The 144,179-nt window shown below is 38.9% G+C and overlaps 4 protein-coding genes across 4 annotated transcripts; 2 read left to right on the top strand and 2 right to left on the bottom strand.

Annotated features, from left to right (window-relative positions):
* Positions 1–40,478: 40,478 nt before the first annotated feature.
* On the bottom strand, positions 40,479–46,896 carry LOC139716825 (palmitoyltransferase ZDHHC23-like). The gene is made up of 4 exons (XM_071628361.1): positions 46,775–46,896; positions 44,096–44,875; positions 43,015–43,182; positions 40,479–41,338 (listed from the first exon to the last, which is right to left on the bottom strand). The coding sequence occupies exons 1-4, from the start codon at positions 46,894–46,896 to the stop codon at positions 41,080–41,082; spliced, it is 1,329 nt and encodes a 442-aa protein (XP_071484462.1). The 3' UTR covers positions 40,479–41,079.
* An 8,932-nt stretch (positions 46,897–55,828) lies between these two features.
* LOC139717578 (sodium/potassium-transporting ATPase subunit alpha-3-like) lies at positions 55,829–97,857 on the top strand. Its single transcript, XM_071629088.1, is given in 21 exon segments — positions 55,829–55,891; positions 79,018–79,152; positions 81,017–81,076; positions 81,517–81,720; positions 82,498–82,611; positions 83,435–83,569; positions 84,759–84,876; positions 85,882–86,150; positions 86,463–86,661; positions 86,887–86,901; positions 87,189–87,351; positions 88,753–88,885; positions 90,495–90,681; positions 91,232–91,407; positions 92,124–92,260; positions 93,499–93,818; positions 94,548–94,702; positions 95,406–95,529; positions 96,270–96,415; positions 96,976–97,106; positions 97,526–97,857. Coding segments are annotated over 21 exon segments (3,174 nt in total). The 5' UTR covers positions 55,829–55,861; the 3' UTR covers positions 97,749–97,857.
* Positions 97,858–106,735: 8,878 nt separating this feature from the next.
* On the bottom strand, positions 106,736–116,101 carry LOC139716814 (tubulin-specific chaperone cofactor E-like protein). The gene is made up of 6 exons (XM_071628349.1): positions 116,016–116,101; positions 113,961–114,159; positions 111,752–111,909; positions 110,810–110,997; positions 108,537–109,052; positions 106,736–107,054 (listed from the first exon to the last, which is right to left on the bottom strand). Exons 2-6 carry the CDS (start codon positions 114,142–114,144, stop codon positions 106,736–106,738), a joined length of 1,365 nt encoding a protein of 454 aa, XP_071484450.1. The 5' UTR covers positions 114,145–114,159; positions 116,016–116,101.
* Positions 116,102–121,707: 5,606 nt separating this feature from the next.
* LOC139717329 (prenylated Rab acceptor protein 1-like) lies at positions 121,708–142,534 on the top strand. Its single transcript, XM_071628838.1, has 6 exons — positions 121,708–121,915; positions 133,311–133,520; positions 135,331–135,428; positions 137,125–137,226; positions 139,777–139,861; positions 141,478–142,534. Exons 1-6 carry the CDS (start codon positions 121,791–121,793, stop codon positions 141,494–141,496), a joined length of 639 nt encoding a protein of 212 aa, XP_071484939.1. The 5' UTR covers positions 121,708–121,790; the 3' UTR covers positions 141,497–142,534.
* The last annotated feature ends 1,645 nt before the right edge of the window (positions 142,535–144,179 follow it).

Genomic DNA, 144,179 nt, shown 5'->3' with positions numbered 1-144,179 from the left:
AAAAATTATCAGTTGCAGGTTTAAGCATGGAGGTAGACATTTGTACCTCCATGCTAAAAGAGAGAACCGATCTTTATATTGAAGGATCTAAGGATTCATTTGTAGAAATTATTGATAGCAGATATAAGAATGCAGTATAGTTGGTCTATTTACAGATAGCGAAAGTCTGTAGCCGAAATAATTGTAAATCATCTTGATAAACTGTAAAAATTCGACATTATACTTAATACACTTATATAATTTTTTTTACACTCTAATATCTATGAAAACAAGAAACCAGACTAGAACAATTAAGACATCTACAAGCCTGCTAGACATAAAGCTTTTCTAACGGTATTGATGCACACAATTTTTAACCAATGGTATTGTTTAACTCTTTATGTGCCACGTTCGCACGTCCGACTCAGTCGACGGCGTGCCAACTTCGCATATTCTGCTCAACAAACAAAGCCGCCAAGACCGATCGATAAACCGCTAATTACTGCTAATCCCGCGGCACAATGAAGCGTTTCTTGTGCTTTTGTTCCTCTCGTATACGACTTGCATTCTATGTGGTGGTCGACAAGCGATGTTCCCAACTAAATTTGCTCGTACATTCTAAGTTTCTGTCACAGTTTTATGTGCAAAAGTCATGCCTTTACAGTAATGTAGCAACTGGTCATTCAAAAGAAAAATTGAAAATAGATTCGTCATACAATTTATATCGTAACAAAGCTTGGCATTCCTCTTTGACTTTGCATACTATTATGCCCATCTTAACAGAAATTTGTAGAAGTTATGCAAATCGGATAAACAGAAATCTCTCCCAAAGCATGACTACCTTCGGGTTTCAGAATAACGTGGCACACAGGGGGTTTCCACCATGGCACATAAAGAGTTAACTATGACGAATCTGATCATCTGTTCATTTTTCCAGTTTCGCAACATTTTAAATCGAACAGCGTAATAAACAAGAGATCCCGGGGTCTATCGTTCAGGTGAGTGCCGCAAGCTCATTCGCACGCATTCTCACAGACTATTGTCTGAGAACACAGCAAACTTGCTGCTGGGGGCAGCTTTGACGGCCGGGGGGGGGGGGGGGGGGGGGGGGGGATCACGGCTTCCATTAGTATTTTATCACACTGGTTACGTCACCATGTTAAACCTGACCCCCAATTCTGTTCCCTAAACCATAAATATCCTTCAAATTGCATTCACTAATGTCTTTACTTAAATACAGAAATTACGTTTTTACAAAATACCGTTTGTTTTTTTTAAATGGTGTAATTAGGGATTACATGGACTCTTTGTATTAGATATACATTATACATACCATCACCATAGTGACAATGCCTGCCAAACTGATGACAAGTTTGACCATGTGTTTCCCAGAAGAAACAACTCAGACAATTTGGCCCCAATTTGGTCCCATCTGCGCACATACATATTATCCCCCCATCTTTGCCTCAAGTGAGTTAAAAAAAAAGGCAAAACCCAAAGTAATACAGGAATACGATGATATTGAATCATTAAAAGTTGATTAAATCCAGAAACACTAAAGAGATGTCTTCCTTGAATAAGATGCAGATATGGCTTTTGATGTTTTCTTAAATATATAGCCTAAGTATTTTTTGAATGAGGATAATTGTACCATTGATTAAAAAAAAAACCTTCGTTATCAAAAAAAAGAAAACGTGCTCTTCAATCTCAAAGGAATCATGTGCTCCAAAAAACACTTTCTTTACAAATTTGGTTTTCAGGACAAAAAAAAAATATATATATATATATATATATGTATATATATATATATATATGTATATATATGCTGTTGTCAATTTATTGAAAAGTGACCAAATGTTTTGCGAATCAAAAACACAGCTGATCGAAATTTTTATGGAATTTAATACGAAAGCCATACGATACCACTGACCATGACATTTTGATGACTGAACTGATGAGATAACGTGTCCGCTGTGGAACTCCTTATTTACAATGCATATAAGAGAAAATGGTATGTAATATACCGGTCTTCATAATCCTCCAAAGTTGATATCATGATATGTAGTGTCTCTCACGGATCCATTTGGGTTTTCTGCTGTTCCTAATTCAAATCAATTACATCTTAAATTGATCTTTGCTTCTTTTCTTTATAATCTTATACTCTGTGTAGACGATACAAACATTTTTTTTTTTTTTTGGGGGGGGGGGGTTATTCCCATGAAAGCTGTCACACTCAAATTACTACTACGTTAGATTCAGAAGTCTCCTCCTGGACTGCTTGTAATGATCATTATATCATGTATGTATTACTAAATTTTTCTGAGATAACGATTATAAGGCTAGAGTGATAAGAGTCTTCAAAAATCATTTGTATTGATTACTGCACTGGTTTTGCAAACTACTGAGATCTATCAAATTCGATATCCTCAACAGTGCTTTTGATACAAGCTTCTGGCAAGTCTAGTTTCTGGACACATCGGAGTCCTATATTCTATAGAATCTAGGAAACTCATTTCCTCGAAGTTCTTGTATATCTTGATACAATGCCCACTTCAGAAATTAACAATTTGTGACAATAAAATGTTCATGTTTTCAGGCTTGCTATCACATACACACTATACTCACCTGCGCCCAAACTCTTCACAGTTTGCTCTTTCTTCTTCAACATTCTTTTTTTTTTCAATCCAGTGAGTGGTGACTCCAATATCCCTTTCATGTATCGATACTAATATTGCATAAAATCCTAAGCATTTTTCCTCTTCAAGCGTTTGCTTGGGATAATGATGTCCTGTATTTCTGTTATATGTTAATTTGCGTTACGTGTCTTTTGAAGTGCAGATATTTGTAATTCTTTTCTTTGAATATGCATAAAATGACACTTGCTTGTCTTTATTCTGTAGTTCTCTCTCGTTATCGCGGAATTTTGTATATTCTAGTTAAGCATTTACCTCTTTCCACATCTTAGATTAAGAATATTACTGAATAACTTTATTCATCGTACTTTGTGTTGCAGGAATAGAATAGATTATGAAATATATCAATCAATCAAATAATCAATCAATCGATCAATTAATCAATCAATCAAGCAATCAATTAATCAAAACGATGATACTCATTATCATAATCATTATGGCGAACATACTGATAGCGATCCTGATTGATGTAGATACAATGTAGTTATTAACATCACCATTATCTCCATCATGACCATTAAAAGTAGCAATATCGGGTTTTTTTTTCAAGATCCGCCAAGGTCTAAAACCCCAATTCCCTCTCCCAAAACCATCGTAACAGACTTTCTCTAATAATGGTTCTTCTATTCGAGTCATCAACTGGTTCTCGAAGATACGTCATCTGACATTCACCTATAGAATACACATCTTAACTTACAACTCTCGGTAGCGCCAATGCGCAGAAAACTTCTGCGCGCGCTGAAGAGCCCTGTCACAGATGCACTGTGGGATTCCTCACAGATGCACTGTGGGATTCCTCCTTACCATCGTCGCTTCCGGTTATCTCGCGCTCGTCGGAGTTCCCATGCGATTCACTGGAGTTATTCGTTTGCTTTTCCGTTGTTTCTCTCTCTCTCTCTCTCTCTCTCTCTCTCTCTCTCTCTCTTGTTCAGTTTTAAAATTCAGCTTTAAAACCAGAGTTGAAAGTTTCTCAATTTTACTGATTTGCGGTCACCATAGATTCATGGTTCACTCCTGCAAGGCTTCAGTGTGTGGGTCATTTATGATGGAAAGCGAAAAAAATCTTCAGCTAAAAATACCCCTGGATAAAGACAAGACGTGACCTTAGTGCATATGCAGCCAAAACCGGGGAAAGTTTGTCAACTGAGCTATCCAATAATGCATCTATTCAAAAACGCTGCTCTGCACACGGGACCTTAGGTATTGGCGATATACCGAAAATTGTCATAACACTGATTAAGAAAAAAAAAAACTTTTGGACACGGACTCAGTCTGTTGTTTCATGAATCTTACAGTAGACCCCTGAGTGCTGAAATAAATTTTGTCGTAATCAAAAATATGAAATAATTTAGGCTACCCTGTAAAGGATATATAGTAATTAATCAAGTGGCTAACACGGCATGTGCTCCTGCGACAATTGCTAGGTTTTTTTTAATCCAAGGACTTTTTATAGGGCTAGGGTTGTGATAGGGTATAATTACATTATAGTTTGATGCAAAGATTAGGATTAGGATTAGGTTAGTGTTTCCTTCATAGAGTTTACATTTGGCTTACAGCCAGCAGCTATTTTATGGGAGCAATTCTCGAAGGACCAAAATACAATGTTTTGGAACCAATAAGGTTAGGCAAATCAATAATCATCTTTAAAGATATACAAAATAAAGAGTTTGTTTGCAAAAACCGATAAGTCCGTTTTTGAAGATAATGAGGTACGGTCTCTGTCATGAAGGACAAAATAATACCTTTTAAATGATATATTGGTCACTACATATAAAGGTACATTTATGGTCAAAAGATTCAAAAATTTTCTTATCATTCTCTTTATTTTTCTTGACCTTTAATCGAAAATATCTCCATTTGGCAAATATGGACTTATCGGTTTTTGCGAACAAACTCTTCAAATATAGATGAGGATAACCTTGCAAATGAATCCCAATTAAGTCAAATTGATTAAAAAAAATCTAATTAACCCCCTCCCCCCCCCAAAAAAAAGTAATGAGATAGGAGATGATTGATTTAGCAATAAATAATATATATTTATATATATATATATATAATATATATATATATATATATATATATATATATATATATATATATATAGTTATTTTCCCTGCTTTCTGTGAGAATGGCCTCCATGATAATGATGATGGTTGGATCTAGAAGAACTTTCCAAATACATGCCGTACAGGTCACACTTAAAGCCAATGCTCTTTGTCAGTATTATGCGCACTATTAAAGCTCGTGTGGGAACTGGGAAGTCCTCCTCCACATACTTCTCGAAGTCCACAAGGGTGAATATCTAAATAAGACAAAGGAAAATATGCAAAACGTAATAGCAATATTACATTTGTAATCACACTTATAAAACATAGTATCTATCATTATGTGGACTTCTTTATCAATATGATTAACAAAATAGACCTACATGTACCTTTCCGTCGACTGAGTACACTATATAAATTATATATTTGCATGTTACTAATAGGACACAAAGAACGCGGTCATGGAAACATGCATGCTACGCTATGTCTAGGGGAAGGTGTAATCCGGCGTCTTTGTAAATCATAGCAATGATAAATCTTTCTCTATATTTTATATATATATATGCTATTGTATATTATATATATATATGCTATTGTATATTATATATATATAAATATTATATATATATATATAAACTATTGAATTGAATTGAATTGAAATTGAAATATATATATATATATATATATATATATATATATATATATAGTACGGTGCACACAAACACAGTTAACTTTGCACAAGGACACAAAAGAACATTTTGAAATTTTTTCTATCATTTTCCTTTCTTTCTTATAAGGCATACAAACACACGGTTTCCATCACGCACACATTAACAAATTACACAACTTTAATATCTTCATGTCCTAACAACCTGAGCAGCTTCTTATAGAACAACAAAGGATTACCAAAGTATGTCAGAATTACTTCTGTGACACACCATTCCCTTGGTAAAGTCTTAATAAGCTTTCAAATAAGTATAACCTGATAAACAAAAGATTAAGCTGCAGTGACCTATTCAACATAATCTAGAAAGTTGTCAAAATGAGAGTAATGTTGCTGTACCTTTTAGGGAACAATAGGCCATTATGTACAGAACCTTCGGTTGCTAAAGGGTTAAAGGGATGTAATAGTTTTGGTTGAGATGAGTGAGTCAGATTTTAACTTTTAATGAGATAATTAGAAACCACTTATGAAATATTGAAGATCATGCAGTTCTAAGAGGAATTTAAAGTTTATTAGATGAAAATCAGTTTTGTAATGGCTGAGATATCAAAAAACAAAGCAAAAGAAAGTGGTCCTAATGAAAAATGGGTCCCACCTTTTATAGGGATTGTTTTGCTTTGGATATCTCAGCCATTTCAATCTAATTTTCTAATCTAATCTAATCTGATCTTTCTAATCTAATTTTCATGGAATAAATTTTAATTCCTCTTAGAATTGTACGTTCATTAATATTTCATAAGCGCTTTCTCATAATCTCGCAAGAAAATGGAAACCTTAAGTCGCATCTCAATCAAAACTTTACCATCCCTTTAAGCAGGTTCCACTGTCTCACACAAGAAACAAGGACATCGAAATACACATATATCGCTCTGACAATTTTGTATTGTCAGAGCGATAGGATGGGAGAGCATAATTTCATAACATTTCATGTAGTGATATCTTCATGTGTGTATTCAACAAAAGAATTACAGTGCAGTGTCATATGTTTGAACTGATATCCAGACTTGGTGAAAGAAAAGAAAAAAAAGAAAAAAGAAAAAGATATTTAATTTCCCTTTAACATCATTTCAGCTGCTTGGCTTCGACTATGTTACGCTACTTACTGCCTTGTCTCCGAAGTAAGGGTCCATTACATATTGTAACTCCCCGCCTTTACCAACGGCACATTGCACATGAAAAACCATGTCGGTGTAGTTATAGACGTTATAGGAAAAAGCCACGAAGCCGTAGACTATTGCCACTTGAGGAAGCTTGATCTGGGTAGGACGGGGAAAAAAAGACCAAAAAAAAAAGAAGAAATCTCAGACATTGGTTAAGTAGGGCTACATAAATATATAACAAAACTAGTTTGCACATGGGGTCCCACAGAAAAATCGTTGAAAGGTTTACAAGCATCTTGCACCCAAATACGTGGTAAATATGACTGGCATGGATTGTTAGTAGTGACTAGAAATCAGAAAGTTTGCGTACTAAACGAAGAGAAAGACAATTTTAACAGTCCTAGGGCCTATTGCATAAAGAGTTGCGATTGTCGTCAGGTCATTCAAGATTTCAAGAAAAATGAAACGTAACTTTTAGTAGATTGATGGGTTACTTGCGATCCATTGCAAAGTTGTTTATGAGACTGGATTTGCGATTGATCGCACCTTATGCTCAATCTTTATGAAACAGACCCCTGTATTGGGATCAGGTATTGAAAGACAAGTTGTTCTTTGTACACTGAAATAAAAGATAGAAGCCTTTCCGGGCATCTCCATTGACGATCACACAACAAATTGTTTCGGTAGAGAAAAGTGCCTCGAGACGCTTTACTGTTATCAAAGTCGTCCTATATGCAGAATTATGTATTGACGTGACGTACGGGGGGTTGATAGGTAGTTCCCCTTATTAAGCTAAAAGATGTTATCAAGTGAATGTCATAAATTCTATTGGTGTCGATTATTCTATCAGAGGAGGAACTTTCGTCGTTGGGAAAGCTATTTGATTGTACATCTAATCGGCATCTCATGCAAAATGTTGATGTACCAAGTTATCATTTCTCAGACGTTTAAAGCTATATGCTGCGTATCATTGGAAGCAGTGATTAAATATGTTCGAGTTATCACATTTGATGCATATGTGTAAATCAGTTGTATCACAAAACGTCATACGATGGAAAGATTTTGCAATACAGTCTAAAACATAAAGAGATATTACTGTTTTTCTCAATTAACCATAACTGTGAGACGGGTTATTTGAGAAACAATTTGTTTATAACTATTGTTCAGATTGTATATATTTAACAATACCTAATAATGATCATACTGAATAACATAACTGAAGTGACCTGCTATGAGCACAATCAAATAGAACACGATCGACACACTCGGAGTTAAGAGAGAGATTGACTTTATTGGAAGAGCTGCATTCAGCCAACGCTCGAGACAGACTGACCAAAACACTGGACTGCCTGGTCATAAATACGTCGGTACATTGCTACTACCAGTATGGTGGTCCACCATGATGTGAGGACACCTGTCTCTTTAATCCCTCCGATATACGAGTGATGTGATATGACCAAAACACTGGACTGCCTGGTCATAAATACGTCGGTACATTGCTACTACCAGTATGGTGGTCCACCATGATGTGAGGACACCTGTCTCTTTAATCCCTCCGATATACGAGTGATGTGATATTAAGCCCTCTGGCCGACAGAGCTCAGACACCCTGTCTGGTCCGAGTCTAGCCTGATTACATAATATACTACATTCCTCCCCCCTTAGATTACAACCTCCATTAAAGTGATAACTTGCAACTGCTTCAAAATAGAACGAGTTTCTATAGGAGCTAGCAAAACTTGGAAAACGTCAGTCTTCAACAGTTATATCATTAACACTGCATTCACATAGCCAAATAACCTGAATAAAGTACTAAATGAAAAACACACACAAAAAAAACTCACAAAATATTATCATTATATAGGTATTACTTATCATTCGACCAGGTAAAGAATATGGGGTACATATCCTAGACATTACAAACATGAAACAAAACAAAAATAAACAAAAGAAACATTCAGAACATATTAACAGATAGTACATGAACAAAGTTTCCTAGGACAACATTCTACATGAGCAGCCATGCACGGACTATTCGCTTATAGGGTGTAAGCGGCCTTATTGTCGTTGTTGTGAATAAGAGCATGACAACACAGGAAACAAACAAGCATTTGACTACGCTTGTTACTAACATTTACATAATGTACAATGGACTTAGCGTCCTTTGAGACACATGTTCACTTAAGCTATACTCTATCGTCAAATGATGGTGACCATTGCGACCCTCACAAACACAGAAAGTTTGGTCAGCATACCCCTGGAATTAAAATACATGTATTATGCAAAATATGGTCACCCTTTTAAACTGACCTGGAATTAACAATGCCAAATTAATATACGGAAGAAAGTCAAAACAAAACAAAATTGTCAGACATTTGCCCAAACAAACCAAATAAGGATAGCATCACCTAACAATTGTGTGAATGAACGAAACATACCAAATAATAATGATAATAATCATAGCATCTGAAGAGATGATGAGGGAGAGAATATAACTTCCAAACCATCACACTCACGACATGTATACACACAACGAAACTAAAACCCCAAACTGTGTACAAAAATGTAGTTGCCAATTAAGTACACCTTGACAATAAACTCGCCCAGAATTCCAGAACGAAGGGGTGGGGTTGAAGGCATTGTTCTAATGTTTCAATGTTCCTGACTATGGACGAATAAGTTAAAACAAACATGAACTTGACATGAAATGCTGATTTTCAAGTAAATTTTTCAACATACTCGCTGCATTTGGGATTATACTACCCCGAACTTTTACAGTATAAATGAAGGCATGCCTAGATATTACTCTTCGTTTCTGTGTAGGGATACAGACAACAAAAAACACATAAGGAAAGAAAAAAAACAACAACAACTCAACTGATATAACACAGTGTCATCTACCAAGTTTGTCGGCATTATGGAAATCCATATCGGTCAGGTGGATTCCGCTGCCTGATCGGGTAGGTTTTACGGTTCGGCGCTAACTGGTCTTGCCGTTGGAGCTCGCTGTCGTTCTGCGACATGACCGGGGGTGGTAGCTCCGCTGGTGGGTCGGTCGTCGCGGTCGCGTCTACACTTCCTTGGATATCTAGTCCTTCATCGCTGGTGATGTCGCGTGCGGTATTCGTCAGTCGAGATGTACCGCCACTCGAGGGCGATATCGTAGAATTGTAACGCTTGCGAATGTGGTCCGCGTGACGTTTAATTGCCCGACCGCTGTTGTCGGCGATAGCGACTTCGAATGAAACCGGCCCATTCTGCGAAACGATTTCTCCACTCCACCACTTGGGAGATTTCGAGGTGAAGTTTTTGGCATACACTTTGTCTCCCACAGCAAAGGTACGCGACTTCGAGCTGCTGTCATGCATTAGCTTTTGCTTTTCCTGACGATCATGCACGCGTGACGCGATATCGGGTCTCAAACGATCGAGTGCGGTCGTCAGACGACGACCCATTAGCATTTCAGCGGGCGAGATTCCTGTCGTTGAGTGTGGAGTTGTGCGATATTGCAGAAGAAATCTCGCGATATTTGTTTCCAACGAACTATCTCCCGTGCGCTTCATCGCGTCTTTGAATGTGCGAACGGCACGTTCTGCTAGGCCGTTAGACGCTGGGTGATATGGGGCCGACTTCGCGTGTGCGATTCCATTTTTCTTCAAGAAGACGCTGAACTCCGCGCTAGCGAAGGCGGGACCATTGTCGGAGACTACTTTATCTGGCAATCCGTGCGTTGCGAAAAGTAGCCGTAACTTCGCTATTGTCGACGCTGTCGTCGTCGAACCAACTGGGATCACTTCAAGCCATTTGGAGTACGCATCGACCACGATGAGGAAATATTTCCCCATGAACGGCCCAGCGTGGTCAATGTGCAGGCGTGACCATGGACGATTTGGCCACTGCCATGGATGAAGCGGTGTGGGTGCCGGCATTGGCTGATTTTCCTGGCAATTGCTACACGATTTCGATGTACTTTCGATGTCGTGATCCATTTTTGGCCACCACACAAACGCTCTCGCGAAACTTTTCATCCGAGACACGCCTGGATGTCCCGCGTGGAGCGTCTCCAACACTTGCTTCCTTCCCTGCCTAGGAACGATCACCCGATTTCCCCAGAGCACACACTCATCTAGCATTGATAGCTCATCGCGGCGCACATGATACGGCTTCATGTCGACATCGACGTCCTCTCGCTGCTCAGGCCAACCGCGCTCTACGTAGGTTAACACGCGAGACAAGACCGGGTCACGGCGCGTCCACTTCCGAATGTCGGCTGTAGTGATGGGCGATGATTCAAGCGCGTGTCGAGGAGGAGCACTGTTTCCGCCGGCAACGGCACCGTGGGCGGCACATCGGCGAGTGGTAGACGACTGAGAGCATCGGCATTAGCGTGTAATCCTGTCGGTTTGAAACGGAGTGTATACTCATAGCTCGCGAGAGTGAGGGCCCAACGCTGAATGCGAGCTGATGCTTGAGCAGGGATAGGGCGGTCCTCGTTGAACAGGCCGAGGAGGGGCTTGTGATCGGTGACGAGCGTGAAGTGGCGCCCATGCAGGTAAGAATGGAAGCGTGTTACCCCAAACACACAAGCTAAACCTTCCTTCTCGATTTGCGAATATTTCTTCTCGGCTTCCGCAAGTGTTCGCGAGGCGAACGCAATCGGCTTTTCTGACCCGTCTTCCATGCGATGCGCGATCACCGCGCCGATGCCGTATTGCGAGGCATCACAGGACACGACCAGCTCTCGGCTTGGATCATAATGTACCAAAACTTGTGATGATAACAGCAGCTTCTTGGACGAGTCGAATGCCGTTTGCTGAGCTGAGCTCCATTTCCACGGTGTCCCTTTCTTGAGGAGGGCGTACACAGGTGCTAGCGTGGTCGACAAATTCGGGAGAAATTTGCCGTAGTATGTGAGCAGCCCCAGATAGGCTCGCAGTTCAGTGACGTTGCGGGGTGCAGGGGCATTCGTGATCGCTGTAACTTTACCCGAAGTCGGATGCAGGCCTTGCTCGTCGATGGTGTGACCCAAATACTCAACCGACGGCTGCATGAACTTGCACTTGCTTCGCTTCAAGCGCAGCCCAGACTCCTCCAGCCGCCCGAGCACCATGTCGATTGTCGAAAGATGGTCGTGGTCATTGACCCCGGTGATGAGGATGTCATCGAGGTATACCGTGACGTGGGGAATATCGCGTAGCAAATTCTCCATTACCCGTTGAAATATGGCTGGGGCGGACGACACCCCAAACGGGAGCCTGTTGTAGCGATATAGCCCCTTATGTGTGTTGATCACTGCGTACTGGCGTGAGTCATCGTCGAGCTCGATCTGCTGATACGCTTGGGACAAATCCAGCTTCGAGAACTTTTGTCCCCCTGGAAGTGATGCGAACAGGTCCTCAATTCTCGGGAGTGGGTACTTGTCTAATTTCGCTACGCGATTGACTGTCATTTTAAAGTCACCACAGATACGAACTGACTGCTTATCAGCTTTCATCACGGGCACTATGGGTGCCGCCCATTCCGAAAACTGGACTGGTTCGATTACCCAATCGTGCTGCAATTTCTCCAACTCCTTCTCCACCAGGTCCCGCATCGCATACGGCACCACCCGCGCTTTGCAAAAGCGGGGCGCTGCATCCTTGTTCACGTGAAGCGTGGCTTGCAGACTTGTGAACTTGCCCAATTCCTCACGAAATACCGCGTCGTGACGTTGCAGGATGTCGTTGACGTCGGTTGTGGCTGCGGCGTTCATGTTATGCACACTTGCCCAATCCAGCCTCAGCTCATGCAGCCAACTTCTACCAAGGAGGCTGGGACCATCTTCTTTGACCACGATGAGCGGGAGCGTTTTCACCTGGCCATTGTGAGCGACGTACACCTCGACCATGCCCACGACTTCCAATTCGTGGTTGGTATAAGTCCGCAGCTTCATAGTTGTTGGGCTTAGTCGTCGTTTAGGCCAATATGTCCGGAATGTCGTCTCCGACATGAGCGAAATAGATGCACCGGTGTCGATTTCCATTCCGACCTCTTGGCTGTCGATATTGACTTTTACTTTCAGTGGGGGCACATTTGACTTGCCGTCCACTCGATACAGCCTGAGATTGCCGTACTCCGCTGGTGGTGGAGCTGAACTCTCGTCCGCCGATTCCGTGCCGGCGTCATCGTCGTCCGCTTTTAACGCTTTCACCTGGCCACTGCTCTTGGGCGGTATTCCGCGTCTTTTGCTTAGACACACGCTGCTAATGTGTCCCCTTTTTTGGCAATGATGGCAATTGCTGTCCTTGAACCTGCACTTGTCAGATGTGTGTCCGCCCTTTCCACACCGGAAGCACGTTCTGGCCCTGGCTTGTTTCGGCTGAGGCGAGGAAGCCATTTGGTGTACTTCCTCCCTTGGAGCTTGCGCCGTCTGGAGGTCCCGAACATTATTGGCAGCCATTTCGATGCTGGTGGCGATTTCCACCGCCTTCCCGAGATTTAAGCTCTTCTCCGCAAGAAGCCGACGTTGGATGCGGTCATCCCGCACGCCGCAAACCAGGCGATCACGTAGCATTACATCAAGCGACGTCCCGAAATTGCAAAACTCTGCTAGAGAACGAAGTGATGCCATGTAGCCCGCTATCGTTTCATTATCCATGCCAAACCGGCTGTTGAATTTACATCTTTGCACTATTTCGCTTGGAATCGGGCAATGATGTGCGTTCATCGCTGCCACGAGATCGTCATACTTCATGGCAGAGGGCTTGGTTGGGGCCACCAGGTTCCGTAGCAATTTGTATGACGAAGGCCCAATGACTGTGAGCAGTGTCGCCTGCTTTTTTCCCTCAGATGTAATGTCATTGGCTTGAAAATAGAGGTCCAGCCGTTCGACGTACTGCGACCATTCCTCTCTCCCCTCCAGAAACTCCTCAATTTTCCCGATGAGAGCCATCCTATACAGTACATGTATAGGTGCATTCGAAAAATATCCTCGTCGCCAGTGAAGTGACCTGCTATGAGCACAATCAAATAGAACACGATCGACACACTCGGAGTTAAGAGAGAGATTGACTTTATTAGAAGAGCTGCATTCAGCCAACGCTCGAGACAGACTGACCAAAACACTGGACTGCCTGGTCATAAATACGTCGGTACATTGCTACTACCAGTATGGTGGTCCACCATGATGTGAGGACACCTGTCTCTTTAATCCCTCCGATATACGAGTGATGTGATATTAAGCCCTCTGGCCGACAGAGCTCAGACACCCTGTCTGGTCCGAGTCTAGCCTGATTACATAATATACTACAATAACATTCTTACTTTTTTTCCTAACACTAACTCACATTTTAGAACTATTTTTAAGCACTATATGTAAAACTGAGTTTTTTGTTTCATCTGTAAGTGGAAAATCATACCTTTAATTGTCTGCTTTTGTCCTGTAAGCCATTTGCTATTCATTGGCAGGAAGGCAATGTTTGATTGATAGCAAGTATACCCATTTGAAAGCAGATCAAAGGTAAATTGCAGACTTCATATAATTTGATCATTAAGTTGATCGGAAGGTGCACGGGGGGCTCCCGTATACCTGCAGCCATGGGAGCCAGTCATTCGTGTGGGGAAACCAGCACATGTCGTGGCTTAACCGGGCGTGAGAGGGGGCCGACCTCAGAGATGATGACGAGGCTTCGATGTTTTTGTTACGTATTATTTTACTGGTCATTCCTAACCGACTGATGGCGTAGTTATCACATTCGGGAATGCCTTGTACAGCTGGATCTGCATATCACGGGAAATGGAAAATATGATTAAAACTTAAACATAATAAAGCCCATCAAAACAAAAGTACAGAGGCTGTCGTATAATACTTAACATGCATGCAGCGTCTCGATGAAGCCGCTGATTTGCTTAACGTAACCTGGACATGAATGACATCCTGTATACGCCCTACACAAATTTCAGCAGTATCATTTTAACAATATACATCTACAAACATTGCAAATACCTTAAGTAATTTGTTGTTCGAAAGGACTGGCCTCGACTTTTATAACCTACATGCTGTTTACTGGTTCCTTAAAGGCATGATAAACCATTGCACATGAAACCAAACCCAGCATTATAGTGCTTTAGAATAGTTCTAAAATGTGAGTTAGGGATGAAAATAAGCACTGTAAAAATTTGAATCAGTCTATTCGATGCTAAGTATTGTTTCATACACAAAATTTGAACAATATTTGTAATAAAAATATTTCCAGACTAAACCGTCTACAGTTAGGCTTTTATTGAAAGAAATACTGATATCTCCTCATATTTTAGGCTTTATCGTGAAGAATTGTATATGATAGGATGTTTTGTGGTACAACAGACCTGCACATATGCATCTTAAATGCCAAATCTTGATTTTTTTAATCACTGTTCCCAAAGATAAACTTAGTACAAAACAAACAAACAAACAAACAAACAAAACGGCGTCTGTAAACAACAAACCAAGTTGCTTGACGATTGGGTGACCCTGCACTCTAAGATACAGGCAGCTCAGCTCAGTGTACAAAGACCTCTGCTGAATATCGCTAAAGAAGAGACCGCTGATCTTCTGAGGTGGGTGTATGATGTGGTAGCGTCTTAGGAAGTGGCCCTTCGTCAAATTAAACTGCGTAAATGAAACATGCACGCGTATATCATACATTACATGATGTACATTTTAGACATATAGTTATAATGATATAGTATATTTATGTGGTGCTTTCCCCGAAATCACCATTCGCGAGAAACATTTGCAACCATGCAGAGTAGCTTGGACGTTTACCATCTGACCATTACCACTATAACATTACCAACGTGAAGAAAGATGTGTCCGAGGAGGTTTTTTATTTTGTAGAGTTGGGAGGGTAATCTGATAAATTGAGCCCGTCGGGCTAGATAAGATGTTGCTTTAATGCTCCGCGAGGTAAGAGCGATCGTATGGTTTTGTTTGAGACCTTACTTTAGGTTTCTATAACATGTTTTTGGTGAGATAACGAAAAACATCTTATGAAATGTGGGACAGCATGCAATTCCAAGAGGATGTTTATTATGATGAAAATTAGTTTCAAAATGGCTGAGATATCCAAAACAGAGTGATCTGATAAAAGTCGGACCCACCTTTTAATAGGATTAGTTTGTTTTACTTTGTTTTTGGATGTTTCAGCCATTCAAAACACGATTTCCATCAAATAAACATTGAATTCCTCTGAGAATGGCATGCTCTGTACTTTTTCTTAGGAGGTTTCTTGGTATCTAGCAAAAAGTCAAAAGCCCAATATTCATCTCCACCAATGTTATAACATCCGTTTACGTTTTCATCCATTTTCTTTGTTTAAATCTAAGAAAGTGCAATTCGGGCCATCTTGCTGGGTGCTGGTAAGGTCATAGACTGACACCAAGTATCGGACACTGTAGCCAACCTGGCTACAGTGTTACATTCATGAAAAAAAATATTTTTCATGAACAGAACACAGATACACACGCGCAAGCACCATACACATACAAACACACAATACGCAACCACTCGGGATTTTTTGTGTGCACTTCATCCCTTCCAATTTGGTTATCTGTTTCGAGGCTGTACTGAAATCAAGCCATGCAAATCCTACATCTGCCTGTTAGACAAGTGTACTGTTGTAGTATACGGATATCGTATAATCAACCTGAGATCACGTTATATACTGAGGCAGGCGGCAGGACATTATCAATACGCGTTGTTCACACCAACATGATCAAAGAAAGATCAGACTAAAACACATTTTTATGTAAGTTAATTAAATATAAACTGAATACGACTTATAGTGAAATATGAAAATCGTTTATATCGTGTCATTTTGAGTTTCATATGTTACAGTACAAGGAAGACAAGCAGGGAGTTCACCTCCCTGATACAACTCATGTACGCATTTCTGGAAGTAAGATGAAGCTATGATACATCTTTCCAATTTCATCTCATTCGTTCGATTACAAACTTTTTGATCACTTTAACACACAATCCCTTTTCAATGTTCCTGACGTAATTCTGCACTTGTTTGATTAAATATATATGATTTGATTTTTCTTCTCTATCTCTTTTTGAGCTGATTATAAAAGACTAAAGAAGGAAACTGTGTGATTTTTCAGGCCAAATGACATATATTTTGATTAATGTTCTCTATCAATTCTCCAGTATGTATTTGAATTTGGAGTATTCAACAAGCACTGATCTCTCCGTGTCAAAGTTGGTTTTGATTAAACAAAGTCAAATGCATCACATCACCTCATGGAAGTTTGTAAGATAGTACCTAAAGGTTTTTCAGCGTAGTACCGGACACTGGATAAAGAAGATGTGGTTTCGCAAGTGTCACGTGTCGTAACGAAATTGTTTAACAACTTCATTGTATGCATATCATAAATCACAGACCTGGTTGTTTTGTTGCTATTGTTGTTGTTTGCTGAAACGTGTGTAAAATTATGTTAATGAACGGTGATTTTCACATGTAAGACTTTTCTCCTATAACAGTAGCCATTGCTGGGTTATGATTTTAAAAAAAAAATGAAGGAATGCAAGCAAGACATTGTAAGTGTGTGTGGTTTCAAGCATCAGATTTTTACAAAATGAAAGGGATGGGCTTGGCAATCTTTTTTCAAGAATTTTGGATTTTATTGAGTTTTGACTTGTTTTTGTTCTGTGCTTTATTGATGTTGGTGGGTTGTTGTTGTTATTGTTGTTGCTGTTGTTTTTTGCTTTAATAATGTGTCGAGGTTTGAGCATACTGTGTATTTCAAGGCAGAGTAAACTCCTGTATCAGAAATGGAATACATTGATTTTTCTTTTTCTTTATACCAAATTATTGACTTCCATTATCTGTTTGGAATATCGCTCTCTGCAATCTTCTAACTTCTAACAGTCAGGGAAGAGTTGGAAAGGGGATTGAGAATTATATTTTCAATTTCAATTTTTTTCAGTCTGTATTCTGACTGCTACAATGCCTGTCCATGTGCTCTGAATGTTACAAACTCATCTCTCTTGTGCTTACAGTTGAGCCAAAGTCAGCGGGACGCAGGGTCTTCCTGATGACTTTACTCCCTTTGACGAGCTTGGCGGATATCGACACAGATGATATGGTTTCAGACATCATCCGCAACCCGTAAACCATGTGCGGCTCACTAAAGGAAACGTAAGTCATTGAGGCGCTCCCATTATCACAGATTTCGAAATAGGCCGGGGTCACGTCGCAATGCTCACAATTTGGTTGAGGCGGGAAATTGGGTATATACGACAGAGAACCTGCTCTTGAATAGATGCATTCTGTTTCTGCAAGAAACGAAATAAGAACAGCAAAAACATGTGTGTATGGAGAGTATAAAACTCACAATAAGAAAGAGGAATGATTGATGACGGGGGTGTTGCAACGACATTAAACTACAGGGGCGGATCCAGGAATTCCGTAAAGAGGGGGCGCGTTTACAAAATTAAATGAGGGGCGCACGCACCCCTCCCCCCCCCATTTTTTTTTCTTTTTATTTCTTTTGTTTCAACAAAAAATAAAGGGGGGCGTGCGCCGGTTGCGGTCCTCCCTAGATCTGCCCCTGAACTACTATTCCATCATGAAATTGTCTTTTCTTTTTGTTCCTAAAACCACTCGACTGCTAACGCTCGATTCGGTCTGTACCCTGCCGGTCGCCGCCGATGGGCACCCAGTGCGTCGGGCCGCCGAGCACGCTGATTTTGGGGGTTGTGAAAGTAGACAGACGCACATCCGCAGAATTTAGGCATCGTACAATTAATTTCGGAGATGTCGTGTATAGGTTGTAGAGTCCCAACGATGCCCGAGCGATGGGGTCGACATCTGGACAAAACTTGAGGAAATGGGGAAACTGGAAATCTTCTCTTCTTCAGCGGCGACCGAGCGATACCCTAAAAATCAGCCGTGCAAGGTCAATATCGGACAACAGCTCGTGCCGTCCTCCCGCTGAGCAAGGCTGGGGGTTGTATCTGTAGCGTTTAGAGTGTGGTTCCTAAATTTGGAGCTATAATTGTCAATCAGAGCGGCGACCAATCTGTTTGTCTGTTTGTTTCATTTTCCATATGTGAGAAGATGGTGCATAGATAGCCAACATTCAGCTGCAATAGCTGATCATCCATGGGGTCTAGTTGGATGTAAGGAGGCACCACTTCAAAGGGTTCGAATCACCCTGCTTGTCGAAATGAATGAATAAAATATAAGGGGGGTTTTCACGCGCAACACTCGGGACCTCCATTGTATGTCCTGTCGATCATAGGGACATAGGGACATGAGTGCTTTGCCTCTACCATGGGAAACGGTATACACAACATTGCTCAGTTAGACTTAGAATCGAACCCGGGCCTTTTGGACCTGGAGGCAGACGCGCTATTGAATGAATCAAAACCACCGCCCTTGCAGTCTGTCAAGTTTAGGCATCATTCGCCCAACGATTTTTTTTTTTTTTTTTTTTGATAGAAGGGTCGTAAACCCCCAGCAATGCTCGAGCAACGCCCTGCCGATTTTCCGTCGGCCGTTGGTCGAAAACGGTGAATCTTGAAACTCTTCCCCCGGCAGGGCAGTGACCGAACGATGACTTATCAACAACTTGACGATCTCCCACCGATCACAGACCGATTTTTAAGAAACTGTCAAGCGATCGGCTGTGATCGGTGGGATATATGTGGTGTCCTGGAGGCGTACCGATAGTTGCTTGCCGCCGCTGCCGGCCTGTGATGGAAATTTTTGACTAGAATTTCTCACTGGATTTGACTGCCTTTTGGCTACTCTCGGCCATAAATAAAAACGCTTTTGCTCTCCATGCGGGAGGTCGATGAGATCCACGATGCCACTGATTCCATTTCAATGACTCTGACAGCGAGCATAGACTAGCGCTTTTGGGATGATCAATTATAAAAATATTCTTTTGCGACCTAGTGTAGAATATCTGTGTTGTACTTCCACAATTTTGGCTACTCTCGGCCATAAATAAAAACGCTTTTGCTCTCCATGCGGGAGGTCGATGAGATCCACGATGCCACTGATTCCATTTCAATGACTCTGACAGCGAGCATAGACTAGCGCTTTTGGGATGATCAATTATAAAAATATTCTTTTGCGACCTAGTGTAGAATATCTGTGTTGTACTTCCACAATTTTCCACATATGAAATAACAGGAATGAGTTACCACGTAACTTATTACATTATTAAACAGTCTTACAACTTGGGAAAGAAATTCCTTGTAATTCATTTTTTTTTTTCCAAAGCAGACTTTTATTCGCAGCACGACAAACCTAACTAGAATTTGATACAACTGTTTATTTTCATTTCTTACTGCTTCATCAAATGGAAGAATACATGTTATGACGAAACAATAAACGAAGCAAACAAGCCAACAAAAATATTGATTTTCCGTCTCAGCCACCGAATAAAAGTGACTTTCCCTTTGATCCATGCTGCTATAGACGAGTCCTTGTGCGTGGTCTTCCTGGGATGGAGAGGGTGGGGGAGAGATTTGCATTCATTATTCCTATATGCTACACTCGGCTGTTGTCATGGAAACGATAAATATTGACATGAACGTCTGCTCAAAACAATTTTGCTGTTGAGATGCTTCACCTTCATATCCACGCTGCAAGATCAAAGAACTTTACACTAAAAGTTTTTCGGTCGTTTCCTTGGAAAGAAACAAAACTTTTTCGAATAAACTATTTTTAGATCATGGATACCACAGCAACAACCATATTACTGTGATATTTATCATACAAATATAGCTCTTAATGACCTAGAACATGACTGCAAGCAACAGAACACCACACCATGCACCCATATTATATTCAAAACCCTCTCACAGACATTTTGTGTCATAGAGAAAAACAAAGAAATTACCACGTTTTTCAGGATTTTGGCTGTCCCAGTGTTTTGTTGCCTCACTAACAGGTCTGGCGCCCTTTCATATACATATTGTATGTTTGCCGGGGGCGGGATTATAGAGCTGCTGGCGACCTAATGGGCATTGGACGTTTAGTATTGCGTGCAACGGAATTGCTTTTCTCAAATACTTTCCATGTTTATAGTAAGTTTGCATGCCATAAGAGTGAAAAACGTCGATGTTATTTACATACGGTTTATACAGGTAGCGGTTATGGAAACATCATTTCAGAAAAGATCTAAAGAGTAATTATGGGTAGATTTTGTGAGGGATAATGTTACAGAACCTATATAGATAAAACAAAACGGCATAAACGAACTTGACGTTTGGTCGTCAGTGACGACAACTTATCACTGTGGTCATTTAAAGCCGATTTGTTGTGCTGGCTGTTAGGTGCATGCCTGTTTCCACTGATGAGTACTGGTACTTGATTCGCATGTGTGTGTGCACATGCATGCAATATTCAATAATGCATATTCAAGGCAGTCACTGTCACCTCATTATGGACAAAACGGGATGAACGTATGAGAACGCGGGAGAACGGGGTGTGTAAACGTGCACGGACCGTGATTTCTGTGGATACCTTCTCAGATTTTTAAGCTCTCGAAAAAAAAAAATCACGGCAGTTCCTCTGCTAACAATAAAAAAAAAAAATCTAAGCGGAAATAAAACGGGGTAAACGCAAAAACACACACACACACACACACAAAATGGCAGCACGTAGCAGGCCTTTAATAACCAAACGTGGAGGCACTTCGTAGCGAGGACTGGAACGAAGAAAAATATGGTGTAAACGCAGCATTTTTGCCGTGCAGTGTTCATGCTTCCACCATACCCGTCATCTTACTCGATACTTACCGAATACAGTTGGTTGTTTGTTCTGCTTTGCAGCTGTTGATACGAGAAAAAAAAGTGAAGGATTTATATTTCTCTATGCAATTTGAATTTCTACCTTTTTCATATCACACATAACATAATACATACATTTGAAAAATAACATTACAATGACGCATAAGCTTAGCGTACTGTCTTACAAATTAATTCAAAGTACATGTAAGCACATTACGAACATGATAGTATTCATTGTACAAGTCGTGTAGCATGATATCACCCCCCCCCCCCCGAAAAAAAAAATGAAATCATGAAATTAACCATTGTAAATTTACTAAGTGATGACTGATTATTCATTCAGAACTAATTATGTTATGTCATTACATTAAACGAAATGAAAAAAAAACAAAAACAAAAAGGGGGATTTAAATGAATTGAGTTAGGATCATGCATTTCTAGATATAGTAATAACAGAAAACCGGGAAACCGCGATTATAAGCAGCAGCTTGACATGGATTGATGTCGAGGGTAAAATTCGAACTTAATTCGATTTACATAACTGCATAACGGACGTGTTTCCAAAATAGAATCAACAAACAACTCCAAAATGTCGTGATCATTTGTGAGGTTAAAGAACATAGAGGGGAAAAATAAAAATATTCATCGTTTGTGTGTTGTTGTTTTTTTTTTGAGAGGCATTTTCCCCCCGAATGTTAACAAACAAAGTATTAGTATAATACTGTGCTGTGTTGTGCTGTACAGTGCAGGGCGTGATGTACAATTTTGCTAATTTAAAGCTTGGACATATAAATATATATATATATATATATATATATATATATATATATATATACATATATATATATATATATATACATATATATATATATATATATATATATATATATAATTGGGTTTGTTTACATTGTATTTGTGTGTGTCATGTGTGTGTGTGTGTTACATATTTCAGTTTGCATTATCAGTTTTGATGTAATCATGGATATGATTTTAAAAAGACTCAAACAGCAAGTTACTAGACCCCTAAGTTGCCTTTATGAAGTGTTTACTAATGAGCTTATGTTCAAAACCCCCAAAATTTCTTGTAATGTCAATTGTTGTTATAATATTTCGATGAAATATATTTTTCATAAGGGCCTTAAAAGAATGTGATTTAGTGGTTGCCTTTATTTGCTCGTGGAGATTATTCCGAACATCTGGCCCATGGTGTCTGATTTACTTTTGAGCTATCCTGAGCTTTAAATTGTTCAGGTGATAATCTTTGGAATGTCGAGGTGGGTAAGCCTGGACTCTGGAGTTCACAGTGAACTGATTGTGGAATGAGGATGGGAGCGTGTTCGATGTGGATACATGATTGTAATGTTTTCAATTTAGAGAATAACGGTTCAGAGTTTGCAAGATAATGTGAGTTGGTGCAAATATAGAGTGCTCTTTTTGGAGAAAGTGAAATGATTGAATTAAATTTATTTTATAATACTACCCAACAGGCTGTAATGGTGACAACTGCACAGTATGCAAAATTAGGCCATAATGTCACCGTGTAAAAGGTTTCCTGTTTGGATGTCCACAAAGCATAGTCTGTTTTGTTTTGCTTTTTATAATGAACGAAAAACAAATTCAATCATACCTATACGTTATGAGCATCAAATTGTTATTGAGTATTTGTGTATTTGAATGTGTGAGCACGCGCCTGTGTGTGTAAGTGTGTGTGTTTGAGATGGGAACATACCTGCATTATCCCTGAAAGAATGTGACTTTCAAACAGACTATGAAGAGAAACTAAAAAGAAGATTACATTTCTGAAGCATTGTTTCTAACCACTTTTTAACATGTGAAAATACTTAAGTTTGATTTGATTTGATTTGGTATATTTTTTCACGTACGTGAAAGCATACAGAAAAGTCATAGTAATACATATATATATATATATATATATATACACATTTATATATTGAACATTCTACTAGGTCTGTATTTGGCACAAGTAACGTAAGAGAAATAAAACAACAGAAGATTATGAAACTAAGTACAAGGAAGAAATGATTTTAAACAACCTGAATTCTGAATGACATCAACAACCTCCTTAGCAGAGTTTAAGATCTCCAGAGAGCAATATTGCAGATTTATATTTCTTCCTTACCTCGTAATGGTCGAAACTTCAAATGATCACAACTTTCGGTGGGTCTCAAAGAAATGAAGAGAAACCGGAGATCAAAGACGTAAGGGAAGCGGAACAATATACATTCCATCTCACTTTCATCAGGAACGACAAAGACCTGTGGATGAAAATGAAAATGATTCGGGAGAAAACATTCCCAGCCATGCGAATATCACTTCTTTTCCCCCTAGCTCTCACACTCTCCCAGATCTCTCTACGTTTTGAATAGCTCAGTTGTCCACATGGATTTTTCTAACAAGTAATATCTTGTGTATCTTTAGAAAATATCCATAGGCATACATTATATACAATGGGTAATTTTGCCACCAAGAGAATATCACGTCCCGTCATTAAAAACTGAACAGAACAATGTGACAGCTGATCAGCAAGGTCTTTTTTTTGTGAAGCTGTCCGATCAAAAACTTCATAATACATGCTTTATAATCAACGCCATCCAGGGTCTAACATGGCATATGTGAATATACTAGGCAAATACTATATAAGTAAATTCAATTTGTTTCAAGCTTCTCATATATCAATGGTATACATCAAGGATAGTAAAACTAATTCTTGTACCTTATCAACAATAAACAAATAAATGAATGTACAAACATAATAGACACAGTAATTACAATGATAACTAGTCGAGAGCGAAATGGGATTGTTCAAGGAGAAGTATACCTCCATAAAAAGCAAGCTTGTTTGGTTGTTAGCCCCGGACAATCAGTGTTTGTGAATGAGAAGGTGAGAGCGATTAAGTAGTTCAGACCAGAAAAAATACTAATACTAATAAAAATAATCCCTATTTGAATATATCATATGTGCGTTGAATAATTGCGTTAATAACATGGATATATGTCAAATGACATTTAAAATACTTTAAAGATTTACGTAATTATAAATTTTGTTCTACGTGTGTGTGTTCCGCTCTTAATTAAAACATTATTACAGGGCATAATGTTCAGAGCCCGTTGTCCAAGTCAAACGATTTGCTTACTGAAAATGGTCTCCCCCATCGCGTCCTGTATACTTAAAGATCTGTAATGACAGTTATATATATATATATATATATATATATATATATATATATGAATGAAGAGCTTACTTCCAAAGGGGCTAAATCCATTAAAAATGATGGATTTAGCGCCTTTTCGAAGAAAGCTATATATAGCATTTCACACCTTTGCACTGTCATGGCTACATGATGACTTCAGAGTGTGGAGAATTCTGGCCGAGTTGCTTGAGTAGGACAGTGTAAATGTGGTGCCATTACACAGCCCATATGAATAGACAGTGATCCCTTCTACCTTTACCTTCTTCTCTGCATCTACCTACCGTTCACAGAACGGTTAAAAGAAAAAAAAACGATTTTTTTTTTTTGGGGGGGGGGGAGATACACTCATATCAACGTGGAAAGATGGAATGTACGTAGGTAACTTTTCATGATATCATACAGATATACAGTGGAGCACATGTAAAATCAAATTATTGCATATAAACAGATCCTCATGGTATTGTATGCAAACTTGCACAATCATTGCATACTGTAATGAATATGATTTTTTTCTAATATATGTACATGCACATATTTGATTATAGTTTATTACTGTTAGTAGCTTTTCGTTCGACATTACGATTGCTGCACAACTCCATAACATGACACAGTTATTCATTCGTTCTTTCATTATTTTTTTTCCATTTCCAACAGAAACATATAAATGTTTTACAGAGATTGAACACATAACTTTCATCACAAAACATGATAATGGATAGGTTTACAGAATATCTTAAGAAATGCTGAAAATGTGGAGGAATGCTAAAAGCTGTGCATGTAGTATGCACCCCCACAAGTGTCAATAATCGACAGGTAACACGGATAAGCAATGCCGTATTCCATGTCATACTTTCTCAAAGAAAGATCAACATGCACACTGTGTACAGACGTAAACATGCATTTAAAACATGGTATATCAATTTGTTTGCGCACACGTGCAAACTCGATAATCGATTTCACTACCGATGATCTTAAATTTCTAAATAGTGCAAACAATAAAATTAGAATAATGCGCCTAAAGTGTATACCTCCAAATCAATGAACATCCTAACGGAAAATATGAGAGTGAAATGCTAAAGGGATGGTATAGTTTCGGAGGAGATGGGGATTCAGGTTTTAACTTTTTGTAACATAATTAGAAAACCCCTGTTAAAAGAGCGTAATATTTTATTCAAAGTTTATTTGATGAAAATTGTTTCATAAATGGTTGAGATATTCAACAAGGCAAGTGCCAAAATGTGTAGAAGAAATTAACATTTTCTAACTCCCGGAAATTCATTGACCCCGCCTATGACCTTTGACCTTGCGGTGACCTCCAACTCCCCAAGGGACAATTACCAGCCAAGTTTGGTCACAAACAGTCATAGGGATCAAAAGTTATGAGCCATAATCAAAACGCGCCATAAAAACTTAACATTGGGCCCTAAAAGTTTGTTGACCCCTGTCTGTGACCTCTGACCTTGTGATGAACTTCAACTCCCCAAGGGACATCTACAATCAAAGTTTGGTCACAAACGGACATAGGGATCAAAAGTTACGAGCCTTAATCGAAACGTGCCGTAAAAACTTAACATTGGGCCCTAAATTTTATTGAACCCTGCCTGTGACCTTTGACCTTCAGGTGTACTTCATGTTTGGTAAAATGTGTAACGTTGCACAACCACTCTTCCCTCCATGTTTGATTGAAATTGAAGTCCTCAGTAGAGAGTTATTCAAGTTCTTGTAGCCTTATGGACGGACGACGGACGGACAGACGCCGCAGGTGATCCCTTAGTCTCCCCACTCCTCCGGTGGGCTCGACAAAAAAGAAGGAGAGCAAAGTAATCCTAAAAAGGGTGGGTCCCATTATTTCATCGGGACCTCTTTGTTCTTGGATATATTATCATCCATTTCAAAGCTAATTTTCATTTAATAAACTTTGAATTTGTCTTGAACTGACATTTACTTGTAAGCAAAACTCGTACACGCTCCGAAGTAAACACTTTAATGCAATGCTTGAATTTAAATTCATGAATTTCTTTCGTCGAGATGTTTCATTGCAACTGATTGACAAATTGCCCTACATCGACGTAAATAGGCACTGAATTGATCAGTGTTTAGTAGTAGCCATGATAAAAAATCATGGGCGTACATACTCGAGCAGGATTTGAACCTACGACCTCCTGACCAAGAGGTCGTAGGTTCAAATCCTGCTCGAGTATGTACGCCCATGATTTTTTATCATGGCTACTACTAAACACTGATCAATTCAGTGCCTATTTACGTCGATGTAGGGCAATTTGTCAATCAGTTGCAATGAAACATCTCGACGAAAGAAATTCATGAATTTAAATAACAAAGCAGTACCCGCTGCATGCTATAAGGATTAGAACCAACACTTGCTTTCGGGCGAAAGCTCGGTGGTCTAGTGGAGATGACGCCTGTCCGGTGATCAGGAGGTCGTAGGTTCAAATCCTGCTCGAGTATGTACGCCCATGATTTTTTATCATGGCTACTACTAAACACTGATCAATTCAGTGCCTATTTACGTCGATGTAGGGCAATTTGTCAATCAGTTGCAATGCTTGAATTGTTTTAACATAACTGCACAGGTGAGACAAAGGTTGTTCCATGCTTACTTACAATGATCGCCCTCGTGCGGGGAAATGTGCCTTCCCGGGGCACATGCGTTCCTGAATACGCTCCCTTGCATTTTTCCTGGCCCTTGTAGCAATAATAATGTGCCATATAGGACGTGCTGTCAATCTCACTGAATTCTGTTACCTTCTCCGCCGATGGCCAAACGGTCGTGTCTGTTATTTAAAATAATATGAGGCAAAAGGTGTACGTGTGTATCTGTATTCCTTTTCTTTTTTTAATTCTAATGGAGTTGTAGCTATTACAACATAACATTGAAGCTACAAATTCATGTTATATTCCATCTGAAGTGAAAATCACCATCATCATCATCATCATAAAAAAACACGTCACTGAAATCGGTGTATACTACGGTATACTATAAGAGATTTGCGTTAATCTCAGTGCCGTCAAAGCTGACGCAGCACCTCCTTGTTTGCTATTGCCAAAAACAAAGAATACACAACACCATGCCAAGAAGTTATTCAAAAATTGGCAGTCTTTTTCACTTGAGGGCGTGTTTCTCTTTACCCCTAATGGTACTCGGTATAAACAGTAATGTACTATTTATAGACCTTAATGACAGAACTACACTTTCACCATCAATTGTGCATCCGTCAAATCTTCCCGTTTTCTTGAACCTTAATGTCAACCTGTAGAGCCTCGTTTCAATCAGTAAACACTGAAATGATCCAGTGTTCGAGATGATCCCTCACGCCAACATTACACGGCCTAGTTTGCAGGCACAAACCCTGGTTGGTCTTGAAGGAGTCTGCGGCAAGACTACTACATTTACCATTGGCATTGTCCCATACGCCCTGGGTGCATGTAGTTGTCTTGGCGCAGACTCTTTTATACGACCAACAACAGCTTGTGCTTGCAAACTAAACACCGCCTTCTCTCTCTCTCTCTCTCCACACACACACACACACACACACACACACACACACACACACACTATACTAGGCAAAGCCATAGATCAATGAATGTTGGTTTCTCTCAGTTTTGCCGTGTGTATAGAAAATGCCCTTTGATATTTGACTACAATTATAGTAAGATTTAAAGTCACACGAATGTTAATTTGATAGGGCCTACTTATAATGAGAAAGTTGCTTAAACTTTTGTTGTTATTTTTATTGTGCCTTATGAGATTTGTGTTTCCTTTTTTCATATTGCTGAATGACTTTTATGTAAAACTAGGTAATTAATGAATCGGTACTGTTTTTTGGTATAACACCAGGTGAGTTGGGGAGGATGGCCTCTTTCCAGAGCCAGGCGGTCCAACCTGGCTTACTCTAACTCTTCATTGGATATGTAGGCATTAATGAAGACAAGTTTATAATTTTGCTATATGTCTTGTAACTATCAGATCAACGAATCTTGAGCATTATCAAAAACATCGATCAAAAACATGTCAAATAGTTTGATTATATAGATAGGAGGAAATATTGGCTAACCACGTGATATCACATATCAACGTATATCTCTTTTTTTGTTGATTTTTATTTCGCACATTCTAATGTATATGCTTATGATATAATTCCTGATTTATTCTGTGTTATGTTTTGTTTGAGGAAAAATGAAGATGAAAAAAGATGAACTGAATTGAAGTGAACTGAACGTCTCCGTTGACATTTAAAAGGAATTCAAAACCCAATTATTTCAAGAACACTTCTGTTGATAGTGTATTGTGATTTTTTTATATTCGTAATTGATTTGCATGTTTGTTTTCTTTTAATAATTGTAAATCGCTAAGAAACATGTTTGTCTTAAGCGTTATATAAATTCTCCATACTATTATTATTTTCATTATATCAATGAATAGAAGTTCATAAATATGTCTCCAAAAACGAATCATGTACACTGCAGAAGTGCCATCAGAACATATTGAGGAAAGTCTAATCGTATTCTTACTTGGGCAGCATGAGGCGTAGGCAAACCATCCATCAACGTCATCAGAGCTTGGTTGAATGCCGAAGTCTTCGACAAAAGATGAGACTCGGGAACACTCGTCCATTCTTAATTCGTCTCCATTGCACCTGAAATGAAACGGTGCTAGTCCAACCGAAGTGCGAAACGTAGAGCTTTGAATCCCCAACGTAGCGATAGCGTGGGCAGCAAGGGCGCCTGGATAACCCAACTCTCTACAGAGGACAGAGGCTTGGAACAAGTCCCACTCTAAAGCGGGAAGAGAAGACCAACCAGATTGACCAGCGGCGCCACTCTTCACTACCACTGCACCTTCTCGTTTGTTACGGCCGCCGATAACGCGGACATCTCTCTCTTTCCCTCCATGAACGATGCCTTTTTCAGGTGGAACGCCTTTTAGGAATTAAATGAGCATTCACACATGGGAACTGGTGAGATACACGAATGCTGGCTCTATGATATCTTATGACTGAGTTTAGTATACCTGGTACGTCATCCCTACATGCAATTCACTCAAAGAAAGGGAAACTATAACAACGCCGTCACGAAGGGAAAATATTAACAAGTCCAACAACCATATCACCATAAACCATTATCATTATCATAAACAGAAACATATCACACAAACTTCTCCACTTTGCAAATTGCAAGAGAATTTTATCCTATGTTTTCAATCGATTTATGAGGTATTTCGCGTTGGGCCGATTCAATTATCAAGTGAAGTCCGACCGGCAAAGCATGAACAGAATGAAAGTCACCAAAACTACAGTTTGATATTTTGATATCTCACTTTATTCCCATTTTCAACAATGTCATTTCCTATAGTTATCATGCCTTTCTCAAATAAGAATTATGTATATTCCAGTTGAAATCATCTCTGATCAATGGCAATTTAACGAAACTCACTTGGACCCGTTTGTCTTAAAGTCTCCTTTCCCCATTGAACCCCCTTTTAGAGAATGTTTTGTCGCATTTTGTTTTAAGCCATCTTGAATATCGAAGTGATAGCACTTATACAGCAATATGACCAAGTACTTTAGTACTATACTATACTTTTTACTTGAGAGAAAAACTGACTATTCACTGGACTCTACTCTCGAATAAATTTTGAAATTTAGCATTGTGAATTGCGAGAAAAAGGATGCATACTATTTTCCGATGTAATGTAGACAATGATGACAGTAATAATATACTCAAGATAATGATGATGTTGATAATGAAACACGTGATTACTTAATCCCTTGAATTAACAAGGCTTTTCAATTCCAAAATGGTGTAAACGCACTGAAAAGCATAAGGCGTATTAACCGTCATCGTTAACGTTAAACTGGCACCTACAAGTATGGTACGACACTTACATTGAAAGCTTGAGACTGTCTCCACACATACCAAATCGACTGGGCAAGGCGACGAAAAGCAGTCTAAAAAAATACCACGGAGGATATGATATAATAAGTATAGTAATATATTTATATACGTATATGTATATCCCTATACTTGTGTGTATTATCTTACATAATTATTGATAAATATGCATAAACATAGTTGCTTTATGCACTCATAAAGTTGATGTAACTACATTTTATAAAAAGCTAAATTTCAACAGGGTCTGAATCCAAATATATTTCTTGTGGTGCCAAAGGACCTAGGCCTATATCTACGTTTTATCTATCGTCCATCCTAATTGGCTTAGGGGAAGCCATCATTGGCTTTACTAACCAATCAGAAATCAACACACGACCATTTATTAGCTGAGCAGAATATTTTGTATAAGGACGTGTTATATTACCCAGTCATATTATTTTATAATTCTACAGGCAAAGTGATGAAGATATAATAATGAATGGAAAGAAATGTGCATGGTGCATGCATGCTCTCTTTCTCTCTCTCTCTTTCTCTCTCTCTCTCTCTCTCTGAGTATAATATATCAATTTTCTCATGACTTTATCTGCCTAAACAATATTACATTTCCTTAACTACACCATTCCTTTAACTTTGACAAGAATTATTACCTATAGATTTTTTTCTAATGTATCAAATCATATGGGTGAAGATGCGCTACGTGTGTTAAAGATCTGTTTGTTAAGATACATGCATAGATCAGCAGTTGCGATCTTACAAATACATGTATAAGAGAATTTGTCACTTTTCGTCTGCAATTGTCTATCCCAGTCCAAAACGGTTGGTTTCTAATTCAGTTCATGACTCCTTGTCACCCCCATCCTTTGTTGCAAGAAGGCGCGACCTGATGAAGGGCTTTGTAAGGTTATAAGTTCCGCCATTAGTGGTCGATGTGTTTTTGTCATCTTATATTGATACGTTTTTCTGCCCTTACATGGTTGCATATAGTTCCTGGAGACGCAGTAATTTAAGTATGCACTCACGAAAAATCATAAATATGCTTCTCTCGGCATTCTCACAAGCAGTTGGAAAAAAAAAAACGAAAACAAAAACTCTGTCGCTCAGTATCGGCTGTAACAAACTTGAAACAAATCTAAACCAAGTGCCATGACTCCTCCCTCTCCTTCCACACCCTCCCCGGGCCTTCCCACTCCCTTCCCTCGGTTAATGGGTTCCATCACGAGATCGACACCCATGAGTCATATACAGACCACGAGTTCGACACTGAAAACAGGTCCATGAGTCATACAGCCTATATGAGCTCGACACTAGAGTGTCGAACAGCAGAGGTCGACAGATACACCACGGGCTTAGTGCGTCGGTCTCGTGGGCCTTGTTAGCTAGAGTGTCGAACTCATGGGCCGTATGACTCGTGGGCTGGATGACTCTTGGGTTTCGATTTCATGACGTGCACCCTCCATCACACGACTTTACCTGGAACCTTGCATACTAGTCTTACGACGGGAATAAGTCCTTCAGGCGTCATGTAGGCCCTGCTTCGGTCGACCTCGTGCTTCAGCAATTGCGCAACTCGTCGTCCATCTTTTATGACGTCATTACAGCCGCCATGTCTCGCTGGAGATGGCCGCATCCATCCTTGGTGGCTTTGATAAGTTCCCTCTGACAGGGCGTAGTTAGCCCAAACTCCAATTTGAGCAATTACAATTCATTAACCGAACAAACAAAGCAAAATTTTAATGAAATTGAAATTGCACTTTATTATGTTCATAGCATTATTTGTTTTAGACAATAACATCAAAGTTCTATGAAATCAAGAGAACAGTCACCATGGTCACAGCAGAAATCGGTCGCTGAGCTTAAAAAAAAATGTGATTTTTTTGATAATAATTATTGAGCACTATCACATCTTATAATAATTGAATTTGACGTTTCTATTATCAATCTTCTCAACTCATTCATGTCATCTTTAAAGATGGGATGGTTTGTTATACTAAGACTTCTGCCTGAAAACCTTGATTAAAGAAAGGATGAGACAGTATGAATAGATACATCTGTAACTCCAAAAAAAAAAAAAAAAAAAAAAAAATATATATATATATATATATATATATATATATATATATCTTCGTTCCAGCATCTCCCCTGTTAGAAGGCTTTTGATATGAAATAAAGCAGTCAGGCACATGAGATCCGTTGACAAGTACATGTATGTGGCAATTCAATGCTCATGATTGCGATATTTTTTATCACTCAAACTGAGGGCACACAGTAGTCCCCACTTTTTTTTATGAGGTTCATGATTTTTGTTTTTCAAGGCCACATGTAGATATCATGGATAACTAGAGTATGTGTTATTTCTGTTTTTAAAGTATCTCTCATCATGGCCAAAGCCGTATTCATAAATTTGGTCAAAAGCAGATTCAGCATCTTTAATATAAGAGAAGGAAAAACTCTGATTCTAGTACTATTGCAATTCGCCATGAACTATTTATGATTATTAAAAAGAGTATTAGTGTCTCTCTGTGCACGAATTATGCACAAGGCCGAGTGGATCAGAGAGAATTAGATGCATGCGTTTAACCTTGGGGTTTTAGACTGTTTCCAAAGTTAAACGAGAGCATCCAGTTCTAACCTATCCACGAAGTAGGGATGTGCATCATTTATTTTATAAAATTGGCCAGTAAATTGATGAAATTCAACCTTTTCCCCCATCATGCGTTCGGATTTTACCAGACGCGAGGTCATCCGGAGTCCATTTTATAATACAATCCTTGTTATAGCTAGCGAAGAAATTATTCGAAAGACGAATTGTTACGAAGAGCCATTATTTCAATTATATCAAACCCATTAGTTCTGTTGTTCTTTGGGGTATACATTATACATGACTATATACCAATAGCCCAGCTCCTCGCGTTATTTTTTACTGTGCAATATTGTATATGAGTTTGTATCTCCTGATGCTGTTGTATAACACAATGTTTGATATTGAAACCCCGGGTTGAAACATAAATGAATTGAAGTTTTGAAACAGGTTCCTCGATGGATATTGTGTAGAAATAAGTTCAGGCTTATGGTAATGAATACTGATTAAACTGTAAAAGCGTTGGTATGGATACGACCGACCCGTGCTGCCATAATCAACTTCAAGTCAATGCAACTTATTGTATAAATAAAACGCTGAGATATTGTTCAGTTGTACTCAGAATAGACACATCGAAAGCGTTTGTCAAAAACCTAACAACTAGTGTTCGGCCTAAGTGGGTGAGTGTGAAAAAAGCAAATTCAAAGTCGGTTTGCAGTTCTATTAATTTTGTATCTTTTGAGGGTATCGATTACATATTAGATTCAAGTCATGAAAAATTATACAAGTTGATAACATACATTTTTAAATAGGGTAGAAGAAAAGATTTTTATGAAGACGCTCCTTGAATATGACAAAATGTACATAGTTTATCCTAAATTTGCACGTTAATATGTCATTTAAACATTTCATTTTGTTTTATGGTATACCATGACATGAATATTTCACACCTGGACACCTCTGTAAAACAGCGAGGCTATAATTATGCTGGCATTGTAGAGTTAGACTATCATGCCAAATGAATGTTGTATGCTGGCATTGTAGAGTTAGGCTATCATGCCAAATGAAAGTTGTATGTGTATCATTTTGTAATAGTATTTATTAATAGAGCCTGGTATTTTGATGAAATACCGAAATAGAATTCCACATTTTGGCATTTGCTAATAGCAAAACCTAATACAGGTTCATCGAAACATATTTTACGTCTTTAGTTTGTTTGTTTGTTTGTTTTCTTTTTTAAACTTACGCAGTCATGTCACATAACATTAGAATATCATCCGAATAACATGATTACACCTAAGGAATCAAATATTGACAAAAATGTCAAATAGTCACCATGGCATTATACAAATAAGGCATAGTAATCATCCGATGCATTAACAAATAAAATAAAACAACAGCAGCAAAACAGTTCTGTCGTTTGATCATCGGACGGTTTGTTCTTGCTTCAAAAAAGAAAGTTGAAGACATTTCTTTTTTTATATACAACAAGAATTGTCAGTCCAACATAAATGTGAGTGGATGGATTCATTTTGTTATTGGAATGAAGCTTATCCATGAAATGTTATTTCCCCAATGTACTATTTGTAAACTATGTTGATATAATTGACAAGTTCTCTTTGATGAATACTTACTCAATGGAAAAAGCAAGGCTAGCCAAAGTAGCTTCATATCTCTGCAGAACGCATAAAAAATGATAAATGACAACAATGTTAACAAATGTCACTTAAAGCTATAAAAGAATCTATTGACTTTTTGTGTAGTGTTGAAGAACACCATAACTATTACGCAGGCCCAGACAAGACCCACTTAAATGAAATAGATTTTTATTTCTGAAGACATACCCTTGTATTGCCGTAGGAGGATTTTCGTTATTACCTTGGTTCATTACTCTGAAATACACAAACTCCCTTTATACCTACATATTGATAAGTCAGAAAATGAAACACGGTTCGTTTATATTCCGAATATGAAATTTGGTGGCGTCAGTCCAAAGGGTTTGTTATTCGGAAGATTCAGTGGTCTGACAATGAAAGAAAGTTCGGATTTAGTTATAGTTTCTCCTTATTATATACATTTCCCGGCTCTCATATTCGTGCACACTTATATAGATTGGATATCAATCTAAAAGATTGTGGTTAGGGACAAATCCACTGAAAAAATAAATGATTCTAAATCAAATATGACATTGGAAATTTCAATCTAACTTGGGATTTTATCTCAATCTTAAGAATTTAGAGAGTATTACACAGAGCATAACATGTTGTGGCACGACTTACTTCATCCTTTGTCAGTAGCTCACTTTGCGATGTTTCGCTTCCCGTGCTGAATTTTCTTTCTTCTGCCTCTTACAGTATTCTAGAGATACGATGAGACACGTGATATCACTGTGCGTGAAAAACACTTTGTGAGCTGAAGCGCTAGGTTCACTTTATTTCATACTCGCCGTTAAATGTACATGTAGTTCACGTTTTAGCAGCGATATTGCGTCGGCGACATGTGAATTAAACAACAGTTTGAAGTCCGTGTGTTCGAAAACTTTACGACAATAAAGGAATGTCCTCATAAAAAAAACAAAGAAAGAAACAAACAAAACCTTTTTCAAAATTGTTGACTGTGTAATACACGGAGTGAAGATTTTATCTTAATATCTGAGGTAAATTTACTTTTTTCGCAGCCGTTACAATATTGCCCCTTTCCGCTCTTGTTGTTGTTGTCGTTCTTGTTGCTGTTTGGTGGGGTTTTTTTTTTTTGCCTAGATTTGTTTATATTTGTTAAGTCAATGCTTTATAGCACTACGAATACGGGTGGTAAAGAGAATATCTTGATTTTAAACGTACTGTTAAAGATGAATACTGCGTTATGAGACTTATATGTTGACTTACTTGTGTCTATGTGTCATTGTTGATTGCCTTCATTGATTTCACCGTATTCTATCACAAATCCCTAGAGTTGATATCTCCTTCGTAATAAACATTATTGAAAACTTTTTACTTATTACTGTAAAATAAAGATAAATATACAATTGTCACCAGATCATATAGAGGTTAAAAAAAAACCAAAAATGTGTAGACGTCTCCCTTCACATTGTGTGTGTGTGTGTGAAAATCTTTCTTTTTTTGGATTGTGCGAAGCAGCCTTGATATAGCCAGACTGGCTATTTTCATTGCCGATATTGTAGATTGAAATAATTGCAGCTTATTGACTAATACAGATTGCAATCAGTTTATGAAAACAGGGACATGGTTGTCCTCTGAATCTCACCATACTGAATTCCAAATCAAATAACACGGTTATCATGAAACAAATTGTCACGATTGTATAGCGTTTAAATGTCACTATGACGAAGTATCCACGTCATTATAATCATATATATGTATATATACAGTTAACAACAAAATTATTCATACTCCTGAGAAATTATTAGTTTTGAGCAGATTTCTTACAAGTGAAGGATGGAGTGATGGTGCTTGGGTGTTAACTTTTTACTCTTATTCGTCCACTATAAATTGACATTAATTCCAGTTTCACCTCATTTGCATAACAATAGAAATGTTGAAATATAACACCCAATCACTGTCACTCCATCCTTTGCTTGTAAGAAATCTGCTCAAAACTAAAAATTTCCCAGGGGTATGAATAATTTTGTTGTTAACTATATATATATAAATATATATATATATATATATATATATATATATATATATATAGCTCCGTCTCGGTAAACTTACCTTACCCTTATAATCAGACTGATGTAATTAAACCCAGTGACGCCAAATCTGACATCAACAGAAATGGGCAGCAATCTTATAATCGCATGACATTTCTTAAGATGAGAACCACGTCATTGACAGTTATAGTCTGCACTCTATATAAGCCAGTATAGGCCTACACAGATATTCCTCAAATTGTTCGTCATAAATCACTAGTAATAATTTTTTTTTTCAACAAATGCAAATTTTCGGATTTTGACTTTTTTCATCACTGTCTGTTCGGTTCGTTAATTATATTTTCTGCAACTGGGGAATATAATGCGAATACCTTTGAAATCACATGCTTTGTCAGTACCTACCCAAGGGCAGCATATATTCTAACCACAGATATTACACCTACCACACAAATCAAGTCAAAGTGGAAGTTTACTTGGAGAAAATGTTACCAGTCTACCTGTTTTCGGGAATAACGATTTATTCACTTTCTTGTTGAACAACATAAAGAGCGACAAGGTTAAAGAGAAAGAAAGTATTCAATATTATGGCATCACTGTTGATAAAAAAAAAATCTATGCAACTACAACAGTTACGGCCTGAACGTGCCATGTCCACATCAATAAAAGAAGAAAAGAAAATCTGTTACATTCGTCATGCTACGTACAGTACTGTTATAGGCCTCGTCATTCTGTCCAGCGCCAAACATTATTTTCTTTAACCTTATGAGGAGGATGGGGGGGGGGGGGGGGGGCATATCGCACCCCTTCCCAAATCACCATATTCATCTACCACTCTTATACACCTACCACTCTTATACGTTGTACACCCGTTTCAGTTTCAGCCCCTTTTGGTGACTTTCCAAAAACTTTATTGCCGACATCATTTTTGTGTTATTATGATTAACCTATGTCCAATATTGCCACTCTTTAACACCTGTTTATCAATTTCAGCCACTTTCGGTGGCTTTCCAAAATTTTATTGCGGACATAATTTTTTGTGTTATACAGATGTATTATGATTAACCTATGTCCCATATTGCAGGTTTAGATGCATTGTAACCGTAAAATGACAACACGTCAGCGGATTTTGATATGTATTTTTTTTTCCAAATTTGATGATGTCCAGCCATTCAACTTCTACAGCGTACCTGCTAGTCATAATATTTTGGTCCGAGTTTGCATGATATTATCTATCAGTTGTTTCAGATAAGAGACCATACTTGCAATGCATTTATATTATCTTTTTGTGTAAGAATCATGGGGAGACTGGTAAACTCCACAGACAGACGAGCAAATGATTATCATCCCAGAAAGCTTAGCTGTATTACAATCACTAGTATATCTATATGACTTAGTATGTTTGAACACAAAATGAAAATGTACATGCATGTTCATGTATTTCTTTCTGTCAACATCCAGTATGTCTGGATTGTTCATTTCTTTAATGTACTCAAAGCTTTCTAACAATAGATTTCTTAAAATGGCAGTTCAATAATATATGAAAGACATAAATTCAAAATCTTGTGAATGTGAAGAAACTGCACTACTTTAGCCAACTTGCCACTTCAAGGCAGGGTGGGAAAAAAAGTGCTTCTGTTTGGCAAGAACTCCCAATTTTCACATCACTTTGACCAAGTACTGTATGGCGATATTAGCATACTTTTTGTATACAATATATATATGTAGATGAAATCATGCTACAATTTGACACTTTTTTCCCTTGATTTATACATGAAAGAACTTCAAGACCAACAAATTTGCTCGAAGAACAGACTGTTAAACTCGAAAGTCCAGTCCTTCTAAAGATAGGATTTGTAAGGCATGGCTTAGTCACGGCTAATCAGTCAGTCCTCAGGAACTGTAAGCCTGTTACATAGGCAAGGCCCAAATGTCAGGGCACTTTGCAGTGAGCAGACTAGTATTTGTTGATGATCATTTCTGATCTTCCTTATTGACATGAATACACCATCTTATTATATCATTGTAATGCTTACACAGTGTACATGAAGTATAAACTTTAATTTTTGTAATGACCCAGTGCCCATATAAAGACAGTCTGGTCAACTCGGTTTACAGCTTATGAGTTTTGAAGCCTGTGATTAGTAAAAACTGGTCCTGTGAACTTTGTGGAACCATGTCGTTACCAAAGTGCACTCACACACAGTGCCCATTGTTCACTATCCCTTATTTGGCTTGCTTTCATTATTACGTATGAGGGTACACGCTAACCCCCTAACGCATAATATGCTGAGTTACAACATGGCATCCAATTTAGTAGTCGTCCACACTCTCTTTATATATGTCACTGTAATGACCTGGGTGAGGGGGCCCTCATACAGTGTAGTTCAAGCTGGACACCCTCTTATGCCCCACAGCTATCGACACTGACGTATTTCTTTATAACTATCACATTTCTTCACAAAACATGTTCTAATATTTAAAAAAAAAGAAGGGTTTGTACAAATTTTGTAGAGAATTTATTCAGCTATAATATGGTGTTATTTTTTCGCTTAATAACATTATCACTTTTTATTTTATGAACAAAAGTGTGTGGCAGATACAACCTCCATTTCACATATTCTCACACAACTTCATGTTCTATTGAAAAAAATGCTGGCCTGCAGGTAGACAAAGTGCACTTATATCGACTCAGGATGAAAGCATTACTTGCCTTATGTTATCAACATGTCAATTAGATTATTTTTATCTTACAATATTGCCAATTTATAATGGAAAGACAAACTTAGTGTAAAATTGTCATAAAAATAGTTGGCCTTCTCACTATCTATTTCAGTTGAGTATGCAAGTCTTCAACTTTTTTCTCCTAACAGCAAGAGAATTTAATTATCACTGTAGTCATTTTCTCTATGATAAAACCCTATTGTGCTGAAGTTTCAGAATGAGGGTCAATCACGTAAAGATGATAAATAGTCAAACATATTTCAGCTTTGTGACTGTGCAGCTTCAGGCAGGAGGCTTACCCTATTGCTCCTCACACCCTGTCCGGCTGGTGCCAGGCAAAAATGTCAGAGGCAAAAATAGTCAGAAGTAAAAATGTCAGAGTTAAAAATGTCAGAGATTTTAACATCGTTACATTGACATTTTTACCTCTAACATTTTTACTTCTGATATTTTTACCTCTGACATTTTTACTTCTGACTTTTTTATCTCTGAATTTTTGCTTCTGACATTTTTACCTCTGACATTTTTACCTTTGACATTTTTACCTCTAACATTTGTACCTCTTACATTTTTACCTCTGACATTTTTACATCTAACATTTTTACCTCTGACATTTCACTTCTGACATTTTTACCTCTGACATCTTTACCTCTAACATTTTTACCTCTGACATTATTACACCGAACCATCCTGCTGGCCCCAGCTAGAGCCCACTTACACCCCTACAGTATTTTGGTGAACAGGAGCAACTGCAGTACTACATTGTGTACACTGTTCACTGTCAATGTGAAGTACCTATCCATTCTATCAGTACACTTCGGGATACTAACAACTAACAAGGCTGAGCTTACCAGAATTATCCCCCAACACAGAATATACAAATGTTAAAATTCCTATCCTGAATGGTTTCAATTCATATTTCACTATACACTGGACTCCCACTATAACGAAGTCCTTGGGACCGGCAGTTTTCTTCCATTTTATCAAAATTCTGTTAAAACTGAACACTACAATAAAAAATATACAGAGCGGATAATGCTGTGGTCTTGATTTTTATTTCATTTTAACCAGAATTTTGTTATTACTGTGTTCATTATATCGGGAGTAAACTGTATTGACTAATATATTCATACACATAGAAAATCACTTTCGTATGTGTTCTTTTTCTTGCATGTGATGGCTCTCATAATTAAGCAGCCCCAGAAATATAACTTCAAGCAGGCTCTCCACCCAAAGTCTTTGGCAGACCTCTACACAAACAACTGCAGTCTGCATACAGAATAAAATAAAAATGAGCAGGTCTCTGAGAGGACATTCCTGATGGTGCTTTTGTCTCAATAGATATTGCTTCCTTGGACTATCCGAAATCATAAATGGGTTCACAGAATGGCAGCGTCCCAGCCCTTAGAGTAATCTGTCAATCAAAACAGAACCGATTAAATAGGCTTTAGCAAACCGTAACAATCTTGGAGCTCAATTAATTTGGCTTCTGACACACACTGAGTTGAAGAACCAATCAAGAGTTCATAAGTACCTCCACAAAACCACAAAACCTCAAAACTACAAACTACTGCGCACACACATTTCCACCATAATGGACTTTAAAAAAATGAAAAAATTCAAAAGTTTGTTGACATCCTAAAATTTTACAGCCACTGATATGCCAGGTACACTCCATTAGACCTCCGTTATTGAGGCGTGTCCACCGGTTGATGTCTTGCTCCCTCTGTACCCTACGAGGAAGGTCATCCAGTTGGCAACAAAGCCTCGGTCAAGCTCAGCCAGTTGCTCCCGGCCGCCGGGCCGGCGGGGGGCAATCTTCCGCTCCCTGTAGGTCCAGTTGTGGGTGATGAGATGGCACTGCTGGAGAAGGAGAGCGAGGACCGGTAGACAGGCACAGGTGGCATAGAGGACAGCGACAAAGATGATGGAGTACCTGAGCATTAGTGGAAACCAAGAAGAAAGAAGTGAGGACAGAGCTCTAGCAGGGTTAAAGGGGCATTCATTTTATTTCATTTCATTTCATTTCTCGGAGGTACAAAATAAACTCTCATCGGGTGATTTCACAACAAGGTATACGTATACAACAAGAAATGACTAACAAAACAAAATAATATTTCCAGCGAAACAAATTATTTAATCTTATTTTGCTTACAAATCATTCCAGACGATTTTCAAAATTTCACATCATGTAGTACCCTGGTACATAAATTGACAGCTCCATGTATAGATTTGTGGAATTTATTGTGGTCCTTGGACAGGGAAACCAATACTCTAAAAAATCTTACGCAAATTACACTGAACAAGGATGATGATATAGGAGGCTCACATATTTCAGAAATGTAGCAGTGTAATTCCATCACAATACCGCTTGCTTAACAAGTTCATCTGTGTGGAATCTATGCATGCCTTCTTCTTTTGCTCTGCTTCCTCGAGCCCCAACTCATGCATTTTATGGTGAAGCTGTTATGTCATAATCCTTGTTCATGGCAACTTGATATAAATTTTGAAAATATTCTAATTCCTCATCCCAGTTACTATAAAATCTGAAACTATGTTCCCAGCGTAACTAATTTTTAGTAGTTCAGATGTAAAAGTCTGAAAATCATCCGGAGGTCTCCTTTAAAAAGCCTTCATCATAGGAACTACACATACAAGTCCAATCAAGATTAAAGGGACTGTACAGTACTGGTTGAGGTAGATATTCATGTTTTGAACATTCCTAAGTGAGATAATGAAAAGCCTCTTATGATATATGAAAGAGCATGTAATTTTAAGAAGTATTCAACGTTTATTTGATGAAAATTGGTTTTCAAATGGCTGAGATATCCAAAAAAGTGCTAATAATAAAAGGCAACATGCCCCAACTTTATTAGGATATCTTTGTTTCACCTTGTTTTTGGATATCTCAGCCATTTCAAAACCAATTTTCATCGAATAAACTTTTGATACCCCCTTAGAACTGCATGCTCTTTGACATCTCATAGAGTAGTTTCTGAATATCTCGCAAAATGTTAAAAGCTAAATCTTCACCTCGACCAGAACTGTACACACCCTTTAAGCAGTGATGGGTACTTTCGTTCCATCAACTCAAAAATACATACTATCCTAAAGGAACAATAGAACCACAAGTTAAAACTTGTCATTTGTTTTGCCTCTCCTGCCTTCTGCAAATATTCTTCTCTATTTTTGCTGTTGTTGTCATTGTTTTGCTTCCTTCCTCTCTAGTTCTTATACTGCTTTCACCCTTGCTTAATTTGACCTTGCATAAGTCGAATAATCGCCTATGTTGGAGGACTTTTCAAGTCCTCTTCTCTTTATATTCTATTGATTTTTAATTCCTCATAAGTCAACGTTTCTCTAAGTTTAACTATTTCTTAAGTCCAGATAGATTCAACAGGCAAGGATGACTGTACTGTGGTTCTCATGTAAATCATGCATTTTCTTCACTACATTGTCTCTTCACTACAAGTTTATAGATTTTGGTACTGAAGCGTAAGTCCCTATAAAGCTAAACAAGACTCAACCAAATAGCTAAATAAATAAATTATAAGCAAATAAAAGTACCTAAGACTCAACCAAAATGAAGGTCACTTTAAAATAGCAATTTACCCTTTCTTTGTGTATATAATGCTTAGTGCTGTAGAGAGAGTCGAACCAGACACCAAAGAATACAGGATGAAGGCTGCCCTTGCAGCTCCCCAAGTGCCTCCCAGAAGAAAGAGCACAAGAGCAACGATGAAAGACCGGTGGTTGTCTCTCCCAATACAGCAGTCTAACCTGTGAAATAACATTCACATTGAGAAGATTTACTGCTCTACTGATCAAAATGGGTATGACCTGTCATGCAAAAACTCTTTGAAGTACACTAGTTGGTCCCGAAATGGGTTTAGACAGCAAAAATACAGTACACGTCTATGTTCTCAAGGTACAGCTGTATCTATTTTTTCATGCTGATTCATACTCAACCTGACAAAGGCTAGTCTGAGGATTGCCAACTTACAACAGAATCAACAAGTACATGCAGAGTATTTTTTTTTAATACTGTACAAGTCATATTTTCTATATTAAATACAAAGTGTACATAAGAGTAATCATATAACAAGAAAAACAATGCATACTTTGCAACAAAGAATGTACAAAGTAATATAAAAGAATGATCTACTAAAAACCGAGCATGTAAAGCATGGATCACAGTGGTGGGTGAAGGGGGAGGGGGGAGAATATGATAATCACTGAAATTGAATCACCCAAGACCACGACTTCATAGCAGGCACAATCAACAATGACATTGATAACTGCCAGAACATGGTAAAATATGATTACACTCCACATATCACAAAAAAAAAAAATAATAAACTACAGTATATGCACATAGAAGGGAAAATATGGAAAATAGACAGAAGACATAGAAGAGGAGATGTTGCAAGCTGAAAAGTGACAAAATTTTGCTGGACAGTGCAGATTCTTAACCATTGTCAGTTATAAATAGAAATGCATTCCCACCCCCCCCCCCAAGAAAAAAAAAAAAACCTAAGAAGAAAGGACTTCAAATGTTACACTTCTCTCTGTACAGTGTACCTGCAATAGACTTACACTGCGATCTAATAAAGATATCCAACTAAATGATCAGGTTGTATAGTGTGTAGATCAGCATTATGAAATTGAGACATAGTTAAGTTTGCAGTTTTACCAGACACAGTGGTGGTCCAACCTATGAACGCAGATCCCGCATATACGACAGTGGCCAGCCCTCGCCGGTTTCACCAGGCCACACAGGTCACACCAGTTCTGCGAAATCCTTGCACGTCTTTCTTGGAATTCTTCGCTGTTCTCGTCCTCTTCAGAGGTGGCAAGACTTTCGTCTGTTTTCGACGAGGTCTCATCTCCGGAGAGATGCTCAGTAATTCCGTTGGTCCGCCTGTGCAGTTCCAAGCCCGGCTCGGTCAATACCCTCCCATTATTTACCACATCTTCATCCAGTTTTGTTCGATTACCTGTCCTGGCAGGAATCCTGGCATCGGGCAAACTGACAAACCCAGGTCCTTGCTTCGCCATGGCAAATGCACCGAAAAAGAGAAACAGGTTGATTGTCAAGGCGGCGTGCTCCAGTGGGGATACATGGCCAAGAGGCACGGCGCGTGTCGAGAAGACGTAATACATGGAGAAGATTGACACGAGAGTGAGGCTCATGAAAAACTGTGTCCGTTTCTTGTGCCTGAGAACATAAGAGTAGTAGAGTACTGCCGCTGACAGCAGCCAGACGAAAGACACAAGGGTGACGACTATGTGCAATGATGCCAGCATCAACCACAGTGGAATAGTCACTGCAGGAGGAATGACAGTGAGATCCATGAGCTCATCAACTCTGCGCGCTCCTTTCCCCAGGAAGGTCGGAATACGTATGCGATCAAGGACTGTTTCAGTGACTCTGTTGAGCCGTGCGCTGCCAATATGCTGCCCTTGAAAGAACCTGTGTGAGGGGGGGGGGGAATTTTTGCAAAACTAAGGAAATGATTATCGCAAAAGAAAATATGGAACTCTTCAACTGCTTACAGATAATATTTCCCTAGCTGCTGGTAAGAAGGGAAGAAATGTGTGGCATAAATCAATCTGTCATTACTACATTGTATTATGTGTCATGTAACATAAGGAGTCATGGCTCCATCTTTTTGGCATGAACTATGCACAAAAAATAAAAAATACTTTTTTTATCGGGCAATTTCAGCGGACTTCGTGGTGGTTTCATGCCAGCACAAGACTACTTGCATACATGAGGGGAAGATTGGACCCTGCAAAGAGCACTCTATGGAAAGTTGAATTTCATACATGGGGAAGGGTACCACCATGCAATGAGTAGATTAGCTGGTGCATACAACGTATCAACATACACTTCCCTTTCCCAGAATTTTTACAGAGATAATTCGTTTCTTATTTAGCGAAAAAAAATTGCCAAAATGCTAAGTGATCCTGCAGCCAGTGTTCAAAAGCTTGCATCCTAAATAACCAATAGTAACTCCTTAAATCTATGTATTCCCTGATTTTTTTTCTATTCGAAACTAATTGAATTGAAGTGAATTGATTGAACTGAATCCTCATTTGCTCCCCTCCCCCTTGAAAGAAAATCATTTGGGTAGAAAGCATCCTGTTAGCAATAATCAGGATACACCAGTGAGGTAATGTATTCAAATTGACACAATTTTCAGTATTTCAAGTTGAAATTTAGCCGCTATATAGTATAGGGCCTACTACTACTAGCTACCCCATATGCAGGGCTGCACACTTGTTAACCCATTTTTTCTATGTACTTGTAGTACTGGTCCAACCTGTCTGTCAGACCAGTATCAGTAAGTGCAACTCCACAGTTTTTCCATCTTCTACTGGTCCATTCCTGAAAAAGTTACTGGTCCGACAGTAACTGCGACAGCCCCAATGTGCAGCGTTGGGGCTGTGCCGTTTTCGCATTCAAATCAAGGAGTTGTACAAAACGGTGCCATTTCGGCGCTATATTTCCTTAATTTTTCAACAAAAACTACTAGGAATACTTACATGGGTCAATTAAACCTAAATGATTAATTTCGGCGACTGTCGGCGACCGATGCTCACTGAAACTCACAATCACTCGCACAGGCGCACAGCATGCATGCAGTGCAGTGCATTGACAGCATGCGTAATGCGTACTAATGGATATAGCAGCAAGTCTCTCCACTGCAGTTGCACTAGGGCAGGCCACTTATTACTCCTAAAAAAGGTAGAAAATTTTGCAGTTTCTATATAAATGGGTGAGAAAAACCAAGTCGAAAAGGTAATGTATATTTTATCTTTTAATTTCACTGTGTTTATGATCAGGGATGATAGAAATTTAGCCGTGCTTTATTTGTGAAGTCGCCGTGAATGTGGCAATGGAGTTATTCGTGATTTTTGCTCCCGCTCAGCTGCGAGGCAGCCGCCAGGACCGCGCCTTGCGGCGCGGTCTCCGGGGCTAGTCCGACAGTAGGCCTAAGTTATTTAGTTAATTTTTACAGGGCAGGGACCATCGGACCAGTGCAAGTGTGCAGCATTGCCCATTGGCCATTGCCGTACGAGACGCCAATCCTATCAGTTTTTATCTGCTGGTCTCGGTTAACTACATCAACATGATCATGATGATTCCTTAAGCTTTAGCCTTTAACGTTTGTTATTCTGAACTCTTCCATTATGCATTGCCATTCATTACTACATTAGCTTATCCAGCCCGATCACTTCTGATTAATATCCAGCGTACACTAACGTACATTACAACGTATGGGACCAAGGCGACAGAAAAAGAGCGAAGAGATCACTACCGGTCGGTACTCCAAAAGGGGAAGCTTTATTTACATTGCGCCCTTACCTTTCACAGGATTCATCCAAGTCGTCACAGTCACAACAAACTGCAAGAATGTGACTTCTTTCGCCATTGTTGTTTATATATTCACAGCAACAGAGTGGATCGCCCGTTTCTTCTCCCGACATCGTCGACGACTTTCCGAGTGTGTTATTCTCATGCACAATCACGCCCTTACAGTCAAGTGTGGGGAACTCATACACACAAACCTCTATGAGATGGGCAGCAGAAATCAAGAATCAAGGAAGTGGTACGAGAAAAGCATGCATGAAAGCAATTAGTAAGAGCGCACTCTTTGGTGCGCATGAAATGTTGTAGGTCCCCCCCCCCCCCCCCACCCCCCACTCTTGTTTGTTTGTTGTTTTGTCTTCTTCTTCTTCTTCTTCTTCTTCTTTCTTCCGTATCCATATCCAGGGCCCCTCCTCTTATTCCAACCTCAATGAATACGGCACTGATCTACGTGTACATGTAATTTCAAAAAAGACACCCCACCCCATCCCTATAGTCCCTGTCTCATCTCCCGTCCAAAATGGGGGAATCTGAAACAAAAGCGAAATTATCGTGGAATAAGAATTTCTTATAGTGAAATAAGGACCCCTTTCAAAAATAATTCTCCGAGTGAAAAGAGGCACACCTCTTTCTACTGTTAGAATGTTCTGGCAGGATCCTGAAGTAGCTCCTACTACAGTGTATAAAGTGAACACGTATGCGGCCTCTTCTGTGACGCGCTATGTGTATTTTTGGCATGCGCGCAGCCATACTGGGTGTATCATCCGACCCCCCCCCCCCCCTCCACACTCCCCCACCCCTCTCCCTACATTAGCACGCGCGCAGAATGAAAAACTGCTTTAGCCAATGGGCGTCTCGTACTGAGTGCGCGAATGCTTGCTAGTGCGCGAACCTTTGTTACAAGAGTGCGTGATAAACATGTTGCCCGGGGGTGGGGGAGAGCAGGGGGGGTCGGCTGATACACACCATGGCTGCGCCCTGTGCCGTAAAATGTCTGCTGCCCTCAACGAACCCGAATCGGTCAATACACAGGAGGAAAGGGAGGCCAGGGGAAGTATTCTGAGAGCTTATTAAGTGTCTGATTAGCACTTAATTACCGAATTGGTATTCTGAGAGCATGATTAAGTAGGGGTTATATTAACTACCATAGCAACAAGCGTTTTGGCGGGAAGGACCTACGCGTTTGCGCGTATCAATGCGCGCGCACCTCTGAGAGGACTTAATCACAGAGTTAATTGCGAATCGGTATTCTGAGGGTGTAATTAAGTATGAAACTTAATGAAAATCTTAATGATACCAAAGAGTGTCATTAACTACTCCGATATCAAGCATTACATCGCGTTTTCTCTGCCACAACGATGCTTACCGTCTTCGGTAACCGAGGAGCGGTTGAATCTTGTTATCATGGTATCCATAGAATTCAGAGAAAAAAAGAAATAAAGCCGATCTTCGAGGAATTTTGTCATTTTATGTGAGCAAAGAAGTTGAGATCTTCGCGTGCGTAGGTGAGGGGTTGTAATCAAATACCGGAGCGTGCGCACGGAGCTCTTGGGTTGTAATTACAGGGGGCGTGGAGGAGCGCGCATTGAGGGCATATTTGCGCGTGTAATCATCATTTTGGCTTCTAACAACGTGTCTGATTGGATGGAATAACAATTAGATGGGAGGGACCTAAGATAATTACAGGGGACTTAATCATACCTTAATTACGTCCTCAGAATACCGATTTTGCTCATGATTAAGGGCCTATTAACTTCACGACTTAATCACGAAGTTAATTACAGACTTAATTACGACCTCAGAATACCACCCCTGGGGCAAAGAAGATCTCAGCGAATTTGTCCTTCGGATGGTAGACATCAATCACTATTTCGAGTTTTATGTCTATCAATCTCAAGAGCGCACAAAAACAATGTTTCGTTTGATATTTGAATACCCGTTACCTGAAAGTCTTCGACCTCTAAAATCACACTCAGTAAGGCATTTCAACAACTTAGATACCAATAAACCAGTTCGGAGTTCCTCTTAGCGCTTGAGCAGAAAAAAAAAAAAAAGGTTATTCTTGAATATAGGCACATATTGCTTGTTCGTTGTTGTAGTGTCGTTGTTGTTTTTTTTTGTGTGTGGTTTTTTTTAACTGGGATAAGCATCTAAACTAGCTGTGATCAATGTAATGATCATATTCATAAAATCCTTTTAATGTTGCTTTCCAGCACATCCCACTTGAAAATAAACGTGGTATGCCGGTACAGTGTATTCGGCAATATAAAGAGGTTGTTAATACATCCAATGCAAAATACTGAAATGGAGGCTTTCCCGCGGGTGATCATTCTGGTCGATCAAGATTTGATGTACTCAAGTTCATTCTTTGTTTGAACAGGATCGATGAATCCCAATAAAGTTAACGCATTGTGTCGCTCTGAAAAACGAATAAAGTGCCCCATACCGACTGAGGAAAGAAGAAAGTCATCCGTACCAAGAATGTGCCAAAGGGGAAAAAAGCTAAGACTCCGGGTTGGCTTACTTGTTATAGGGCCTACATCATATTGACGTTGTACAGTTCCAATGTCGAAAAATTTTAGGGAGAGCTCCATCAGGAACTGGTTTCTGCTGAAAGGGAATATCCACCCTTAGTTATGAAAACAGAAAAATCAGAGAAGCAAAATAATGGACATACACACTCCACCACCTGGTCCAATAAGGGTTATGAACGGATAAACTTAAATTTTCAATTCAACTCAATAGGCAACTCTATATGCGTGACGTAGGTGTTGAACAGCTCTCACTGAATATTGTTTTATACACAAATTTACATTTTTCTCACTTTTTGGGCACAGACATAACTTACCCGCTGAGGAGGACATGCAAAAGACGATCGACTCTTGTGTATCAATAAGGATCTAAAGAATTTTTGTTTTCTAGAGAGAAATAAAAGAAGGAAATTTGTGACTCTTTGTGTACAAACGGAATAGAGAGCTGCAGATCGAATTAGCATTGGATTTTTATGTGACACATTATAGTTGCCAATGATTCATTGCTAGGGATAACCTGTTCCGTATACAGGAACCTGGTGGCCAGCGTATTAAAGGGGGTTACAGCTCGTTATTCCGAAGGTTCGTTATTCCGAAGGCTCTTTAGTCCGAAGATTCGTTATTCCGAAGGTTCGTTATTCCGAAGGCTCTTTAGTCCGAAGATTCGTTATTCCGAAGGTTCATTGTTCCGAATTTCATTTTCGGATTAACAAATCTTCGGAATAACGAACCTTCGGAATAACGCCACTAATGTTCGGATTAACGAACCCTTATAGGGAATTTGTGTGTTTCGGATTAACGACCCTTCGGAATAACGAACCTTTGGAAAAGCGAACCTTCGGAATAACGAACAGCACCCATTAAGGGGAACGTAAATCCAAAGTACAATGTGGATAGAGTGAAAGCAGCAACATTACTATTTTGTAGAACACATCAGTAAAAGTTTGAAGAAAATCGGACAATCGATGCAAAAGTTATGAATTTTTTAAGTTTTGGTGTTGGAACCGCTGGATGAGGAGACTACTAGAGATTATGACGTATGAGTGGACAACAATATAAAGAAAATGAAAGAAAATTTCGCAAAAATTCATTTTTCATGAGAATTACAAATTCCATCAAATTGATACTGACATACTATGTTAAGGGTAGCAATTATTCCCCCTGCTTTCTGAAAGCGGTTAGTCAAGACAATTTAGTGCTCTTTCATAATGCTAGAAAAGTGATTTTTTTTTTGTTGAATTTCCTTTATATTTTCTTTGAATCGTTGGCCACTCATACGTCATAACCTCTAGTAGTCTCCTCATCCAGCGGTTCCTACACCAAAACTTTAAAAATTCATAACTTTTGCATCGATCGTCCGATTTTCCTCAAACTTTCACTGATGTGTTCTACTATTGTTGCTGCTTTCACTCAATCCACATTGCTCTTTGGGTTTGCGTTCCCTTTAAGTCTCACGAAGGATTTTAAACAGTTCCTTTCTGAATTAGTTTAATCTCATCTGTGTAAATCTATCTGTAGGCCTATATTTTTTCTGATACACAAGAAATGTATTTACACATCTCAAGAAAGTGCATATGATTATACTTGCCTTGAGATTTTGTAGAATATTGCAATATAAACCAATATTTCATGAGACTATAATATAATTTGTGTACTTATATAATTATGAAATATTCTATTCTTTTTTCTTTCTTTTCACATCTTTATAACTGGTCACCAGAAAAGTGCAGCTGATTATGGGCTATCCAGCCGTTATCTTTCTCTAATCACTATACATTCGATTCTTTTTCGTATATCGATGATGTGTCACACTGTGCTATTTATTCGCTAAGTAAGCTTCATTTTATGCATGATGTATCATATTCCTTGTACCTTATAATGCTGTCTTTTATATCTGTATGTATGTTTATGACGGAAATAAAACAAACAAACAAACAAACAAGTCTATGGGATTTCAGAATTCAATATTGAATGGGTTAATAGTTCTTGATTAACTTTTTAGTACTATACCTATATTTTCCCCCAAATTTTCACTGACTTTAATTCTTTTTTTTTTCGTTGAATTTTACTGTTTTCACACAAAGTAACATAATATCAAAATGGAATTATCTTTAAGTTTTACGGTTGAAATTTGAATATCGCTTTTAATGGTTGTGGTCTACTACCAAATGAAATTCATTTCGAGTCACTTCTCTTTTATGGATCTCTCTCTAAAAAAAAATCGAGTGAAAATTTTCACTCTAAAAAGAGTGAATACAAAAAAGAGTGAATTTCGAGTGAAATTGGAGTGAATTTTGAGTGAAAATGCTCATTTTCACTCATTTTGGAGTGACGTCAGGGATCACTCGAAGATTTTGGAGTGATCCCTGACGTCACTCCAAAATGAGTGAAAATGAGCATTTTCATTCAAAATTCACTCCAATTTCACTCGAAATTCACTCTTTTTTGTATTCACTCTTTTTAGAGTGAAAATTTTCACTCGATTTTTTTTTAGAGAGGAGGTGAGTTATCATAATAACCCACGAATTCTCCGTCGTGACAAAGCCTAAAAGCGCTAGGGAACAGTTACTGCGTGTTGTACTAATGTATGCTAACTTACAGATAACGTTGAATGTGCTTACAGAGAAGGAAACGCATAGTTAAGTTTGTAATCGACTATTATCATAATCTGTACCGCAGAACACAACATCGTACTCATAAGGCTGCGTTCACATAGAAGTATACTTTTCAGGTATTCGCCCTCGTTTTTCGAGGGCACGCGAATAGCTTGAATCGAACGATAGGATTTCCTCACACCGGTTCACAAGGAGGGCACTTAGTCTATTCGAAAGTACGAATAGCTGCGAAAAGTATAGGAAAGTGGGAATCGAGCTTGTTCGATTTTCTTGCAGCGTATACCGTCTCTCGTTTATGAAATAATGACACTTTTGGTCTGGATTTGCCCTTTTAGCAAAAATAAGCATGTAGACTGACATTCTGATGCAGTTTAGAAATTGTTAATAAGATTTGCTGGGATGTAGGAGGGAGAAATCCTCACTGCATGGGATGGTGAGTTGACGGTGCGGGTGCTGGTGTATTCGGTGCCCGAATAGCGAATAGCGAATACCGAATACCGAATACCGAATACCGAGTACTTCTATGTGAACGCAGCCTAACTGGTGAATGAACTTCTCACCCCAGTATACCGGGTACATGAAATTGCGTAAGTGTACTATCCGTGCCAAAGTACAGAAACACATTCGAATATACTTCAAAATAGTATATTATAACCCTCGAGGACAGAAAATGCCCCTTTTTTCACTTCCCTTCTGCATGACTAATAACGTGCATTGCACCCTGCACGTGAAGGTAGAAACCAACAATATCTGGGAAGATTATTATCAAACAACAGAAGAAAAGAAAAATCATACGGAAGGAAGAAAAGTACTCTACATGAAAAAAAAAAGTCTGAAGTTGGGAGAAGAAAATTGAGTAGAAACATTTCCTTGAGGGACTGGACGGGGTGCAGGTCAACTTGGAGAAGAGGCAATATTGGGATAATTACAGTATTCTTTATGTGAAGGGCGCCATCTATCGGCATATTACATGAAAATTACAAGCAGTGTGGTTGTAACTATATTCTGCAGCTGCAGCCGCCGGCTGCAGCGGCTGCTCTGCTGTTACAATCTCCTATACTTGAAGAGTTTGTTCGCAAAAACCGATAAGTCCATATTTGCCAAATTGAGATATTTGCGATTAAAGGTCAAGAAAAATAAAGAGAATAATAAGAAAATTTTTGCTTCTTTTGACCATTACTTCAAAACTGTACCTTGATATGTAGTGACCAATATATCATTTAAAAGGTATTATTTTGTACTTAATGACATAAACCGTGCTTCAAAATCTTCAAAAATGGACTTATAGGTTTTTGCGAACAAACTCTTCACTTTTAAGTATTGTATTTACAAATTATTATACATATGATACTAGAGAGAATCCAGGATATTAGGCCCTACTGCCTATGAAACACGAGGCTCATTGTTTTCCTTTAATTGTGACCCTGCACCTCAAAACAAACAAATAGTCGCCAGACATGAATTTTTAGTTAAGACCATATTCTGAAAGAACAGACTTTAAGCTTTAAAACGATGTATAACTCAATTCAAATGGACTCTCCTAACCTATCTAAATATTGGAAAGAAAGCACAAACTCAGTAAAAGTGCATGTGAACTGAGAAAAGAGGCTATGAAGTACAGTGTCTATTCAAGCGCTTAATCTTTACCAAACCGTGCTGGCTGTGCGATGAATGGGACAAAAAACAGGAAGTAAACTAACAGAGTAACAACAATGAAAGGATTATCAAATTAAATTGAAATTAGGCATGTCTCATTAACACATTCTGTCCATAATTAATCCCAACTTTCATCCTTTCAAAAGTTATTAGAGTTGAAAGTGAAGAGTGTGGACAAGGTTTTCAGAAAATGAAAAAGGGATTCTAAAGACACACCTAATCACACTATTCTACCAAAAATGTTCGAGATAAACTGCTAAAAAAGACACTTTCCTGCCCGTTTTATGATACCAAATTTTAGCATAATGTAAAAGAAGACCCGCTCTTTCAGAGAATATGAAAAAGTCAAGTTCGGCTATAGGTTGACCCATTTCACTTATTTTCAGTCCTCACGCAAAATCAGTGTGTGCGACTTTATGTTCGTTTAGAGGTGCACGGTCACAATTAAAAGGGCGAACTGGCCAGTGATCTACGCCATGCAGAGACAGGTGCAGCCATTTAAAAAAAAAAAAAAAAAAAACACTCCGAACCTCACGGAGTTGCCTCATCCCTGAGTCGGATTCAGCATGGGCCTATATATCCTCAAAATGAGATAAAGCAATAATTTCTTTTTTTTTTTCACCAGAAAAGGAGGAAATAAAAAGGGAATCAATGTTGGCTCCGGACAATCCGAGTATCTCTTCATCTTATTCTAAGAAACAGAATTATGTTGCTTCCCATGTTCGGATTTAGCACCCTCGACATAAAATTCAGGTAAACTACATTTTTCTGTCCTTTCTTTTTTTTAATTAGGAAATGATATAGGCCTATAGGTCCTTAGAGCAATTCCATGTTTTTGCGCCCATTTTGGTGGTCATCAAATCTCAAAATCCAAAAGGATGCAATACTAGGCTATCAGATTGGGATTAAGCACCCTCCGATGTTAAAATCATCGCTGACGTCAGCTTTTCAATTAATCACCATCTCGATAGCTAAGGCCTATTTTATAAGGTACATGTGCCTATAAAGATAGGACTATTCGCTATGGAAATTTCATCTCAGTAATTGGGCCAATGTAGGAAGCAGTATTAAGAAGTTGCATGAGAGTCGGATGCAGCATCCTCGAATACGGTCGGAACTCTCGCTTTTTCTGTAAGCCTAAGCCCATATCCAATAGGGAATATGCCTATTTTGAGGAATTTTTCCATTTTATAGCCATTCTGTAAGTCATTCTGTTAGTCATTTAGGGCCTATACATTAATAACTCAAGCCCTCACGGTTGCAAGCGTATATATGCAAACCAGTGAATGAATACTTATTAGATTACACACAAGATATAATATACATGTAGTGTATAAATGAGAATACAAACATGAGTTAAACTGAAAAGATACACAGGCAATCTACATGTTTATAGCAGAATATTAATGACAAATATAACAAAGAAGGTTGCTTCACTAACCTACCGCTATACGTGTCCATGTAGGACCAACTCTCAATGTATGGTATTTGTAGGCCCTGTGAGCTTGGGCGATTATCTTTTTCAGTGTTTCGAGAAAACTGGGACATATAAGACGAGTAAATCTTGCTAAGTTTTTTTTTTTTTTTTTCAACTGAGAGGTACTTTTGATATCAAAAAGCTCTATCATGTGCAAAGCACTTGGAAACCTAATTTTGGTTAACTTTTGGGGCAGATACAAATGTCACTCCCTTTGGAAATACATGCAAGGGCAAACAAAAATATAATGAAACTCATCCCCATGTGAGACGACAAGCAGAGTGTGCACTGCATAATATCACAATGTGATATGCTTATATGGATATGTTTACAGGTTTACAGGTAATTTATGCGATCTACACCGAAACTTACATAAACTAAAAGCATCTGATTTATTTAGGGTGATGAAATAATTTTCAAAAACATGGTTGCTTTTAAATATTCTATAATTTTGTGCAAACACGGTTTGACCATACTGAGCACCAACTGGAGCACGGAAAAGTACCTGTACGGTAATATTACTCCTAAGTTAGCTCAACCAGCTGCAGCTCACGACCGCCGCATACTCCCTGTGTACATGTTGTACTTGTACTTTTCCACGCAGTCATGAAACATCACTTCCGATTACCGTAACACTTTTTTTTATAGTATTCCTAGTACACAGCCGCGCTCGCATATCCTCGCGGTACGGTGTGCTGGCACGCGCACACGTACACACGTACGTACACACACGTACACGTACGTACGTAGTACATTTCATGATACGAAACGAATACGCGCATTTTCTCCGCATTCAACTTGTGAAATGGCTGCACGTGTAGAAAAGAGCGGCGAGGTAAATTTTATTTCCTTTGATATCACTATTTTCCGTTTACTGTTCACACTTAGAGTATGATATGTGTGTGAAGCAAGGTAGTGCGGTTGTGATATTTACCATTTCATATGATATGAAGGCGCTTATGTTCTGATATTTCAATAAGCCGGTATGACTCTGAGGTTTTGCAGATTGAGGAGATTCGATGGAGTAAAGTGTGTGTGTGTGTGTGTGTACGTCACGTTACACGCTGCTAGCTGAAGAAAACGCGCGTGTGTGTGTGTGGAAGCGCAAGCATGGAGGTACGAAAGAGTCTTTTGTAATGGGTCTCCAATGTGATGGTGTAAGGTAAATGCGATATGTACCATTCCTACCTCTGCATGTGTGATGCACTTTCTAGAACCTATTCCTACAGTTGATAGGTACCTACAGGTTGCATCTTTGATCATATCATAGCCATAGGCCCTAAAAAAAAAGGTCCTTTGCTGTGTTTACGCGTAGTATAGTCTAGTCCTCTATAACTGCGACAGCCGCCACACGCAGTGTGGCGGCTGCGCCGTGCTCCCATTCAAGATCTTCATGTTGAACAAACGGGTGCCTTTGCGGCGCTATATTTCCTTAATTTTTCAACAGAAACTACTAGGAATACTTACATGGGTCGATGAAACCTAAATGACTATCATCGGCGACTGTTTGATGCATTTCATTGCTTGTGATGCACAAAATGATGTCTTATAAGCAGCTCACCGATGTTCACAGAATTCACAATCACTTGCACAAGCGCACAGAATACTTGAACTGTATTGCTAGCCTTTTGTCAAGGCCCTCTCGCTGTAACGGAAGAGCGAACGGACGAGCGAAGCTAGTCCATCCGAGCGCACAGCGCTACCCCACTCGGCTGGCTCTCCACACCATACAGCGAGAGGGCCTTGACAAAAGGCTACGTATCACTTGCTACAGACGTAAATATTCATAAATGAATGATACACGCCAAAAAAAAAAAATAATAACAACAACAACATGCTGCTGGCATTTTTTTTCCGTACCCTTAGTACGCCGAAGAAATGTGTTCCAGTAATGCTGCTTGAATCGCTTACAAAATAATAATAATAATGATAATAATGTCTTGATCATGCACACTGAGTTCATGAATATTCATTTACAATGTTACTAGTATTATGTACATCGACGATGCAGCCGATGGGGAAAAAAAAAAACAAGGAAAAACTGAAACCCCACCTCTTCCTCTATCTCACTGAATATGGCATCCATGATGCTGTGATTCAAATCACAATTCTATATAAACTAGACTGTTAGTAGTTGTAACTAAGCCAGCCGTGTAATTGTATACAAAATGATACAGTACTGTACCTGGTACTACAGTATTGCAAACATTGAAAATGAACTGTTTGATGCATATTCATTTCACCTTGTAATTATGCATTATTCATATCCTTGAGCTTCCCTACCGATGACGTCATTATTTACGCATGCGTAGATGCGTGCAAATGGATACACGTTCAAAATGGCAGCAAGGGGCAGGTCGCTTACTCCTAAAAAATGTGGAAAATTTTGCAGTTTCCAGATGAATTGGTGAGAAGAACCAAGCCAATGAAGTAATCTATACTTCAATTTTAATCGTTACTGTGTTCATTATCGAAATTTAGTTATTGTTTATTTGTGAAGTCGCCGCATGTGGCAATAGGGGAGCTCACATAAGCGAAACTGCGGGGAAGCCGCCAGGACCGCGCCTGGCGGCGCGGTCTCCGGGGCTAGTCCTCTAGAGTAAAATATCCCGTTTGCGGCAGTTTAAGCATTGTTAAGGGTTTTTCCAACTTGTAAACAAATCAGGCAAATTATTTTCAACCATTTCATATAACATAGACAAGATTATTCATTAACGCAATTGTTTTCGTAAAAGAAATTTACCATTGACCAACGCAGTTTTCATGATTTACCAGGGCAAAACCCGGCACAATTTTCGCCGATAAGGGCGATATGCGACGTAGTATTTCTGCTTGCGGCACGATGTACAATCCCTATGCAATACGCGCGTGCTCCGCGATCTTTAGCTGAACGCCTTCACATCTCTCGCGAACATTGCGTAAGCGCCAATTCCCATTGCGAAAGCACGTGAAAATAGCGGGCGCACATGCATTGGCCGCAAACAAGATCGCAATTCTGGCGGTGTTGTTGATGTCTTTCTCGTGTTTTTCTCATTTTTTTCGATGGTAACATCCACTTTCCGAAAAAAATGGCGGCCTATTTTACGTGAGGATATGTTTTCAAAATCCATGAACTTCGAGAAAACGACAAAAAATCAAGTTTCTTGGACCATTGTTTCTTAACTGTTATGTTAAGAAGTACCGAAAATTTCATTTTGGATGCGATATGTTGTCATTTAGGTGAGAAAATTTCACTTTCGTCAGAGATCGTGCCCACTTTATCGGTTGGTTTTTGTTGATTGCTAGTGTGTTAAGTAGTGTGCATGTAACAGTGCAATGCAGTGTTTAGCGGTATATTACCGTGTATGTTGTACCTGCCGCGAACGGCTGCACAGCCGCTTACTGACGCAGTTACTCTAGTAGTTAAGTACTAGCGTTACAAGAACTGCATAGTGCATGCACGTTTACTACAAGTACAATGGTACTGTACTCATTACATCATACGTGGTGGGGCTGAATTCACAAATCAAATCACAGCCCACAGTCGCAGTGGACGGGTGCAATTTACTCGCTGTTTTCATTTGGACGTGACCTCGCTCTGCTTGAATGAACACGTTTCACACGAAAAACGCTAGGAAAGTGTCGCAGCAAAAATACTGTAACTTTACTATTAACGTCAATTACGGTATGGTCGCCACTGCGGTAAGGTTGCCAGACATTCACATTGCATCTAACGCGCGCCGCGATCAGAGATCAGGTTGGGCGACGGATTTTCATCACTCTCAAAATACATTCGTAATTCACCTTTATCCTCCGTAAAAACACAAGTAATTGTAATCAAAATATATTTGACCACATGTAACAGGTGATAAAACCATTTTTGATGCGAGGATGTTTTTGATTTAGAACGGATTCCAGGTGGCAGATTAAGGGAGATTTTCAAACGCGGTGACCGACAATGCCTCCTTCATTGAAGGGTATGTAAAACACACATGCTAATAATATGTGGCAGGCTATGGACGGCGAACTAATTCAGTGCTGATATTAGTTCGCCAGCCCGGACGTGCATAAAAATTACACACAAGTGGCGACCATACGGTAATTGACGCTAAAGACAATAAAAGTTTTGGTACCTCAAAAGTTTCCCTTTATGCACTTGTCAATGTAATGACGCACCCCACTACCCCCGGACATGGGTGCGTCATGGTCATTTTTTGACTGACCACACGGGGTTTTTGACGGACACCACAGTCACTTTTTTGACGGACATAACGCTGCAAGTGACGAACACCACAGTCACTTTTTTGACGGACAACACGTTGAAAGTGACGCACACCTCGGTCACTTTTTTGACGGACATCCTCGGTACATTTGACGCACCCCCGTAAATACTGAAACGATTTTTGCATACGTTTTATTCAAGCAATTTCATTTTCTTTTGGTTCGTACACATAATTTGTAAAAGTTTCGGCAAGTTTCCCTTACCATGTAAGCACCGTATTGTCATTCACCGTACATCACGCTGCTGCTACGATATTCCGTACAGTAGTATGTATTCTGTGCATGCAATCCATACATGACAATCACATGTGTGCAGAATGCGCTGTGTGTGCGCGGCCATTGCCAGTGCGGTGGATGCATACTGCTGCAGGTCAGGTAGGTACACACCACGCCACGGCATTCATATTCCCGCTCGAGTACTGCGTAACTACAGCATAGTCGCGGTACGTAGAGATTCGCACAGCTAACAGCGTCGCGCGCGCGTCTGGCCAGCTAGCTGGTCGGGCTATCCCGCGAGCAGAAAATGGCATGCGGCGCGGCAGGCAGATCTTCTGCTGCCGTTTCGACAGGAAAGATTGAACTAAGTTGTTACATCACTGAACAGTCCCTGGTTTGAGATTGAGTATGCATGATTTCATGGGTTTGTTGGAGGGAAAATGTAAGGAGAAAGGGTGGCTTTTAAATTCTTTGCTTGCCAGATTCTGGCAAGCATTTTTTCCTCTTATTCCAAAACGCTTCCTGACTTTGATTTTCACTTGCCGCGGGAAAGCGCTCACTGTAATTTCACTCGCGACACGTGTATCCGGGACCGGTAGCGTGCAAAAATGCGTGCAGTTTTCCATAGCCAAGTAACGTACCATGACGCACCCCTCGGTTCAAAATAATGCGTGTTATTTTCCATAGCCAAGTGACGTACCATGACGCACCCCTTGGTCAAAATTTTGACCGACAATGATGGGATTTTGACGCACCCCTCAGTCAAAAATTTGACGGACAAAGCTGGTAAAATGACGAACACCTGGGTCACAAATTTGACGGATCAAATGAGGAAATGACGCACCCATGTCCGGGGGTAGTGGGGTGAGTCATTACATTGACAAGTGCATTATTTCCTTGTCTTAGTTTGTGTTTCAGGTTAATTTCATATAAATAACACTGTGAGACTTACCCCAAAGTGCTCTCATGTCTTAGTAATCATGCAATCCAGAGCCGTTTACTGGTATGCGACGCTGTACGGCGGCGAGGTAGTACACGTCTTGTACGAAACCATTATTGCATGATAACTGCGACCAGCAGCGTGCAGCCCTATACGCATCTGGCCTTTTTTACGATCAGTGGTGTAACTTTTGTACTCGGAGGGTCAAAATTTCAAACAAAATATTTTTTCATTATTCTGTTTGATTCCTATTTGAAAGTATTCAAATTTTTGAAAAAATAACATTTCAGACCTTAAAGCTGAAGGGTTATTGGTGTAATTTAAGGAAAACCCTGGCACCTGAAGTAAATTTAAGCAAAATTTTGCTTTCATGAATTGCACCATATTGACAAAACTCTGTAGTCAAACTTCACCATGCAAAGTTTATATGGTTAACAACAATATATAGTTTGTGAATCAAAACTATTTGGGGGTTGAATATAAAGTGAATTAAAAAAAAATACATGAGATTTATAAATTTTTGCTAAAAAATACCAATTGACATGTAATTTTTAAGATTTTAACTATTTATTGGAGGGCAGGCCAGGTCAAACTCTTACTATAATAAGTCTTTAAGAAGGGCTACCTTCCTATGTAGGTTAAATGAAATTCCAATCATTACTTTAAAACTTGGATTTTTCACACATGGATGTTTCGGAGGTGACAGTTAACATATTAGAATGTTTCGGAGGTGACATTAATATTAATACTCACTTATTTTGAGAATAAGTGACAATAACACAAAAACTTCTTCTTTTTATCAATGTTTTTAATAATTATAACTCGAGAACAAGAAATTAACTCCTGTTTCAAGCAGATAAACCACACAGAACAAGTGTTTTTTTACACTTCATTAATTAGCATGGGTACCGGTAGTTTGCCTTCCATTTGGACGAAGGATGTAAGCTAAATATTGTAATCTGAAGAAACATGGCATTCCATTTTCTACCTTAACTTGAGATGAGGGTGTGAGATCATTTTAGTAATGTTTCTTTGCTCTCTGAACATTTTATTCCACAACACCAGGGAAGAATCACTTTGTTTCGGAGGTGACATTCAATGTTAACATTGTGTTAAAATATTAATTTACAGTAAGAATATGATGGACATAAGCTAGATATTGTAACCTGAAGAAACATGGCATTCCATTTTCTACTTTAAATTGAAATGAGGGTGTAAGATCATTTCAGTGATGTTTCTTTACTCTCAGAATATTTTATTCCACAACACCAGGGAAGAATAACTTTGTTTCGGAGGTGACATTCAATGTTAACATTGTGTTCATGTATTGATAGTATGTCCCCCCCAAAAGAATTTACAATTAGACTTTTGCATTGATAGCACCCAATATGATTAAATCAACTAAATTCTACTATGGGGTCTTAAATTATAACATCTTAGCTCTATTTTGCAGAAAGCCCCAGTCAATTTGGTTAAGTGATCTCAAAGAAATGTGGATTGTTATAAAGGATGTCAGGAGTCTGATTCTTCCAAGTTCAGCACTTGGATGCTCTTGGAAAGTATTAATGTGTAAACACATGCAGAACTTGGAGGGAAGGGATTCCTCACATGCTCTACAAAAATCCTCAACTCTCTTTGACCTCTGAAGCAAATTGAATGGGTTTTCTGTAAGGCGTGGGCAATGAGTTATAGTTTCAATCCCTTACATTGTATTTTAGATTGATTCACTATCTTTAAAGTTATTGTTGCGGAGGGTACCACTATAATTTTTTGGCGAGGACATACGGTATGAATACCAAAAGCAAAAATTCTTATTTGACTTGTGTACGTTTTTGTTTGCACATAGTTTTATAAATAGATTAATTCAAGGATGTTCATGAATTCTTCATCATCCTTGATAGCCACCATACAAATGTTATAATACTGGTGAAAGGTGTTTGGTTCATCTGGGATAAATTTTCTATACCAGTACACCAGATTCATTTAAACTGTTGACATTACTAAAATATATTTTACATATCATTTTGAATTGATTGAAAATCACCTGCAAATCATGCATATTTAACAGTCACTTTTGAGAGTAAAAAGTATATGATAAGATAAAACATTTTATTGTTTTTGAGGTGACACAACACAGAGACAACCCAACTTCTCAGGTGTTAACTATTCAGTGAACATTAATGTCTTTCCTCATGGCTTTAATTTTCAAATATAAGCTCTTTCTTTCAGTTCTTACTTGTTAGTTTGTTTGGTTATTCTCTTTCATGATAATGGATACCAGCTCATATTTTGTTCGAGATTGTAATTCATACTAATTCTTAACAGGTTTTTACAGTTTGGTTAAGACAACAGTTTGTGTTTCCCAGCTGAAGAGAGCAGCATAATGCTTTTCTGTGAACTTGAGGGGAAAATTTGTTTTTGTTCAGTAATTTTCCCCATCAACTTAACAGAAGGTCCCGGACACAAACTGGTCTCAAATAAACCTATAAGGGACCGAAACTGGAAAAGGACAAGTTCACCTCAATAGACATGAGGGTTGAGTAAATATAGCAATATTAGTAAAACACATCAGTGAGAGTTTGAGGACAGTTAGGCAATCTGTTCCAGAGTTATGGACTTTTAAAGTTTCTGCTCAGTCAAAGCTGAATGAGAAGACTTCTATAGCTTGTGATGTCACATGTGTACAAGGATATAGAGAAAGTATCAAGAAAATTCAACATTCTGTATTTTCACTTTTCTTGCATAAAAAAAAAGAACACATGACTTCTCTCTTTTGGACGGCAGGGTGAATAATATTGCCCTAAAATACATCAGAAGCAAGTTGAAGAAATGTGCACTTTTTTCAAAAAGTAAAGTTTTGTGAAATTCACTTATAAATATTTTCCTTATATCGTTGTATGCATGTGACATCATACACTGTCGTAGTCTTCTCATCCTGCAGTGATTGCGCAGATACTTAAAAAACCCATAACTTTTGAATGGATTGTCCAATTTCCCCCAAACTTTCAATGATATGTTTTACTGTTGAACATTTGCATTCACTCAATCCACATGTGAAAGTGGGTTTGTCCTTTAAGAAACCATTTTCTTTTCCTTGAAATTCCAGTACTTAAAGCCAAATTCTAAGATAAAACATAATAACAAAACAAGGTAAACACCTCATCAAAAGTACTGAAATAGAACTACAAATCTTGTTTTTTTAAATCTTTCCCTTTCCAGTCCTTGGGACTTGTTCCTCTGTTCACTTTAGTTGTCACATAACTTCAATAATCTTAAAAAATACAATGTCATAAACAGTTGGTTCAACTTGGAAAATGTAATAATTATTGTCATATTAACAAAAAATCACATAATTTTGTTTATGATTACCACATTGTACATGGAAAAACAACAACTATGAATTCAAGAACAAGTTGTGCACCAGCTATAGGCATGTGGCCTTTTTGTGGAGTTTGATTATTTGATGATTTTTTTTTACATTCTTTTTTTTTTAAAGATTGTGGACTAGGGCATGCATGAACTGCCACATGTATTACTTTGGTATCAAGGGAATTCTGGTGAGCTATGTATACAAAAGTCACTTCTGTTGTGATGATTTTGTAGATATTAAATGTATTAGACAATATTAATAGATAGTGAAAAGGAACTGAAGTCTTGCCTTTCACTATCACATAACAATATGGTGTTAACGGACAATGTCACCTCCGAAACACAGGAAAAAGCAACCTACATGGAAAGCTGTGATTGGTAAATCTTCACAACTAAATTGCTTGTTGGAAATCAAGCTTCTAAGATGAAAGCATCTATATGTTTACTTAACTAAAGCAGGAGAAATGATCTTGATTACAATATTATATATACAACAGATGGGTGTATTTTGTGCATTCTCATTGTTAAAAAAAGTGAAAAAATGTAAATTTGCCCTAAAACGTACAGTCTAGTAATAAAAAAAAGAGTGAGAGTGTGGTAGTTGATTTCTCCACTTTGAGACTTATGTTACTAAAATAAATGAAACCATTGGTGTACATGATATGGTTTCTCTTCAACAGAAATGAACAAAAAATCTTGTTAACAGTGTTTTGTCACCTCCGAAACAGTTATTTTTAGTTTTTATTGAATCTTTTATTAATCCCTAGAAAATTCTCACTTCCTGTTGCCATATTACTATTGTCATCCAAAAGAGATTCCTGTCAATTGGACAGAATCAAACAAAATTGCTTGGTCTTCGAGAAATTATCAAATATAATATGCCTGTTGTTTCGGAGGTGACAAGTGTTTCGGAGGTGACAAGTGTTAACGGAAAATTGTAAATTGCTCCGAAATGAAAACAACAGGCTATATTTCTACTACCTTCCTTCAGAGATAATGTGAGGGGATATGTTACATTTTTGCAAATGTAATGTATAACTGATATCAAGAATAAAAAAATAAAATACATAAATCTGTTGTCTCGGAGGTGACAGAAATGTTAACGGAAAAGTTACATAAATTTATAAACGCTCACCAAAAAATGATAAGTTATTTGAATTAAATAATCTTTGGATCAAAGTTAAGTCAGATTGATTACTATTCTGTTTTGATGGAAATTAGCAAAGTTGAATTTTATAATTGTGAACAAGAGCTAACTCAAAAGAGGGGTTAATTGTTAACGGAAAATGTCACCTCCGAAACATAAAGTTTGGACAATTTCAGTATTTAAAGAAGACAAAGCAGAACCTGGTAAACATAATAGTTCTTAAAGTTGGATACCTGTCTATCAAAACAGCAACAAAAATAATGAAAAGGTATAAACAATATAATATGCTAGCTCTGACAAAAATACTATGTCAGAGTGAGTACACCAAAAGTGTTGGATTTCAAGCATGTAAGTGCCTGCCACATCTGAAAGAAAAAGAGAGGAAAGTTCATTAAGGTACCCAAGGTAGACACTGTGGGTGGTAAGTTTATGAGAAAAAATAATGCATATCTGTCAGTGTATAAGAAAGTTATACACCAATTAGTGCCAATACTGCATTTTACACCACTGATTGTAAAAATGGCCATCTGCAACCAGCAGCCCCATATGCATAGCTAAATGGGGCTTCGCATGGTAGCATTCAGGATCATGACAGATTTAGTATCACGGGTAAATATCAACTAAAAATACAAACATTTCTTTAATTTGAAGACTTACCAATTAAGGTGAAGTATTGAAAACAGGCTTTGGACAGCGTTTGGTTCTGCCAGTAGTCCCTTTCTGTTCGAATTGATGACTGAATGTGACTCGGTCGAGAGGACTTGGGAGAGCTACATACACTGAATACTACGGTCAGTGCATGTGCACACATCACATGCACACAAATTTCAAATCCATTAACGGATAAGATGTCTGTGTGCGCATGCGCTGGCCATCAATGGTTTTCAGCTTGTACGGAGTGGTACGGTGGTAGTGCTGTGTGTATGTGCATGAAAGAAGATTGTGAAAAAACTGTGCTTGTAGGACAAGAGTGGAAGAATATCAACAGTTGTCTTTGAAAAAAAAAAAGGCTAGGAAAAGGAGGAAAAGAAAAAAGTGGAAAAATGAAACAGAAGTTTTACAAATAGAGAGTTAACTAAAAGATAATGGAAGGACAGAAAGAAAAAAGTCTTGCATACCAAAGGAAAGCAAGGGAGAGATGGATATGTGTGTGGAAAGAAAAGGAAAGCAAAGAGAAAAATATAGATTGAAAACAGAGAAGCACTACAGTAGGTAGCAAAATGAAATGAGAGATGAATCAAAACTGGATGAAAGCAAAGGTTATTAGGAAGGAAAGAGAATTAAGGAAATGAAAAATATTCATTAGAACAGCACATAAGAAAAATATATTGGAGAGGATAGAAAGGAAAACTTGTAGTTGGAGGGGAAACAACCCATGCCGGAAACAAGGAACAAGCAGAAAATATATACAGTTAATTAGGAACGTGAGAAAGTTAGACAAGTAAGGAAAACTAAAAAGAAATTATTGATAGGAAAGAAAGGGAAATTTAGGTAAAGATTCTACCTGAAAATGAAAGGAAAAAAGGTAGAAAAAGAAATGGAAACATGTACACAGTTGTAAGTGGCAGCACACACTCTCGCATGCGCGCAAACGCTTTGAAGCAAGACATGGCCGAGGAAAAAAGAAAAGCAAATTTTACAAACATGCCATTTGATACATCCTACTCAATAGTATAGGCGTTTATCTTATTATTTTTCTGAAAGCATTGATCTAATTCTGAAAAGATGTGTGCATGCGTATATATGTTCATGCTGTTATTTCCAATATAAACCAGAATAAAAATAAAAATCTAAAAAACCAACTTTCAAATATGATTGATTGCAACATATTTCAGGTGTCTTGAAATATCTTAATTTGATTGTGGCTAACCTGCATTGTTTATTTCCTTTGCAAAGTCAGTGGAATGAGACATACATGTCTAAAAACAATGGATGTCAACATAAATGAAGTTGCAAAAAAAAAAAAAAAGGAATTACCAGCAGATGTCCAAGATATTAGAATTTCCTCTCCCCTAATTAAACGTAACACATAAACTACAATGAAAAGTTTTGTTGTACTTCAACTTCAAGGACCTGTCAAAACTACAGAAACTGACATCTGCAGCTCCAGCACACCAACAAAACTTCTCTCCTGGAAAAGTGAAATACTGTAAGCACCCAGTGCTTGGGAAACGGGTGGGGGGGGGGGGTGAAGCTGCGAGATGAGGATTTTTGACCAGTGTACAATGAGCTCTGATCAAATCTCACACTACATAACATCAATTAGCAAGATGTTGATTCACTTCCTGTGCTAAGTGCTGAAGATTCTCACTTGTCTCCATGAAAAAAAAAAAGAAAAGGAAAAGAGTCTCCCGGGTCTCGAATACTAATTTCCTGTTTTTACAAAAGCGACGGTTGTCCGTCAGATGTCACATACTGTCACACACTCACACACACAAATACACACAAATGGACCAAATACATGTAGTCTAGAAATGTTGCTGTGGCGACTGGTATGTCTCTGCCATATTGCATCTTGCAGTAGGTCACAGTACTCTTGACAAAGTGAGACCAGCAGTTCCATGTGATTGGCAAAAAAAAGAAAAAAGAAGAATAAATAAGTAAAATGAAAAAAGAATGAATAAAATGACATGCTTCAAGTCTGATGGTAACCATGAAAGTGTTGAGTGTTTATTGTAGATTCCTTGAACAAGGTTCTATTCGTATAGCTTAATTGTGTCACAGAACAAGTATTTATGACTTTGAGCAATTTCACTTGACTTTTTACAATTGTCCTTTGACCCCATGCTGATAGAACAAGGACCGAATTTGAAGTACTGTAGACAGGAAAGAGCACTATGTTATCTCTACCCAGGCCTCTGTTTTTGATGCAGGGCATTGTTTAACCCAAACATGTAACCTCCCAATGAGATAATAGAACACTCATCACTCTTGCACTTTCCCACAGTCTGCTGTTAAATATCTTCACAAATTAGTAACTGCGGATCTGTAAAAGAAAAATTTACTGCACTCTATAGCTACACATCTGCCTTGCAGTTAATAATCAGTACCAGTACATGTACACATCCATGATGTATTTTATCATGTAGGCCAACATGTAGGTGAAGTTGCTTCTCAACTACTACAAGGTCATTCATTAGGAAAAGTCTTGTGATATAGCGCTTGACCCACACTGAGCACCAATGGGCAAGTACTGTAAAACATGATATTTTCATGGCATGAAATTTTCATGAATTGGAGCCGACAGACCTGTTGCGGCATGAAATTTTCGCAAGTTGCCTCCAACACTCAGTGCATATCGTGTAGACAAGGACTTTTGCATGCATTTTGATTTCGCGACATTTGGCACTCACAAAATTTGCAAAATAATAAAATGCACATGAACATTCCTTGCTTTACAGTACACTGCTTTATGGTGGTAGTGGGCCACAAGCACCTGAATCATGTTGCATGCGTATTAAAGAGCGTTCACACGCAAAAGTGTGAAGTGAGAAGCATACAGTGTAGCTTCTTCCAGTGGTGATGTCTGGCAGTGTTCACACTGGACTGAGAACACAGCTATTCAGTATAATGTGAAAGTGAACATTTTCATGCAAGCAACTTTTTTGCTTTTTAAATAGCATGTTTTCAATTTCATGGGGGGGGGGGGTAGGGATTCAGAAAGGGGGTACAAGATGGATAATGTTAGTCTAGCAGTCACAAGTTCACATCCTTGAACCTTGCAAGAGGTTGTAAGCTTTTTATACTCCTAATTCTAGATATCCTGTTCATAAAGAAGTGACTCGGAGAAGTCTAGTTGCTACGTTCCTGAAATCCAGGGTTCTGAAAAGTATGACTAAACAGATAAGGGATTACGAGGCGGCGGATATGCCGGCCGGCATTTTACTTGGCATGTCGGAAAGCGTGAGAGCCGTGTGTGCTCTAGATATCCATCGTGAGAATTGTTCTGGAGTTTGCGACAAATGCTGGCTCGTTCTTAATACTCGAAGTAAAGCTCCATCAGTGTTAACCCTGCGTGCTGAAGTATGGAGTAATAGAATACAAATTATGAAGTATGTGCATGAGTATGTGGACGTCAATATCCACACATCTACTGTAGGTATACAGCTGTACAAGTACATATATTATGTATGAAGGAACAGAAGCTGTAGGAAGTCACTACTGAATATTAAAGGACAAGTCCACCTAATACGTAAGGATTGAGAGAATGCAGCAATATAAGTAGAACACATCAATGAAAGTTTGAGGAAAATTGGACAATCCGTTCAAAAGTTACAAATATTTTAAGTATCTGCGCAGTCACTGCTAGAAGAGAAGACTACTACAGTGTATGAAGTCACATGTGTACAACTACATAAGGAAAATAAAAAGAGAATTTCACGAAACTTTACTTTTTGAATAAAGTGCACATTTCTTCGACTTGCTACTGACGTATGTTAACCCGTTGAGGACGGATTGATTTTGCTACAACACGTATTTCCCATAGACAACTGCCCGAGTATACTCGGGACTCGTCCTCAACGGGTTAAGGGTAATCGGGTTCCCCCTGCCTTCTGAAAGAGAGAAGTCATGTGTTCTTTTGTTATGCGAGAAAAATGGAAATATGTTGAATTTTCTTTATTCTTTCTTTATATCGTTGTACTCATGTGACATCACAAGCTATAGTAGTCTTTTCATCCAGCCGTGACAGAGCAGAAACTTCAAAAATTCATAACTTTTTAACGGATTGTCCGATTTTGCTCAAACTCTCACTGATGTGTTCTACTAATATTGCTGTATTCACTCAACCCACATGTCTATGAAGGTGAACGTGTCCTTTAAATTCTCTCAGCATTTGTGTGGTGGTGAAAACAAAGCTAAAAAAAAATTCAGAATAAACAGGTCTGTCTTTGCACCTTTCAAGGTTTCAGTGAATTTTCAGCAAGATGGGATTTAGGATAAAGTTTCAATGAATATTAAACGTAACACTTGCTATTTCTTGCTTTTGAATTTATATTTTACACTTATTGATTTATAGTATTCTATATTGATTAGGTGCAGTCTATTTCGGACCACCAATATTTAAGACTTAAGAATTTTAGTGGCCCAGATGGGCTGCTTAGATTTGAATTGAATGGAATTGAATTGAACTGAATACATGAGACCAGACAAAAAAGTTTATGTCAAGTCCTGCATGTGCAGTGTGCATTTTATTTCTAATTGTATGAAAATAAAAATCTGGTAGTCGGGAGCGATATAATATTACAAATTATAGAGAGCAGCTGCATTTTTTCTCATCATTCTACTCAAGTACCCTTCACTATTCAGTATACACATACAATGTACATGTACTAGATTTAGTCGCCAGCCAATATGCAAGCCAATACGATAAGAGTGTGCATACTGTAGCAGACAGTACAAATGTATGCGCTGATATTATCGTTTGTGTGTGTGTGTGTGTGTGTGTGCATCATGGTGCATAGCGCATCAATACCACTCTCTCCAAATTGAGGCGCTCGCTATGGCACCCAATGCCTGCGTTCTAGCTTTCCTGCCTCACTGCCATTAGCATAGGCTGACATTTAGCAATACCCCCTGCTCTTTGCAATAGCTTCGACACCAGTAGTTTTGTGTGGAGTGGGATACCCATTAGTGTGTAGCCGTCAGTGTGTGCAGGGCTACATTGGATAATGTGCACTGTTTATACAGGGAGGTGGGCATCTTCCATCTTATAGAGTGGTGTGTTGCGGTGCTCTGGTCGCACGAAGATCACATGCATTTCTACGTATGAGGCTGTATGTGTGCATTTTGCTCTTGAAGGCTAGAGTTTGTACTAAAAATCTATTATAAAAAAAAGGACACATTAAAAAAGAAAGAGAAAGATATTTAAATAGAGATTTTGTACACTGTGGAGGGAAAGAGAAATTGAAAGAGCTGTTAAAAAAGAGCTAGATAGAAAAGGAAAAGGTGGAATAGAATGGTGTGCACAATTAACTAATGGAGTATTGATTACAGATTCTACTATCCTATGATATTAGCCGTCAGCCTACAATGAATGATGTATAATGGGTAATTCACATTGTTCAGTATACAGCCGTAACAAAGTGCACTACTTACGTTGTACATACCACCCTGCATGTGGTAATCTGTGAAGTGAGTGTAGGGCTTTCCGTAACAAAGTAAGATACAAAAATCATTAGGGGAACAAAAATGATTCAGTTGATTGAGCTATCTATGTATGCAAGATACAAATACATGTACAGGCTTGCACATGAGAGTATGGCATTGAGAAGTTAAGATATGTGCCGTGTGCAAAACAATATTGAATATTGTAGGACCTAATATTGTATGACGTGGGTATGAGGAGGGATTGAAAGCATTTTGCAAACCAAAACACTGCACATGGTTGTGTCAAGAATCATTCACAGAGAATTTAGATTAACCTCAAAAGTGAAAACAGTGCAATATCACGCCAGAAACAAATTTACAGCATCAGAAAAATATTCAGTGTTAAAATGTCATGAGTAAAAATGTCACACATGAAAATATCCCAGGTTTAAGTGTCATAGATGAAAATGTCAGAGTTGAAATGTCAGGTAAAGACACAATGTATCTGAGGTAAAAAATTACCTCTGACATCTTTTTTAATACCTACATTGTTGTACCGGTACTTGCTTATATTTCCCCTGAAATTTTCCCTCTGACATTTTTACCTTTAGACTTGTCCATTTTTTTCCTGACATTATAACCTCTGACATATTTTATACCTCTGACATTCTTGCCTGTGACATTTTCACTTCTAACTTTTTTTAAAAAAATCTCCTGACATTAACTGTGACATTTTTACCCATACATTTTTACCTGAAACATTTTTATTTCTGACATTTTTGTCTGACACTGTTACCTCTGACTTTTAATATTACCACTGTCTTTTTTTACCTGGCACCTCATAAAAAACAAGCTCTTTCTAAGTGCACTGCCAAGGAAATACATGCATTTGGTGAAAATGACTGGCATAACACATTCAGGATTGTGCTGTGTAATTGAGGCTTTGGTAACTGTGGTATTATAATGAATACGGATGCTCATTGATCTGCGTCTTATTTCCTGCCACTCACTCCGGGATTTCCTTTGCTATCTCACGTGCCTACCACACTGAGATAACTTACATGTAGAGGTGATATCCTTTTCCTCTTCTGTGTCATTATTCCACTTTGAATATGTACATGTACAATACATAAGTACATGATGTACATAGCAATAGTGTTCATATATCATTCTTCCTTTGTGTAATACTGTACCAGTATACCAAAAGATGACTCCACCCTGGTAGATTTTCTTCCGTGTGATAGGAAAAAAGTTCTTCATTACTTTTTTATACCCCCGCCAAACGAAGTTTGAAGGGGGTATATAGGAATCAGCGGACGGTCGGTCGGGCGGTCGGGCGGTCGGGCGGTCGGTCGGGCGGTCGGTCCGTTGCAAATCTTGCGTCGCGAACTACTTCCTCAGTTTTCAACCGATTCCCATAAAACTTGGCACAGATGTGTGCCTTGGGTTGTAGATGTGCAAGACGTATTTTTTTACAGTACCCAAAAGTACGTTGCCATGGTAACGGCATATTATGGGCAAAAATGGGTACAAATCTTGCGTCGCGAACTCCTCCCACAGTTTTTGATCAATTTTTATGAAATTAGGTACAGATGTTCGTCTGAATATGTTAATGTGCAAGACACATATTTCCGCAGTGGCAAAAAGTGCGTTGCCATGGTAACGGCATGTTATTGGTAAAATATAGGGCAAAATGCTTCATGGCAAAACTGCTTCATCAGTGTTCTTCCAATTCTCATGGAATTCATATTGAATGTTTGTCTTAGGATATAGGTCAGCATGACATTTCTTGACAGTGACAAAAAGTATGTTGCCATGGTAACAGCTCACATATTATGAGCCAAAATGATGGAAAATTTTGTGTTGCAAACTACTTCCTCAGTTTTTGCCCAATTTCCATGAAACTTGGTACAGATGTGTGCCTTTGGGTGTAGATGTGCAAGACCCATTTTTTGACAGTACCCGAAAGTACGTTGCCATGGTAACAGCATATTAATGGCAGAAGATCAAGGAAAGATCTTGCGGATTTAACTACTTCCTCAGTTTTTTTACCAAAGCTTATGAAATGTGGCACACACCTTGATCTTGGTGGGAAGATGTGGAAGACATATTTTTCGGACGTGTCGGTAGCTGCGTTGCCATGGTAACGGCATATAAATGGCAGAAGATCAAGGAAAGATCTTGCGGATTGAACTACTTCCTCTGTATTCGACTGAAGCTCATGAAATGTGGCACACACATTGGTCTTGGTGGGTAGATGTGCAAGACATAATTTTTGGACGTGTCGGAAGCTGCGTTGCCATGGTAACGGCATATTAATGGTGGAAGATCAAGGAAAGATCTTGTGGATTGAACTACTTCCTCAGTTTTTGACAAAAGCTTATGAAATGTGGCACACACAATAGTCTTGGTGGGAAGATGTGCAAGACATATTTTTCGGACGTGTCGGAAGCTGCGTTGCCATGGTAACGGCATTTAAATGGCAGAAGATCAAGGAAAGATCATTCCTTGGGTAAGACTGTCGTCACGGGGCGGGGGTATTAATCACCTTAAGTGATATTTCTAGTTTTTTATAGTTTTCATGTTGTGACTTTGACTTCGAAGTATAAATTATGTGTAATGCAGTATCTAAGTGATTAAGTGTAAAGAGAGATACGATTGTATTAGATATGAAGCTGCACAATAGAAACAACTTCCACTTCTGCACATATCGAGTTGCATTTGTGTGCGATAGTCAGGGTAGACATTCTGAGAAGTCGATATTATTATGTTTCAAAACCTTGCACACATGAGACTTTAAACTCTACTTGCTATGGATAACCAATGTCAGGCATTTTTTGGGGTTTGGGGTTTGTTTGTTTGTTTGTTTGCTTTTTTGACTGTTCTGATGAAATGATCATGGATTGCTAGGGTACAAATCATGTGGTTGACCCAGAGAAGCTTGATACAGATTGGGGATTAAGAGGTTGCCAGTTTGGCTTGCCTGTTTCTTGGATGGTGATACATACAATGTAGACGATACTGTCTGCTGAAATGCATTCTTCTGGGCCTCTTTTGTCTTTTAAGTTACCAGAGCATTCAGCTCTGTGTCCAGTGGTTCAGACTTTCCTCTGTGTATCCCATTGAGCTCTTCAGAAACATTGCACCAGAGTCAAGTCTAGCCACTTTGTCTGCTTTGGGACCCTGATTGGCTTTCTATTGTTCCCATGAAAAAGGGATTTTCTATATAGTTAGCCAGAGATTGCATGTACCACAAGCCAGTATAATGCCCTTAATTCATATTACCCAGAAGATCCCCTGACCACATTTGTGTTGTAAACCCATGAACATTGATTTTCTATGAGCATTGATACTATGTGCTGCAGTGCACTTGGATTTGTTTGAAGAAAAGGAAAAGTGTAATTACCCAGGGATGGTACGTGTACATGTAGTTCACTGGGTTTAATTGAAGACTGCATGTACCTGTAGGATTACATTGAATAGGCAAGAAGCAGGGGATGAAAAACAATGGGAAATCCTCCAAGTAGAAAATAAGTTCTCATTCAGTTGTCTGGCAAGAATTGACTTAATTTGCAATCACCAGGAGTAGGTGAGCTTTATATTCAGTCATGGAGCAAGACTCTAGAGATCTGTCATGAAGTAGAATCAAGCAGAACATGCTTTTCTGGCATGAAGACCATTTCCAATGGACTTCAGTTTAGAAGCTTTTCATTTTTTTTTTTTTTGCTTTTTTTTTTTTTTTTGTAAGCATGAAACTTTCACACTTTGCCCCTAGCATTCAGTGCATTGTGTAGGGAGGGGGAGGGGGGAGGCACTTACAGTATCTGTACTGCATGCATTTTACTTGTCTAAATCTTGGCTCTTCATATAAACCACTTTGTAAAGATTTCATGCACATGAAAATTCATGATTTTTACTGTATTTTTATTACCATAAACTTTAAGGGATACGCACTACAGAAGACACTTCTTCTTGCCCACTTTGGTCTACTTCGCCTCGTATGGTATGCTTTCAACAAGCAAATGTTCATTCGTGCTACTACAATAGCCCAGTATGCCCCTGTTGCCCTGGGCAAGTGGGACTTGCGCATGTACAATTTGTACATTTCCAGTAGTATTCTTCATCTCAGGTTACCCATCACGTGGCTCGAACTGTTCTTTTGTCTTACTCTTTGCTTGTGACTAATATTCTTGAAATAGGTTGCGTTGATAACCTGCCCCCTTCCCCTTCTCTTCCTTCAGTATAAGGCTAGTATGACCTGTCATTGACTCTGTGACTCAAGTGCCCTGTGCTTCCTTTCACGACAACTGCGCCTTGCTTTAGCCAATCAGGTGGCGAGATTCAAAGGAAGTTCCAATTTTCGAGACCCAACCGGCGTTTTCCACGCTAGTTAGTCAGGAGTTTTTGGGAAGGGGGGAAGAAAATTCACTTTGTGCAGCGTCGAAGGAGGTGTCGGGTCGTGTGTCGTTGCAAAGTGTCTTTGGGCGTCGGCTTTTCTTGGCGTTGACTTTATAGCACATTGCTGCAACATGGGCAAGGAGAAAGTAAGTGTTTTCTACCTGACATAGATAAGATTGTAGCATATATGGGACATCATTCGGAAGTGAAATTGTAACGAATCAAGAGGATGTTTTCGCATAATTTAACTTTCCTCAGTTGTGAAAACTGATGGTGGAATTGGTAGGAAGACATAATTTTCATGGCCCAACGGCCATTTTCCATGCTTGTCGGGGCTCTCTTCAGTTGGTTTTGTAGGTAAGAAAAATTGATGAGTGAATGTCCCGATACTCGCAAAATACCTTAGAACTGATAGCAGTTGAGTGAGCGAATGAGATATTTCACTGCCCTGAAACATATTTGTATGAGTTAGCTAGTGTACAGTAGGGTGATAGTGAGCAAGCTGTAGGCCTAATACACACGATGTATGACTTCATATTTTTCCCCATCCTTTTGAGCAAGAATATCACAATCATAAGCAAGGATTTTACTTCATTATCTTGTTTAAATGAAGTTGCATCAGAAAAGATAGCTAGGTCATAAGACATTCTGCTGTTTCAGTCACAGGAAATAAACGCTTCAGTATGAAGGACTGAGTCTAGGTAGGGCCTATAACTCTTCCACCGCAGCTTGTACACGTTGGTAGAGCATGTCAATGTGAATATTGTGATTCGTGCTTTCTCCAGTCTCTGCTAATTTCAGAATTGCTTTCAAGAGGAAACTTTCCTTGAAAGTTGGTATTGCCCACTTTTTGGGGTCTTATTGTTTTTTTTAACAAAAGGTGGGGGAACCATAGATGCCTGTCTAGCAGTCAAGGTATGGAGGACAGAACCTATGTACAGTGTACCTCTTCGGTATACATTGGTTAAAGCATACAACGTTCCATTCTTATCTACGTACAAAGCCACACAATAAGTGTACTTTGTGAAATGGCACATGGGTTTATTCCCTCACATGGGATCCGCCCACTAGGTCTGACCTAATACCTGTCCTACTATTGAAGAGCAGCCCTTTTGTTTGTAGAAGAAGAATAGAGACCAATTCAAGCAATGCAGTGTGTTCTGCCAAGGCACTAGACAAACAAGTAAACCTGAAAAGACCAAATTCCTTTTGATAGGTGAACCACAGGAGTGTCAGGAGGTTTTTAGGGGGGTAATTCATACTTATCTTGGGGTGTTCAAAGTTCATGCATTGTCAAGCTCAGTAAAAAGCAGGGGACACCTAGTTTGCAGGCACAAACCCTTGTTGGTCGTAGAGGAGTCTGCGCCAAGACTACTATATGCACCACTTCGGCACTGCCCCATAGGCCCTGTGTTATAGCTTCTCCCAACAAGGCCTTTTTGGGAGAGGCTGCAGTGCAGTGGTACGTGTATTAGTCTTGGCACATGCAGACTCCTATTACGACCAACAAGGGTTTGTGCCTGCAAACTAGGGGACACCTTAGTGGGTGAACTGGGTAATGGGAAGAGTCCATAGGTTGCTTATTGTGCGGGAGCACTGAAGACACACATGTACAGTACCAGTAAAAGGTGATAAGGCTTATCACTATGTAAAGTTGTAGGAGATAGGTTTGTTTCACTGCTCTATGTATCCAGAGCTATAAGGCTAGGTGGTTCAATTTGCAAAAAGGTTAGGGACTATTGCAACCCTCTCCAGATGACCTCAAAAAATTGTGAAACCAAAAATTTTGGCGTGCTTGCAAGGAGCCAAGATTTGTGGAAACTGGCATTGAATGCCAGTGTCAGTTCAGGAAATTTTCATGCCACGAAAGAGTCTGTCGGTTCCAATTCACAAAAGTTTCATGCACCGAATGTTTGTGATTTCTACAGTACCACTGAGTTTGCATTAAAAAAAAAAAGGTTGGCAATGGTTATGTTGTGTAGACCAATGAAAGATATTGCCATGTGATGAGCAGGTGGAAGGCATGGGGAATCATTAAGCAAACATGTTTGAGATTGTTATTGTCTTGATCAAGGCCACATGTATCAGAAACAAGGCTTCAATCACATTCAGTTCAGCATTTCAAAGATTGTAAAATACTGTAAAGCAAGAAATTTTCACGCCTTGAAATTTTCGCAAATTTTAGCCAACTGCCTTCTTCACGACATGAAATTTTCACAATTTGCCAGTGGCATTCACTGCATATAGTGTAGACAATTATTTTCCTGTGCATTTTAATTTTGCGAATCTTGACCCAGCTGTGCTGTGAAATTCGTGAAATTGAAATACCTGTGAACATTTCTGGTTTTACAGTATCTTGTTCGTAGGTGAGCTCAAAGTAGTTGATTGGGTTGTGGCATTCTGTGCCAACAAGAAACAAGCAGGGGAATGAAGCTAGTTGTAGTTGATTCACAAAGGAAAGGGGGAAAAAGCACCCACAAAACAGACGATCTACATCTTGGGGGGATTCACCAAAAAAAAAAAAAAAAAAAAAGATTTGTACAAATTGGAAAACCATTCACAGGTCTGTGACTGTGAGGATGCATTCAGCTCACATCCCAATCCCCCCCCCCAAAAAAAAGAAAAATCTCTGAAAGCTCACATACATTGTAGAATAGCACCCCAATCATGACTGAGGTCATGTGCCTTGCACAATGAACTACATGCACACAACTCATGATCAACATTCAGAGAGGCAAGAACATAGTACAGGTTCAAATGTAAAGACTGTGTGTTGATTTGTCGTGCATTGAAGCGTGAATTCTCGTTGTTAAAACTTTATTTTAGCATAATAATCAGCTTGTTTCCAGGAAAATATTACAGAAAAATTATTTCTGCTTTGAGCAACGGTCCATGGAAAGATTAGTCATTAACAAAGAATGGCTACCCTGTGAATGATTGAATTTTACTGCACTCCCATTTGCAAGTAACCTGGAAACCAATCTCTGATGGTGTGTGCATGTTGAAGAACGTGTGTGTTTGTTGTGTGTGTTTCGTATGATATCAAAGTGTCTGTTATGTATTGGTGTTTTTCTACCTGTTTCAATCCAGTGCTTGGATGATTAAAAGGGTAAAGGAACACATACAATATTCTTGTCATTATAATTTATTTATTTATTATTTTTTGGGGAGTTTTGATTTCAACATAAGCTGTTCTGTAATATGTATCCACTGTGGAGGAAAGAAATTGTTTTACTGGATTAAAAATTTGCTTTTGTTGATCATAACTTATTTCTAAGTATGGTTTTTCAGTGGATAATATAGTTGTATGTACAGCTATATCTTGATATCATTCACAAAAGATTCGTTTAGAAAAACTAACTACCATAAAATAAACTGAGCTGTAACCTCGAAGAAAGATCCATATTGATGGATCTGGAATGGGGAGGGGATGCTTTTGCTTGTTCTTTAATCCACAAATCTTCAATTTGTTCAATGTTTGGTGCATTTGTTGTAATGTGAACTCACCATTTGTGTGTTGCTTTGTGCTGTTTTGTCTCTACAGGGCCGCGGCGAAAGTTACCGCGTGGCCGTCCAGACGGAGGTTCCGGACGATGGCCGCAATGCATCTGGAAAGCCCAAGAAGGGCAAGAAGCAGAAAAAGAAGGATCTGGATGAATTGAAGAAGGAAATGGAATTTGTAAGTTGCATATAAAGGCCATCAGTACCAACATAATTTAGTGACCGTAGGAACTTGTGGGATTGCTTCACTGGACATTTAGCCAAAGTGTAGTAGAAATGCCAGAGAAGTACAGGTAGCCTCAGAAAGTAGTCTTTGAATTTTTGCTAAAAATGGTAAATTGTTGTGTGTCTGGGAGAACAGCGCGAGCGCACACAATTCAAGGAAGGTGTGCCCGAGAAAACGACGCAAATGCGTGCGAGGTGCGTGGTATTCACACACTGTAATACAGGGTGTATGGGTCTCTCGAGCATTCGCGTCATTCTCCGGGGCGATGTGCCCAGAATTCTATGCACTTGCCTCATTATCCCGGGCACACAAATAAATCATCATACATGAAAATCATTTCGCAAATTTGCATTTTTACTGTGCATTTTTGTGCCATGTATCTGTGTATTGTATTGGGAACAAGAACTCTTTTATGTGAAATATATATAGATCTTAAAAGTTCATACTGAATACACAAGAGAGAAAATTTCTGCATGGTGTTGTGTCATACAACATGTGTAAATGCTCGTAACTTGGGCAATCAGATGTTTAATACTGGAAGGTGCACAAAAAAGCAGCATTCATTAAAGATTGTATTCTTACAGTATATGACTTGTTACGATATTGATAGCTACAAATTGTAGCTGAAGAAATAGCAACAAAACATATGATTTATAATCTTGTCAGTCATGTTCATACTTGAAAGAAAAAAAAATTGTATTTCTATGAAGCGTCCAAAGAAAAAAGCCAGCCTTGATGAGTTAAAGAAAGAGGCAGAGATGGTAAGAGATAGTGAAAATTCAAACATTGGATTATTTACGGTTGTCTGCTGGTCAAGTTTTGTTGGAATTTATTGTTACCAGCCGTAATCCGAGCCATTTGGGAAAGGGATTTTTGTCCCCATATTGGAATTGATCGGTTCCAATACTAATCTTGTTATAAATTTGTCTTTTCTACTATTTCCTGAGTACAATTTTTGTGCATGTGTTTATGTAACATTTTAGGTTGATTTCGTGGCATATGTCACTGTGTTGAGAAGAGGAAATAGCAGATACTGCAGCTACATTGTATGCCTGATTTTGTTTTCTTGCGGTTGATATTTTTCCATTTTTCTTTAGTCAAATGCTTGATTCAAGGTATATATGATGCTTATTTATTGAATGATACAGAAAAACACAGCATCAAAAAAAAAAAAAGAGTTCTATCACAGTTGCTTCCCTTCATGAACTAGATTGCATGCCTTTGCCTAAGAGCCCCTTGTTGCAGGGGAAGTAGGCGAAATTTTCATTATTTCCCCATTCACTCGTACGTTCCTGTTTCATTTGTTGTTTGTTATATTTCTCTTGCATTTATTTTGATGACCTGTCTTTTTAGTAGTTGTCTTATGAATGCACATTGCGTAATCATAAATAGGGGAAAGTTACATCGAAGTTGCCACTAATTTTTTGTAGAGCTGATATTCTAAATGCAATATTGGATTAAAAGTAGTGATCATTCTGTGTATCGTATTTTTAAAGTCATTTTTTTTTTTTTAATGATCATTCTCAATTATATCATACATGTGATCCAGGTATTGAGATATCGTATGACTATGCTCATGTAACATGTTAAGATGTTGACAGAAACACCTTTCTGACATATATCTCAAAATTTGTGTATAGTTTTAATTCATATTTTTGCGTGCAGGCTAGCATGTGTACCGAGTAGGTCCAAAAAGGGTAGGGACAAGAGGTCTGTGCTCAGATGTTTTTGTTTTTTGTTATGTTTAGTTTTATTTTAGGGGAAATGCATTTTCTCTCTCTGATTGATTTGCAATTTTAATCTTTTTCCCTATCAGGACGACCACAAGATTCCGATGGAAGCTCTGGTGGCTCGCCTGAACTCAAACCTCAACAGTGTGAGTACCCATTGCTGTCTCACTCTTTGTCTTTGTATGTTTGAATGAAATGTAAAAATCACTTGCTTGCAGAAGATGGATTTAATGATCGTGATCATAATTATTTGATATTTGTCATGTATCTTTTCTACCAGGCGGTATTATGACATTGAGAAGATATTCCTCATATTGTATCTAAGGCTCCTCTTTGTTCTTCTCTCCCTGTTGTGTTCCCCACCCCCCTTTCTCTCTCTGCTCTCTTTCATTTACCGGAGACCTATGGTTTGCAAAGTATTTTGTGCACCACATGCACTTGATATGTGCTCTATGCATACAATTTCTGACATTCACAGCTCTCTACATGCTCAAATTTCAATTTGTGGACTGCCGTAATGTTGGCCTCCAAACATATTCCGTGTTCACTTCTCAGCTCTTTTCCTCTCTTTCGTTATCCCTCACAGGGTCTGACCCCAGCCCAGGCTGCCGACGTGCTGGCCCGGGATGGCCCCAACGCCCTCACCCCTCCGCCGAAGACACCGGAGTGGGTGAAGTTCTGCCAGCAGCTCTTTGGCGGTTTCTCCACCTTGCTCTGGATCGGATCCATCCTCTGTTTTCTTGCCTACGGTATCGAGGCGGCCACAAAGGATGAGCCCAGCAGTGACAATGTGAGCATCACTTCTCATCTTTTTGTTTCTCTATAACATATTTGAAACCTTATTCAGGGCCCGACGCTAACTTTTTTCTCTGATGGCCCATTCGGGCCACTAAAATCTTAAAATCCGAACTTTTGGTGTCCCGAAAAAGAAACATAGTGGCCCATTGTAGACCAAAACATCATTAAATTTGACTCTTTAGTGTCTGATTGGGCCACCAAATGATAGCCTTTTCCAAAATTTGGTGGCCCAGGGCCACCAGGCCACCGCTAATACTTAGCCCTGCCTTATTTTATTGCCTGCAGTATGAACCTTGCCTACACAGATTTTTTTCCCCCAATTTTGAATAGTGCTCAGCACAAAAAAAAAAGAAAACAAAGAAGAAAAAAAAATTCCACTCGCAGTTCTGCTCTCTTTTGTTGAGAAAGGGGATTACCATTTGCAATGCATACCTGGTACTTCTTCAATTGAAAATTCTTACTCATATTCCCCCCAATTTTGAACATTGCTTAGCACAAATCTCCTTTTGTATGCATCCATTTCAAAGGATACCATATGCATTATATTTTAGGGTTTTCTGCCCAACTTCTCCTTGTTATTTATTGAGAACCTTGGAATAACTAATGCTGCTTCAAATCTTGCTTATAAAATAGAGAATGTGTGTTCTGATGAACAGAAAGGATGCTCAGTCCCATGCATAATTTTCTGTTGAGTGTAGCCTTTGAATATGAGGAAAGTTATGCCATTTCAAGGTTATTAAAGGCCAACATGTGCATTGTCTCTTTGCAGCTGTACCTTGGAATTGTGCTGGCAGGTGTGGTGATCATCACCGGCTGCTTCTCCTACTACCAGGAAGCAAAGAGCTCCAAGATAATGGAATCCTTCAAGAACATGGTCCCACAGGTTAGTACTGCAGCGATTCGATGTGAAAGGGGCCATGCCTCTAGTCCTTGGTCCCATTTCGTAAAACTTGTTATCAGTAACAACTGCTACATTTCTTTGGCAGATTTGCTCTCAGCCAATCAGATGCAAGGATTTTAGTAGCTTAAAGCAACTATCATAACTTTGTATTGATAGTAAGTTTTATGAAATGGGGCCCTGATGTGGTGTCAGGAATCCATCAGAGCAAATATATAAGTGCTGTAAAGCAAGAAATTATCACGGCATGAAATTTCGCGAATTGAACCAACGACCTTTTTCGTGATGTGAAATTTTCATGAATTGTCACTGGCATTCAATGCATATAGTGTAGACAAGAACTTTAGTGTACATTATAATTTTGTGAATCTGGGCTCTCGCAAAATTTGCAAAATTGAAATATCTGCATTGTGCAAAAATGTTTGGTATTACAGTTTTAAAACTGTGTGTGGAATGAAGTCCTTTGTATGTTCCCATTGAAATTGAAATACGATTGTTGCAATTAAAGAGAAACTGACGGGAAAGATATATATAATGAAAAATGAACAAAGAATATGAGATTCCATCGCGATGGAATCTCATTTTCTGTGCTCATTTTTTAATGAAATTGAGATTTGTCACCAAACTATACCGAGGTATTGAAATATATTATGGCAACCAGTGATTTTTTTTTTTTTATAATACCCAATTTTATAATGTCAGTGTAATATTATGGAAGATTATTCTTATTGTTTAGCTTGATGCGGTCCAAATACGAACACAACTTGAAATTTACCGAGTCTGCTGCATTTTCTTTCCTGTCTTCTAGGAAGCCCTGGTCCTCCGTGGTGGTGAATGGCACTCCATCAATGCCGAGGGCGTGGTCCTTGGCGACATCGTGGAAGTCAAGGGTGGTGATCGTATCCCGGCCGACATCAGGGTGGTTGACTCCAAGTCATTCAAAGTAAGTCAGTATGCCTTGATGCAGAATGAAAGAATTGAATGAAATGATGAAATATTGATGTAATGTTTTATAAATGGATTAAGTACAGGAGGAGAGAGAGGCAGGAAGAAAAGGCTATGGCTAGTGTTTGGAAAACATGCTTTTTTGATCCCAGTCAATTAAAGCAACATACCTTGTCTCGGTGTTATAGTATGTGCTACCTACAATGTAGTACTGTTTAAGGCATTTCCTTAGCGAGTCAAATTTTTTGGAATTGGGACTTCCGTTATATTTTGCATGTGGCTAAATTCGCGATTGTGGAGTACAGTTTGAACTTAGAAATATGTGCATGCACGTCACATTCATGTCAGGATCAGAGGTAATATATTGGCATAAAGGCGTGAATAGTACCTGACTCACAAAAATAAAAACCGCGTGAAATATTTGGCATTTACAGTATTTCCTCAAGAATGCTATATTACACTTAAGTTGAAGATACTGCAGGAAGAAGAGAAGAAAGAGAGGAAAAAAAGAATGTGATGTCATGCAGTTTATGTCAATATGTGGATTTTTTGTGTTCTGAAGAGACAGAATCTGAACCTCTCTAAACACCCAGGGTTAATACTAAGTACTATGGGCAGCGTGCTTTCAGCACCTTAGCACCAACACTCTAGAATTCTCTTCCTCCCCAACTCCGAGATGCATCAACTGTCAACAGCTTCAAGAACTCACTAAAAACTTACCTATTTTCGCACTGTTATACTCTGTAATATTCTGTAGATTAAGTTGTTTTTTTTTTGCTTTTTCTGTTCATGCATTATGTTATGAATGTAAAAGCATAGAGACTTATACTTGTATTATGCGCCATATTAGATATAATTATTATTATTATTGTTATTACTATTGTTATTATTATTATTATTATTTTATTATTATTATTATTGTCGTTGCTATTATTGTTATTATTATTAGTATTATTATTATTATTATTATCATTTTATTGTTATTATTATTGTTGTTGTTGTTGTTGTTGTTGTTGTTGTTGTTGTTGTTGTTGTTGTTGTTGTTGTTGTTGATGATGGTTGAGACAAACCCGACATGAATGATAACTTTGTGCAGTCCATGAATTGATGGGAGGAGATTAAAGGAATGAGACCCATGCAAAGACTCTGCAAGTCTAATGTAGTGATTTCATTCTACTGGGTTACAGGTGGACAACTCTTCCCTCACCGGAGAGTCGGAGCCCCAGTCCCGTAGCTCTGACTTCACCAGTGACAATCCTCTTGAGACCAGGAACATTGCTTTCTTCTCTACCAATGCCGTTGAAGGTAAGTCTTACAACCATGCGCAAATTAGCTCTGAGATTGAGGTCTATTCCTAGGGTTGGGTTCAATGCTGTAGAAGGTTAGTCACAACCATGGGCAAATTAGCTCTGAGAATGAAGTATATTCGTAGAGTTGGGTTCCTTGTCATCAAAAGTAAGTCTTACAACCATGGGCTAATTAGCTCTGAGATTGAGGTCTATTCCTAGGGTTGGGTTCAATGCTGTAGAAGGTTAGTCACAACCATGGGCAAATTAGCTCTGAGAATGAAGTATATTCGTAGAGTTGGGTTCCTTGTCATCAAAAGTAAGTCTTACAACCATGGGCTAATTAGCTCTGAGATTGAGGTCTATTCCTAGGGTTGGGTTCAGTGCTGTAGAAGGCAAGTCACAACCATGGGCAAATTAGCTCTGAGAATGAAGTATATTCCAAGAGTTGGGGTCATGCCTGTTTTCCCAACCTTCTCAGAAACTATGACTGTTGAATCAAATTGAGTCGCAGAACTGCTCTGGATCTGTAAGTGCCAACTTTGGCTTCTGGGTATGCATGCAAGGAGATTCAGAGAAGTATACTCAGAATTTCATGCAGGCTGAGAAAGCACATGCATTGATGTAAATACAAAAACAAAGCAAAACAAAACAAAATACAGTTGCAGCTTTTCCACTGAACTCCTTTAGTCCAATCGGTAACATGCTTGTAAATTGTATGTTTGAAGTCAACAGGATGTAGGTTGATGGTTCTGACAGAGTTTCTGTACTGTCCCGGAGTTGAGTGTAGAATCTAAGATATTGCTATGTTACTGCAATTATCTATGTATGATTGTATGGCGTGTCAAAGATCTGAATATCTCAGCCTAAAATACAAATGTTTATTTCAAGTTGGTAAATGCAAAGAGATGCACTTGGAAGTTTAAAACTTTTCCAGAATCTCAGGAAAATAGATGTACTCAAGTAATCTCGTTTTTGTAAAGAAAAGAAAAAAATTACACCTTTGCTGCTGGGTTCTTCTTAGGAACTGCTCGCGGAATCGTCATCAACTGTGGAGACTCCACCGTCATGGGCCGCATTGCCAATCTGGCCTCCGGTCTGGACGTCGGCGACACCCCCATCGCCAAGGAGATCGAGCATTTCATCCACATCATTACCTCCGTGGCCGTGTTCTTGGGAGTCTCCTTCTTCATCCTCTCCTTCCCGCTGGGTTACGGCTGGCTGGAGGCCTGCGTGTTCCTCATCGGTATCATCGTGGCCAACGTGCCTGAGGGTCTCCTCGCCACTGTGACCGTAAGTTGCCATTTCCGGCTTTACACTGTTGGCAGCATGATCAGAGCGTGCCGTGTAGTCATATTTGTTGTAGTTCTGTGCCACCTGCCCATTGTCCACTCTCTGGAAACCTAAATTCTCTCTCTTCCATTGCATGATCATGGCATAGTCCATAATAAATTTGATTACTGCAAGTTATGTGAAGCCCAGGAGATGGTAAAAAGCAAAAACAGAATCTGTGTGATTATGTTAGCATAGAAAAATGTCACTATCAGTGCTGTATTGTCGTAATCTGGTAACTTTGCTAACTCAACTCTCGCTCCCATCCACCAGGTGTGTCTGACACTGACCGCCAAGCGTATGGCCAGCAAGAACTGTCTGGTCAAGAACCTGGAAGCTGTAGAGACCCTGGGCAGTACCTCCACCATCTGCTCAGATAAGACCGGAACACTGACCCAGAACAGGATGACTGTCGCCCACATGTGGTTCGACAATACCATCGTTGAGGCTGACACCACCGAGGATCAGAGCGGTGAGTGAAAGTTATCATGGGCATGCAATAGATTGGATGTACTTCTATTTCTATTTTACAGGGTGCTTTTGGCCTTACCTCAGTGATTTTCAAAATGTGTGTTTGTTCTTGATATCGTCACATCTGGACCCTAATCCCCCTCCACTGTAATCAGCAAGAGATAAACGTTTGTCTGTAGAAGCTTATGCTTTTATCTCATTTAATATGCTTGTTCAAGTTTGCAAGAACTGTTGGTGAAGTGTGCAATGTTAGCCAGTTTCTTTATTTATAAGAATCTCGGAAGAGAAGTCTCATGAGGTATGGAAACCTATGGCCACCAACTATTAGTAAATTTAGTAATTTCTAGTACTTTCAGCATGATACGACCGTTATGGCCTTGGCCTTGTGAAATTCTGCATATGAGCAATTTTTTCTGTAACTGTAATGTTTGCCTCTATGCAAAATAATAAACCTGCAATAAGTAATATTCACTGGAAAGATTAGTAAATTGTACACAGACCCGTTGTCAGTTGTGGAAACCCTCCGAGTCCTTGATGGTTGTGGTATTGATTAGTTCTGCATGCCGTCTTGATTCACAGGTGGTCAGTTTGACAAGTCCTCTCCCACCTGGATGTCCCTTGCCCGCATCGCCTGTCTCTGCAACCGCTCCGAGTTCAAGGCTGGCCAGGAGAACGTCCCCATCCTGAAGAGGTAAAGCCCATTGGAAAACCAATACCTAGAGAGTGGAAACTTTTGTGGAGGAAGACGCGAATATGTGCATATTTATATAAATGTCAGTGTTGTGTAGTTCACATGAGCATTTGATTCTTGCTGACCAAGGGGCAACTGTTTTCTTTGCAATTAGATATTCCACATGTACAGCATGAGTAAGAGTGATCAATTGGCTTATTCGGGTGCCTCCTTGTCAAATTGAGAGGCTCTTGTTGGAGGCCAACTAAGTTGATGTCATGTCTAGTAAGAGGTGAAGCTACGCCATCCCTCCATTAGGCCAAAAAAAAAAAAAATTGTTGCATTGGCGTAACATGAGATTTTCAAATAGGGTCGGTCGGGCGGATTTTTTTTTTTTTTTTTTTTTTTTTTTTTGCTACCTGCATTTTACGTGTGAAACTCGTGCTCAGCTCAGTAAACAGTTACAACTGCTGCACCGAATGTGCTGTGTTCATCTATTCTACAAATCATTTATGAGACCGATATTACTGGAATTATACCCCTTCACAGAATTTAAAGATGTTGAAATCCCTATCCTGAATGTTTTCACTTCATATTTTACTATTTTGACTTAGATAAGATAGATGCAAATTGACCCATATGTACGATCTTTTCATCGCACACGGCGATCTCTATTACAGTCCCACATATACAGATTCGTGTAAGTTCTCCACACAAGAAACCTATGGCAAAACTGTGCACAATACATTGCAGTCTGAATGCTACGTATATACACTGAATAAATCTTGTTAGAGTACGCGTCTGTGTTGGAAACAGATGACGTACTGATCAAGGAAGGCTTATGCGAGGCGCTAGATCACTCCTTCGTACATCCGATATCCCCAGAGCTGTTTCCACTTCCGGGTTTGTGCGATCGCGATCGCAATCAACAAGATATTTGATATCGATAGCAAAAAAAATAATAAAAAAACATTGGGTCGGCGGAATTTTTAGGGTCGGGCGGGTTACGCCAATGCAACAATTTTTTTTTTTGGCCTTATGACATACAGTGGACGCAGTCTTGTGTCAGAGTATTACAACTCATTTATTTGGAAAATACCTCCTCATACTTCCTACAGAAGGAGAAGTGGGCAAAGGCTGTATAATTCCTCCCTCCCCACACCCACACCCACACACACACACACATACACACACACGCACACACACACACACACACACACACACACACACACACACACGCACACACACACACATACTCACAAGCAGTCACCTGAGTAGTGATAGTCAGCAAATGCCTTCAGCCTACATTGTGCCTCACAAGTGTATAAATGCAAACAGTTGTTGAACACTGGCCATGCAGTATGTGAATCCACCAAATCTACCAAAGTTTCAAAGATGATATGCTTCATTGCCCACCTGCAGGGAGACCACTGGTGACGCCTCGGAGTCTGCTCTTGTCAAGTGTGTCGAGCTTTCCATGTTCAGTGTGACTGAGTACCGTAGCAAGCACAAGAAGGTGTGCGAGATCCCCTTCAACTCCACCAACAAATACCAGGTGAGCAAATATTCATTTGTACCTCCAAAACTTACGATTTATCAATGTAACCATTTTGTAGAGGAGACTTGTGCAGGGCTTGGGTGTGGGGAAGTCTGTAGGCTTCAACCAACCAAAGGCCTCTCGGCCATGTCAGAGTAATAATGCTTTTTTTGGTCTCATCAAATCAATTTTGTCTTACAGTATTTATTATTATATTTTTATGCCTCCGCAACGAAGTGGCCGGAGGCATTATGTTTTCGGGTCGTCCGTCCGTCCGTCCGTCCGTCCGTCCGTCCGTACGTCCGTCCGTCCGTCCGTCCGTCCGTCCGTCCGTCCGTCCGTCCGTCCGTACGTCCGTACGTCCGTCCGTCCCGTTTTGTTTTTGTCGATATCTCAAGAACCGTGTGGTGGTTTTACATCAAACTTGGTATGAGGGTATATCCTTGGGGGATAATACTTTGTGTGGATTTTAGGGTCACAGGGTCAAAGGTCAAAGGTCACAGGTTATTTTGTGAAAAAAATTTTGAAATTTCATGTTTTTCTCCATATCTCGCAAATGGTTCAAGGTATCTTCATGGAACTTAGTATATATGCTTGTACCGATGGGCAGTGATTATCTAGGGAAGTTGGGGGTCATGGGTCAAAGGTCAGGGGTCAAAGGTCAAGGTCAACTCCTCAAAATATCACTACTTTCCTTAGAATGCAATATGCCTGAAGGTTTTTTTTTTTTTAAACTTGATGTATGGCATGTATTACCCAATATATATTTTTGGGGAAGTTTCTTGCCAAAAGGTCAAAGGTCAAAAGGTCAAAGGTCAAGTGAAAGTGCTTAATTGCACTTTTTCCTCCATATCTCGAAAGTAACTCGAGGTATCATCATGAAACTTACATATTTATGCATGTTCAACCTAACAGTGATTCTCTTTGGAACTGTGAGGTCAAAGGTCAAAGGCCAGGTTTAGATAATGCTATTTTCCCATTTGATACTGAAATTATACTTTTTCTCAATACCTTGAAAATTACTCAATGCATAAATACTTATAAAAGGGTCAAAAGTCAAGTAAAAATCATCAGTTCCCCAAATACCTGCACTCTGACATTTTAATCATTCATCCAATTGAACCTAGTTCTAGGAAAGTGAACATTCAGCACATTTGTGTCAAACCTGTCATTTTAATATTTTGCCAATTGTGTGAAACTGTCATCACACATTGTCAAGACATTGTACTATAGACCTATTAGGAGAACCATGCATTATGGCGGAGGCATATCAGTAGCCGTAGCGATATATCTAGTTTATTTATTTTTTATACTAATCATTATGTTTACATCTTACATATTATACTTCGTATCTTATTGATATTATATTTGATTACTAATACTGGGCCCTGTTTAATCAAACGTTAAAATTGATTTTAACTTTCATTACCACACAGACTGCCATAGACTTACAGTTGAAATCAACTCTATAATCAATTTTAACTCCTCATAAAACAGGGCCGTGGTTACTTATGTTGACACTCTTTTGTTTTTGTTTTTTTTTTACATTGTATATATGTCTTAAAAGAGTATGTTGGAAATAAAGAAAAATTAATTTAAAATTGTGCCCACTACTTTTCTTGCCCAGGTGTCCATCCACGAGGTCAAAGACGACGACCGCTACCTGCTCGTCATGAAGGGCGCCCCCGAGCGCATCCTCGACCGCTGCACCTCCATCCTCATCAAGGGGCAGGAGCAGGACATGACCGAGGACATGCAGACTGCCTTTAACAATGCCTACCTGGAGCTGGGAGGACTGGGAGAGCGTGTGCTCGGTGAGTAATCTCAAGGGTCCCTGAGAAGCAGTCTTGTAAAACCTCTTTGTGATTTCTCTTTCCTTTTTTTTTTTGGGGGGGGGGGGGGAATGGGGATCGAGGAAAGGCTGGCAAGGAGGGTTTCAATGTTTCCAGAAATTGTGATCTCTTGGAATCTTTACAGTGGTACAACGAAATTATGACATTCGCATGCTGTTTAGCTGGAATAACTTTGGTGGAACTGTTCATGAATTTCATGCTCTGCAAAAGTAGGAATGTAAAAACATGAAGTTTTGGGGGAAAGGCATCAAAATATGCACAATATACTGGTAATTTCTCTGCATTCATCAAACATGAGTAGTGAATTCACTTTCCATTCTTGCTGTGCATTCACTCTTTACTAGGGATTTGCGAGACGTGCAGTACTGATGCACAAAATATGCTATATACTGTAAGTGTATGAGATGAAATATGCTATACTGTGAGTGTATGAGATGAAATCACGTGCTGCTCAGTCGGGCTTAGATGTTGGGCCGTCCAATCCTAACATGCCTTGTCCTATCTCTCGCAGGATTCTGTCACTACTTCCTGCCCGCTGACCAGTTCCCCAAGGGCTTCGCCTTCGACGCCGACGATGTCAACTTCCCCCTGGAGAAGCTCTGCTTCGTTGGACTCATGTCCATGATTGACCCGCCCCGTGCTGCTGTCCCCGACGCTGTCGGCAAATGCCGATCCGCCGGTATCAAGGTGAGACCATTCTCTATGTCCCTGATCAACCTCCGCTGCATAGTTTGGGCTGTGTGTCTCATGTACTGAGTATGTTGATTATGAACAAGTATCCACTTACACATGTGTGGCTGAAAATACAAAATCCTGTCATTTCAGGGTGCGAGTCTTTCAACAGTCAGTTCATTCTGCATGCATCTACAGTGAAACCAGAAATTTTCATGTGCATGAAACCTTCACATATTTTGCGGAAAGCCAAGATTAGCAAAAATGTTTGTCTTCACTATGCATATGAATGCAATTGAATGCTTCTACACAATGCATATGAATGCTTCATTAAGAAAGTTTTTTATGCCATGCATATGTCTGGTTTTACAGTACTTACACCTGGTGACTTTTATAGATATTAGCTGTACTATTCTTTTGCCCTGTTTTATGACATGCATTAGTAGCCACATGAAACTAGCAGTGTTTTTGAAAAGGTACTGTGAAGGTGAAAATTTTTCAGGGAGTAGAAGTTTTCATGCATTTCACACTCATAGAAAGGCATGAAAGTGAAAGTACATGAGTAATTTTGCTTGTTTTATGTACCACTATGTAATGTCTTGATTCCGTGGGGAAAAAAAAAAGAACGCTCTCCCAATTCATCTTACTTGGCAAAAATGTATGTGCACGAAAATATCCACCTTTACAGTATCAGTGAAGTTAACTTGTTGTATGTCCACTCTCCTGACCAGGTCATCATGGTTACCGGTGACCATCCCATCACAGCCAAGGCCATCGCTAAGGGCGTCGGCATCATCTCCGAGGGCAACGAGACACGCGACGACATCGCCCAGCGCAAGGGCATCGCAGTGGAGCAGGTCAATCCAAAGTAAGTCTCCTTCTTCTTCTCGCCCTCTTGCCCTCTGCCTCCCCTTCCCTCTCTGACTTCTCCCCCCCCCCCCCCCCCCCCCCCCCCCAGCTCCAAGCCTCCCCAGCTTCCCCCACCCCCAACCTCGCAGCTACATTAAAGGGGACCTCCAAATGATTTTCAGAATTTTATGTTTGAACAACTATAAATCAGTTGAACTGAGTAGAGAGTTTCAGAATTTATAGTGATTGGGATGAGGAATGAGAATGTTTTCAAAATCTATAACAAATTGCAGTGAACAAGGATGATGACATGGCAGTCTCACCAAAAAAAAAAAAAAAAAATGCATGAATTGGGGCTCAAGGAAGCAGAACAAAAGAAGAAGGCATGCATAGATTCTTCACAGGTGAACTTGTTGAGCAAGTGGTATTGTAATGGAATTACACTGACACTACATTTCTGAAATATGTGAGGCTCTGATGTTATTGTTATTGTTTAAAGATTTTCAGTTTATTGGTTTTTCTGATCAAGGACCTCAATAAATTCCATAAATCTATACATGGAGCTGTCGATTTATGAACTACATGATGTGAAATTATGAAAATCGTCTGGAATGCCCCTTTAAATGAAATGTTAATAACTTTCATGCTTGTGCGTTGATGTTAATGATACAGTCTCATTCCATTTAGCCACTCTGAGCAGGTTTTTTGTCTTCCAATCTTGTAAAGAGTACTTTTTCACACTGAATGAGTAAAGTAAGTCACAGACAACTATTCAAGCAGAATGTTAAAAGAGGCTTTTCATATCTTGCATTGTTCAGATGCACAGCGTTTTGAGTAGGGTACATCAGGGTTTGCTTTATTTGCTAGTTCAGTTATCCTTTATAATGAAAAGTATCAAAATTCTGTAATGATGCAGGGTTTATTTATTTTATTCTTCCTTATTTCCGGGGGGGGGGGGGGGGGGGGGGGGGGGGGGGGGGGCTTGCAGCAATTTATGAACTTCTCTCTCAACTGTGTTACTCACTTGGTATAAGTAGGTTAATACAGTCAAGGCACATAGATAAGCAAAGATTCTGTATATGCCAAACAATGTTCCATTTGTGCATTGATTTCAAGTCGGTGAATGATGTCCGCTGTTGACCTAAGCGCCACATCAAAAGTTCAAGGAGGATAGAAAAGAACTGATTCTTTATACTGTTAAAGATGTACAGAAAATAGGATATGTGGGACTGATGGTTTTGTGGCTTCTGTATGCAGGGAGGCTAAGGCCATCGTCGTGCACGGCTCCGAGCTGAAGGACATGCCACGGGAGCACCTCGATTCGATCCTCAGCGACCACCCCGAGATCGTCTTTGCCCGTACCTCACCTCAACAGAAACTGATCATCGTGGAAGGTTGCCAGCGGGCCGGCGCCATCGTGGCCGTGACCGGTGACGGTGTCAATGATTCTCCCGCCCTGAAGAAGGCCGACATCGGTGTTGCCATGGGCATCGCCGGTAGCGACGTCAGCAAACAGGCAGCAGACATGATCTTGCTGGACGACAACTTTGCCTCCATTGTGACCGGTGTTGAGGAAGGTTAATATCCTGTAAAGCAAGCGACTGTGCTGTGGTACCATAAAACCATAAATATTCACGCCAAAAATTTTTCGAGCTGATGGCCTTTTTGACGGCATGAAATTTTGCGAAGTACCACTTGAATTCAATGCATAGTGTAGACAAATACTTATATGATCATTTTAATTGAGATTTCATGCACGCAAACAATTTCTGGATGACAATAGAAAACTAGGGTGCCTGTGCCTTGAATTTTGCTGCCTTTATGCCGCAATATGTGACCGGCATCCCCATATTGACGAAAATGGTCCCAAGGTCCCCTGTGTGCTCCTTGTTATGGGTCTACCAGACTGTGAGCTTAGAATGAGTTTTATCCTGCAGCAATCTCTGTTTTTACGTACATAGTATTAACCTGCTCAGTGAATTTGGAATGATTTACATGCAGAAAAGAAGAAGAAAACAAAAAAAACGTTCTTTTCGTTGCCAGTTTGTAAGATTAGCAGAAAGCAGGAACTGCACAATGCAGTACCCCATTTATGCATGCATGTAAAAGTATACCAAGTATTACTTCACTCTAAAAAAAAGTATTGAAAATAAGAAGAATAAGGGTACAGAAGGAAAGGATGATACTGCTGCATGCTGCTTCATATTTCAACAGATAATCCAAAACAAAGAATAAATTTGGTTTTGTGTTTTTTAGCTCAGAGGTACTGACTGACATTTTTCTCTGCCCTTTTTAATGTCCGCCAGGTCGTCTGATCTTCGACAACTTGAAGAAGTCCATCGCCTACACGCTGACCAGTAACATCCCTGAGATCAGCCCCTTCCTGATCTTCATCCTGGCCTCCGTTCCCCTGCCTCTTGGTGTAGTCACTATCCTCTGCATTGATCTGGGAACCGATCTGGTAGGTAGTCTGCACCACTAGCAGGGACTCGACTTTAGTAATTGGCAGCATCTCTGACACCCACTTGCACAATAGTTCTCGATTTATGGCGTCCCATTTTTGTGTCGTGTGCTGAGCTATGTCAAGTTTCCCCTCTGTAGAAGGCTCCCTATAAACTTCAATTATCTCTTGATGACTTGACAAGAGACTATAAATATCTTGAGTTTAGAACTACTTTCACCTATTGAGATGCATGTTATGCACATGTATTAACCCTGTATCCCCTCCTTGGAGCATCCATGATTTTGAATGACGAATTCTGGCAGCCCTTTTTGTGATCTCACAGATCTTTGAAATGAACATGGATGGGACTTCTGGTCTTGGAAAGAAGATGGGGGAGGAGTAAAAAAAACACTTAGCTAAATGGCCTAAGAACCTTCTGACTGAAAGAACAAACAAACAAAAACAATATATATACTGTATAATAATATGCTGTATTGTTTTGTGATCGTTTTCTTTCTTTTTTTGTGTGTGCAAATTTCATTGGAAACAAGCCTCATTCATATGGTCATTTAGGAGCTAAGGCTAAGCTTCTTTCAAATTAATTTCTGTAATGATCCATAATGTTTACTTGTGCGCACTTGACTGTTAATGCAAGACGTTTGTAGCTGCAGTGCTAGGAGAGACCAGGCAGCTAATGGTGTTTCTGTAAATGTTGTCCCAGGTGCCAGCTATCTCCCTGGCCTACGAGGAGTCTGAGTCGGACATCATGAAGCGTCGTCCTCGCGACCCACAGAACGACAAACTTGTCAACGAGCGCCTCATCAGCGTGTCCTACGGTCAGATCGGTGAGTGTCAGAGCAAGAACTGACCACTCTTGTCAATCAGTGGCAATAAAAACTACTCGACTCAAAGAATTTATTAATTTGAAAGAAGTGACAACTTTACCATTCGTCATCTTCATCAAGTCAATTAAAAATTTGTAATCAATAATGTATGAAAATCATTTGTTAAATGAATACTAACTTCCAATTCCTCCACAGCATTGTGCTGTTCCCAGACGGATAGCTCCCTAAAGCTTGAACTTTTTCTTCAATCCTCAAGATCTGAAACTAATTATTCTCCAAGATTTCTCAAGGTGTTGAAGCTGTTTGTTCACCTTGGAGTAGCACAATTTGTACTGTAATGGGATGGACAATGAAAAGGATCCATCAGAAAATACTGCACACTGTCCGATTACATTTTCCAGAAGACATTGGACAAGTGAAATGTGCTGCCCTGACTATGGACGTAATTCTGATATCCAAGAAAGTGAGACCATCCAGTGTTAGGATAATTTGTACGATGCTGTTTTAATACTTGCAAATTTCGCAAGTCGCATGATATCAGAGTAAAAAATAATTTTGACTCTGATCCCCACATGAATATGGCGTGCACGCATACATTTCTCATTTCAACCTTACTCCAAGATCGCAAATTTAACCTCTTGCAAGATTGCCAGAGAGTCCCGCAGTGGGAAAATTAGATTTGCTGAGTATAACATGCTGTATACAGTAATAATGAATGTTGATTTGTTGTTGTCTGGCAGGTATGATGCAGGCTTCGGCTGGATTCTTCACCTACTTCGTGATCATGGGAGAGAATGGTTTCCTTCCTAACGACCTTATCATGATTCGCAGCAAGTGGGATGACAAGGCCGTTTTGAACGTGGAAGACTCCTATGGTCAGCAGTGGGTGAGTTGGTCAGATGAATTCATTTCTCGGTCCAGTCCTTGCTTCCGGGACTGTACCACAAGAGGGCTATATCTCCCATTTGCCCATATGGCCAAATGGCAACACCCCCTCTCCCCTCCTTTGGGTTCTTTCTCGTTTCATTTTATCATCTCCATCCCGTATGTGTCAGCCTGGCTTTTGGAGAAAATCAAACCAATAGAAATGCAGTGTGTGCGGTTTTACATTTAGGCAACCGAAGCTTTAAAAGTATATGATTGAATTTGAATGATAGATTTTATGAATGAGACTGTCATTGCGTTTATACTTCATCTGAGTACGAACTGCTGAATAAATCATGATAAAAAGGAGAGAAAATGAAGAAAACTGGTATTCTGAAGTCGAACCATTTTACCTCTAACCATAGCACAGAGCTGCCAGGTCTTGCTGCTTGTGCAAGAGCAGATAAAAAGCCTCCCTGATTGGTGATGGGGAAATTTAATCTGTTGCCAATACCAATACCAATGACTTGCCTCTCCTCAACACAACTGACTCCCTTCTCTTTGTCCTGTCCCGCCCCATAGGGATACAACCAGCGCAAGCAGCTGGAGTACACCTGCCACACAGCTTTCTTCGTCTCTATCGTCATCGTGCAGTGGGCCGATCTGATCATCTGCAAGACTCGTCGCAACTCCATCATCCACCAGGGAATGAGGTGAGTGAAAATCTGTGATACTGTGTAGAAGCAATCGAATGTGAATTCATGAATTCATGAATAGAGTGACATGATTTTCAATGCAAGAGCAGAAATGCCATGGCGGGGATTGAACTGTGAGCTTTCTTGGGGGAAAAGCTCAGTCAACTAGACCAACAAAACATATCAATGTTTATCTGTCATAAGGGGAAAATGTCAGATATTTGCCAAAGGTGGTACCAGAGTCTGGAAAGCAACAAAACAGGATTATGTATTGATTCATATGCTAAAGGTTAACTTTGTGTTGTGTGTCTACTATCTGAAGGTATACCGATTGTTGTTTTTACTGTGTTCCCTTAGTGACAGATTGACAAGGTCTGCAAAGCTGTGTGGCACGGTAGTAGTTATCTTTTCCATTCTCTGTTGTTTTTATCTTACAGCAACTGGGTCCTCAACTTTGGACTCTTCTTCGAGACAGCCCTGGCTGCCTTCCTGTCCTACTGCCCTGGTCTTGAGAACGGTCTGCGCATGTACCCCATCCGCATCGGCTGGTGGTTCACCGCCTTCCCCTTCTCCCTGCTCATCTTCGTGTACGACGAGTGCCGCCGCTTCATCCTCCGCCACAACCCAGGCGGCTGGGTGGAACGCGAGACCTACTACTGACTTACTCGAACCCAATGCCCCTGCCCTCAGAACGACCAGAAAGCCCATCCTACCTGTCCGCTCGTCTCTGCAGCCTCCCGCCCACCGACGGCCAGCAGTGGAGCCAGACCCAGCGCACCGGGACAGGCTCACAGCGGGCAGACCTTCCGCCCCTACACCTCGAGACAGCGGATGTTCATGCGAACCAGCCAGCGCCAGGCTCCCCCTGGCGCCATCAGCACCGCTGTTCTCAGCTCGCTCCCGCCACCAGAGCTGCTGCTCCCCAAACCAGACGCTCCTCCTGGTCCCACAAAGGAGGAACGGTACCAGATGCCCGCAGCGGAGGCACTGGTGCTTCGATTCCTTGAGAAGCAATGCAGGCAGACCAAGCATTGCCCAAGGAAGACGTTTGCTAGAATCCTTCATGGAACTCTCCTCTTTTTACGCTACCCATCTTTTATCAGGATATGAGATGTATCTTCAATTTACCCATATATTTCAGAGCTGTACTACTTACACTTTTTATTGCTACTATTTAGGAAAGAAACTTTTTATCAACACCACCTTAATTTGATATTAGAACAGTCCTCATATTTATCTCTGATGAAATAGGAATGAGTGCTGCAATTGAAGGAAATGTCCTGATTTCAGCTTATGAGCATCAGGGACAATGAAGCGTGCATGCAGTCTCCCCTCTAGTGCTGCATGACAAGACCTTATATGTGCTTGACATGCTGCTTCTGGAGGGGGGATGTTTGGGAGGAATGTTACTAAAATAAAAGGATTTACCTCGGAAGAAATTCATTGTCATGCATGCAGGAATAGAAAAATGATTTTTCGTAATTTGTGCTTCAGTTAGGTCCACATGCCAACTTGAGGAAAAGAATAAAAATCGTTTTTTGGACTTCTTGCCATAATGCTGCTTAGTGAGTACACTTTTGAGCATTTGAAAGTTTTTATAACTTTTCCTTGGCAAATATAGTATTCAACGTTTGAATTTCTGCCAAAATGTGTAATCCTTCCTTCAACAAGAATAATTCTTGTGCAGTCAAAAAAATGAAAATAGATAAATAGATAAATGGAAGTGCAGGAAAGAAATAAACAAAATGTATGATTGTTATGTCTCATGAAGGATTTTATCAAAACTTGTACCACAGGCTTTTTTTCCACGCCTGTTTTTCCACGCCTGTATTCTTTTTTGTTTTTGTGTGTGTGCATGTGTTCACTTGTTTCACATAGCTCCATTTCGTTATGTGAAACAAGTGGACCAAAGCCACACACCGAGCGGTCTAATGTGGGTAGAGGCATTGGGTCTCTAGTCATATTTTCTTTGTCTGTGAAATTCCTACTAGTAGAAAACAAATGTTCATGTAATGGAAATCTTAAGGCGAGTTTTAATCTGTATGAGCCACACTGCCAGTAATGTGTAGTCTTAATTAGGTTCTTTATGAACTATGTGAATTGGTGAAAATGCAAGAATTTATCTACTCCTCAACAACCAAAAAAAAAACCAAAACAAACTAACAAACAAACAAACCTGAGTGTGCTATGCTCTAGATCTCATTGATCTAAGTACTGAATTAGACAACTTGTGTGACAGGATTCTACCTTTCTCGTACATTTGTTATTCTGTAAATTTGACTGTAGACAAAAGTAAACTAGAATCACATATCTTACTGGTTACAGAGTATGTTGCAGCTTACTGTATGCATAGTCTAGGCTGTAGACACACCCAGAATGTAAACTTCACATTAATATCAATTAGATGGCAGGCTCTTAAATCATTAACAATTCATACACATCAGTAGAGTACGAATCGATGTTATGTGTGAAACCGACCCCATGAGATTTTTAATTTGTGAGCACTTTGGTTTGCGCTGTGGAGACAAGTATTGCACGTTGGTCCTATGGCTTAGTGGATGCTTTCTCCATCAGTCTTAACTTGAAATGTTCATTCAAGTATTTGAAAAGAAAAAAGAAAATGATGTTCACTTGTGTTTTGGTTGTCCTCTCTATGCAAATAAATTGTTTTAATCATTCCCCTGAATATCTTTTATTGACCTTGCTCACTTGCTTGTTCTGTGGATTTCTGTACTTGGATTTGCAGTATGATGTAAACAGAGATTATTGTGAAACCAGAAATTTTGCATGCATGAAACTTTTGCGACGTTCATGAGGAGCTAAAATTTGCAAAAGTATGAGAAGTGCATGCAGACGTGTTTGCCTACACAGTGCATTGAATGCCAGTGGTGATTTGCGAAAGATTCACTCAGCTTAAAAAGCTCTGATTCGTGAAAGTTTTATGCCGCCAATGTTTTTGGTTTTACAATATTTGGACTTGTGGTGAATATGATGTAAACGGAGATCACTCCAGAGCATGAACTGTGCTTCAAAGTGTTCATAATTTTTCACTTCCTGTCTGGACAGTCAAAAAGCCGACAAGTCATGGAGAGTTTCCCGGCCGTCAGATGGTAAAACGGTCTAACTCGAAAATTTGACTTTTTGAGGTAAATTCACTTTCCGGGACATGTGAGGGTGCTCTTTCCAGTGGTGCTATCGAGAAAATCCCATCATGTCTTGTTTTAGAGATAATTTCCGCTATCTTGGTACTTTTTTGTATTTTTCCTTCAGATTTGATGGTAAAACAGTCTATCTTTGAGTTAGCCCATTGTCGGTAATATCGTCTGGAGGTAAGACGAGCTATCTTTTACATAAACCATATGACCTTCTTAACTGAGATTTTTTAAATCATCGCTGTCAGATGGTAAAATGGTCTATCTTCGAGTTAGACCAGTTTACATTGTGTTTGTGGTCTATCTAAGAAGATAGACCATTTTACCATCTTATGATGTGTAGCGGGAGTGTATACATGTGCTGTGGTTAAACAGTCTATCTGCACAAAAATCTCATTTATTTTATAATTAAAACCCCAAATAAGCACAAAATTCTTCATTTATCAGTGTTTAATATGCTTCTTCTTGTCCCATTGCTAAAAATGCATTATACCCATTTCCTAAAAAGCTCAAACCTCTAAACTTTAAAGTCATTTTTCTCAGAACAGCAATTTTCGAGATAGACCGTTTTACCATCTGACGGCCATTCCCCAGTTTGCGACATATCATTGACCAGCATATTGGGAGCATGCACAACATGCACATACAAACACATACCAGCACTATTTTATGTACATTATGTGTACATCTTTATTGGTACACATTACGTACATTATGTGTACACACACACACACACACACACACACACACAAGTATATTCAAATACACACACCGTTACGTGTATATTATTCTCTCAGAAATGCATGTACATACACTGTGTAGTATGCATGCGTTCTTACAGACACCCATACATGTAAATTCACACATACATTGATTTAGACAAACATACATACGAACATACCACGCACAAGCACATTACTTAATGTAAAGCTCGGTAGGCCTATCATAAAAGAGCTACTTGACACAAATGTGCTTCATTTAAAAGTGGAGTAAATGATATCAAATATCAGTGACTCATTGATTCAATTGAAATACACACACATGCCACAGTTCAACTGTGATTATCTGCTATCAAAACATGATGGTGGTCAATGATAATGTACACATATTTCAACGGCATACACACACAAAGACAACTAATTTGCACAGCATGGATATCTACCTAACCGTCAGTCTTACTTAGTTCAGGTGTACAGTTCATGGCAAAAACTCTGTCACATAAATTATTTTGCAAATTTAATTGCGTCTTCCCAGACACGTCTGTAATGTAAATCAGCAGATATGTTTAGTTTGGGATGATACACATACTAGAAGGCCCTGCCTATTTTCCTATCCATCTTGGCACTTGTTATGATCACTGGCAAATATATACACGAATGTATCACAATCACTTTATCACTTTCAAGTACACTATATTAAAAACCCTTCAGTAGTATGAATGTGGTGGGATAGAAACTGAATCCCTGGAGAATTCAAACCTTCACTGGTAAAATAATGTGTTTAGCATACATATATAGTTAACCCCTGGGAGCAATTACTTGTGTTACACAATTTATCCACCAGTCAGTAATCAATTTGCCTACTGTAAAAGAGTCCAAATATTTACACTTCATGTCCATAGCTCGGCAGGATAATAACATAGTAAATGAATGACAGATTGATAAAAGAATAATGCAGCACAATATGCAAGGAATGCCCTATTAATTACCTACACTACTATCCATAATGGAATTTTACAAGCCCAAAGTATCACAGAGTCAATCATGCATAATTTTCTTTTTCTTTTCCCCGGAGAGATGGATTACTGTATGAGTTGTTATTTTTGCAAGGATTTAAAGGGTGTGTACAGTTCTGGTTGAGGTGAGGATTTAGCTTTTAACGTTTTGCAAGATATTCAGAAACCACTCTAAAAGATGTCAAAGAGCATGCAATTCTAAGGTGTATCAAAAGTTTATTTGATGAAAATCAGTTTTGAAATGGCTGAGATATCCAAAACAAGGTGAAACAAAGAGACCCTAATAAAAGGCGTGGCCTGTCGCCTTTTATTATCATCACTTTTTTGGATATCTCAGCCATTTGAAAACCAATTTTCCTCAAATAAATGTTGAATCCTTCTTAAAATTACTTGCTCTTTCATATTTCCGAAGAGGTTTCTCATTATCTCACTTAGGAATGTTCAAAACGTGAATCCCCACCTCAACCAGTACTGTACAGTCCCTTTAATTTTTGTGAATTTCACGAGTTACTGTTGGAGGACAAATTTGATAACACACAAAAATCCCGCCATGCGCTAAGGTACAATAGTGCACTTGCCATTGCCCAGATTTAAATCCGTGAAAACGACATCTCGCGAAAAAATGTCGGCGACCTCCTCATACGTACAATGAAAATAAGAGCTTATACAGTAATCACATTCCTAATACTGACAATTAACATTTAAATTTCATGTGGCATCCATCTTTTTTTACTACATAGTAATAGCTCAATGCTCTGTAAAGCATCGTGATTAGTCTACAATTATTACCAGTACTGGAGGACCTTTTGTGGTCCAGTGGAAAAGACTATAGACTATTCAATCACAATGTTCCGGGTTCAAATCCCTTGGTGCAGCCGTAGTGCCCCTAGGCAAGGCACTTCCTTCATCTGTATTGCCTGGGGTCCATTTCATGAAATCATCACATTAGTGCAGAGACTCCAACTCTCCCGTTTTCGACGGGAGATCTCCCGCCGAAAACCCAATTTTGCAAAATCTCCCGTTCTCCCGTTTGAGATTTAATTTCTCCCGCCCTGGCTCAATGTCTCCCGTTGGAAAGTATTTCTTACTTATTGCTATCGTATGTTGCAAGAATAAGCCTTAGATAGCACCAGAGAGCATCTGTAACCCTAGGAACTTCGCACTTCGCACACATAAACTTGGAGTCTCCCGTTTGCTAGGGGTTTCAGGCGGGAGAATCTCCCGATCAGAAGGTGCTTCGGGTTGGAGTCTCTGTTAGTGTCTTTACCTATATCTCAGAATGGCCAAAGTCACTCATATGTAGTAGCTATGAGTGATTTTTCAAATCCATTACATGAAGTTTTCTTATAAGAGTGTCTTCTGAACAAAAAGTCTCTCATATAAGACTTCAATGAAGTACCGGTAGACCCCTAGGCCCCATTTCATAAAAGATGTTAGGATGGCAACTCTTGTTGGAATGGCAACTTCCAATAGCAACAGCCAATCAGGAAGCTGGATTCTTGTCTTGCTATTCCAGCAAGAATTGTTATCGTATCAACCTTTTATGAAATGGGGCCCTGGTCTCTTTGGGACAAGTCATGACTGGAGAAGATAGCAAACAGTGCTGTAGACAGCCTGTCTAACTGCGACTTCAGCATTTGTGACCCTGCATCACAAAACTACCAAAAAGTCACCAGACATTGATTTTTAGGTAAGGCAGATTCTGAAAGAGCAGATTTTAAACTTTAAAATGATGTATAACTCGGAACACTTTCCAAACGTATCTAAATAGTGGGGGGGGGGGGCCTACTGAAAACTGCTAATTCGATCCGATTTATGGTTTAAAATGGAGTAAAAGGGCGCCTGAGCTTTCGATCTAATCTACCCCTTTTGTTTTCATTGTTCTGTGTCCCTAACCCTCCTCAGACTGTGATGGTTGTGCGTAGTCCATGTTAATTGCTTTCCCTACATGTTAATCATTTTGCTTCTGATGAAAATACTGCTAGGATCAAAAGCTCAGGCTTATTTTGACTCTTAGTATCTAAAAGGTGGAAAGAGAGTAAACACTTTGACAAAGTGTTTAGTGAGAAAAGAGGCTATGAAGTTCATGGTCCATTCAAGTACTTAATCTTACCAAGCTGTGCACTGTGCAATGAATGGAACAGAAAACAGGATATAAGACCCTTTAGCAACCACAATGAAGAGATCTTCAGTTGAAGCTGAAATTTGGCACATTCCCAATAGCACATTTCAATCATGAGTGACGACTAATACCAACATTCAAGCATCCTTTCAAAACTTAGCACAACTGAAAGTGAAGAGTTGTGTGAAAGGTTTTTAAGAAATGAAAAGTGACCTGTAAGTTATACCTAATCACACAATTCCATAAAACTTTGTTCTAGAAAAACTCTTTTTGAAAGCCACTTTCCCATTTGTTTTAGGATTCCAAATTCTAGGGGTGTGCAGAAGAACTGCTCTATCAGAAAATATCTCAACCCCCCCCCCCCCAAAAAAAAGAAGAAGAAATAACATAAAATAAAATAAAGATCGAACTGGTTAACCCTTGGCACCATAAAATTGGTGCATGCAACTTTTTGTTGGTTTTGTGATGCCCAGTCACATTTGGTAATTGACCTTTGATCATTCACATTGTACACACAATCTTGCAATCTTAAAGATACCAAACTGCTTTACATCAAATTCACTAAAACAAAATTGTCTGTGAAGTAAGTCAGTAGTTCATCAATATAAAATGCAATTCGAAAATATTATGATACATCATAATTCAACATGAATACATTTGCTGCAGTGTATTTCAATACCAGTATTCATTACATGTTGCAGCTTGTAAAATATTAGAACAATATTTGACAGCATTTAATAATTTTCTAATAAAAAGTTGCTTTATACACAACTTGTCTACAAGAAGGAAATGTGTTCCCTGATTGTCTTTCATGTCATATTGAATAGAACAATGCATGTGAAGACAACATAAAATGACAAGTACAATGTATTTCATCCCCTTTTGGATGAACAAATTCTGATAAACTTAAGTCTTCATGAAAATTCACAGCCTAAGTACCTGTGCAATTTACAATCTAATACACCCTTTAGTTTCTCAATGGTGAGTAGGAACTACTCATGTACATGTAAGTAAAGAAGGCACAGAAACATCCATATTTTCACACGCAAACAATGATGGCACCAAGATTTCATGGGGGGGGGGGGGGGAGGGGAAACGGGAAGGGGAAATGAAATATTGCTGAGGAAAATCTAGAGAGAATAAACTACAGACTAGTGGTAGTAATGGGGGTAGAAGTTGTCATTGTCGTTGTCATCATCATTATTGTCGTAATAGTAGTAGTAGTAGTAGTAGTAGTAGAAGTAGTAGTAGCAGTAGTAGTAGTAGTAGAAGTAGTAGTAGCAGTAATAGTAGTAGTAGTAGTAGTAGTAGTAGTAGTAGTAGTAGTAGTAGTAGTAGTAGTAGTAGTAGTAGTAGTAGTAGTAGTGGTAGTAGTAGTAGTAGTAGTAGTAGTAGAAGTAGTAGTAGCAGTAATAGTAGTAGTAGTAGTAGTAGTACTAGTAGTAGTAGTGGTACATGCATTAGCAGTAGCAGCACCAGTAATAGCAGTAAAGCAGTAGCAGCAGCAGTAAAAGCAATTAACAGTCATTGTAGAACATTGTAGCAGAAGGGCACATTTTATGCCAAGTTATTACAAATGATGATATGATATTCTACTTACAAATACCAGTAGTTAAAAATACTGAATGGAATCACTTGCAAATGAAGACAGGCAATTAATTGAGACAGGTACCAGCATAAATTTGAACTATAAACACAGGAGCAATGATATTCAAAAGCCTGTTTAGCTGATTTACCTTTGCATGCAGCCAAACATCTACAAAGAATTATATTTCTGACCTCATTTGACACATTTTGCATGCTTTCTAACATTTCACACTCATGGACTCTTTGGAAAAATTACAAGGACAAGATACAACTCCAAGGTAAAATCTATTGCATATTTACATCATTATGACTGTATTTATTGAAAGCAATTTGGTATATTTTTCTCTTTTTTTTCTGCTTTTCCACCTTGGTAAAAAGTATTGCTACGTCTAATCCTGGGAGATGGCTTCTCTTCATGAGGTGTACCAGCTTTCCCCACTGACCTCTACTGGTAGTTTCTGGATATCTCATTGGCCAATTGCTTTGAAGCCACCATGCCATCATCTTTGCCCATACACTTGTGTACAGAGCTCACAGCATCACATGGTCTTGGTGACAATCGCTGCTGGAAAATGCATGCACGTCTGCATAATGTGCGCACGGTAATATGGCAGCACAGCTTTTACTGTTCTCACAGTGTGACCGGGCCAATGAGATATCCAGATATTTTACTATAGAAATCAGTGACATTCCCACACTTTATTCACTCCGCTCCGAGATAAAAAAAAAACAACAACACTAAACACACACAAAATACTTCTAATCTAAGACTGGGTGTTGGGATAAAAGCTCCTGAGATGACATGGGGAGGCAAAATAGCCTAGATACCTACTCAGAGGTGACATGACGTAATCATTCATTCTCATCCATTTAAAATTTGACCCTATGTTGACCCTACGACTTGCCATGCGAAGCCGTCAGTCTACTAGTTCTTGCAACCAAAAGTGATGATGATGATGATGATGATGATGATCATCATCATCATCATCATCATCATCATCATCAGTTCTTGCAACCAAAAGTAGGAGTGCTGTAACCGCGCTGAACCAGCTCACATCCTGCGCACAACCTCGAAAACGTCCCCTTCGTCGATGCGATATGAGTAAATCTTCCTGTTCGGCATTCTCAGTTCGGAGTTTGCATTCAGCTCGGGCTCGTTCGGCTGGTGGAAAAGCCGGAACTTGGACAGCGGGAGCTCTACGATTGCCGCAATCTCTTTCTTCAGCTGACTAACATTTCGCCTTGTGTCCACCACATAGTCCAATGTCTTCTCATCGTGCAAGATTTTGCAGTTGAACTTGACCTTGGGCCTGAGGTCAACATCGGCCAGGACTTGGGGCGTACCGTGCTTGGACAGAAGTTCTTCATATCTGAAGACAGAAAAGGCATAAAAGAGGAGTAGTCTGGGTGCTGGGAGACAGACCTCATTTTACCGTCCATCCAACTTTCTTTTTTTTTTTTGATGGTTTTACCTTATTTAGAGGATGCTGAATCCAAATCTTGATGACACAAGTCTTGCATCGTTGAGGGTTTTGAGATATTCAAGATTTAGATAGCTGCCAATGGCAGCTAAAATCTGAAATTCCTAATTCCTTTTAAATCATGGTAGAAAACTGGAACAAAAATGAAGGTACAGTGTACTAACATGATTGTAAGGGAGCTGAATATGAAACTTTGGATGATGCAAGTTTTGCGTCCTTGAGGATTTAGAGATATTCCCAATGACTGCCAAAAACTGAAATTTTCATGTTTCCTTTGAAATGGCAAAATATATTGAAAAGATTTGATAGTGTCGTGTGTTAATCTATTTTGAGGTTGCTAAATGCGAATCTGGATGAGATAACTCTTGCATCCCTCAGGTTTTTGAGTTATTCAAAATGGCAACCTAAAGTTGAAATTCCATTATACAGTATTTCCAAATAAACAATGAAAAATGAAAATGAACTGATGGTTAACCCAATTTCCAGAGTGCAGAATCGAAATCTGGCAACTCTTGCATCCTTGAGGATTTTGAGATACAAATATATTCAAGATGGCCACCATATTTGGTCATCAAAAATCTTGAATATATCAAGACCTTCAAGGATGCAAGAGTTACAACACCCAGATTCGGAATCTGTACCTTCCTAAATAGCATAAAACCATCAATAAGCACCAGGCAGACAGTAAAACACAGGTTAGGCCCAAAATCTTATTTCACTCGGCACCCTTTCCAAAGTGGACTTTGCAGGCTAACACTTTTGAGTAGTGTCAACATGAACAGACAGAGCCAAGGTACTATCATCAGCTTCTATGCTGATTTTGGTCATATCCTGCTAAATGATACAAATTTCAATGTCTCTTCCTTGTAACTCATCAAAATGGATTCCTACTACAGTATGATAGCCTCCATGAAAAGACATAAAAAAATTATTGGGGTTAACACTCCACTGTAAAAAGGGAAATATTTCAGACATACAATGTACAGCATGGATCAGATTTTGAAATTCAACCCTTGAAATAAACATCATAATATCCATATCTGCTGTCTTTGAACATGATACATGTATTAGATATTGTATACATATATACAATATACAGTATATTCATTTTACTTTTTATTGTTTGATACAAACATGTTCACAAATGTAAGTACACATATTTAAATTACATAGCAGTAGCATTCATAAATCATTATTTGGACTGTTCATGATCTGTGCTATTCACTGCTTACAAAAAGGTTTGAGTTGTCTGGTGAGTTTAGCTGCACAAATTCTGATCTTAGCCATAGCACATGTAAGGACAAAAGCTAGTAATCAAGAGTGCTTCTACAATTGTACTTTTGGCATGACTACGTGCACTCTGCTTCTCACCTCTGTGGATTAACTTCGCCGTCGCTCTCGTAGTACTTGCGCACAAACACCCTCTCCGCCTCCTCCCTCTCCTTCTCCGTGACGGCGCTGCGGTTGAGGGAGACCACTTTGTGGAGGCGTGCCACCACCATCTGCCTCATCTCCTTCTCCTTCTTCTTGGGCTCCTTCGTTGCCGCGGCGACAGCCAGGAGTGGGATGCTGTGCAAGAGGACCTCCTTCAGCTCCGGGAAGTGGTCCAGCTTCTCCACCTCTTCCCAGGAGTCCAGCAGAGTTTTGCTCAGGCACAACATCCGTAGCCGTGGGAACCGGGCGGGGTCACAGTCCTGCAGCGCCCTGATGGGGTTCTCCATCAGGACTAGGGTCTCCAGTGAGGGGAAGGCCTCACCCAGTTTTTCAATTTCTTTCCAGTCATCAACCCGATTGTTGTTGAAATGCAGAAGTTTCAGCTTAGGGTGGCTGTTTGGAGGGATGCCCACTATTGTGTAGTTGTTCAAGCTCAGATGCAACTCCTCTAAGCTTTTATGGGAAATAGAAAACAAGATAACATTGATAAGGTTATTTTCACCTCTCTCAGATCTTATTGGCTGGTCAAAATGTTCCATTATTGTGATTATCCTAGGTAATCATTAAATGTCATTGTCACAGTGATTAAAAGGGTTAAGCACCATCTTGAAACACTTTAAAGCAAGTCCATCATCAGATAGTTTAAAATGTAACCTAAAATAAGCTAGGATGTAATTTCCTTGTTATAATGTAATTTGCTGTGAGGGATAGAAACAAATTGAGATTTCAAATTGCAGAGTGTTAACCCTAACTAGGCCGGGCTATTTAGGTAGTTGATAGAGCCGCGGGGGGGGGGGGGGCTCCCAGGCCCCCCCCTCCAGATCTCGGCCTTCGACCGCGCGATCGCGACGAAAATTGGCACACACATTGCCTATGATGTAATCTAAAATACCATGAAGTTAATTTTTTTTTAAATTATCATTTATGCTAAATTATGCTAATTTATGCATAATGATGCATGAAATCAGACTATTTGGTATAAATCACAAAACAAAGCTCAAAACACGCACATTTATTGTGTAAATATTCTTTTTAGTGTCCTTAGCAAATGTAATGAAAAAAATTGTGATATCAGAAAAAATTCTTAAGTATTTTATTGTTTTTTTGAATTTCTTATGTATTTCTTTGTTTTTCGACTTTATGTTTTTCATTGTTTTTTCGATGAAATTTGTTCTCGACATCGCTCCAAACAAGAAAATATGTTATTCATTGATTTTAATCAATAAAACACCAAAATAATTATGCTTTTATGAAATTTGCCTGCAAGCACAGTTTGCATTGAAATTGTACACGAATTCACGTTTTTTGAGCAATTTTTGGTCTGACATGCATGTACATATTTATGCGTAACTTCGGAACCGCGCGCCCGGGCGTCGCAAATTTTGTGTCAAAAGATGCGCGAGACTCGAAAGAAAAAAGTCATGAAACGTCGCGGCGATAGCTTTTTGCGATTGCGATACATCGCGCGGAACGTCGAGGGGGGGGCCTCAGAGGCCCCCCCCCCCCCCCCCCCCCCGGCCTAGTTAGGGTTAAAGGTCAATAATCAGTCTGTGGTTAAGGGGATGGTACAGTATTGGTGAAGATGAGAATTGGGCTTTTAACTTTTTGCGAGATACCAAGTAAACACTTATGAAATAGTACAGAGCATACCATTTTAAGAGGAATTCAAAGTTTATTTAATGAAAATCGGATTTGGAATGACTGAAACATCCAAAAACAAAGTAAAACAAAGCGATCGTAATAAAATGTGGGTCCCACACCTTATAAGATTTTTCTGTTTTGGAGATCTCAGCCATTTCAAGATCAATTTTCAGCAAATACACTAAACGTTGAATTCCTCATGGAAATACATGTGCTTTCATATTTCATAAGAGGTTTCTCATTATCTCACCAAAAATGTTAGAAACTTAAAATTAGGTCTCAACCAAAACTATATGATCCCTTTAAGATCAAATAACTTGATTACAATGTTAATGAAAGGACATAAAATAATTCAGCTGAAGTGTACCAGTTGTTTTTTGCTGTTCAGTAATGAGAATTTACAATGTCTTTAATACTCCATGACCTGAGACTTATGCAATTTAAAAAAAAAGGCTATGGGACAATTAAAAACAGACCTGAAAGGGGACTACCACTGCATTTTTTTCCTTTTTTCGTATATCGTGAGTGGAAAAGCCACTGGCAGTTTACTTCAAACAGAATGTACTCACTTAGGTAGAAAGGTCATAAGTCTGTGGACGGTTTCCCATGAAAGATGGCAGCTGTTTAGCACCAGCCTGCAAATGGGCTCCATCGAATTCTGGCCAACGTCCAGAGGTGGGGGCGGAGCTTGGTGGAGTGGGTTAAAGCTGAGGTTCAGGTGGACCAGGTCTGGCACCTTGCTCGTGATGGCCATGACCTAAGGGGGTGCAATTATTATGTAACAGTTTAAGGCACTGGTTCTTTATTCATGTATTGTGGTAAAACATAACATAGTCACTCCTTTTATTAGTGTCTTCACAAAATATTGGGTAATATCTCACTCTTTATCACAATATTTTCATGGACATTGGTGAAAATTTACACATCATGTTTCTTTTAATTACTACCAGTACTTGATCTCTCTTACGTGCTCTGTACTGATGTGCTACATACATAACTGTCATCATAACATGTGAACACTCTAACGTAGCAGCAGTCTTTTTTCAATCGCTTCAACCCTTCACTTCAGAATGTTATCTGAAGTTGACCTGTGTTCACAAAAGAATTGGCATCAAATCTTAGCTCTGAAAATGCCACAAGAATTACACATCTATGGGCTTTATGCATATTATGCTATGCATACTTATGACCTGGGCATGTATAGAGTTAAACCAAACATATTTCAATGTTGCAATAGTGATGCATATGATATAGTCATAGCATGGTTTCTACAAATTTGTTTGTTTGTTTCTTCTTCCCTTTGAGAGTGTCTTACAGTAACCATTGATGTCCTATCTGAAGTCTTAGAGGCATTGCATTATTGGAGAAAATTTGTCACAACTCAAACCTGCCAATAAACCTTGTCAAAGTGTGTCCATGTCTAGAGTGCCAGCTAAAAGGGAAAATATCAATTATAAAATGTATACAAAGCTTTTATCACTTAAGAAAACCTGTTTTCTTTTTCAACACACCTCCTCCCAGCTACTGAGGGAGTTTTCGGCCAGGTCCAGTTCCTGCACATTGGCACAGAGCTGCGTGAGCTTGTCCTCTTCCCCGGCCGAGCAGACATTGCGACGATGAAGGACCATTATACTCGGCAGCTTCAAGAAGGGCGTTTCTGCAACAAGTTCTGAACGAGGGAGGAAGGGGGAGATGGATAAATGAACTCTTCGTGAGTCAGAGTATGTCCAAAACTCAAAGAAAGTTCAAGAGGAAGTCACTGTGATGCTGATGTAATCCTGTATTAACCCTGTTGAGGATGGACTGATTTTGCTACAACACGCATTTCCCATAGACCCCTGCCCGAGTATACTCGGGACTCGTCCTCAACGGGTTAAAAGGAAACACTCTAAATATTTGGTGTTCGGAGAATAATTGAAACGATCTAAACGAATATTTCAAATCTTATATTCCACGTTGAGGATCACAGTAATCATCTACTTTAGAAGCACATTGAACACACAGAACAGGTTTCCTTTGAGCAAGCCAAACATGCAGGTCTCAAAGAAGGGAACAGACCTTATCTTCATGTTAGTCTATGTGACATTACGTTGGTGAGCGTATGATGATGACTTGTTTAGAAGCACGATGCATCCTTTAAAAACTGATTCCCTATTGTTATGTGCTGCACATTTCTTTCACTTCCAGTTCACATATCACAGTTTCAGGGATGTCAACCAAATTAGTTGCCTACAGCCATGAAAGCCTACCTGACTAATAATGATTCTCACTGATAATCTTTGTCACAAAAATACAAATGTTTTGGTACTTGATTGAGTGAGGCTATGGTACATTACTCCCAATATTTGATAACATTTGTTAACTCTTATCAATAAATGACACACCTATAAACTTGAACTTGTCATTTGAATCGCACTGAATAAACTAAGTGTCTTCATGTTCATCATCTAGGCATTTCAAAAGTTCAATGATTTTTCTGCAAAGTCAGTTGTTTTTGTTTTCTCCATGATTTTCTACTTCTTGATTTGAAGTTGATGCATACAATATTACAAGAACAATACATGACCTTGCATCATAAACAAAAACAAAAAGTCGCCAGACAAAGATTTTTAGTTAAGGGCAGATTCTGAAAGAGCAGACTCCAAGCTTTGAAAATGATGTAAAATTTGATAAACATGGACATTCTTAACCCATCTAAATAAAGGCAAGAAACTACATGTACATACTCTGGAAAAGTGTTTTTGAGAAAAGAGGCTTTGAAGTTTGAGGTCTTTTCAAGTGCTTTGAATCTCACCAAGCTGTGTGGTGTGTGATGAATGACAAAAAAAAAAAAATGATGTAAAACTCTATAACAACCACATTCTAGTTATAATCAGATTAGGCTGAAATTTTGCACACACTATTTAGTATTTTCTACGACTAATGCTAACTACAGTATACACAGCCCAGTAGCTGCATTAGTAGCGACTCGCATGGCGTCTGGTCAGGCTAGACTAATGCTAGCTTTTAAAACAGTAGCAGCACATTTTCAATAGTTATTGGAGTTAAGAGTAAGGAGTGTGTAAACAGTTTTGGAGAAATGACTCTGGGGTCTTTGACCCATACCAAATCACACTCATTCTAAAAAAAAAAAAAAAAAAAAAAGAAAAAGAAAAAAGGTGTTCTAAAAATGCCACACAAAAAAATATCACAATTTCCCATCCATTTTATGATCCAAAAATTGAGAATTATGAAGAAGAAGAATTACTCTTTCAGAAAATATCCAAAACTTGGGATTGACTATGTTGACCTATTTCACATATTTTAATCATTTATCATGTATGGTACTATTTCGTGTTCTCAACATCTTTTTTCTAAAGCATCGAACATATTAAATCCCGCATTGACTTTCCTGTCATGTTTTTTATTGGACTACTAACAATGAATTGAATTGAATCAAATCAAATCAAACTAAATTAAATCAAATTAAGTTAAATTAAATTGAATTAAATTGAATTAAACTAAATTAAATTACATCTCGAAATGAATTAAGTCCTCATGCAAAGTCTGTGTGTGTGCCTAATTTGTTGGTTTTGTGATGGTGGTGACATATGAAATGTATACATGTGTAGGCTCTACATGTATGAGATGGCATGAAAAGACAGCAATACAAGGAATCTTTACAAACTGCACTCTTCTCATTCTCCTTTAAAGATATCAATCTATTTTCATCATCTTTACCTTCTGAATTTTTCTTGGCTGGTGCACTGAAGAACACCTCAACGTTTCCCAGGTTATGTTTACCGGACACCATGCTGCTATATTTCTGTAGGATAGCATCAACCAGGGAGCTACTAGCTGGACGTGCCTCATACAATGTACAGTCAGCAATATTTCTAGCAGGCCCTGTTTCACTCCGCTCCATGGTGGAAGAAGGAACCTGTTCAGGGATCAAAGGTTAAAGGGGAACAATTATCAATGAGATCACATGTGCAGAAGGATTGGGTATGTTTATCTTTCTTATGTTTCACGCGACCCTAGGATTATAGGAAAACTCATAAAAATCTTGTGTGATTCTTACATTGTTCTTACGACGTTCACATATGGCTGCCTTACGGAAAGGGGGTTTCTCATGATTTGAAAAAAAAAAAAAATATTGAGAGTTAGTTGGGTTATTAATGGGCTAAAAAGCTCCCTAAACCCTGCCACACTTGCAATCTATCTACGTGAAGACGGAGGTGTGGCACTTCAAGGTAAATTCAAGGTGAATAGACAACACCATCTACTAGGCTGCAAACTTTTGAATGGTTGAAGAAAGGTCTACAAAATACTGGTTTCATACAGTCTTCTTACAGAAGATCTTTCAAAACGGTGTAAAAATTCTTTCGGAATTCGGAGCAGTTCATTAAAAGGCATTTGTGACCAAGTCTAAATCTTCGTTAAGCCTCCATCACACTAGAGCGGATTGAGCCAACGAATGCCCAATGAATTCGAAAATTTGGAGATATGCTTACATCCGTTGCTCGTCCTTCATGACCTGTTTGACGTTCACTGTATTCGCTAGCTGTTTGTAGAGATTCACAGAGATCTGCTGGAGCCAAATTTTGATTTGGACATTGCCAAAATCTCGAGCGGATGACAAAGCAAATGACAATCCGCTTTGTGTTCATTTTACATCAGCTATTCGAACACTTTGCTCGCCTTGCGTTTGTTTCTTATTCATCTGCCGTTTGTCCAAATTCGCCAAGCAAATCTGGACAACACAGGTACTTAGTAGTGTTTATCAGCTGGTCATCAGAAATGGAGGACGGTCCGAGATTTCAGATGTTATATCTTTTGGCTGTTCATCAATATGAGTATGACCTGCACCCACCAGCTGACCATCGCCCAATACATCCAAGGCAAGAGAAGACAGAGGAGAAGAAAGCATCGAAGAACGATGTGGACTTAGGGCCTGGATACGAGCACGAAGGCAGTTCGGGTTGTATGATCAGCTTCTCATCAAGCTCTGACGCAAGGACCCCAGATCCTTCCTTCGAAAACTTTATGCAACATCAGAGTACTTGGTAATTTCTGTGCCTGCTTGGCAGGTTGCTTTCTTCTCTTTGGGGCCATTTTCACAGCCAGAACATAACTTGAGACTGTCACTGCTCGAAAGGATTTGGTGAAGTGTGCGTCAGTCTAGGAGATCCATCACGTGATTGCTAGCTGCAGTATCGCTTTAGAATTTAATATGTTTGCGTTTGCTGGTCATTCATTTTGTCCGCACGGCATCTTGCCGGATGGCCTGTATGCATTCGCTTTCATTTGTTACTTTATCCGCTCGTATTAACAGTTAGCATACGCTCATCATTCCTTGGCCTAAAAATGCTCAGGCGAACGTTCGATAACCACATTTTGCTCGAGAATTCGAGCGAATTTATATTGGGCGCATCTGGACTTCGCCAAATCTATGGGTATCTGAGAGGCATTCGCTGAATTATACGCTAAAAGTAGTGTGACAGAGCTTTTAGATACACTTACTGTAACATTGGACAGCACACAGCTTTGCTCAACCAGTGCTCATCTCATCCCCCCGGGCCCGGCCCTGTGCTGTAGGCTGTGGCCTGTCCGAGTAAAAAACCTCGTCATGACATCCACAGCACCATGACCATAATTATGCACCACGCTCGTATCGTAATAAAATCTAGATCTAGATACATTATTAATAAGCCTACAATTAAATAAAATAAGCTAAGTGTATGATAATCCACCAGGGCATCAAACTATTGTATCGAAGTGTGAAGGCTTACTTACCTTACTCTACTGGGCTGCCAAAATAAGATTACTTCCCAAGCAGGCAGTACCGCTCCACATTCTTTATAGCAGATGTCCCCGATGCCTGATGACCTTCACTACCGCCTCTCAGCTCTGCATAAACACAGCTAGCTCCCAAACCCCAGCACTACTATGCTCGAGTTGTGGATACGAATCAATGTCAACGTGAGATCGCAGAGCGAGCGAGCGAGCGAGCGAGGGTAGAGTTCAGTCTGTACTCTGTACTTGTATTAAGTAAACCGTGTGTTACCGATTTAAGCCACCGGAGGAAAGTAGTGTGTAATAATTGTGATATTTTCATTTGATTAAATATTTAGTAAATATTCACCTGTAAAATTGATAAAATTGTAATTAAAAAAATACATAATTGTTTTTACACAAGTTTTTAATAAACAATCTAATCATAGTATGGAAATTTGTAATATTATCGCGACATTATCTGAAGATAAAATTGGCAAGGGTTGCTGCGTATGAAAATAACAAATTACGTCACTGTGTTTACAATGACATCACACCTACACGTGGAGGTCGCTGTTCACAATCACTGTCACTGATCAAATAATAATGTGTATTCGTTATTATATTACAGAAAACAAACAGAAGTATAGAGACTATACGACCAGCCGTTGTTGTCAAGAGTAGCGGACAGCAAAAGGAAAGATGGGCAGACAGAAAAGAAATATGAGATGATGGATTTTTCATCAAAATACCACAATATGAGAAGATGGAACAATATGAAGCTGAGGAAGAGACGAAAAATTCGAGACAGAAACCGCACGTCACCAGAAAGACAAGAAAGTGCTCAGAAACTTGAAGTATTAAGGTAGGCAGGTGCGACACGGGGGGGGGGGGGGGGTCCAGCTTGTAAAGGATAGTGTAAAGAAGGTTTGAATTTGTAGCGAAACAAGACCCGACATATTATTTATTTTACACAAAATGAAAGCCTGGTTTCGTGATCGAGAGGTGTGCCAGCTCAGGACTTCCACATTTCTATGTCTAGAATATAGGGACATGTTTACAAGCTTAATTTCGTCAGGTCACCTTGTTCATGATAATTATCAACAGTAGTTTTTCACAACCCATAACCTGGACATACAGTAGGAGCCTATGCAATGTTTTACATACAGAATGAAGTAATAAACGTCATACAAATAACAAGGAAAATGATATTTTTGTCATCTCGATTAACACTCCTGTCATTTGCGGCAGGGTGCCAATAGTGACAGGGACAGATTTATTCATCAATAAAACAGCTAATGAACATTATGTGTGCCTAGTCCCCCTTTAGAACTCAAGCAGGATTTACTCGCAAGTGCAGTATTGGAAGTGACAGCTGATTGGGCATTTTCATCAAATAATGAAACGGCCCCTGCTGCAAATATAAGGTACCCTGTACAAGGCCTGAGGCAAACAGAGTTGTTTACTCTCTGTATGGCGTTCGAAGAAAGACGTCACAGAAGTTACATGACAAAACAATATCCTTGGAACTTGACTTAAAAAGACCTGTCACATTAGGTTACTGCGCACTGGAAACCATATTTGTAGTTTTCCTTAGTTCGCAGGGTTTTTTTTTTCTTTTTTCTTTTGTCTTCTTAACAGTAACGGCATTAGTTTCCCCAAATTCTTTATTTATTTTTAAAAAGATTTTCTTAACCTCGATCGTTTATGGATCAATCAGCTTTGCTGCAGTAGCGCTCAACTTCAGAAACTTGTTTTAATGGGTAGGCCTAGATACAATGACAAGTCGACTAAACCATGATAGAATACAAGACAATTAATAATAAGCACCACAAATGTATAATAGTAACCATTTAATGATAAAGTAACGAATTTCTTTGAACCGATGAAAGAGTAATATACAAGAGAAATAACCATTACAATACAGGTTTTTCCGCCTTATTTGATATAAATTGACAATGAAGATGAAATTGGCATTGACATTGAAATTAATTTTATTCAATATAGACATCCACGATCAAGCATCAAGCATCTATGTCCTTCGTCGTGGGGGGGGGGGGGACGTAACAATCATCTACTTGTATACTTTGTGCACTGCTGAGATGGGGATACACAGTACAGTTTGCATCTTGTTTGAAATCACTTACCTCTTTGACTTGGTTCATATTCGTTAACGCAATTTGCGTATACCAGTACTTTGATGGCTGACTGATGATGTAACAGTATGCCTCTTGGTGACACTGTATACCAGGCACGGAATTAAGGGCTAAAAACTCTTCATCACTAATATTGTGTGTCAAATATAATCGAGTATATGAATATAAGAACGACCCAAGTCCAATTTTTGGCCAAATTCAGTTTGACATGGGAAATTGTAGCTTATGCATGGACTCATCTTGTGTATAAATGATAAATCCTAATTACCCCCGGAAGTGCCTAAAATAAATGAGTTAAATCTTAAATGAATGTAAGAATGAAGGACTTGGGTCATTCTTACATTCATATTATAGCGCCCTCTCTCGTCCTTCTCTCATCTCTATAGCAGAATATCATGTATATGAATCAAAGAACGACCCAAGTCCATATGAATCAAAGAACGATCCAAGTCCATCACACAAAATGGCCTCTCCACAATATTAATGTAAATGTTAATTGTCGTAATAATATATGTTCTAATCTGTATATACAATGTTGCCTTCCCATCACAGTTAAATAGAATATTATTGGACGAATAAAAAAGATATGAAGTTTTTTTAAATTTACTTGAAAAGGTCTTCCATGGACTTGGGTCGTTCTTATATTCATATACTCATTTGTTTCAATTTCGTGTGCAGAATAAAAGTTCGTATTATTATTTTTTCAGCAATTCGTACAACAATGCCAGATAAATACAGTTTGTTACTTCTTTAGATTTCTTTTCTCCTCTAATTCTGCTGCTTTTGAGCAACATCTTAGACATCACATCCTTTTTTCATTATCTTCCAATCATATGAATAATATTGCTACAATATAATTTTATAGATTATAATGGTAACTTGACGATCATGACATGCAGCACTGTAGATGAGTATATGAAGAGTTTGTTTGAAAAAACCGATAAGTCCATATTTGTCAAATGGAGATATTTGCGATTAAAGGTCAAGAAAAATAAAGAGAATAATAAAAAAATTTTTGCTTCTTTTGACCATAACTTCAAAAATATACCTTTATATGTAGTGATATATCATTTAAAAGTATTATTTTGTACTTTATGACAGAGACCATACTTCAAAATCTTCAAAAATGGACTTATCTGTTTTTGCGAACAAACTCTTCATATAAACCATGAGGTCCTACGTCATAAGATAGATGTGATGTATGATTTTGTATGCTTATAATCATAATCTACAGCTGGGGCGGTAATGCACAGTTACGTTTGCATCCGAGTTTGAAATGTTTGTTTCTTTCTGTCTTTCTTTCTTTCTTTGGTCATAAAGGCCTCTTCATCTGTCAACTCTCTTGGCGTGTGAAAGGTATCTCTGGGAGTTATAAACTAAATTCAACATAAAAGAACAAACATGCATGGCTTTGGTGCGTTACTTCCCCACATAACGACTCTCACTCTTTTACTTCACCGTGTAAACCTTCAAAGAACGCATTTATAAACATTTTCCTCGTGCATAAACGTGTTGGGATGCATCAGTGCTCGCATGAATGATCCATGCAGGAACCCAGGAAGAATTTGATTGAGGTTTGCATTATTATCAGTCCGGATCCTTCACCAAAAAAAAAAAAAAAAAAAAAAAAAAAACCTTTCGATTAACAAAATCATGAAATTGCATGGCCATGAGTTTTGAATTGAGTGACAAACTAATGGGTTCCTGGGCATTAATTTACAACACATGGTGCATTCGAATTCGCTCAAAAATAAATGAAATCCTTAAGATTTTGGTCAAATGAAGGGGGCCGTACTAAAGTGATACATCTGTGAAGGGGGAAAAAATCACCATGACTTCTATACACGACAAATAAGGTAATGCAATCTGCGTTTAAAAAAAAAAAATATTCGTGGTTATGGCAGATTATAGTCGATGGCCAGCGGTCAGGCACAGGAATTGCAATTTCTTTGCTTAAAAGTTTCTACGACTTATCATAAATTTTCACAAAGAAACTCAGAATATCCATTCAGCTGGTAGGCCCTGTATACAATATAATTATCATCGATCGTCATTATCATCATTCACAAGTTTACCACATACCGTAGGCAGTGAGTGTGATCATATTGCATTCAGGAGACTATAGAGTATGACAAGTTTCATTATCACCACCGTTCACTACGGTAACTTACATACTTCTATCATCATCACGATTATCGTCGTTGTCATTGAATATTACTTTTCATAATTGCAAAGGAAAATGCCATCTAAGTCTAACTACGGGATTCTTATATGCACGAAGCTGCTAATTCTATGCAATACATTCATGATATTTATTGTAGTGTTGCGGTTAGAGGGCTATAGATGAATGTGTTTGTCTTTTGTTAGAGTAGATTGATAATTTGATTCTATTTGCAAGAATACTAAGATTATCAAAAAAAAAAATAAGAAGGCCTACCTTGACCTTGATGAGATAATCCTTAAAGCAGTTCTTTCCGAACTAAACTGGATGGGATGTGCTGTGACATGTAGGTGATGGTGCAGAAAATGATAATTGAAGAGTTTGTTTGCAAAAACCGATAAGTCCATATTTGCCAAATGGAGATATTTGCGATTAAAGGCAAGAAAAATAAAAAGAATAATAAGAAAATTTTTGCTTCTTTTGACCACAACTTAAAAAATATACCTTTATATGTAGTGACCAATATATCATTTAAAAAGTATTGTTTTGTACTTTATGACAGAGATCGTACTTCAAAATCTTCAAAAATGGACTTATCGGTTTTTGCAAACAAACCCTTCAATTGTATTATGTACAATTGAAGGGTTTGTATCATAGACAAGTAATGTCCTCATTAAACTGAAAAAAACCTACAAATCAAAACAGAAAGAACATTCGAAGACTTTGTTCGCAAAAACCGATGAGTTCATATTTGCCAAATGGAGATATTTGCGATTGAAGAGGTCAATAAAAATAAAGAGAATAATAAGAAAATTTTTGCTCCTTTTGACCATAACTTCAAAAATGTGCCTTTATATGTAGTGACCAATATATCATTTAAAATGTATTATCTTTTACTCTATGAGAGAGACCGTACTTCAAAATCTTCAAAAATGGACTTACCGGTTTTTGTGAACAATAACTTTGATGCAGCCAGTTTTGTAAAGTAATACACATGTACAACGATTTGTCATATTGATAATTTCGAGGAGGAAGTGTGAAGTACACACACTATTTCGGGAATGTTGCTTTTCGCATATCAATCTACCTTTGCAAGCAATAAAATCCTCTGAGGCAATGAAAGAAAAGATGAAGCAAAGGGCCTAATGATTTTAAGCAATGGGGTTGGTTTTCTTTCATTTTTGCCAAAAAGTCGTGGGCAGTCAAAGGCCTCTACTTCCACAGGAGGTCGAACGCCATCTACTGGTAAGTCAAACTGACCACGCAAGTTAGCTTTACTACCAGGCGTTAAAATATATTTCGCCAAAACCTCGAAGCCATTTCATGCGCAATGCAATGCATACATAAAATAATCAAAACAACCCAGCCTTGACACAAACACGTAGTGAATCATCTGCGTGTGAACTTGTTGCGTTGGCAAAAGGAGAACAAGCGGCTCACCCATTTGAAACTTTTACTTCGAATTCGCTGACACTGTAAATGGCCGAGGAAAAACCTCAGCTAGCTGAAGAGGTCAAGGTAGAGCCAGAAGAGACAGAAGAAATGATGAAAGACGTACAGTTAGAAGGAAATATCGACGTCCCGAGCGTGCTGCAAAAGACAGGGTAGGCAGAGTCGGATCGGGTGCTATTATGAGTACCGTACATGTGAATTATTGTAATGTATGTGTAACCAATTTAGTGCAGTGCACGGTATCCGCAATGTAAATACTGCACTGATGTACTGATCCATGAGCTGAAATGCCACGACTCAACAACTGTGTAGGTAGACAGTACAGTGCAGTAACAAACGTTTTGTTAGTCAATACTCAAGTCATGCAGCATGGTAGCGGTAGTCAGTAGGGACCAGTAGCAGTGTACTCATCCAATGTCGGCAATGACTAAAATTTAATTTGTATTACCTTCGCTAAGTAGGTAAGGGCTAAAGGCGTTTAGACTAGAGTAAGAACCCCAATTTTCGGCCGGCCCCCAATATCCGGACACTCGCCACTTATCACAAGGCAGCAAAGTCGACTGTCACAGCACAAGCATATCACATCGTTTCACACACTAGCACACTCGTTCACCACGCGAAAATGCCGGAGTCACCTCCAAAAGTCCATCTAAAATCCCAAATTTTGCCGTCAAAATCGCGGAATTGCCGCGACTTTTCCAAAGCGCGCGCAAATCAGGGCCCGTGTAAAGAATCGGGGTCGCCAAAAAAGCGCTAAAAATTGAAAAATTACGCCGTTCTGTTGCGAGATTTTTCGCTTATCGCAAGCTCAGAGTTAGTCTAGCTTCTGGACTCTTTTTACTCGTAGCAGTGATCGTGTACACGTCAAGCCGTGTGAGGGCGTGACACCCGAGGATTGCGATACGCCGAGAACTGCGATACCCGAGAAAAAAAGAGTCCAGTAAAATACTTTCGCCGGATCGAGCAGGGTCAAGAGTTCACGCTAGAGTGGTCATGAATATTCATGACTCGCAGTCAATCAGACAGTTTTACTACTTGTTAATGAGAATACCAGCTGATCGCACTCCCACTGGTCGTGTGTGGTAGTGCTGCCCACCTCCACTATACCAGGGAGGTGCTATAGCACCTCCCTGACTATACACTACAGCAATGTCCACCAAATACAGGGTTTTGTTGTGAAGTTGAGCCCACTTCGACCGCCTGCTCATACTGCATTATGTAGGCCTATGCTTTCTTTATGCATGATGAGAGACAAGCTGCCAATTCCATGATTTAATGAAGTCATCATATAAAAGTTGTCACATAAAATCAAGGAAATTCCAAATAGTCTCATAATTATGAAGCTATATTATGTATACAAGAGAAGTAAAGTCTGTGTGTCTTATGAGAGAGAAGTTTTTTCATGAAACGTAGCCTCCATCCAAATAGGGGAGCTGTATTAATATCTCCACAATTTTATAATACGATGAAAAAAAAATGTTTCATTGGACATTATAGGCTTATTGAAGATTACAGACTTTATTTTAGATTGATTCCTCCGAGAATAACAGAGTGACCTCCGTAAAAGGGTCAATCCCACTATATCCGCTAAACTAATGTGATCTTCATATACTCTCTAAAAAAAAAATCGAGTGAAAATTTTCACTCTAAAAAGAGTGAATACAAAAAAGAGTGAATTTCGAGTAAAATTGGAGTGAATTTTGAGTGAAAATGCTCATTTTCACTCATTTTGGAGTGACGTCAGGGATCACTCGAAGATTTTGGAGTGATCCCTGACGTCACTCCAAAATGAGTGAAAATGAACATTTTCACTCAAAATTCACTCCAATTTCACTCGAAATTCACTCTTTTTTGTATTCACTCTTTTAAGAGTAAATATTTTCACTCGATTTTTTTTTAGAGAGTACATGACTTTTGATCAATATTCAATTCAATTCATGCTTTATTTCATTTTTCGAAAAGAACATAAACATTTCACTTTCTTTGGTAACAGAGAATAAGGTTGCATAGTCAAAACAAAGTAAATTGAGAAAAATATAATCGAGGAACCTTGGGATAAGAAATACGTTGTAATGAAAATTGACTGAAGTGATAAAGACGATATAATACGTAAGACATCGAAAAATGGAGGGACCCACTAAAAAGACAATGCTTGTAGAATGTGGGCCCCTCAAGTAAAGAATGTCAATAGAAATTGAACTGATGCAAAAAGGGGAAGAAAGACTGGGAATAAAGTAAAAAAGAAAAAAGTCTGGAAGCCCACTAGGAAGATAGAGTATCAAACAGACATACATACTCAGGTGAGTAAACATAAAACGAAACTGGGACGACGAAACTAATAAAGGGGGACTCATAGACAAGACAGAACTGAAAGAATTATATAAGAATTAATAAGGGGTATAATAGGGTATTAAAAAACATATTGTCGATCAGAGTAGCAGAGTGATCAGTGACACGCGTAGGTTTCGAAATAAGCGGAAGAAAAGAAGAGGACAAAAATGTTTGAAGAAACTCGTGTGCGGCAGTAATCATTTTCCAACTTGAGTAAGTCAATATTGAAGTCGCCGAGGAAGAAACAATCCTTATATTTAAAAACTGGGGATTTTATCAAATCTGAAAGGTAAGTTAAAAAAATCTTTGATATTGGAGTTTGGAGGTCTGTACATAATGCCGACCACAATATTCCTAATCCCTGGGATGTAAATTTCTAAAAATAATGATTCAACAATATTATCCATTCTGGAAAAAATTCAAATAGATTTAAGGGATCCCGTGCCACAGAAGTCATATTTTTGGTAAAGCAACTCTACCAAAGATATTTAAAACCAGACCCCCCCCCCCCCCCCCAAAAAAAAAAAAAAAATGGTAATGATAATAAATAATAGTAATAACATCATTATCATTACAAAATATCCAATGTAGGAACCAGACTCAAATAGTCGATCGTGCCAAAATATATTTCTGTCTCTACAATCAGGCTTACAGGACAAGTTCACCTTCATAGACATGTGGGTTGAGGGAATGCAGCAATATTAGTAGAACACATCAGTGAGAGTTTGAGCAAAATCGAACAATCCGTTAAAGAGTTATGAATTTTTGAAGTTTTTGCTCAGTTACGGCTGGATGAAAAGACTACTATAGCTTGTGATGTCACATGAGTACAACGATGTAAAGAAAGAATAAAGAAAATTCAACATATTTCTATTTTTCTCGCATAACAAAAGAACACTCGACTTCTCTCTTTCAGAGGCAGGGGGAATAATATTACCCTTAACATACGTCAGTAGCAAGTCGAAGAACTGTGCACTTTATTCAAAAAGTAAAGCTTTGTGAAATTCTCTTTTTATTTTCCTTATATAGTTGTACGCATGTGACATCATACACTGTAGAAGTCTTCTCTTCCAGCAGTGGCTGCGCAGATACTTAAAATATTCGTAACTTTTGAACGGATTGTCCAATTTTCCTCAAACTTTCACTGGTGTGTTCTACTAATATTGCTGCATTATCTTAATCCTTATGTATTTATGAAGGTGGACTTGTCCTTTAAGCCTGATTGTAGATAGGAATAAAAAAAAATTGTCATGGTCAACAAAGGCACGTGAAATTCTTTGGATTGCGCCTGCGGGTATATAGGATAACGAAGAGGTTCGTGTTTTTGTTATTTTTTTTTATATACTCAGTAGATCGAGTCAAATACAGACGGATTTCACTGACGAATTCCATAAGGTATTTCAAGATTCAACGAAACATACGTGATACCCTGCTATGAGATTTCTCCTCAAGGATTATGACAGCCTTATAGCTCAACTACAAGCAACTCCTCCCATATCTCACTATAGAACACATTAAAGTAACTTTATTATCTCATTTCCATGGAAAAAGTGCAGGTGGGAAACGTATACGTTACGAAAACTCACTCCCTGACCAACATAACTCGCAGGATTCATCCAATTATAAACTTATACAAACGCTCTGAGGGAATTTATTCATAGTAAGAACTTTCATAGTCAAACTATTTCATCTAAACGGAAAAGCAACATTGTTCCATGCGTCCTTTTACCAAAACACTTGTGGCTTGTCTTTAAAACAGATTATGCTGAAAGTGCTATATTCGTGAGGAATATGGTGCTGGTTAAAATGGTGCGTTCTTCCAAACTGATAGGCTCTTTAATCAGAAAGCTATGCCTGTTATTCCGAAGGTTCATTTATTCGCAATAAACTATTGCTCACTATTTTTTTTTTCTGATAATGAAATAATTTTCATTAGCCGAAACTTAAAAGATTTAAGGGTTTGTATATAGTTATGTACTTGTAAATAGCACACTTAATCATCACAACAATACCCGCTGTTATGTTCACATGGCATGTGCTGATACGTGGCGATAACAATATGCCAATTCTTTTAATTTTATTAATTGAATGGATTTTGAAGTAGGCCTACCGGTAACAGGAGTGTTACACACATCTATTTTCCCTGAAAAGGTGTTAGTGCTAACCTATATAGCAGTAAAGCAAAACAGAGCAAAAGGAAACAAACTTGTAATGCTACCGCGTTGATCGAAGGATGATAATACAGCATGACATTGTAATGATGAGAAGCAGAATGCTTCTCATCATTACAGCGACTAAAATTGTCTTATGACTTTGAAAGCGAACACTTCTTTTTAATGGGTGCTCATCAATGTGAATGCAGGAGGCCTACAGGTCATTCTCATTTATACACACCCCCCCCCCCCCCCAAAAAAAAAAGGGGGGGCAAAATTGAATAAGATACGACTAGCAAATTACCTCCCGCAAAACCATACTGTTGAAAAGACATGCATTTTACTTCTCTTTTTTTAATGGGAGTGGACTTTCTCTTGTCTGTATGGTTGAAGATCACCTATTGGAAAGCAATACCCGGAAGTAAATGGTTTAGGAAATATTTACACATCACAGATGATTTTTTTTTTAAATTTATTTATTGTCTTCTTTATAAAAGCAGGGTAGTCCCATTCAAGCCGCAAGGCCTGCTTTCCAAGGGAGCCCAGCTGGAACAAATCACATGTATGATACAATAAAATATATACATAATAATAATATACAAACACACACAATAATACATTTCATAAAAGTGGAGAGCCTCTGTAGATAGATAGAGCGAGAGAGAGAGGGGGGGGGGGAGAGAAAGAGAGGGTGAGAAAGACAGGTGACAGGAAGAATACATGTGTACAACTTTCAAAGAAACGAGAAATTAACTACTGCTGGTAATCACCTGGATGTTGCGGACATTGCGTTTAAAAAGGGGCAGTGAGGCGGAGGATTTAAAGGACAAGTCCACCTTCATATACATAAGGCTTGAGAGAATGCAGCAATATTAGTAGAACACATCAGTGAAAGTTTGAGGAAAATTGGACAATCCGTTCAAAAGTTACGAATATTTTAAGTATCTGTGCAGTCACTGCTGGAAGAGAAGACTACTACAGTGTATGATGTCACATGCGTACAACTATAAAGAAAATGAAAAGAGAATTTCACAAAACCTTACTTTTTGAGTAAAGTGCACATTTCTTCGAATTGCTACTGACATACGTTCAGGGTAATATTATTCCCCCTGCCTTCTGAAAGAGAGAAGTCGAGTGTTCTTTTGTTATGCGAGAAAAATGGAAATTTGTTGAATTTTCTTTATTCTTTCTTTATATCGTTGTACTCATGTGACATCACAAGCTATAGTAGTCTTTTCATTCAGCCGTGACTGAGCAGGAACTTCAAAAATTCATAACTTTTTAACGGATTGTCCGATTTTGCTCAAACTCTCTCTGATGTGTTCTACTAATATTGCTGCATTCACTAAACCCACATGTCTATGAAGGTGAACTTGTCCTTTAACAAACACGGGTAGAGAATTAAATAGCTTCGTTGCTGTGTATGAAAAAGACTGCTTTTTATACTCGGACTTGGGTTTAGCTAGATATAGTTGGTGCATGGAGACTGATCTCGTATAGAGTATGGATTAATTCGCTGAGGTGAAACTCGTCTTAGATATTCGGGAGCAAGGCCTTTCAAAATCTTGTACATAAATACATTATAATTATATTCCAGTCTATGTTTAACGGATTGTAATTTCAAAGAATCTAACATAATTTGAACAGGGGTATAATAGGGTGCATCTAACACTAAGATGATATAACTTTCGAGCCCAGCTATTAGTAAAATTGCATTTATATGCATTGAACATCAGCTGCGTGGATAGTATAAAAATTGATGATGCGCAGTGTGGGACACGATCGACATATTGCAATTTTGTCTTAACGGTAACGTTCATACTAGTATTATGTTTCATTAGAAATACCAGATATTTCTCCTTTAATCATGCTGTTAATGAACATCTTTAAAAATCGTCCAACAATGAAGGATTAAAAATCTAGGGCAGCTAGATAAACTTTATAGGAGACCTTACCATGTTGTTATCATGTCGTGTTGTTCTGAGGGGTGAACCCCGTAGACTGTGGTATCATAAAGTTTAAATGAATAATTAATAAATCTATTTTGCACTATACGATATAAGCAAGTGTCTGAGTTATATCTATGCCCTTCAGCATGGTGTTGTGGAGTTTGTCTGTTATATCAAGGAGGCTCTCTTGCCTTCTTGATGATTATAGCTAGTTTACCTCCTGATGGTTACATGGCATCATCTTTATAATGCAATGTGAATATCAGAATTGTATAACAATCGATCCGCTGGGATTGTTAAATGCTGAATAATTCTGGAGTCAGAAATTTCTCATTTCTGGTTACAGTTTGTTTTTCTGAAGGTTCATTTTCAGGGTTTATTATTACGATGGTTCAGTAATCCAAAACTAAATAAGGTTCGTTTAAAATACTAAAGGATTGGTCTTCCGAATGTTCGTTTGTATAGCTCCTAAAAGACATATAAAGAAAAAAAGTTTGCAATCCCGAAGGTTCGTTAATATAAAACGATATTGGTTAGTAATTCCGAATGTTTGGTTATAAGTATGCAATTTTTCCATATGTTGGATTTACGAACCTTGTTTCATATGTTTGTTTGTTTGTTTGTTTGTTTGTTTTTTGGGGTGGGGGTGGGGGGCTATCAAACCTTCAAAATAATAAAGTTTCTCTGAAAACAATGCCTATTCAATTTTGGATACATAGCGTGTATAAGGTTTGCCACGTAAATTCTCCATCAAACATGTGATATCTTTATCTTCCTTTGGTAAATTAGGTCTGAAGAAAATACCAGCTTATTTTTTTAAATCAAAACTGATAAAATACTATTCCTAAGCTTGTGAAGCTCAACGCGGGAAACCTTTTATGCTCGCGTAATCAAAGCGTGTTTTTGTATTCTAACCTGTTATATTTTATAACACATAAAGCTTTGATGGCTACATATTTTATCGATGAAATCACTTATCACTAGTAATTTCAGCGTCAGATCCCACACTCAGAAAGATTTGTGGATGTTTTTATTTGAAATTGCGTGGTATTTAGGTCCTATGCTGACAGTTTTACTATTGTGGTTGTGTTGTGAATTATTGTTCTCCAGATATAGAAATCCGATTGTAAACCTACTTAACGTTTATACTTGGCTAAAAAAAAAGGGGGGGGGGGGATTCCAGAAGTTCAAGGCTTCATCTTATAGGATTGGCACACAAGTACAACATACAGTCGACTGCAGTCGTAGTATACCCAGTCAATTTGCATATAATATCAATTTGATATTCAGAACCAGTGCCTTCTTCAAAGTGTTTATGGATTCACTCGGACACAGAGCAGCCGACTGAAATACCTCTCTCTTACCAAATCCTGTTGCACTGCCACAAACAAGATCGCAAAATCAAGAACATTTCTAATTATGATACGAATAGTCATGGCTACTATTGGGCCCTATTCTTTTGTACAAAGTTGAAAAAAAATACAGGGAAATCACTAGAGAGATAAACGATCGTAGATCGCCATTCGTTTTTAGCTCCATGGCCAAACTAAACACTTTATACTGGGTAATGTACATAATTATGCAATGCATGCATGCAGTACTCCATCCGCCCATGGTGGGACCAGGGGGGTGGAAGAGAGACCAAGGACAGATCTGCAGGGTGTTGGGAGAAAGGTACTGAACTGTGTAATGCCTATAACGGTCGATGACTAGTCTAATCCAAATTCAGCAGCAAATTCAGCATTATGTGTTCGTATTAGGCCTACTATGAATAAAAAGGTACTGTGTCTTTTCTTCAGAAGAATTGAATACTCTAAAACCAATTTGTGACCTATATGAATCTACATGTCATTAATATAGATCATATACGAAGTCAGATAGACGCAAATTTCATTTACATTGGTTTGATAAACAGACTACTACCATACTCGGTGGGCGGGACCTGTCAGAGCGAATGATATATCGCGTTCAGTCAAAATCCGATCGGAAAGTCGTAAAACTGAAACTTTCTTCCCGGACCCTTTTTCGTTGGGCGCGCAGTCTCTCGAATATCGCAATCAGAAAGTTTGCGCCCTCTCTTGGCACCAAGGAAAAGGGGACGGAGCCCAGACTAGCTCAGAGTGTGATGGTATCCTCAAAAGCACAAAAGAAAAACAAAATCTCCGTACGTGCCGATGCAGTGAATAAATGTACAGGGGCTGAATGCAAGTGCAGAGTCCCCAAAATTCGGACACGAACGGGCCCCGCAACATCCCCAATGCAACCTTGCGTCAAGAAGGTATGGCGCGCGCGGATTTTTCAGCGGCCTTGTATGCGTACTGACATTGCACGCGTGTCCGGATTTTGGAGACGCTGTCCGAATTTTGGGGAATTGACAAGGTGATAATATTTGGGGATTTTGTGAAATTTTATGATCGGATTGAGAAAATCAATATTAAGAAAAATTAGTTTGATATATGTAACAAACATTATTATAGATTTCATTTTGTGGAAAATTATTTGAGTTGAATAAATATTGCAAAAAAGCTTAAGTGTCCGAAAATTGGGGCTTTTACTCTAATCGTTTGTTTGTCTGTCTGTCTGTCTGTGTCAACTCGAGTGTGTGCAAAATGAGTTGACCGGTCTAAAAGTTGTGAACACTAAATAAGGTGGATTTGGGTGAAAGCAGAGCAATAACTTATTTGGAGTAACATTACCAGTGCAATAGAATCTATCACAAATCTGACAAATAGTTAAAGGGTGTGTACACGTCTGGTCGAAGTGTAACTGCAGAGTCCCAACGTGCAGCGTTGGGGCTGTGACATTTTCGCATTCAGATCGAGGAGTTGTACAAAACGGTGCCGTTTCGGCACTATATTTCCTTAATTTTTCAACAAAAACTGGGGTGGGTCGATTAAACCTAAATGATTAATTTCGGCGACTGTTTGATGCATTTCATGGCTTATGATGCAGAAAATGTTGTCTTATAACTCAAATATCTTCAGCTCACCGATGCTCACTGAAACTCACAATCGCTCGCACAGCTTCCAGGCGCGCGCACAGCATGCATGCAGTGTATTGACAGCATGCGTAATGCATACCATACTAATGGATATAGCAGCAAGTCTCTCCACTACTGACTGTTGCACTAGGGCAGGCCGCTTATTACTCCTAAAAAATGTAGAAGATTTTGCAGTTTTTAGATAAATGGGTGAGAAAAACAAGTCGAAAAGGTAATGTATATTTCATTTTTTATTGTCACTGTGTTTATGATGGAAATTTAGCCGTGCTTTATTTGTGAAGTCGCCGTGAATGTGGCAATGGAGTTTTGATTTTTGCTCCCGCTCAGCTGCGAGGTAGCCGTCTCCGGGGCTAGTCGAAGTGAAGATTTAATCGTTGGCTTTCACGTTTTGCGAGATATTCAGAAATCACTCTGAGATGTCAAAGAGCATGTAGTTCTAAGGGGTTTCAAAAGTTTATTCGATGAAATTCGGTTTTGAATTGGCTGAGATATCCAAAAACAAGGTGAAACAGAGATCTATGCTAATAAAATTGTGGCATGTCGCCTTTTATTATTAGCACTTTTTGGGATATCTCAGCCATTTGAAAACCAATTTTCATCAAATAAACATTGAATCCTTCTTAAAACTACATGCTCTTTCATATTTCATAAGAGGCTTTTCATTATCTCACTTAGGAATGTTCAAAACCGGAATCCCTACCGTGGTACCTCAACCAGTGCTGTACAGTCCCTTTAATGTCTGTTAGACAAAAGGCTGAGAATGACACAAGGAACAGATTATTAAATTCTGGGATTGATCCGGGAATTTTAATGCCAATGAATTTTATGAAGGATTTCCGATATTTTGACTGGTAGGGTCAATTGTCTTGGGAGGTTAAGCTGCGCATTTTTTAGGTTTGCATACGTGCATTGCCGTTTAAAGTGCGTGCTCTACATCACATGTAGTTTCTGCTAGGGCGAGGTGCTCCACGGCCGCGCAGCTGGAAGTTGACATATAGAGCTTCAAATTCTGCTAGAAATCTACTGTACTAGAATCCTAATTGGGAAATCAGGCAATTTTCAGCATCTAGGGTGGAAGTCACTGATCGTAATGGATTGAAGAACAAGATAACACTTTCAAGTCCAGGTTGGACAAGCACTGGTCCTCCCAACACCAATCTCTACCTTAAAGAATGTATAGCCCGTCGCCCACACGCACGTACACAAAATTTTAGGTACAAATTTGTAGGATCATGTACAACCTGACGGAACGACCGGAAGTCTTGACAGGACTGCACCTACTACTTCCGTATGTACTGTCGATGATGATGATGAAGATTGGTGGTGGAAGTGAGCTGCTTGGCAGAGGTCTGCGCTCGCACTCAGAGTGCTTCTCTAGTTTTTACTACGTTCGCTTTCTGCAGACAGATTTTGATTTTCCATTGAGGCTGGGATGTCTGCATATTAAACAAGCCATGTGTTGGGATTTACGTTTTTCAGTGATTCATGTCTGTGCATCACCATAGTTGCGATGCCGATGATGTGGTTATGCTGGGAATAGGATTGTATGTAGTTTGCTCGTACACCTTAAAATAATGGTTGACAATAACAGTAGTAACTGTTATTCTTTACCGCATGTACTTTGAGTTAAAATTATACAAAACTTATTTGCCCCTCTGCTTCGCAATATTCGGCCTGTGGTAGCTGGTTAATGGTAACAAATAGACACTTTAGTCTAATCATGTTTTGTGCTGTCTGTGCGGTTTACATTGCAGTTGGAGGTCTACTTAGCACATGAAAATTTTTATTGTTCTTTATTTGTGTACTTTAATTGTTCATCATTTCCGTTGACAAGAGACTAAAACAGGTACAGTGTACATACTGTACATGTGTACCTCTCAGTCCATTAGTGTTTGATATATGAAGATAATCTGACTTGAAGTTCGATTATTTCAATTCACGAAACACTGTATCTATCTTTATACAGTAGCACCAAGAATTATCTTCAGAGAGTGTATGTAGCAAATTAGTGTTTTAGGGATTTTGCTAGAACCTACAAAAACCGGACAGTGTTTGAGTGCCATAAGAGTAGAGACCTACAACAATGATTTACATGTCTCTTAACATGTTGCAGGGTTGCAGCCATGAGCCTGTCTGGTACCTCGCTGCGCGAGTGGTTTTCGGCACGGAGGCAGAACATCCAGCCCTGGGGCCAGTTCCTCAGCATGGCTCGCTTCACCAAGCCAAATTCAGTGGCAACAGCAGGGTCAAGAGTCGTCAAGAACATTGAGCATTTCCAGAGCAACTACGTGTTTGTATTCCTGATACTGGCCATATACTGCATGTGAGTATGACAGACAGGCTTTAGAGTTTAATTCTCACAAATTATTTTACTAGGACTGAGGAGGAGGTTCCAAACTTAATATATGAGTAAAATTAGGATGAAATTAAGTAAGAATCGAGTATGATTATTAAGATTCAGAGAGTATGTCTTCCTTTAGTCACCTTTGAAAATTTGTGTAGGCTTGTACATGTACATCTCAGTGGCACAACATTAATATTACCTGCATATCATTATGCTGTGCTTCATACACAGACATAGTTTAGTGACATATTTTTGCTTAACTATGTGTTAAATGTTTTGGGGTTTGTTTTTTTTTTTGCTATGGAGATCTTTTTGTAGAAAGTAAGATGTAAGTGATAAGATAGATGCATTATTTTCATTATCAAAACGGCTACAGAGCACATACATTGTAATATGCAGTTGTGTTCATGTTGTTTTGATCTGTATTCAGTGTCAAAACCAATGATACCCCTGGGATACCATATTACATGAGGGTTTTTTTTTTTCTTTACTGCAACTGATTGTCAAATTATCCTACATTGCAGTAAGCACCAACTTAGTGTTTTAGTAGTAGCCATGATAAAAGTCTTGGTCAAGACAACTCAATGCAACAATTTCATGAAGTCGAACATTTTTTCTTATATTTTTGCGATACCTGTGCATGCCTCTGAATTTATTGTTGATATTGTGTCTCAATATCTTGGAATAACGTTTGTTTGAAATATCAGCATGTCTTGTGCGGAATCCAATCAAAGATTGAGAATTGGTGACATTCTTTAAAGAACTTCCTCTTGCAAGAATAATCACATCTTTCTATACCAGTTGAGGTGTGGAGATTTTGAACTGAGCAGGATGTTAGTGCTGCAGCTGATGATCATGTCAATAGCTACATGCAGTGGCAGATCCAGGGGGAGCGCACTGGGTGCCCCCCCCCCCCCCCCCCGTATTTTTTTTTTTTTGAAGCAAAAGAAGAAATAAAAAGAAAAAATGGAGTTTGCATGCACCCTTCCCCCTTTAATTTTGCAAAGGCACCCCCTCTTTGGTACAGAATTCCTGGATCCACCCCTGACATGTATGATGATAATGATAATGAAATTTGATGATGATGATAATTTAAATAATTACAGTGCACTCCCGTTATAACGAAATGCTCGGGACCGTCAGTTTTCTTTCGTTATAACGAAATTTCGTTATAAACGAACAAATACAATAATATACATGTATAAAGAAAACAAGGAAGCCACGCATATATGATATTCTGTTTGTTGAATACTCGTCATACACTGGAAAGCTATGTGAACAATAAAACAAATAGTCAATCAATTTCAGATTATTTTATTACAATAACGCAAGTCCCCCTCGGAAACTGCGTGACACACCAAGCGAACACACAGTGATGTGACGCGTTCGCCGATGCAGAGACGCTGTAAATACCTTCTTGTTCTGCTAAGGTATTTTCGAAAGCGATCCGCATTTCGTTATAACGGAGCACATTTCTTTTGTTTTTCTTTGTCAGTGGTGCTCGGAAAAGACTTCGTTGTAACGAAAATTTCTCTATAACCGTGTTCGTTATAAGCGAATTTTGTACCATAGACTTTAATGGCAATAATTTTGGGACCAGAAGTTTTACTTCGTTATAACAAAATTTCGTTATAACTGTGTTCGTTGTAACGGGAGTGCACTGTATATAGTATGAATTGTAAAAGAGATAGGGTGGCTTTAAATGGATAATGGTGCAACCAGAAAGGAATTTTTTGTGGTCTTCATTTAATTCTTATTCTCATCAATTTGGATGTTACACTGCCCATAGACTGACCTCACCTATGCTCCTGATAGCCCTGGGTGGACTCTTCGGTGCCTGCTACTACATCAGCGTCAAGAACCAGAACAGGAAACTCAAGATTGGCAGTAAGTAACACAAAAGAGTTGAGATAAGAGTTTTGGTAATTGTTCAAATTGCAGCAAGACCTGAGAACAGAATGATCCCCGAGCGTTAGGAAAACTTGCCCAGTAATTGAGTGCGAGTTTGATGAGACCAAGATTTAAAAAAAAAAAGAATCACAAAGATTTTGTGTTGATGGCCAAATCAGATGTGGTTCACTATGCAGGAGTTGACTTTGAAGAAGATCAAATCTTTCCTAGTTGGTGCCTCACAAAGTTAAAATTGCCTCTTGCAAAATACAAAAAAAAAATAAAATGAGCTAGTTTCAGTCAAAACAAAAATATTATTTAGCATAGTGTGTTTCTGTAATTTTTATGCCTCCGCCACGAAGTGGTGCCGGAGGCATTATGTTTTCGGGTTGTCCGTCCGTCCGTCCGTCCTTCCGTCCGTCCGTAATGAATTTTGTGGACAGGGTAACTACCAAAACCTTATGAGGTATCCTAATGAAACTTGGCATGTATGTGTATTAGGGGGTGAAGTTGTGCCTATCAACTTTTGGGTGCACATGCTCAAGGTCAAAGGTCAAAAGGTCAAGGTCAAATGCTTAAAATTTTACTATTTCCCCCATATCTATGCAATGCCTGAAGATATTTTCTTGAAACTTAGTGTATACATGTACTACCCAATTAAGATTCTCTGGTGAAAGTTTTGGGTCATGAGGTCAAAAGGTCAGGGGTCAAAAGGTCAAGTAAAATGTTAAAATTTCACTTTTTTCTCTGTATCTTGGAAATTGTTCAAGGTATATTCATGGAACATAGTGTATATGCATTTACTGACTGGCAGTGGTTATCTAGGGAACTTAGGGTTCATGGGGTCAAAGGTCAGGGGTCAAAGGTCAAGGGCAATACTTCAAAATCTTACTATTTTCCTTATATTTATGCAATGCCAGCAGGATATTTTTTTTTTTAAACTTGATGTATCATGTCTAACCCAATAGAGATTCTCTGGGATTTTTTTTTTTTTGCCAAGAAGGTCAAAGGTCAAAAGGTCAAAGATCAAGTGAAAGTGCTGAACTTACTTTTTTCTCCATATCTCGGAAGTGGCTCAAGTTATCTTGAAACTTAGTACATGCTGAATTTATGTATGTTCTGCCTGACAGTGCTTTTCTTATGAATCAAAGGCCAGATGAAAATGATAACAATTTACTGTTCAATACAGAAATTGCGCTTTTTCTCCATACCTTGAAAATTACTCAGTGCATAAACTTATGAAATGGTCAAAGTCAAGTTAAAGTTCTTAAATCCCCAAATACATGCTCTCCTATTCATCCAATTAAACATAGGTCAAGGAAGGTAAACATTCAATACATTTGTGACAAACATGTCATTTTAATATTTTGCCAATTTTGTGAAAATGTAATCACACATTGTCCTCATGTACTATAGACCTATTAGGAGAATCATGCATTATGGCGGAGGCATACCAGTCGCCATAGCGACATTTCTAGTTCTAATTTCAAATGGATTTTACCTAGTTTAAGGTGACTACATTAGGTAAATTGTTGTATATGTGTCTGTTGACAACTCTCTGATTTTATTGCACCTGCCCTAGGGGGGCCCAAGGCTTTCCGTTTGGACCATAAAATGTAATCCTTCAGTAGTACAGAGGCTGCAGTGACTGCCCCAGCATTGTGAACTGTACGCCCCTGTCTTGTTCTTGCAGGCTATGAGCTGACGTTGGCCCAGCAGTACGGAGCAGTGGCTCTCCTCTCCTTTCCCCTGTTCTTTCTGGTGGGAGGCGGCTCGGCAATCTTCTGGGTTATAGGTGGGTCCCAGGGAGAACTGGTTCCATCATGAACATGAGAGAACAGCATTCAGAGCTAAACATACCCCAGACAGGAAAATATTTCTAGAGCATTGGTATTTAGATAAAGAACCATAAAAATCTTCCACCTGATTTAAAGGGGACCTCCGGATTATTTTCAGACTTTTACATTTGAACAACTATGAATTAGTTAAACTGGCTATAGAGTTTCAGAATTTATAGTGATTGGGATAAGGAATGAGAATTGTTTTTAAGATTTATAACAAACTGCAATGAACAAGGATGATGACATGGCAGCCTCACCATAAGAATGCATGAGTTGGGGCTCAAGGAAGCAGAACAAAGGAAGGCATGCATAGATTCTTCACAGGTGAACTTATTGAGAAAGCGGTAATGTAATGGAATTACACTGCTACATTTCTGAAATATGTGAGGCTCTGATGTCATTAACACTGTTCAGTGTAATTTGTTAAAGATTTCAGTTTATTCAGGGAGGTGTTACAGAGATGGAGTGGCAACTCTTCGTAATTCATGCAAACACACGTTTGGGTTCAAGGCGTTACAATGGGATGTCTAGCATTCCACTATGCTTTTAAGTCATGCTCGGCACTGCTCTAGTTGCAAGACGAAGTTCGGAGACGAAGAACGCATTTCACCTTTTGTTGAATTACAAGCTTTATTTCACCGTAAAATTTTAAGTGGAATACTCGAATCCATTTAGAATAGCTTAGGAAAGAATTCAATATTATAAACATGTATTTCTAGTTTCTTCATAATGCGCAAATCGAAATGAAATGAAAATCGGGCCCTCTTAAAAAACCTAATATTTTTCTATAATGCGCACATTTCCGCATGTTAGTTTTCTATCTTTTAATGTGGGATATTTTGATCTTTCAAATAAAGTACTCCGCTAAAGCGTGTTCCAGCATGCTTTTAAACTATTTGCTGTTAAAATTGTCAATTTTACACTGCATTTTGATTCGCTGCTCCAATTCAAGGTACACAAATTCATGGTTGCCATCACATTGAAAGAGAGAGCGAATTGCAGTTGGGGCAAGTATTTCTAGATGTGAGAGCGCTAGTCCCGATTATAAATGCTCTCTTTTGTCAAAGCACGTGGGTAACACCTGTAGTCGAACGCATCTTCTCGGCGGTGCCGCGCATGACTTCAAAGGAGAGCAGTAGTTGTCTCTCCTTCTCTAGCACCTCCCTGGTTTATTGGTTTCTCTGGTCATTCCCACAGGGATGTCATAATGATCTACGAATGATTAGGAGGATGAAGTAAATCTATGCATATTGATGATTACTGTGGTATCCAGAAACGTGAGCCAGTCAGTGAAAAAGGCACTGTAGTTTACATCCCTAAAGGCAAGCAAAGCACAATAAGGGTTAACAAAGAGGGTTAACCTTGTGTTTACCACCACAGAGCAATTGTGAAGCTAACAAGAAATTATGGATCAGGCCTTAAAATGCCTTTCAACTATGGGCATATCCTCCTGTGTAGGTGTATCAAGGTCCCCCCCCCCCCCCCTTTTTTTTTTACAATAAAACCGTGGACCAAGGTCTGTACAGCCTCTGTGCTCATCATCATTTTTTCCCCTAATGTGTAGTCAGAGGGTGGCATATAACAGAGAAGAGAATATTAGTATTAGATTTTGTAGTCTGGTAACTACAATATATATACTTCAGTACCGTCGTGTAGTTATATGTTCCTTTATTTTTCACACACACATAGTTGAGCTCAAATGCAGACACCCACACATATGTGTACATCACAAATAAACTTTACAGGTGTCTCCTTTGAGTGCTTGAAGGTGATTGGTGAGAAAACAGCAATACAATTACATGTACTGTTATCATGGACAAACCATTGTTAAAAAAAAAAAACAACAACAACACAAAACTGAAAAGTAACTTCTTTTTTTTGCCACTCCTTGAGGTCACTTTTGCTGCCTGCTTGATCACGCATGACTGCATACCAGTAATATTGTCCCTATGACCTTTAAGGATTATTTCAATCATGAAGAAAGAAAAGATTGCACCCCATTAGGCTTGCTCTGTGGCAGTTTCATTTGAATACCGGTACGTCCTTCATCCATGGAAAAGTCCTTCATCTATGGTACAGTGTATCAACCATACCGTTTCAGAATACACATGTAAGTGTGTTCACTGTGGTAATATGTCAGCATAACCTGGGGTTCTACCAGAGACGTTGCAAGGAATACTGCTGTAATTATAGACCATGGCACCTGTACTCTTCGGAATAATTTTTCTGGGTAAGTTAAGAAAAAAAAAGAGGAAACTATGTATTCTGTTCAGTTCATTCAAGGAAAGCTTTGAAATATCTAACTATTGAAGATTTTGCTGTAGGACCTGACAAGCATTTCCCATAGACATCTGCCCGAGTATACTCGGGACTAGTCTTCAACGGGTTAACTTGTTTGGAATGCCGTGACATTTACGGCACATGTGGGAGTCTCTTTATGGTGATATGATAAAGTTGGTTGAGTCTTTTCTTTTATATCTCGTTCTCTTCTTGATCCTATACAGGTGCCTCATTCTTCTTCATCATGCTCCACGCTGTGTTCTACAACCCTTCTAGCCCTCAGATAGATGAGATACAGATGGAAGAAGTGTAAGAGAGAAGAGCCATGTTTAGAAACAGTGCAGAGCGTGTTGCATATGGACCCTTTCCTAAAGTTAGGAAAGCCTTTATAGTTCATTCATTGACAAGTATGACGCAAGGCCTGTAGATGTAGTATTGAAAAGACTGTGTTCATATGGAATGCTTATTAAAGTCATGGACATCTGACATTTCAGTATATGCTTCATACTGGTGAAGATGCAATGTAGTCTACAGTATGCCATAGGTTCCCTGTTAAGTGCTGCAATTTATGTAAGCTAGTTAGCTGGTTAGCTGGTTAGTGCTTTGTTTGTGGGTAAATCATTATTGTGTGCAGGTACAATGTAGTACCTGTCATCAGTAAGAATCAGTCATTGAACCAACATGAAAGACATCTTAAAATATGTCAGATATTGTGACATATTAATGTCAGTGTGCTCTGCCATGCCACATGGCTTGGACTGGAAATCTGTAGAGAGCTGGTTGGTTTCAACTTGCAAGAAAATACCTGAAGATAGTACCGTAGCATGTTGTATGTTTCAGCTGTGCGTGGCGTATTGTGGCTGAGAAACTATTAATGTCGCTGTCGGGTTATTTGGCCTTCTGTACGGTTATATCCCATCCTCTAAAAACCCAAGTCATTCCACAACTTTGTTAAGTTTTTTTTTTTTTTTTTTTTTTTTTTTTTTTGGGGGGGGGGGGGGGAAGTAAGCCCCCCCCCCCCCCAACAATTTGGCATAGCCAAAAGAGCGCGGCCTGTTAAAGAGTTAAATGATTAATTGTGAGGTGGCGGTGTCATGCATTCATCCATTGCTGTCATCAGAATCAAAAAGTCAAGATGATATAGTTGTGCCATTTTCTGCTCTCGTAAATATGTAGGTATAATGCATGACTTCTGTAATTTGCTAATAGACCACTCTGGTAATGCACTCAGATTCCCTGCATGCTTTTGTCGCAAGATTTGCCCATAACAACCTCAAAGCTTGTCGAAGGTGTGCGCTTACCAGCTAGTAGCAACGACTACTGTAAAAGTGGATATTTTCGCTCAACTAATTTTTCGTGCTTGGCCTAGTAAGAAGAGTTTCGCATGTTTTTCATTCCACGGAATCAAGACACCAACTATGGGAACATATGGCAAGCTATTTTTGGCGCTGGTTTCTTGTAGCTCGAAATCCGTGAAAATTTTCACTTTTACAGTAAATGATATTTCAAATTTTCTTATTTTTTTTATTTTTGTATATTTTTGGTGGAATTTTATGTGTTTTTTTTCTCCATGCATCAGTGTCTATTTAATCCGCAGAAATTAGCAGCTCTTCATTACATGTAGTTGTCTAGTGACTCATACCCAGCTCATTTTCCTGTATTCACCAAGTTGGTTTAGATTAAAGCCATGGTTTAGATTTATCAAGTGAAATAGACATACCTTTCATATTGTGTATCAATGTGCCATTATTGTTGGATGTCTGTTGGTGAACACAATCAGGCAAGTGCATTTTACGCATAAGAAATTTGCATAAACCATGGACAAGATTAGAACCACCTTCGTGAATACGGATCATTGTTTTGGTCTCTGTCTCACAGAATGGCTTTCTGTCCCTCCTCTGCTTCTTCCTTCCTTTTCATCACAGATCATTTGGCAGTGCATGAAGCCCCTCACCAGAAACGCCACTTTGCTCACCCGGCTTCAATAAAAGAATGGACCCACCCTGCATTGTCAGCTCTAATTCACCTTACAAAAACAGACCGCTCCATTAACCATCAGAGGGGTGTTACACGTAAGAGCACCTTGCTAACACTGTTGAGAGATGCATGCACAATGCCGAGAGAATTGCAACGAAACATGTTTATCTGCTGAATAAATAAATTATCTATTTTTGTATAGCTGACTGTATATTAGCATCTGTAACACAGCTTGTCCTTAATATGTTTGTCATGTCTCCAAGGTTTATGTTAATAACACTATTAGTAGGTCATAGTCTTTATATACAGGTGATATACACTGATTTCCATAGTTATTTTGCTATGTTTATTTAGCAGAAAGTATCAAAATGAGGTATGAAGTGTATGCTTTCTACATCAAGATTATTAGCCCCTACACATTATGAATGTTGGAACAATGTAATGCCAACAAATTTTCTCTTTTCTATGAATAGCCATAAGGTGGTGGTAATAGTTCCCAGTCATTATGATTAGCTGAGAGCTGGATGTGTGTCAATGCTGTTGTTAAGTAAAAGTAGAATTTAGGAGTGTTTATCCACGTATTACTTTTGAAGTTATTACTACCACCAAGTTCTTGGTTTCCATTGAAACAAAGAGGGGAAATATTTGAGGGGAATAATTGTGTAATAAGTACATGCCTGCAAAACACATCCCATGTCAAAACTTTGATAGTCTATGGGTGCGTTAGAGCACTCTTGTAAAGCGAACTGAACCATACTGAACCCGTGCCAGAGGAGCACTCGAACGCTCCTAAAGTGTACCATACCAAAGTGAATCGAGCCAAAAGTAGACCACTCTGTGTTGTGCTCCAAAAGGGTACCAAAAGCGTACCAAAAGTTTGCTTATTTTGAATGCATGTAACATGCACATAATGCAAAGAGTTCATTCTCTTTGTTTGGGACATCTGTAAGTACATGTAGTTTAATCGCACCAGGTAAATGACCCTCTTGCTATAAAAAAATGTGTGACCCCCCCCCTCTAGAAATAACTTATGAGGAACGCTTTCTCAACAGAGCGCTCGCACGCTCCAGATCTGGCACAGTTCAGTTTAGTACGCTTTAGTTCAGTTCGTTTGCTTCACTTTAAAGTGCTCGAATGCATCCTATGTAATTATCTGCTTTACAAAAGCCATTCTAGTGATGCTATGCGGCAACATCTTAATTAGAGTGATGGCAAGAAGTCGGTCAGGTTGGTGGACCTTGAAAACAGAGTAGCCATCCTTGTTGCTGATACTTATTACAATTTACAAAGTGAATAATGCACATCACACAATGTCTGGCTGGATTTTGCACAGCCATGTGAACAACACTTCTGAATGCTGTGCTCTCAAATTGTTGCTTCTGCACTTAAAAACTGGATTCGATATAACCACGTGTGCATAATTCACACCAATACTTATCGTTACGTTGTAATTGACATTCTGTGTTGTTATCGTTGTACGGCCTGTGGGGTCACCCTGGCAGAAGCTGACCCCATGCAGGGGCGGATCCAGGAATTCCCTGAAGAGGGGGCGCCTTTACAAAATTACAGGGGGCGTATGCACCCCACCCCCAATTTTTTTCTTTTTATTTCTTTAGTTTTGACAAAAAAGGGGGGCGTGTCGGATTCGACCCCGCCTGGACCACTGGCATTGGAAAGGTGACTGCACACAAGAAAGGTCCCTCTTTTGATATTGATTAAATAAACGACAGCAGTCTTGATTTGCCCTTTAATGTGGTAACATGATCATAACATGCTACAGTGAAATATCTGGAGTGCAAGAGAATATTAATCAGAGGGGTGAAGGTTGAAATGTGAATTTTCTTCAATAATTTGTCTCCCTCTACAAATGAGTCCCGTGGTTCCTTTTTTTCCCCAACATGTTTGTTAGATTACAGATCAGCAGTTGTGATCCAACCAATTCCATTTTTAGAGGGAGGCAAATTGAAGAAAAGTCACATCTCATAACCTGGGGTTTCACAAACAGAGAACATAAAGCAACAATTAACAGGAAAAGAGGATGTATTTGTTTTTAATATAAGACTTTTCCTTTTTATCAACATCAGTTGTACAAGTTTGTTGTCTTAGTGCAATTTGGAAGGGGAAGCATTATTGAGATTGCACAATCTAGTGCGAATATTTTTTTTCTGTCTTTTCTTTGAAGTCACAACTGATGAACATCATTTAGTAGTGGTGCAATTCAAATTCCTTGGGTGCATCACCTTTTTGTAATAATGAGCATTTACTTCTCAGTACCAGCATATTACTCCTTTTTTTTTTTTAATTTCAGGGGTTGATCAGCATCAAAACTGTCAATTTATTATGTGTTGTTATGTTTGCGTGCGTGTCTGTACAAAATTTTTAACTTCTTCTTTACACCCCATTTATTGTATATACATGTAGTGTCATTATCTTGTATATTGTCATATTTTTTTCACAGGTAAAGAAAAAAAGAGAGGTCATTTTATACCTATTTATTTGTGAAAAACTTCCTCCTGTGCAAACTCTTGACAGCAGTAATGTTATGCATACTTTACACGTGAAATGGGATTGTGGCCATGCAATGAAGTAAATTATGTATGATGCTCTACTGGGATTCGATATGATGAGTAATGTTTGCCGCTACAGTGGC

This window comes from Diadema antillarum, unplaced genomic scaffold (genome assembly GCF_040938485.1).
Source record: "Diadema antillarum isolate AM-2024a unplaced genomic scaffold, OU_Dant_1.0 scf00000007, whole genome shotgun sequence".
Taxonomy (NCBI): domain Eukaryota; kingdom Metazoa; phylum Echinodermata; class Echinoidea; order Diadematoida; family Diadematidae; genus Diadema; species Diadema antillarum.
This window is presented reverse-complemented; position numbering and strand designations above follow the sequence as displayed.

Bases quoted from the DNA above. Each gene is read 5' to 3' on its own strand.
- LOC139716825 (XM_071628361.1), bottom strand. From the start codon at position 46,896: ATGTCGGGAGAAGAAACGGGCGATCCACTCTGTTGCTGTGAATATATA. The intron at 43,183-44,095 runs GTAAAACTGCAA...GTTATTTCACAG, and splicing joins TTGGACCACCACTGTGTCTG to GTTAGACTGCTGTATTGGGA. The intron at 41,339-43,014 runs GTAAATTGCTAT...ACTAATGCTCAG, and splicing joins ATTATATACACAAAGAAAGG to GTACTCCATCATCTTTGTCG.
- LOC139716814 (XM_071628349.1), bottom strand. From the start codon at position 114,144: ATGGAGCGGAGTGAAACAGGGCCTGCTAGAAATATTGCTGACTGTACA. The intron at 111,910-113,960 runs GTAAAGATGATG...TCCCTCGTTCAG, and splicing joins AGCCAAGAAAAATTCAGAAG to AACTTGTTGCAGAAACGCCC. The intron at 107,055-108,536 runs GTGAGAAGCAGA...TTCTGTCTTCAG, and splicing joins GGCGAAGTTAATCCACAGAG to ATATGAAGAACTTCTGTCCA.
- LOC139717329 (XM_071628838.1), top strand. From the start codon at position 121,791: ATGGCCGAGGAAAAACCTCAGCTAGCTGAAGAGGTCAAGGTAGAGCCA. The intron at 121,916-133,310 runs GTAGGCAGAGTC...AACATGTTGCAG, and splicing joins AGCGTGCTGCAAAAGACAGG to GGTTGCAGCCATGAGCCTGT. The intron at 137,227-139,776 runs GTGGGTCCCAGG...GATCCTATACAG, and splicing joins GGCAATCTTCTGGGTTATAG to GTGCCTCATTCTTCTTCATC.